The sequence below is a fragment of the Hordeum vulgare genome, chromosome 4H, assembly GCF_904849725.1.
Source record: "Hordeum vulgare subsp. vulgare chromosome 4H, MorexV3_pseudomolecules_assembly, whole genome shotgun sequence".
In the NCBI taxonomy this organism is placed as follows: Eukaryota; Viridiplantae; Streptophyta; class Magnoliopsida; order Poales; family Poaceae; genus Hordeum; species Hordeum vulgare.
In genome coordinates, this window is record NC_058521.1 from 499,740,972 (window position 1) to 499,885,150 (window position 144,179).

Sequence of the window (144,179 nt, forward strand, 5' to 3'; positions counted from 1 at the left end):
CTGATACCAGCTCTATGGGGACCCCGACTTACAAGTCAAGATCGCCGAATGATCGTGCTCAGTGATCCCAGAGATCAATGCTCGCCGAACACACATATACTGAATATTAAGCGTCTTACAACCAACAAACCATTTGATACAACAATTGACCATCAAGGTGAAGTCTCACATAGGTAGGGCCACATGAGGCCAATCACACCGATACAACTACTAGCGGAAATCTTGGTAGTAATTGGGAGCCCATGCCATCAGCCTTCACCAACAGGCATTCTGACTAGGAAGCGTCCTAGTTCTCGTGTCCGTCTCCAATGACGAATTCTTCTCCAAACTCCGGTTCCTCCATATCTGGTCAATGACATAACCAGTGGCAAGCTAGTGAGTACTTTGAATGTACTCGCAAACAACCCATGATGTGGATATGCAATTGGTACAATAATAAAGTAATATGCATACCTTGCGGAAAGCAAGTTTTCATTGAAATGAACATGGTCAAGTACTTGCATGGATATGCATCACAAGCTAGTTGGTAATCATAAGAACATGTTACAGATATCAACATATCTGTTGAGGGCTGAACACTTTGGGTTCACCCGATAAGCCAAGTCACCAAACTTGATCATATAAACTTTCTCAGATAACACCTTTAAACACACACACACACACACACACTCGCGCGCGCGTGCACGCGCACACACACACACACACACTTGGTTTATGCAGAAACGACTGGACGTAGTTTAAGCAGCACCACCCAACTGTCCTTGACCGCAGACACGACTATTCGAATAGTTTTATACTCTGCACAGGTTGTACGTTGTACCCACGAGATCCGGGAAACTTCCGTGTCATCCACGACTCACGGTATATAACATACCCGAGGTAAGTACCCGATCATTGCCTTTCCTCTGGCGACACTAGACAAAGAGTCCACTCGATTAGTACCCAACCCAAAGGATGTATGGCTTACGAGCACCGATTCTAGACTGTATCATCCATGTGGGGACCAACGGTGTGACCGGAACACGTAAAAACGGCATAGTCGGCCTACCTGATACGACCCCGTCACGAGAGTGACCACATATCACTCCCGCCACTAGTAATGTGGCCTATTTGCTAGTACCGACCAAAGTAATCAACAAAGTCCCATCCCATAAAGGGGTATCGTGGTCGCACATGTAAGGTTGGGACGGTCGACACATCATAAATTCAATCCCATTTCCGAAACCACTCACACAAAACATTTCCTCGTGCACCACTTCTTCACAAGTGGCCACCTAACTCATCATCACCCTCGATCATTAGTGGCACCTGACGGGGTTTTCGTAAAACCTTTGATATCAACTCTGTGTTACCATCATCACACATATGCTCATCCTATGCGTAGAACTACTGTCTACTTGTCAACATGTTATCAGCGTGACCCTCATAGATGGTAAGGTCATGATCAATCCAAGTGCTCCGGCGGAGCCATCGGTAACACCATGCTGGGGTGCACCAGATAACCTTAAGTATATGCATCGGAATAAAGTACTCAATATGCCATGCATAAAACATTTTCTCAAACATGATCAAAGGGCTGCTTGCCTTGAGCAGCTAGGTATCCGGGATCTTCGAGGTCTTCGACTCCAACTCCTTCGTCGAACGTGGAATCTATTGTCGTAATAATAGTAGTAAAATAAGAAGCTCATTCAAAAACAGAGCACAAGCTCACTTTAAAAATGTAATCGTATTCTGATAAATCTATATTATAGTTTTAAAAATATTTGTCTCTAGTTTTTATACAAAAGGTATTTTTAAAACCTAGATAACACAGGCAAAAATATTTAAAGTAGGCATTTTAATCAAAGCAATGTGTAAAAGTTTTTGCAAAAATTAGTGCAACATCACTAATAAATTCTACACATTTTTATAAGAATTGTGGTGGAAAAGTATTTAAATTTGATTAAATATTTTAATCTACAAAAACCATTTAGAATCAGAAACAAAAGAAAAATAAAAAGGGGCTAAACCCTGGCTTGGCTCGGCCAGTGGCTGGGCTGGCCCAACTAGTCAACGGACCACCTAGCCAGCCAGCAGCCCATGTGCGCACGCGTCGTCAGGTTTAAACCTGACGCGTGGGCCCGTGCGGTCAGCTGCAGAGAGAGGAGGGTGGGGGAGAAACTGGCCACCGACAGGTGGGGCATGCCTGTCGGGGTCGTCTTCCTCCTCTGGACAAAGGGGGTGAGGCACGCCAACGGCGATACCGACGCCCTCGAGACCTGGCGATGGCAGGAATGGCACCATGACATCGTCGCCTACCTATTGGTGGTCTAAGGGATGACGGGGAGGCTCTGGGTCACCGGCGATGAGGCGGCCGCAGCGCAGGTGCTACGGGAGGTGGTGGAGTTGGGTGCTACGGGTAGGGAAAAGCTCAGGGAAGAGGTGGAGAAGCTCCATGAGCTCACTACGGTCACGGAGGAGGTGAGAGGAGCGCGACATCTCTTCTATAGCCCGAGATCGATGGGGCTCCGAAGCGGTGGGGCCTCGGTCGATCTCGAGCACCGGAGCTCTCTGTGCTCGAATGGGCGTGGCTAGGGCCTCGATTGAGGTTCTGGAGGAGTGGTGTGAGGGTGCTGGAGCAAGGGGAGGGCCTATTTATAGCCCAGCGATGGTGCACTGAGCGGGGGAGCGCCGGTGGTTTCACCATAGCTGCTGGAGAGGGAGAGAGGGCTCGGGGTCGATACCACAGTTTCGGGGACGTGGTTTGGGACCCTAGAGACTCAATGAGTGAGAGAGGGGACTTAGTGCGCACGTGCTGCGTGGCCGCGTTCTTCTGGCCGAATCTGGCGCATGCGGGTACGCGTCGCCCTGGTTAGCAGAGAGGGGGAGAAGGGGCCCTGAGGCTGCCCCGAGTCAGGAGCTTTGTCGAAGACACGGAGAGACACCGAGGGGGGTGAGAATCGACTGGGGCTGGCCTCATTTGCCTTGGGTGCGCCATGTAGCGCGTCGAGAGCATAGATTTGGCATGCCACGGCATGCTGGCGCGCTTTGGACGCTTTGGCCCTGTCTGGCGTGTCCGGGGGATGGCTTAGATGCCCCTTAGCCGTTTGGGAGCCAAGGGTCTCACTGCTCGTCGAAGGAAGAGCTTGAAGAGGAGATGCCAGTCTTGAGGCAGAAACTAAAATGGAGATTTTGGGTTCTTATGCTTGGAACCAGAGAGGGGCCACTCGTCTGCAGTTGAGGAGTGGTGCTCACAGCTTGCACTAAGAGTTTAGTGGAAAGGGAGTTGGTGTAGAGGGTGTTAAGTGTTGTTTGACCAAATTGGCAGAAGGTGTTTGGCATGATTTGGGGTAGTTAACCTCCACCACTAGTACTGAAAGTTAAGAGGATTGGTTTTGATGCAAAAGTAGGATCCTCCACCAAATTTGATCTCCATTGGACAAGTTTGACAGTGCAAACTTGAAATCACCCAAAAATGGGCAGTAATGTCCTTTCAAAAGGGAATGTGGGTAAATTAATCCCCAAAAATCCAATATTTGGCAGGGACTCCTCATTTGGGGTGTTGAGCACTCTTGCAAAGTTTCAGGCCATTTGGACAAACTTTGCTATGTAGAGAGGGTTTTAGGATTATTTGGTAAGCCAAATTACCTTTAAATGAGGTGAAACTTGGCATGACCACCAAATATAGCTTGGGAAGCATGCTGGAATTTTCTGAGAATTTATTGAAAATATTTCCTTTGGAAATATTTCAAAAGGTCAAAATAGACAGATTAGGTTTTCAAGGATTTGCTCAAATATTTTTAACATAAATAGGGGTTGAAAATGTTATGTATGGGAAATATATGTCCTCTGAGTATCTCCAAATTTTCTCAGATTATTCTAAGGCAGAAAAATAATTTTCCATTCAGAAATATCATTTCTGGCCTCAGAAAAGGACATGGAAATAAAATTGGAAAACCTTTTAGAAAAAAATTATTTTATAATTTTGGAGATTTATAATAATGCTAAAATCAGAATAAAATCTTTGGGTGAAGACAGTCCCTTGGAATCAGGGACTTGTAGTGCAAAACCAAAGCAATATTTTGAAATAGTCAAAAATGGGGAAAAGGTTTTTTCTGGAAATCTCATGTTGCAAAAATACTTTTTTTGGATCCACTCACTCAAGCATACACACAAACAATGACAATCACATCACTCATAGCAATTGGCTAAAAAGTTTTAATAAACTCATGTTTTGAAGAGACTACAGTTGAAACAAGGTAGAAATAGGCTGTGACACGTGGAATGTGAAAGAATGGTGGAAAAAGGAATAAAATTTATTTTGAATTTGGGAACCACCTATAATTTTTTTAGCATGAAGGATATTGGAAACTCTTAGTTGTTTTCGTTGACAGGAAAAACATACCCCCCAAAAAAAATTTACCTCTAAGTTTTTCACTTTGAGCTCTAGCACCTTTACATATCCGTGCTTCCCTCTCTGAAGGGCCTACCTATTTACTTTATGCAATTTTTATTTTTGAACTTGAGTCTCCATCTTATCTTATAAAGCACCAACTAAGGAACACCATTATCATATTTAAGCATTGGATGTAGTTAATATTTGAGTGTGTTACATGAATGGATCAATGATGGAGCATGATGGGCTAGGGATAACATTCTTTAGCAATGATATTTTGAAAGACTTGGATGCTTGTTCATATGCTTGAGTATTGAAATTTTCATATCAAACTATAGACTATTGTGTTGCATCACCTATAAGTCCATATGTCCATGCTGAAAGAAAAGAGTATGATAAACATGTGAGGCAACATTCCACATCAAAAATTCTCTTTTTATCATTTACCTACTCGAGAACGAACATAAATTAAGCTTGGGGATGCTGATACGTCTCCAACGTATCTATAATTTTTCATTGTTTCATGATGTTATATTATCATTCTTGGATGCTTTATGATCATTTTATAGCAACTTTATATCATTTTTTGGGAATTAGCTATTGACATAGTTCCTAGTGCCAGTTGCTGTTTTTTTGGTGTTTTTTACTCAACAGAAAATCCATATGAGATGAAGTCCAATTGCCACCAAACTTTACGGAAATTTTTGTTGGACCAGAATGAAACTTGGGAGCGAGGAATGAGCAGTAGACGAGGCACAAAGGGCCCATCTAACACCAGGGCGCTAGGGGCCCTTGGCGCGGCCTTGTATCTAGAGGGGTCCTCGGACACGTCCTTCACCGCCCGTGACATCTATAAATATCCCAATATTCAGAAAACCATAGAGGAGTCGACGAAAAATCGTTTCAGCGGCCGCAAGTTCCAGAGCCACGAAATCCAATCTAGAGGCCGTTTTGGAGAAGAACACGACTACGGAGGGGTTCACCATCCTCATTGGTGCTCCACCAATGATGCGTGAGTAGTTCATATAAGACCTATGAGTTCGTTGGCAGTAGCTAGATGGCTTTCTCTCTCGTTTTGTTTGTTAATACAATGGTCTCTTGGAGATCCATATGATGTAACTGTTTCTTTTGCGGTGTGTTTGTTGGGATCCGATGAATTGTGAGTTTATGTTCAGATCTATGAAAACATATTCATGCTTGATTATTATAGCCTATATTTCTTCTTTGATATTTGGTTTTTGTGGGGCCAACTTGATATTTTATCTTGCAATGGGAAGATGTGCTTTGTGATGGGTTCAATATTGCGGTGCTCAATCTTAGTGATAGAAAGAGACATGACACGCATGTATCGTTGCTATTAAGGATAAAACGATGGGTCCTATTCCTACATGAATAGATCTTTTCTACATCATGTCATCGTTCTTAAGGCATTACTCCGCTTCTCGATGAACTCAATACACTGGATGCATGCTGGATTGAGGCCGATGTGTGGGGTAGTAGAGGTAGATGCAGGCATAAGTCGGTCTACTTGTCTTGGACGTGATGCCTATATACATGATCATTGTCTTGAATATCGTCATAATTATTTGCTGTTCTATCAATTTCCCAACAGTAATTTTTCTACCCATCGTTTGCTATTTTCTCGAGAGAAGCCACTAGTGAAACCTATGGCCCCCGCTTCTACTTCACATCATCTATTTGCAATCTCTACTTTGCTATTTTCATTTCTACTTTATTTTCTCTTTCGTTCTTAGATCTATATTATCCAAAAACCCAAAAATACCTTTCTGCGTTCTATTTTCTATTACTCTTATTTGTATCTATCAATCTATCCTTACTTTACCCACGAGGGATTGACAACCTCTCCACGCGTTGGGTTGCGATGATTTGCTATTTGTGGGAAGGTGTTGCTTACATAGTCTTGTGGATCTTCCTACTCGATTGATACCTTGGTTTCATAATTGAGGGACATACTTTCCATCGGTGTGCTACATCACCCTTTAAGCTTGGAGGGAAACCAACGCACTCAGCGAGGAGTCATGGCCCCCGGGTCTATTCCACATATTTACCAAAGCTTCATTTACTTACTGCAATTTATTTACCTATTAGTTACTTTGCATTTTACATACCAACCACTCTCAGATTTAATCCTTGCTATTAATGAGTACATGGGGATTGGCAACCCTCTTGCTCGCATTGGGTGCAAGTATTTGCTCTTATTTGTGCAGTAACTGTTGATGATTGATTGCGTGCTTCTCCTATTGGTTCGATAAACCTTGGTTCTCACTGAGGGAAACACTTTTTGCTACTCTACTACATCAATCCCTACATCTGCACGGAAAAACCCAATGCATCTATAAAGTAGCACATGGATTTCTGGCGCCGTTGCCGGGAAGAATTACCAATCAACTTCAGGTTCCTTCACACACATTATCATTTACTTGTTATACTTTTACTTGTTATTTAAGAAAATAAAAAACTAAAAAATATTTATCTTATTTTCTTGCTTGCTTGTCACTATGTCTCAAGAAACCAAACTATGTGACTTTTTGAATTCTAATAATAATGATTTTATTAGTACTCCAATACCACCCGCCACTAGTGTGGAGTCTTTTGATATTAATGTCGCATTGCTAAATCTTGTTATGAAAGAACAATTTACTAGAAATCTGAATGAATATGTTGCATCCCATCGTAATACCATCATTGAATTATGTGATATGCAAAAGAGAAAATATGTGGATGATGATATTTTCAACTTGAAATTATTTCCTTTCTCACTAAGAGATAAAGCTAAAACTTGGTTTACATCCTTGCCTGGTAATAGTATTGGTACTTGTGATAAATGTAAGGATGCCTTTATTTCCTTTGTGCCAAGATAATATCTCTTAGGAATAAAATTATGAACTTCAAACAACATAAGCAAGAACATGTTGCAAAATCTTGGGAAAGAATAAAATTAATGATTAGAAATTGTCCAACTCATGGTTTTAATTTATGAATGATTATACAAAAATTCTATGCTAGATTAAACTTTGCTTCGAGAAACCTTCTATACTCAACTACATGTGGAACATTTATGGAAGTAAGATTAGGGGAAGGCACGAAGCTTCTCGACAACATAACGACAAATTACTCCCAATGGCACGTCGAGTGAGCTCCAACTCGTAAGAAGGTAAACCCTGTCAAAGAAGTTTCTACTCTGAGTGACAAAATGGATGCTCTTATTAATATGATTTATATTAAAAATTCTCAAGTTTATCCTAATGATGTTTCTTTATTTTTTTTATTGAGCAAAATAGTGATGCTATGGATGTGAATTTTGTCGCTAGAAATAATCAACAAGAATGCTTATAGAGGGAATTTTAATCATAGATAGTATCCGGTAATCCCTCTAATAATTATGGTAATTACCGTGGAAATTCATATAATATTAGGATACCTTCTGAACTTGAGAAAAATATTAAAGAATTTATTAGTTTATAAATATTTTTAATGCCATGGTAGAATAATAACTTCACAAGATGGATGACATGGCTAGAAATATGGATAGAATTGCTCATGATGTGGAGACACTCAAAATTAAAATGTTGCCACATAAAAATGACATAATAAGTGAACCTATAAAGTTTATCCAAGTCATTTTAGATGAGAGTAAAAACATAATTGAAGGGATTAAAGAAAAACAAGAGCTCCTAGATAAAGCACTATAACCCGATTTCTATCGTAATCATGATGAAGATGTCAAAATGATTGGTGTGAAACCTATTGTAAACTCGTTTACTAACATAAAATTTGATGAAAAGGGACTCGAGATGAGTCAACTTTAGCTAGAGGGCATCCCAATTGTTTGGAGGGCGATGATCCTAATGAAAAAACTATCAAAAGTGGGTTTGAAGAGGTCAAGACTTTAGATAGTGATGTGCCCACTACTTTGGATTGTAAAGGAGATGATAATTGTTCTTTAATTTAATGTATCTCTTTATTACAATCAATGATAAATTCACCCAATGGTCATGGACAAAATAAAGCCTTGACTAGACATATCATTGATTCTACCGTAAAAGCCAATGAGGAAATACAAGAGTTGGAAGTCTGTATACCAAGGAAATTACAAGATGAATGGGAACCTACTATTAAAGTTAAAGTGAAGGATTATGAATATAATGCTTTGTGTGATCTAGGTGCTAGCATCAATACTATACCAAAATCTTTCTGTGACGTTCTAGGTCTCACTGATATGGATGAATCTTCCCTTAACTTACATCTTGCGGACTCAACTATTAAGAAACCATTGGGTAGAATTAACGATGTTCTCATAATTGCAAAAAGAAATTATATGCCCGTGTATTTCATTGTGGTTGATATTTAATACGTCGCCAAAGTATCTATAATTTTTGATGGTTCCATGCTATTATCTTGTCAATTTGGATGTTTTGTATGCATGAATATGCTATTTTATATCTTTTTTGGGACTAACCTATTATCTCAGTGCCAAGTGTCAGTTTCTGTTTTTCCTTGTTTTTGACCTTTTTCAGAGAAGAATATTAAACAGAGTCCAAACGGAATAAAACCTGCGGGATGATTTTTCCATAACAAAAGATACGCACGGGACTTGAGAACCAAGGCAAAGGACCTCGGGGGAGGTCACAAGCCCCCTAGCCGCGGCCTGGGGGCGCCTAGCATGCTTGTGGGCCTCCCTTGGATCCTTTGCCTTACCTCTTCCGCCTATAAATTCTCTAAAAATCCAAAACCACCAAAGGGAGCCACGAAAACACTTTTCCGCCGCCGCAAGCTTGTGTCTCCGCAAGAGCCCATCTGGGGACCGTTCTGGTGCCCTGCCGGAGGGGGATTCGGACACGGAGGGCATCTTCATCAACACCATTGCCTCTCCGATGATGTGTGAGTAGTTCACCACTGACCTTCGGGTCCATAGCTAGTAGATAGATGGCTTCTTCTCTCTCTTGGATCTTCAATACAAAGTTCACCATGATCTTCATGGAGATCTATCCGATGTAACCTTCTTTTGCGGTGTGTTTGTCGGGATCCGATGAATTGTGGATTTATGATCAGATTATCTATGAATATTATTTGAGTCTCCTCTGATCTCTTATATGCATGATTTCGTGTCCTTGTAATTCTCTTCGAGTTGTGGGTTTTGTTAGGCCAACTTGATCTATAATTCTTGCAATGGGAGAAGTGCTTTGTTTTGGGTTCATACCGTGCGGTGTCCTCACCTAGTGACAGAAGGGGCATGATACGTCTCAAACGTATCTATAATTTTTTATGGTTTCACGCTGTTATCTTGTCTTCTTTGATGTTTTATATACCTTTTATTTCTTTTTTGGGACTAACTTATTAATTCAGTGCCAAGTGCCAGTTCCTGTTTTTTCTGTGTTTTTGACTCTTTTCAGATCTGATTTTGGAATGGAGTCCAAACGGAATAAAAACCCCGAAATTATTTTCTTCCCGAACGGTGGCTCCAGGGGGCCTCTAGGCCAAGCCAAGTGGGCTCCAGGGAGCCCACAAGCTCCCACTCCGCCACCAGGGGGGAGGCGGCGGTGTCAGGGCTTGTGGCCTCCCTGGCCGCCCCCTGACCTAGATCCTTGGCCTATATATTCCCAAATATTCAGCAAAAATTCAGGAGAGCCTCGAAAATAATTTTCCGCTGCCGCAAGCTTCCGTTTCCGCAGGATCTCATCTGGAGACCCTTCCCGGCGCCCTGCCGGAGGGGCCTTTGGAGTTGGAGGGCTTCTTCATCATCATCAGCGCCCCTCCAATGACTCGTGAGTAGTTCACTTCAGACCTACGGGTCCGTAGTTAGTATCTAGATGGCTTCTTCTCTCTCTTGGATCTTCAATACAAAGTTCTCCATGATCTTCATGGAGATCTATCCGATGTAATCTTCTTTGGTGCTGTGTTTGTCCACATCCGATGAATTGTGGATTTGTGATCAGATTATCTATGATATATATTTGAGTCTTTGCTGATTTCTTATATGCATTATTTGATATCCTTGTAAGTATCTTCGACTCTTGGGTTTTGTTTGGCTAGCTAGATCTATGATTCTTGCAATGGGAGAAGTGCTTTGTTTTGGGTTCTACCATGTGGTGACCTTTCCCAGTGACAGTAGGGGCAGCAAGGCACACATCAAGTAGTTGCCATCAAGGGTAAAAAGATGGGGTTCTTATCATTGGTTTGAGATTATCCCTCTACATCATGTCATCTTGCTTAAGGCGTTACTCTGTTCTTATGGACTTAATAAAGTAGATGCATGGTGAATAGAGATCGACGTGTGGAGTAATAGTAGTAGATGCAGAAAGTATTGGTCTACTTGTTTTGAACGTGATGCCTATTGATATAATCATTGCATAGATATCGTCACGAATTTGCGCGGTTCTATCAATTGCTCGACAGTAATTTGTTCACCCACCGTATACTTGCTTTCATGAGAGAAGCCACTAGTAAACCCTACACCAAAATTTGCGACTTCTCGAGCACTAATAATAATGATTTTATTAGTACTCCGATTGCTCCTCCCACTAGTGCGGAATCATATGAAATCAACGCAGCTTTGCTGAATCTTGTTAAGAAAGAGCAATTCTCTGGCCTTCCTAGTGAAGATGCCGCATCCCATCTCAATACCTTCATTGAGCTTTGTGATATGCAAAAGAAAAGAGATGTGGATAATGACGTGATTAAGTTCAAACTTTTTCCTTTCTCGTTGCGAGATCCCGCAAAAACTTTGCTTTCTTCTTTGCCTAAAAATAGTATCGATTCTTCGGATAAGTGCAAAGATGCTTACTTATCCAAGTATTTTCCGCCAGCTAAGATCATCTCCTTATGTGACGATATCATGAATTTCAAGAAACTTGATCATGAACACGTTGCACAATCTTGGGAGAGGATGAAGCTTATGATTAGAAATTGTCCCGCTCATGGCTTGAGTTTGTGGATGATTATACAAATCTTTTACGCTGGCTTGAATTTCGCTTCTCGCAATATCTTGGACTCCACCTCAGGTGGAACGTTCATGGAAATCACGTTAGGAGATGCTACAAAACTTCTAGACAATATCATGACCAACTACTCTCAGTGGCACACTGAAAGGTCGCCTGCTAGCAAAAAGGTGCACGCTATAGAAGAGATTAACTCGCTTAGTGCTAAGATGGACGAGTTGATGAATTTGGTTACTAGTAGAAACGCTACCGTAGATCCTATTTACATGCCACTATCTTCTTTGATTGAGAGTAGCAATGCTAGTTTGGACGTGAATTTTGTTGGTAGGAACAATTTTGGCAACAACAATGCTTTTAGAGGAAACTATGTTCCTAGGCCTTTTCCTAGTAACTCCTCTAACAATTATGGCAATTCCTACGGCAACACTTATGTAAATCACAACAAATTACCCTCTGATCTAGAGAGTAATATCAAAGAGTTCATCAACTCTCCAAAGATTTTCAATGCGTCCATAGAGGAAAAACTACTCAAAATAGACGATTTGGCTAAGAGCGTTGATAGGATGTCTTGTGATGTTTATTCTTTGAAATTTAGAAGCGCTCCTCCCAAGATCAACTTGGATGAAACTTTGAAAGCTATGCGTATCTCCATGAATGAGAGCAAAGAAAGAACCGCTCAAATCCGCGCTAGACATGAATGGTTTAAAAGGGTGCGTTCTAGTGATGCAAATCACGAAGATCTTAAAGTGCTTGGTGTGTCTCCTCTTGAATCTTTCTTTTCGCATGTCAAACCTACTTATGGAGGGGCTGGATATGAATCCACTTTGGTTGAAAAACATCCCGATGATTCGGAGTCCACCTATCTTGATGATAAAGGTGTGGAGAGTGGAGTAGAAGAAGTCGAAATTTTGGGTAGTAATGAAACTCCCACTTTGGATTTCAAGGAATTCAATTATGATGATTGCTCCTTGTTTGAATGCATTTCTTTGATGCACTCTATTGCAAACTCTCCACATGCTTATAGCCAAAGCAAAGCCTTTACCGCGCATATCGTAGATGCCATGATGAAATCTCTTGAAGAGAAGCTCGAACTAGAAGTCTCTATACCTAGAAAACTTCATGATGAGTGGGAACCTACTATCAAAATCAAGATAAAAACTATGAGTGCAATGCTTTGTGTGATTTGGGTGCTAGTGTTTCCGCGATTCCAAAGTCTTTATGTGATATTCTTGGTTTTCATGAGATTGAAGAGTGTTCTCTTAATTTGCATCTTGCGGATTCTACTGTCAAGAAACCCATGGGGAGTATCGATGATGTTCTTATTGTTGCAAATAAGAACTATGTACCCGTGGATTTCATTGTACTTGACATAGATTGCAATCCTTCATGACCCATTATTCTTGGTAGACCTTTCCTAAGGACTATTGGTGCTATCATCGATATGAAGGAAGGGAATATTGGATTTCAATTTCCTTTAAAGAAGGACATGGAGCACTTTCCTAGAAAGAAAATAAGATTGACTTATGAATCTATGATGAGGGCTACCTATGGTTTGAGCACCAAAGATGACTATACGTGATTCCATCACTTTTGGCCTATCTAAGGGCGTTAAACAAAAGCGCTTGTTGGGAGGCAACCCAACGAATCTATCCTTTTTCTTTCTGTTTTGTGTTTTCCACACTTTCATAATTCTGTTATGATTGTGTTTTTTGTGTTTCTTTTTGCGTTTGTGCCAAGCAAAACCGTTATGATTAGTCTTGGGGATGATCGTTTGGTCATGTTGGAAAAGACAGAAACTGTTTGCTAACGAAAAGAATTTTCATTTTTTTCTGTAAGAGATTTTGAGTTGATTATTTTTGCTGCTGATTGCTACACAAATTCTTAAGACTGTCGTAATTTTTCAGAATTTGTGAAGTACCAGAGGTATACGAAATATACGTATTGCTACAGACTGGTCTGCTGTTAACAGATTCTGTTTTTGTTGTGTTGGTTGCTTATTTTGATGAAACTATGGATAGTATCGGGGGGTATTAGCCATGGAATATTGAAAATACAGTAACCCAAGATCATCATAAGTAGAATTTAAGTTTGCTACAGTACCTAAGGAAGTGGTGGTTTGCCTTCTTGTACTAATGTTATCACGAGTTTCTGTTTAAGTTTCGTGTTGTGAAGTTTTCAAGTTTTGGGTGAAGTTCTTATGGACAAAGAGATAAAGAGTGGCAAGAGCTCAAGCTTGGGGATGCCCAAGGCACCCCAAGAGATTCAAGGATGTCGTAAAAGCCTAAGCTTGGGGATGCCCCGGGAAGGCATCCCCTCTCTCTCGTCTTCAATCCATCGGTAACGTTACTTGGGGCTATATTTTTATTCACCACATGTTATGTGTTTTTGCTTGGAGCGTCTTGTATCGTATGAGTCTTTTATTTTTTTTGTGACACAATCATCCTTGCTACACACCTAGAGAGAGATACATGCACACACCGTGATTTTGTCGAGCTTCACTTATATCTTTTGGTAGACAATTCAGCTCACATGTGCTTCACTTATATCTTTTGAGCTAGATACTTTTGCTCTATGTGTTTCACTTATATATTTTAGAGCACAGTGGTGCGTGGCTTGGTAGTTTATCTATGCTTTTAAAGTAGTCTCAAAAGGGGTAGTTATCCAAAGGGATACGAAAACTTCCACCTTCATGTGCATTGAATAGTTAGAGAAGTTTGATTCATCTCAATTAGTTTTGAGTTGTGGTTATGGTAATTTTGAAGTCATGCTATTAAGGTGTTGTGGATCTAGAAATACCTGTGTTGAAGTTAGTGATTCCCGTAGCATGCACGTATGGTGAACCGCTATGTGATGAAATATGAGCATGATTAGTATATTGGTTGTCATCCTTTGTGTGGCGGTCGGGATCGCGCGATGGTTTATACCTACCAACCCTTCCCCTAGGAGTATGCGTTGAATTCTTTGTTTCGATTATTAATAAAACTTTTGCAACAAGTATATGAGTTCTTCATGACTAATGTTGAGTCCATGGTTTAGATGCACTTTCACCTTCCACCATCACTATCTTCTTAGTGCCGTGCAACTTTCGCCGGTGCACAAAACCCACCATTAGCCTCCCTCAAAACAGCCACCATACCTACCTACTATGGCTTTTTCAAAGTCATTACGAGATATATTGCCATGCAACTACCACCATGACATGTGCCACCATGTCTACATTGCCATTGCATGATCGTAAGATAGCTAGCATGATGATTCCATTGATGTCTATGCCATGCTAGATCATTGCCACGGTAGACTACCGAAGGCATTCGATATAGAGTCATAGTTGCTCTAAGTTTTGAGTTGAAAGTGTGATGATCATCATTAATGGAGCATTGTCCCATGAGAGGAAATAAAAGAGGCCAAAGAAGCCCACCGAAATAAAAAAAAGAGGCCAAAGAGCCCACCAAATAAAAAATGAGAGAAAAAGAGAAAAGGGACAATGCTACCACTTTTTCCACACTTCTGCATATTAAGCACCATGATCTTCATGATTGAGAGTCTCGTTTTTTCACCATCATATAGCTAGTGGGAAATTTTCATTATATAACTTGGCTTATATATTCCAATGATAGGCTTCCTCAAAATTGCCTTAGGTCTTCGTGAGCAAGCAAGTTGGATGCACACCCACTAGTTTTCTTTAAGAGCTTTCACATACTCGTAGCTCTAGTGCATCATTTGTATGGAATTCCCTACTCATTCACATTGATATCTATTGATGAGCATCTCCACAGCTCATTGATATGCCTAGTTAATGTGACTATCTTCTCCTTTTTGTCTTGCAACCTCCACCACACTCCACACCATCTATAGTGCTATAACCATGGCTCACGCTCATGTATTGCGTGAGAGTTGAAAATGTTTGAGAAACTAAAGGTGTGAAACAATTACTTGGCCAATACCGGGGTTGTGCATGATTTAAATTCGCTGTGCAATGATGATAGAGCATAGCCAGACTATATGCTTTTGTAGGGATAACTTTCTTTTGGCCTTGTTATTTCGAAAGTTCATGATTACCTTGCTAGTTAGCTTGAATTATTGTTGTTTCCACGTCAATAGCAAACTATTGTTTTGAATCTAATGGATCTGAACATTCATGTCACATAAGAGGAATTACAAAGGACACCTATGCTAGGTAGCATGAAAGCATCAAAAATTCATTCTTTATCACTTCCCTACTCGAGGACGAGCACGAGTTAAGCTTGGGGATGCTTGATACGTCTCAAACGTATCTATAATTTTTGATGGTTTCACGCTGTTATCTTGTCTGCTTTGATGTTTTATGTACCTTTTATATCTTTTTTGGGACTAACTTATTAATTCAGTGCAAAGTGCCAGTTCCTGTTTTGTGTGTGTTTTTGACTCTTTTCAGATCTGATTTTGGAACGGAGTCCAAACGGAATAAAAACACTGAAATGATTTTTTTTCCGAACGGTAGAAGATCAGGGGGGTCTCTAGGCCAAGCCAGGTGGGCTCCAGGGAGCCCACAAGCTCCCACTCCGCCACCAGGGGGGAGGCGGTGGTGTCAGGGCTTGTGGCCTCCGTGGCCGCCCCCTGACCTAGATCCTTGGCCTATATATTCCCAAATATTCAGCAAAAAATCAGGAGAGCCTCGAAAATACTTTTCCGCCGTCGCAAGCTTCCGTTTTCGCGAGATCTTATCTGGAGACCCTTCCCGGTGCCCTGCCGGAGGGGACTTTGGAGTTGGAGGGCTTCTTCATCATCATCATCGCCCCTCCAATGACTCGTGAGTAGTTCACTTCAGACCTACGGGTCCGTAGTTAGTAGCTAGATGGCTTCTTGTCTCTCTTGGATCTTCAATACAAAGTTCTCCATGATCTTCATGGAGATCTATCCGATGTAATCTTCTTTGGCGGTGTGTTTGTCGAGATCCGATGAACTGTAGATTTGTGATCAATTATCTATGATATATATTTAAGTCTTTGCTGATTTATTTTATGCATGATTTGATATCCTTGTAAGTCTCTCCGAGTCTTGGGTTTTGTTTGGCCAACTATATCTATGATTCTTGCAATGGGAGAAGTGCTTGGTTTTGGGTTCTACCATGTGCTGACCTTTCCCAGTGACAGTAGGGGCAGCAAGGCACACATCAAGTAGTTGCCATCAAGGGTAACAAGATGGGGTTTTTATCATTGGTTTGAGATTATCCCCCTACATCATGTCATCTTGCTTATGGCGTTACTCTGTTCTTATGGACTTAATACACTAGATGCATGCTGGATAGCGGTCGACGTGTGGAGTAATAGTAGTAGATGCAGAAAGTATCGATCTACTTGTTTTGGACGCGATGCCTACAGATATAATCATTGCATAGATATTGTCACGACTTGCGCGGTTCTATCAATTACTCGACAGTAATTTGTTCACCCACCGTATACTTGCTTTCATGAGAGAAGCCATTAGTAAACACTACGGCCCCCAGGTCTATTCACATCCATCGTTTACACCTCCGCTTTTACTTTGCTTTGTTACTTTGTTGCTTTCAGTTCTCACTTGGCAAACAATCTATAAGGGATTGACAACCCCTTCATAGCGTTGGGAGCAAGCTTTTGTGTTTGTGCAGGATCTTGTGATACTCCTCCACCGGATTGACACCTTGGTTCTCAAACTGAGGTAAATACTTACCACCACTGTGCTACATCACCCTTTCCGCTTCGAGGGAACACCAACGCAAGGCTCCAAGGCCACGGGGGAAAATCCTTTGCATACTTCCCTAGGAAGTCCCTTAAGGCGTAGCCGCAGTTGAAGGATTCTTGGTGCCGTAGACATGACTATTCTTGGCACCGTTGCAAGGGAAGCACAATAGAAATCAGGGTAGCGAGGCACGCATCGTGTTGTTGCCATCAAGGGTAAAAAGATGGGGTTTATATCATATTGCATGAATTTATCCCTCTACATCATGTCATCTTGCTTAAGGCATTACTCTGTTTGTTATGAACTCAATACACTAGATGCATGCTGGATAGTGGTTGATGTGTGGAGTAATAGTGGTAGATGCAGAAAGTATCGGTCTACTTGTCTCGTACGTGATGCCTATATGTATGATCATTGCCTTAGATATCGTCATGAATTTGCGCGATTCTATCAATTGAGCGACAATAATTCGTTCACCCACCGTAATACTCGCTATCATGAGAGAAGTCTCTAGTGAACACTATGGCCCCCAGGTCTACTTCACGTCATATTTTCATATCTACACAATTATTTGTTGCACTTTCCACCTTCAGATCTCACCTTGCAAATAATCGTGAAGGGATTGACAACCCCTTTATAACGTTGGGTGCAAGTTTGTTTTTTTTTGCGCAGGTACATTGGTGCCTCATCTTGATATCCTACTGGATTGATACCTTGGTTCTCAAACTGAGGGAAATACTTACAGCTACTGTGCTGCATCACCCTTTCCTCTTCAAGGGAAAAACCAACACAAGCTTAAGAGGTAGCAAGAAGAATTTATGGCGCCGTTGTCGGGGAGTATTCAAAGTGAAGCTTATCCAAGTAACTATCGCAAACTCAGCTCTTGCATTTACATTATTTGCCTTTTGCCTCTCGTTTTCCTCTCCCCCACTTGTGAAAAAAAACAAAGTTTACAAAAATATTTGCCTTTTTCGTTCTCCCTTTCTTGCGCTTGCTTTCTGTTCGCTTGTGTGCTTGTGTGCTTGCTAAGTCACCATGACTGAAAACACCAAATTGTGTGACTTCTCGAATACTAATAGTAATGATTTTATTAGTACTCTGATTGCTCCCGCCACTAGTGCGGAATCATATGAAATCAATGCTGCCTTGGTGAATCTTGTTATGAAAGAGCAATTTTCCGGTCTTCCTAGTGAAGATGCCGCATCCCATCTTAATACCTTCATTGAGTTATGCGATATGCAAAATAAGAAATATGTGGATAATGATATGATTAAATTGAAGCTATTTCCGTTCTCATTACGAGATCAAGCAAAAACTTGGTTTTCATCTTTACCCAAAAATAGTAGTGATTCTTGGAACAAGTGTAAAGATGCTTATATTTCCAAGTATTTTCCACCGACTAAGATTATATCTCTCCGTAATGATATCATTAATTTTAAGCAACTAGATCATGAACATGTTGCACAATCTTGGGAGAGAATGAAATTGATGATTAGAAATTGTCCCGCTCATGGCCTGAGTCTTTGGATGATTATACAAATCTTCTATGCTGGTTTGAATTTTGCTTCCAGAAATATCTTGGATTCGGCATCTGGTGGAAATTTCCTGGAAATCACACTAGGATAAGACACAAAACTCCTAGATAATATCATGACAAACTATTCTCAATGGCACACTGAAAGGTCACCTACTAGTAAAAAAGTGCATGCTATAGCAGAAATTAACTCTTTGAGTGCTAAGATGGATGATTTAATGAAATTATTTGCTAGTAAAAGTGCTTCTTTAGATCCAAATGATATGCCTTTGTCTTCCTTGATTGAGAATAGCAATGAAAGCTTGGATGTTAATTTTGTTGGTAGGAATAATTTTGGCAACAACAATGCTTATAGAGGTAACTTTATTTCTAGGCCTTTTCCTAGTCATCCCTCTAATAACTTTGGCAATTCCTACAAGAATGGTCATGGAAATTACAATAAATTACCCTTTTATCTTGAGATTAATATTAAAGAGTTTATCAACTCGCAAAAGATTTTCAATGCGTCCATAGAAGAAAAACTGCTCAAAATTGATGACTTGGCTAGGACCGTTGATAGAATGTCTATTGATATTGATGCTTTGAAATTGAGATGTGATCCTCCCAAGATTAATATGGATGAAACTTTAAAAGCTATGTGTGTTTCCATGAATGAGAGTAAAGAAAGAACCGCCCAAATTCGTGCTAGACATGAATGGCTTAAAAAGGCGTGTTCTCGTGATGAGAATCACACAAATCTTAAAGTGCTTTGTGCGACTCCTATTGAATCCTTGTTTTCTAATGTCAATCCTAATGATGATGGGGCTGGATATGAATCCACGTTGGTTGAGAAACGTCCCAATGATTCGGAGTCTATTTATCTTGATGCTAAAAGCACTGAAAGTGGAGTAGATGATATCAGAACTTTGAGTAGTGATGAAATTGCTACTTTGGATTTCAAGGAATTCAATTATGATAGTTTCTCTTTGATTGAGTGTATTTACTTGATGCAATCCATGCTAAACTCTCCACATGCTTATAGCCAAAATAAGGCTTTTACCGATCATATCGTTGATGCTATGATGAAATCTCTTGAAGAGAAACTTTAGTTGGAGATATCTATTCCTAGAAAACTTCATGATGAGTGGGAACCTACTATCAAAATCAAGATTAAAAACTATGAATGCAATGCTTTGTGTGATTTGGGTGCTAGTGTTTCCGCTATTCCAAAGTCTTTATGTGATATTCTTGGTTTTCATGAGATTGAAGAGTGTTCTCTTAATTTGCATCTTGCGGATTCTACTATTAAGAAACCTATGGGAAGGATCAATGATGTTCTTATTATTGCAAATAGGAACTATGGACCCGTAGATTTCATTTTGCTTGATATTGATTGCAATCCGACATGTCCCATCATTCTTGGTAGACCTTTCCTTAGGACTATTGGTGTTGTCATCGATATGAAGGAAGGGAATATTAGATTTCAATTTCCATTAAAGAAGGGCATTGAACACTTTCCTAGAAAGAAAATAAGATTTCCTTATGAATCCATGATGAGGGCTACTTATGGTTTGAGCACCAAAGACGACGATACTTGATTCTATCGCCTTATGCCTAGATAAGGGCGTTAAACAATAGCGCTTGTTGGGAGGCAACCCAATGAATTTATCTTTAATTTTTTGCTTCCTGTTTAGTTGTGTCCACACCATCAAAATTATGTTATGATTGTCGTTTTTATGTTCCTTTTTGTGTTTGTGCCAAGTAGAACCTTTATGACTAGTTTTGGTGATGGTTGTTTGATCATGCTGAAAAACACAGAAACTTTGCGCTCACGAAAGTATTTTTCATTCCTATCCAGAAAGAGCTTTTGAGTTGATTAATTTTTCTACTGGTTGATATAAAAATTGCCCTAACTTTCATAATGTTTCAGAATTTTTGGGATACTAGAAGTATACGAAGTATACAGATTGCTACAGACTGGTCTGTTTTTGACAGATTCTGTTTTTGTTGTGTTGATTGCTTATTTTGATGAAACTATGGATAGTATCGGGGGTACTAGCCATGGAAAAGTGAGAATACAGTAATCTAACATCAATCTAAATAGAAATCAAGTTTACTACAGTACCTAAAGAGTTGGTGGTTTGTTTTCTTATGCTAATGATATCACTAGTTTCTATTTAAGTTTTGTGTTGTGAAGTTTTCAAGTTTTCATGTTTTGGGTGATGTTCTCATGGACAATGGGATAAAGAGTGGAAAGAGCTTAAGCTTGGGGATGCCCAAGGCATCCCAAGCCAAATTCAAGGACACCAAAAATCCTAAGCTTGGGGATGCCCCGGGAAGGCATCCCCTCTTTCGTCTTCAATCCATTGGTAACGTTACTTGGAGCTATATTTTTATTCACCACATGATATGTGTTTTGCTTGGAGCGTCATGTATTATAGCAGTTTTTTTTGTCACAATCATCCTTGCTGCACACCTTTTTGAGAGGGACATGCACTCATCGTGAATTTGCTAGAATACTCATTGAGCTTCGCTTATACCTTTTGAGTTAGGCAATTTAGCTCGCATGTGCTTCACTTATATCTTTTGAGCTAGATAACTTTGCTCTAGTGCTTCACTTAGATCTTTTTACAGCACGACAGTGTCATATTTTGAAGAAATAAAAACTCTCGATCTTCACTTATATCTTTTTGAGAGTGATCTCTCTAAGTAACTTGGTAATTGGCGTGTGCTATGAAAGTAGTCCTAAAAGATGATAGGCATCCAAAGAGGATAAAATAAAAACTTCCATATTCAAGTGCATTGATTAGTAAGAGAAGTTTGATTCCTCACAATTAGTTTCGAGATATGGATATGGTAATATTAGAGTGATATTAGTAGGGTGTTGTGAATCTAGAAATACTCGTGTTGAAGTTAGTGATTCCCGTAGCATGCATGTATGGTGAACCGCTTTGTTAGGAAGTCGGAGCATAATCGATTTATTGATTGTCATTCTTTGTGTGGCGGTCGGGATCGCGCGATGGTTAACACCTACCAAACCTTCCCTTAGGAGTATGTGTTTAGCACTTTGTTTCGATTACTAATAAAACTTTCGAAATAAGTATATGAGTTCTTCATGACTAATGTGAGTCCATGGTATAGATGTTGGAAATATGACCTAGAGGCAATAATAAATTAGTTATTATTATATTTCTTAGTTCATGATAACCGTTTATTATCCATGCTATAATTGTATTGATTGGAAACACAGTGCATGTGTGGATACATAGACAAAACACTGTCCCTGGCAAGCCTCTAGTTGACTAGCTCGTTGATCAAAGATGGTCAAGGTTTCCTGACCATAGGCAAGTGTTGTCACTTGATAACGGGATCACATCATTAGGAGAATCATGTGATGGACTAGACCCAAACTAATAGACATAGCATGTTGATCGTGTCATTTTGTTGCTACTGTTTTCTGTGTGTCAAGTATTTGTTCCTATGACCATGAGATCATATAACTCACTGACACCGGAGGAATGCTTTGTGTGTATCAAATGTCACAACGTAACTGGGTGACTATAAAGATGCTCTACAGGTATCTCCGAAGGTGTTCGTTGAATTAGTATGGATCGAGACTGGGATTTGTCACTCCGTGTGACGGAGAGGTATCTCGGGGCCCACTCGGTAATACAACATCACACACAAGCCTTGCAAGCAATGTGACTTAGTGTAAGTTGCGGGATCTAGTATTACGGAATGAGTAAAGAGACTTGCCGGTGAACGAGATTGAAATAGGTATACGGATACTGACGATCGAATCTCGGGCAAGTAACATACCGAAGGACAAAGGGAATGGCATACGGGATTATATGAATCCTTGGCACTGAGGTTCAAACGATAAGATCTTCGTAGAATATGTAGGATCTAATATGGGCATCTAGGTCCCGCTATTGGATATTGACCGAGGAGTCACTCGGGTCATGTCTACATAGTTGTCGAACCCGCAGGGTCTGCACACTTAAGGTTCGACGTTGTTTTATGCGTATTTGAGTTATATGGTTGGTTACCGAATGTTGTTCGGAGTACCGGATGAGATCACGGACGTCACGAGGGTTTCCGGAATGGTCCAGACACGAAGATTGATATATAGGATGACCTCATTTGATTACCGGAAGGTTTTCGGAGTTACCGGGAATGTACCGGGAATGACGAATGGGTTTCGGGTGTTCACCGGGGGGGGGGGGGGGGGCAACCCACCCCGGGGAAGCCCATAGGCCTTGGGGGTGGCGCACCAGCCCTTAGTGGGCTGGTGGGACAGCCCAAGAAGGCCCTATGCGCCATAGGAAAAAAATCAAAGAGAAAATAAAAAAAAGAGGAGGTGGGAAAAGGGGGAAGGACTCCTCCTTCCAAACCTAGTTGGACTCGGTTTGGAAGGGGAGGGTTGCCCCCCTTGGCTCGGCCGAACCCCTTGGGGGTCCTTGGACCCCAAGGCAAGGCCCCCCCTCTTCCTCCTATATATACTGAGGTATTAGGGCTGATTTGAGACAACTTTTGCCACGGCAGCCCGACCACATACCTCCACGGTTTTACCTCTAGATCGCGTTTCTGCGGAGCTCGGGCGGAGCCCTGCTGAGATTAGATCACCACCAACCTCCGGAGCGCCGTAACGCTGCCGGAGAACTCATCAACCTCTCCGTCTCTCTTGCTGGATCAAGAAGGCCGAGATCATCGTCGAGCTGTACGTGTGCTGAACGCGGAGGTGCTGTCTGTTCGGCACTAGATCGGAGCGGATCGTGGGACGGATCGCGGGATGGTTCGTGGGACGGTTCGCGGGGCGGATCGAGGGACGTGAGGACGTTCCACTACATCAACCGCGTTTCTTAACGCTTCCGCTGTGCGATCTACAAGGGTACGTAGATCGGAAATCCCCTCTCGTAGATGGACATCACCATGATAGGTCTTCGTGCGCGTAGGAAAATTTTTGTTTCCCATGCGACGTTCCCCAACAATAGATGCACTTTAACCTTCCACCATTGCTAGCCTCTCTAGTGCCGCGCAACTTTCGCCGGTGCACAAACCCACCATATACCTTCCTCAAAACAGCCACCATACCTACCTATTATGGCATTTTCATAGCAATTCCAAGATATATTGCCATGCAACTCCCACCGTTCCGTCTCATGACATGTGCCGTCACTTTCATATTGGCATTGCATGATCGTAAGATAGCTAGCGAGATGTTTCAACATCATACACTATGCTAGATCGTTGCACATCCCAGTACACTGCCGGAGGCATTTCCTATAGAGTCATCATCGTTCTAAGTATTGAGTTGTGAGTAAATAAAAGTGTGGTGATCATCATTATTAGAGCATTGTCCCATGTGAGGAAATAAAAAAAAGAGGCCAAATATGCCCACCAAAAAAATAAAAAAGAGAGGCCAAAGAGCCCAAAAAGAGAGAGAGAGAGAGAGAAAGAGAGAAGGGACAATGCTACTATCTTCTTCCACACTTGTGCTTCATAATAGCACCATGTTCTTCATGATTGAGAGCCTCTTGTTTTGACACTTCCATATACTAGTGGGAATTTTCCTTATATAACTTGGCTTGTATGTTCCAATGATGGGCTTCCTCAAAATTGCCCTAGGTCTTCGTGAGCAAGCAAGTTGGGTGCACACCCACTAGTTCTCCTTTTGAGCTTTCACATACTTATAGCTCTAGTGCATCCTTTGTATGGCAATCCCTACTCATTCACATTGATATCTATTAATGGGCATCTCCATAGCCCTTTAATACGCCGAGTCAATGTGACCATCTCCTCCTTTTTGTCTGACAACCACCACCACACTCTATTCCACCTATAGTGATATATCCATGGCTCACGCTCATGTATTGCGTGATAGTTGAAAAAGGTTTGAGAAAGTAAGAGTGTGAAAACAATTAGTTGGCCAATACCGGGGTTGTGCATGATTTAAATTAGTTGTGTGAGGATGATGGAGCATAGCCAGGCTATATGATTTTGTAGGGATAACTTTCTTTGGCCTTGTTATTTCAAAAGTTCATGATTACCTTGCTAGTTTGCTTGAAGTATTATTGTTTTCATGTCAATAGCAAACTATTGTTTTGAATCTTACGGATCTGAACATTCATGTCACATGAAAGAAGTTACAAAGGACAACCATGCTAGGTAGCATTCCACATCAAAAACTCAGTCTTTATCACTTCCCTACTCGAGGACGAGCAAGAGTTAAGCTTGGGGATGCTTGATACGTCTCCAACGTATCTATAATTTTTTATGGTTCCATGCTATTATCTTGTCAAACTTTGGATGTTTTGTATGCCTTTTATATCTTTTCTGGGACTAACTTATTAACTCAGTGCCAAGTGCCAGTTCCTGTTTTTTCCGTGTTTTTGACCCTTTTCAAAGGAGTATTTTAAACGGTGTCCAAACGGAATAAAACTTCCGAAAAGATTTTTTCCGGAACAGAAGATACGCGCCAGACTTGAGAACCAAGGCAAGGGCCAACAGGGGACCCCACAAGCCCCCTAGGCGCGGCCAGGGGGCCCGCACCTAGCAGGCTTGTGGGCCCCCTGTGGCACGTCTGCCCTACCTCTTCCGCCTATAAATTAAGAAAAATTCCAAAACTGAAGAAGAGATCCACGAAAATACTTTTCTGCTGCCGCAAGCTTCTGTCTCCGCAAGATCCCATCTGGGGCACGTTCTGGTGCCCTACCGGAGGGGGATTCGGATACGGAGGGCTTTTTCATCAACACCATGACATCTCCGATGATGCGTGAGTAGTTCACCATAGACCTTCGGGTCCATAGCTAGTAGCTAGATGGCTTCTTCTCTCTCTTGGATCTTCAATACAAAGTTCTCCATGATCTTCATGGAGATCTATCTGATGTAATCTTCTTTTGCGGTGTGTTTGTCGAGATTCGATGAATTGTGGATTTATGATCATATTATCTATGAATATTATTTAAGTTTCTTCTGAACTCTCTTATGCATGATTTCATATCCTTGTAATTCTCTTCGAGTTGTGGGTTTTGTTTGGCCAACTAGATCTATGATTCTTGCAATGGGAGAATTGCTTGGTTTTGGGTTCATACCGTGCGGTGACCTCACCCAGTGACAGAAGGGGTAGCGAGGGACGCATCATGTTATTTCCATCAAGGGTAAAAATATGGGGTTTTCATCATTGCTTTGAGTTTATCCCTCTACATCATGTCGTCTTGCGTAAAGCGTTACTCTGTTTGTTATGAACTCAATACACTAGATGCATGCTAGATAACGGTCGATGTGTGGAGTAATAGTAGTAGATGCAGAAAGTATCGGTCTACTTGTCTCGGACGTGATGCCTATATGTAAGATCATTGCCTTAGATATCGTCATGACTTTGCGCGATTCTATCAATTGCTCGACAGTAATTTGTTCACCCACCGTATTATTTTCTATTTTGAGAGAAGCCTCTAGTGAACACTGTGGCCCCCGGGTCTACTTCACACCATATTTTCAGCCTTACAATTTTACTTTGTTGCACTTTCCGCCTTCAGATCTCACTTTGCAATCAATCTTGAAGGGATTGACAACCCCTTTATAGCGTTGGGTGCAAGCTCTTTTGTGTTTGCGCAGGTACTCTGGACTTGACGCGATTCTCCTACTGGATTGATACCTTGGTTCTCAAACTGAGGGAAATACTTACTGCTCCTGTGCTGTATCACCCTTTCCTCTTCGTGGGAAAAACCAAAAAGTAGCAGAACGTTAGGATTCTGAACGGGTGAAACTGAACAACCAAACGATGCATAAACAAAAGTAGCAGCCGGAGGAGTGTCCTGAGCTCGGGAAGGACGCATGGCCCCGGGCGTTCCCTCGGACGGGGTGAACCAAAAAGTTACGTGGCAGCAGCCAACAAAAAGTCACCTGGTGGTTGTGCCGCTGAAGTTTCGAAGGTGCCGTCGTTGCTTGATCTCCTGTCTCCACGGTGGCGACCCTCACGGGTCCGCCGGCTCCTAAGGCTCGGGGCCTTCGCTTGGCCCGAGCATCTCCTTCTCTTCCTCGTGGCGCTCCAGCAGGCGGGGTACGAGCATGGCCCGCCGGAGCCTCTGGTAGGTGGCAGCCGCGTTCCCCAGCCCAAAGGGCATGAAGACATTGGCACCCGCGTACTGCCACCGGCAGCCAGCCAACATAGGCCAGAAGGGTCCGTATGCCGCGGCTATGTTGGTTGTGGGCGCTTTGATGCAAATGCAGGGCTGGTCAACCGTGCCGACGACAACGACTGCGATTGGTGGTGCAGGGCAGTCACCGCGTCGCATGGCGTGGGCTTTTCGAAATTCTCGGATTGCTCTGATGATGGACTCACGAGATTTGGTCGGACGTGCTCTGGAGCGCGCCCTTGGGATGTGCTCGAATGTTGCCCCCGCCTCACTGATCAGACTAGGGGCCTCCCCGGTGGGAGCCCCCGGCTCTGACCCAAGTGGGGCACCGAGCGCGCATCCCTATGCAAGGGGAGGCAGGGCCCCGCCCCCGGGCACGGAGCCCGAAGCCCCAAGGCACTCAGTGGGGAGGAGCTCCTTCTTGTTCTTACGTGGGTCCTCGCAAGGCAGCTCATCTTCTTCATCGTCCGAGTACTCTGCCGCCGCCACGCGGTAGGCGTGCTCCAATGTATAGACGACATCCTTCTCAGCACAGGGGATGGTGATGATGCCGCCGCTCCCTGGCATCTTGAGGACATTGTAGCCATGGTGGATCACCCCCATGAACTTGGCGACTGTCGGGTATCCGAGGATCGCGTTGTACAGCAGGTGGATGTGCGCGACGTCGAAGACGATGATCTTAGTGCGGTAGTTCTTGCGCTCGCCAAAGGTGATGGCAGATGCACTTGCCCAATGGGCACAGTGGACCCCTCTATTACTCATGAGAAGTGCTTGATCGGCATGAGCTGTTCGTACGGGAACTGGAGTTTCTCGAATGTCTCGACTGAGAGGACATTGAGCCCTGCTCCACTATCGACGAGGGCCTTGGTGACAAGGGCGTTGCTGATGGTCGGGTGCACATCATTGGGAGTTAGCCGGCCATGAATGAGCACCTGAGCTGGTCGCTTAGGTCGAAGGTGATGGTGTTCTGGGACCAGCTGAGGGGACGCATTGCTTCAAGCCTCAAGAGGGCGGCATTCACCTCTCAGGCAAACTGTTTGAAGGCGCGGTTGGAGGATGGGGTCTGGGCACCACCCAGGATGGAGGCCACCGTCCTTGCCTCCTGGAAGCCCCCAGCCCCATCGTCCCGCCTGTCTTCTTCCCTCCTCCTGAGCGGCGGAGGCAGTGGGGGCAGCCCGGCCTCCCGAGGGTGAGCCTCACGAGGCTGAGCGCGTCGTTGCCCCTCCTCAGGGTTGTCATGCCAGCAGTCCTCCTGTTCATGCCACCCCTCGCGTGGCTCACGTTCATCCTACTGGCCCCCATTGTGGCTTACTCCGCGTGCGGGGCTTTTGTCGAACTGTCCGTGGCGCGTGTTGAAGTGTTCGGCACGGACCAGTCGGAGTTCTTGACATTCAGAGGTATCATGGCCGCTGGTGTCATGGAAGATGCACGTCAGCCCTCCTCTGGACGGACACTCTTCCCCTTGAACATGCTTCGCCTCGGGATTGGCAGCGAGCACCACAGGGGCCTTGCGCTTCACCTCCTTGGCTTTGGCTTTCCTCTCTTCTGGGTCCGTCACCTGGGCCCTGAGGAGCGACATGCCTCCTTCTTCAGCCTTGGGCATTTTCTTGCCAAGTTAAACATCTCCAATGCGGTGCTCATTTCATCGTTCATGGCGAGCTCCTCCTTCATCTTGAGGTTGGTGACTCCGTCGGAGAAAGCCGAGATGACGACTTCGTCCGACACCTTAGGGATCTTGAGGCGCATGACCGTGAAGCGCTGTAGGAACTTGTGCAGGGTCTCCCATTCCTGGTGCTTGACGCACCGCAGGTCTTCACGGTGAGGGCACTGTCGCGGGTGCCCTGGAAGTTGGCGATGAAGCGCTCGCGCAAGCCATCCCAGGAGGTGATGGACGCCTTCGGGAGGTTGATGGGCCAAGAGAGTGTGCCACCCTTGACCGCCATGGGGAACCAACACGCCATGATCTTGTCGCGTCCTCCCGCCGCCCTGATGCTCAGCGTGTAGAGTTGCAGGAACTCAGCCGGGTCTTGGGTGCCATCGTTACGCGGGGGAAGGTCGGGCTTGAACTTGCAGGGCCATGCAGCGGGGTAAAGCTCGGGGGCGATAGCGAGGCACCCCACCAGTCCAACGGGTACGGTACGCACGGGGGCCGCCGGGTCTTGTTGATCCATGGGGTCTGCTTTGGGCAGGGCATGCTCGCGACGCGGGATTTGCAGCGCCGGGGGCGCACATAAATTGGCATGGGGCCGGGGGATCATCTGACAGCTTGCTTCATCTCCGGGTCCCACCCTGGGTTCATGAGGCCGGGCGCGGGGTCGCGCTTCCTGCCTGTGCTTGGGGTCTGCGACACGCCGAGGGGGTGGTGGTGGCGCATCTTGTTCCTCGTTGTTCGCCAGGGACGGCTGGGGTCGGAGTGAGCAGGAGAGCTCCGTTGAGTCACGGGCGGCGGTGATGAGCTCCTCGATGCGCTAGAGCTAGTCGTTCTAGCGGTCAGGAGCAGGCCGGTAACGGAGCAGCTCTGTGGCCATGGTAAGCGCGTATCGGCCATGGGGCATCTCTCACTGGGCACACGATGCTGATCTCGAAGGCCTGGTGAGTGACACAGTGGCGGTGTGGTCGTCGACCGGCTCGGTCACCAGCTGGGAGGAGCCTTGTTGATCTTGCACTTCGGGGCCGGTGCCAGCGTTCACCATGGGTGATGGTAACCGGCGCACGCCAGAGGCACTGACGGGCGCGGTATGAGCGATGCAGGTGGCGCGGCACTCTGCGCGAACCTGGCGATCTTCAGCCATCGGAGTCGGGGAGCTTGGTGAAGACAGAGCTTTGGAAGAAACCTCGACATGCCCCTACTTGGCGCGCCAAATGTCGGATTTCGGGTTCCGCAAAACCCTAAGGATTCGAACACTCGGGCGTGTACGAAGGTCTCTCCCCGCACAGCCTCGCCTAGCCCACTACTCAATGGAAACAGCGAATAACTCACTCGAAGGTGAGAGGAACACATAACCCAACAGTTTACCCAGGTTCGGGCCACTGTGAAGTGTAAAACCCTACTCCTGCTTTTGGTAGACTGCCTCTCACGGAGGTGGTGGATGAACTAGTGCAATGCACTCGATCCTCCGAAGGCCAAGAAGCTAGGTGTCTTGCTCTACGGTTGGAATGAACTCTCTTTTGTCTCGCTCTGATCCGAGTGAAAAACCCCTCTCTCAAGTATCCTACCCTCTCTATTTATAGCGGAGGCCCGGGTCCTCTTCCCTCATAGCTTCGCGGGAAGGGATCCCACAGCGGCCAATTTTTAAGGGGAACAGGGGAACATGCTCCCCTGCCCAATGGTGGTCTTCGCCTGCAAAGTACATGTCTGTGCTGTAGAGACAGGCCCGTGGGTGACGTTTGCCCTACTGGCGGGCGGCGGCGGCTTCGTTGCACCTGAAGGGAAACCTTTGGAAGATGCTTTTGGAACCCCTGTACGCTCCCACCTCCTTTGCACTAAAGGGGAAACTGCCCCGTCCTGCCATCTGCTACTCGCTTGTGCTTCCCTGGCGTCATCCTTGACTCCTCAGGCCCAACCTTGACTCGGAATATCCGCCGCTCCGGAGGGGTCCCGAGGAGGCCCCCTGCGGGCCTCGACGCGGCTCCTCCTCGTGAGGCTTGGCTCCTCACGAGGCCTTACGGTGCCGGGCCCGTTTGTTTGTTCTCGTGATTTAGGACCGTCCTGGGCCACATGCAGGCAGGTCCGGGACCCCCCATTCCTAGAACGCAGACAGATAGGGTGGCGTCGGATGCCAAACATTATCCCGGGCCACCCCATGGAATGGTGAAAGAGAAACCACACCCTCGTGTCAGAAAAAACCCTGCAATACAACCTGGATAACAAGACAGGCCGCAATAGATCCATTTACGGGTCACAAAAGTACTCCCCACTAGATGGGACGGAGAGCCACCTCGGGTCCCCTACTACGCCAAAGATTGGGGTTCATACCGTACTCAACCCAAAGCCGATCTTCGGCACAAGATAGTCCGCACTAGAGGCACCGCACACCAACTATGTTTCACTGACGATGTAATGTAGCATCAGTTCCCGGAGGGATTTAAACCCATTAACATAGAACCATACGATGGAACTATGGATCCTGCGGTGTGGATAGAAGACTTCCTTCTCCACATTCACATGGCGAGAGGAGACGATCTCCACGCCATCAAATACTTTCCCATCAAGTCGAAAGGGCCAACATGACACTTGTTAAAGAGCCTGCCTGAAGACTCGATCAAAATCAGGGAAGAGGTCAAAGAAGCCTTCCTATCTAACTTCGAGGGGACCTACGTTCGGCCCCCGAGTTCCTCCGACCTAAGTAATGTTGTCTAGAAGGCGGGCGAGTTGGCCAGGGAGCTCTGGAACCAATTCTTAATGAAGAAATACCAAATCTTGGATTACCCAAATGCCAAGGCAATAGCCTCTTTCAGGTAGAACATGTGAGACGTGTGGTTGGCTTGCCATCTCGGATAGGACAAGCCAAGAACAATGTTCGCCCTCACTTCACTGATGACCCGCTTTTGTGCGGGTGAAGACAACTGGTTGGCTCAGTGTAGCCACAACTCGAATGATCATGGAACCTATGAAGTTCAGGACAGGAACAACCAGCCGAGGAAAAACAAGAACAAGCGCCGCCTCCACACAAGCGACAACATTGACACAACAGTCAATGTCGGGTTCCATAGCTCCAAGCTAGGACAACGGAAGAAACCCTTTAAAGGTAATAAAGACGGGACAACCCAATGGGAAAAAAATATGCAACGACCTTGCCAAATCCACGACACCCAAGATAAGCCAGCCACTCACACCAACGTAACTATTGGGTATTCAAGTAGGCCGACAAAGTAGCGGCCGAAGAATAGGGTCGGATCCCTCGAAGCGAAGACGACGAGGAGCCCCGTGGCCTGAACAACAGGGGCCAAAAATAGTTCCCTCCCAAGGTAAAAGCCGTAAACATGGTTTTCGTGAATCACATACCCAAGAAGGAGAGGAAGCGAGCCCTCCGAGAAGTCTACGCCGTAGAGTGTGTAGCAGCAAAGTACAATCCATGGTCGGCTTTCCCGATCAAATTTGACCGCAGGGATCATCCAACCAGCATCCGTCATGGAGGGTCGGCCGCCCTTGTCCTCGACTCCATTATAGATGCGTACCACCTCACCAGAGTCCTCATGGACGGTGGAAGTAGCCTTAATCTGATCTGCGCAGATATGGTGAAAAAGATGGGCATTGACCCATCAAGAATAAAACCAAGGAACACTACCTTCAAAGGAGTAATTCTAGGCGTCGCGACGCGCTGCTCTGGAGCAATAACACTGGAAGTCGTGTTCGGCTCACCTGATAACTCCCAGAGCGAAGATTTGATCTTTAACATTGTCCCCTTCCACAGCGGGTACCACACACTGCTCGGCCGCACCGCCTTTCCCCGATTTAACACGGTGCCCCATGATACGTCTCAAACGTATCTATAATTTTTGATGGTTTCACGATGTTATCTTGCCTTCTTTGTATGATTTATGTACCTTTTCATATCTTTTTGGGACTAACTTATTAATTCAATGCCAAGTGCCAGTTCCTGTTTTTTCCGTGTTTTTGACACTTTTCAGATCTGATTTTGGAACGGAGTCCAAACGGAAGAAAAACCCCAAAATGATTTTTTCCCGAACGGAAGAAGTCCAGGGGGCTTTTGGGCAAAGCCAGGTGGGCTCCAGGGAGCCCACAAGCCCCCACTCCACCACCAGGGGGAGGCGGCGGTGGGCAGGCTTGTGGCCTCCCTGGCCGCCCCCTGGCCTAGGTCTTTGGCCTATAAATTCCCAAATATTCCGCAAAAAGTCAGGAGAGCCTCGAAAATACTTTTCTGCCGCCGCAAGCTTCCGTTTCCGCGAGATCTCATCTGGAGACCCTTCCCGACACCCTGCCGGAGCGGACTATGGAGTTGGAGGGCTTCTTCATCATAATCATCGACCCTCCAATGACTCGTGAGTAGTTCACTTCAGACCTACGGGTCCGTAGTTAGTAGGTAGATGGCTTGTTCTCTCTCTTGGATCTTCAATACAAAGTTCTCCATGATCTTCATGGAGATCTATCCGATGTAATCTTCTTTGGCGCTGTGTTTGTCGAGATCCGATGAATTGTGGACTTGTGATCAGATTATCTATGATATAGATTTGAGTCTTTGTTGATTTCTTATATGCATGATTTGATATCCTTGTAAGTCTCTCCGAGTCTTGGGTTTTGTTTGGCCAACTAGATCTATGATTCTTGCAATGGGAGAAGTGCTTGGTTTTGGGTTCTGCCATGTGGTGACCTTTCCCAGTGACAGTAGGGGCAGCAAGGCACACATCAAGCAGTTGCCATCAACGGTAAAAAGATGGGGTTTTTATCATTGGTTTGATATTATTCCTCTACATCATGTCATCCTGCTTAAGGCGTTACTCTGTTCTTATGGACTTAATACACTAGATGCATGCTGGATAGCGGTCGATGTGTGGAGTAATAGTAGTAGATGCAAACAGTATCGGTCTACTTGTTTTGGACGTGATGCCTATAGAAATAATCATTCCATAGATATCGTCACGACTCTGCACAGTTCTATCAATTGCTCGACAGTAATTTGTTCACCCACCGTCTACTTGCTTTCGTGAGAGAAGCCACTAGTAAACGCTACAACCCCCGGGTCTATTCACATCCATCATTTACAACTCCGCTTTTACTTTGCTTTGTTACTTTGTTGCTTTCAGTTCTCACTTGGCAAACAATCTATAAGGGATTGACAACCCCTTCATAGCGTTGGGTGCAAGCTTTTGTGTTTGTGCAGGATCTTGAGATACTCCTCCACCGGATTGATACCTTGGTTCTCAAACTGAGGGAAATACTTACCTCTGCTGTGCTACATCATCCTCTCCGCTTCGAGGAAACACCAACATAGAAGGATTCCTGGTGTCGTCAACGTGCCCATTTCTGGCGCCACTGGAATGTCTTTTGTGCAGCAGCATAACGGAAATCAGAAGCATTCCTGCGCCATTGCCGGGGATCCCTTTTGAAACATCACCCCACTATGCTTATGTCAAGCCGAAGATGTTTGGACCCCGAGGAATCATCACCATCAACGCAACACAGAACAATCTCTCTGGACCGAAGAACACACCACGACCTTGGTAGTGGAAGGCGAGCACGACGACGAAATATCAGGGCACAAGCCGGTCAAGCCACGACAAGTACGCAAGCGATCCCGAGCTTAATCAGGTCCCCCGGAGAGCTCCTCTGCCTCGAACACATAAGGGCACCCTTCCCACAGCATCTCTCGAGCACCTTCGAGGTATGTCTGTCCTGTACAAAATTTTCGTTCTCCGAATACTATGGGACACTGTGGGAGACCCGAAAAAGGACCATATGCTCGGCTAGACCAAACTATGGTGCCAAATTCCTCCTTGATACACAGGCGATACCATAAAGACCCTCCCAAGCGTCAAGCTATATTTCATCGACAACTGTATATATTGGCCAAATTCCTCCTTCATATGACAAATTATTCGGAAGTCACTGTATCCAGCTGATATATGACTTCTCGATTGCCGATCCCTTCATAGAAATATAGCATGTCTCACATTCTGAATAAGATGAATTTGATTTCTAATATCAGTTTGAACCTTGTAATCTTTGAATTTGGGTCTTGTAATACTGGATTTTGAACCTTGTAATATTTTTGGTATTTGTGATACAATGTTTGTAATGGCATTGGGTTCTTTTTTGGTTATGCAATTGTGTTTTGTAAGTATATAAGTTGTTGTTCTATAGACACAACATAATTGTTGTGCAGACAAATCAAATCACATTGCACACACACTAAACTATGAAACCCGTTGGTGATGATTTCATAAATCGTTGACAATTGTATATGAGCAAGCGTTTGCCCACAACACACACAGCTTATTAGAAGCAATCGTGTGTGTTATTTTTGGTGGTCGCACACGATTCTGATTACTCACATGTTTGCCGACTATAACACACATCTTGTTATGCCGAATTGTTTGTGTTCTACTGGATCATCGCACACAGTTTATCTGAGTGAACTGTGTGCCCTCTATCGCACACATCTGGATCTGTATAGCCGTTTGTGTTATTTTGGCTAATTGCAAACAATTTGTATGGAACAATTGTATGCCACATATCACACACACAAAGTTTATCTAAATTGTGCTTGATGGATCCACGATCACATGCAATTCATTTTATTGGGGACGGTTTTATTCCCATATCGTTCGCCATTCGTGCACCGAACACAGTTTCGTAGAAGTGTCCCCTATACATGTGTCATGTTAGGACCTCCGTGGAGTAGTGTATTGACTAACTTAGTAATAAATGGTAGATTCAACAAACATATAGGCCTATACTCTTGTATCCTACCAATATTCACATACCTTCTATTTCTAAATAGCTAATACCCACTAATTGTTTTTTTCTAAACATGCAACTATGTAACGTAAACAAGTCATACAGGCAAGTCATAAACTACATTGTTTTTGCATTATTTTATGCATGCAAGCACCATGTCATCAATTCATGCATGTTACTGACAAGTTATTTTTTATTAGATATTTTATTAAAAATATATGTGTTTGTCTCTTGCACCATACCTATGTAGTTTACATTCACATTGACATTCTTTTAACAACAATTCATTTTTATATCCTTTTTATTTTCTTCATTCTTAAACTTGCACTTTTTCTCATTAGTTATATATATATTTTAGCAAAGTTATGCATTATTTTAGGAAGTCTCCCGCAGCAACGCACCGGGGCATCATCTAGTTTAGATAAAAAGAACCCCATAGTTAAGCCTCACTATATCTAGTCTACCATTAAAGAATTCATGAAAAAGGACCATAAAATGGTTATAGACTAGATCCCAATAATCCTGGAAAAATTCTATGGGAAATCCATGAGGACTAGGACTTTTTTTATGCTTCATTTGAAAAAATAGCTTTAATTCCCTCTATAGTAATAGGTTTAACTAAAAGCTCTTGATCTACGTTATCAAGTACATGTTGTACAAAATTTGGTATGATATTGCAGGATATTCTCATCTGCTACTATTGATGTTAAATTAGGAAATAATGATGCAGAGATTCAATACTCGATAGAAGTTTTGAAATTTTTGGAGAAGCTAGATGTAGTACATTTCAACATAATAAAAGTGAAGACATTAGTATGTTGTCCTATGAAGGGTCCAAAAATATGATTTTTAACGTAGGTGACATACAAAAACTTTATTATGGTGATGATGATAGTTAAGATGAGGAAATTAATATAGGGGATGTGAAGAAAGGGCTTCCTTCCATTAGTAGAGGTGTATTTAAAATTAAATCTAGAGGTCTTGTTTCTAATATGAGTGGTAAAGGTAGGGGTAGTGCTACAAATGATTTTACTAGTAAGTAGTCTTAATGGTTAGATAATTCTAGAATGCTAGGGGTATAGGTGAGAATGACAAACTTAAATTTCTTAAAGAGGAAATACTAGAGCCTGGTGTTCTCTTTATTGGTATCCAGGAAACTAAAAAAACAAATTATGTCACCCATTTTCTAAATAATAGTAGTGGTAGGAGTGATCTTAGTGTGTGTCCCTTCTATTGGCCAAAGTGGTGATATTCTTCTTAGGGGTGGATAATTATTATTTTCCAAGTTTTAGAAGCATAATATGATAATTTTCATCATAGGGTCCTGGTGATGGAGAAGCGTAATGGTAATAAATGGAATATTGATAATATCGTATGGTGTTGGACATACTAAAGAAAAAGAATCTTTTCTTCTAGAGCTAGAACATATTTTTATTGCACCCATTTCCTTTGTTAGTTGGTGGGGATTATAATTTAATTATGAAATTAAGTGAAACTCAATAAATGTTCTAACCTTTTTAACACTATTATAGCTAGAACACTAGGAGATGAAGAAAGTAGATATTGCTAGTGGTGGCTTTATCGGGTGTAATAATCATAGTACTCCATTTTTAACTTGACAAGATACTTATTGATAATGAACGGGAAAATGTTTTTCATTGGTCCAGGTCGAAATATTCCTAATCATTCTCCTTTAGTGCTAGATCTAGGTCGAAATACTCCTAAAATTAATAGGCCTTTATTGTTTGAGTTTTGTTTGTTTCTTAGAGATGATTTAGATGAAGTAGTTAGTAAAGTTTTTCATTCTTTTCACTATCACTACAAGAATTACAGAATTTACCATCTATCCACTCTTTGCCATCTACTAGCGGACAACAAAGATGGTCTTTGATATCAGCTGTCCATAAGCTGACGACAAAGAGAGGACTGATGGCAAATATACTAGTTGCCATATGCTGTTTCTTTGCCGTCTGCTAGCAGACGACAAAGAGCCAGAAAGCAGACGGCAAAGAATGTGGATGATATAGGTCAAACGTACGGCCTTGTTGTCGCCCATGTAATCTTTGCCGTCTGGTGCCAGTCTCTTTGCTATCTACTAACCGCCATAAGTTGTCGTCTATATCCTTTGTCGTCATCTTTACTACTAAGGCTGATGGCAAACTTCTTTGTTGTCCGTTGTGGGTTTGTAGACGACAAAGAAGCTCATTACTGTGACCTTCAGTTTCGAAAGTGTTTCCCGTTCATGACCTGGTCCTTTGCCGTCTGCTATGGCAGATGGCAAAGAAGCTGATTCATATAGCGCATGGTAGAGTTCCACTAGATAAGTGAAAAAATAGAAGTAGATCTTAAGGATAATACTCAAAGGATAGATTGTTAACTATGATAGTTTTTACAATAAGTGAAGAAAAGTGCTAGAAGAATCTATTGACAACATTATTGATAGAGGGAGTGAGATCTTAGGGTTCTCCTTGGATAAGTATAATGATGGGAAAAACCTTAGTTGTGCAGTTCTAACATATTAGGAAAGAGGAACATATTACATGGTACTAGGGAGCTAAAAATATTGACCTATTACAAAACTACAAAAGAGTCAAATAAATACGTATGTATTTTAGAGAAAATGTTACTTGATTGTGCTGCTATTAATTTTATATTTCATGGCTAGTATGCTGCTAAATTCGAGTCGTGAGCAAAAAAACATATATACTACCGTCTTGGCTATTAAAATTGTATACATAACACCACTTGATTAGATAGCTCACAATTTAGTGAAGTTAAGCCCTAAAAAGTAGGTGTAAGTTGTGATTTTTGTTTTCTAACTTCAGTTGACTCAAAATAAAGAGTTTGTCTATGTAGAGATATGGAATGTTGACGCGCACAATAAGAAGAGCTTATAGTTCTCCTTACAGGTCAAAAAAGAGTGCCCTTTTTCGCTTGTCTTGCTATTTTGTTGGTTCTCTTACTTTCGATTAGTAGTCGTGTTGAACTATTGGTTTTAGGTTGTTTTTTGTTTATAACTTTAGTGGTGTTAGCATGCTAGGGATGTTGCTTAGTGGGTTTTTCTCTGGGGTTGCTTGTAAGGAATGCTAAATTTAAACAAACTTGTGGTATGAGTTACCAATGAAAGATTAATATGACACAAGTTTTTTTGTACAAAAAGGACACCGAAAACACTTATCTTGTCTAATATTTACCAAGGTGAACAATAGCTAGTAAAAAGGAAGGACAAAAAGACACAAAACTACCTAAAAATTTACAAATAAACTATACATGTCGCCTCCTTCCTTCAAGAGGCCGGCCTCACCGGAACTTAAAAATTATAATGAATATCCACTAAGGGAAACAAGACAGGTGCAAGACTCCTTGTCATACTAGACAATTAAGACCACAATAGTCGCTTATCACTAGCAACGTGATATACTAGTTGTTGAAGGAACATCGGTTGGGGCATCACACCACGTGGTGTAGGCTTGTAATCTTTCGAGGCTGGTCCAGAGGGCTGGGGAAACCAAAAGCCAATCAAAATGCTAGATAGACAAATCAAGTGCCAAGATCCGGAAAGAGCTAACAGATCTGGCAGCACCTACCCCTATTAGTAATGGGGCATCAAAGTTCAGTGACAAACACTATGATTGTAGCGCTAATTAATTAGTCTAAACACATAAATTTTGATATTCTTAGTAATTATCGTTGTTCTAACTTGAAAAGACGCTTTGAGCGAGGAAGAAACAATATTTTCGAGTTGTTTGAGTTGCAATCGAACCATTAGGTGCAAAATTGTTTGAGTTGCAATCTAAATTGTCATTTTTCTTCATCGTCGTGGCACGACAGCATCGATGTCGTCTCAACAATTTTGTTTATTTACTTATTATGATTTAGTTCTATGCACTTCATTTAACCTATTGACCAAAATGGTGGAGTTTATTCTAGGAATATTTTTCGTGTAATGTATTTTTTTCTCACGCCAATGACACATCAAGAATAAATAGCATCCAGTTAAGAGAAAATCATGCATGAAACCATCGAAAGACAAAAAGGGTCTTTTTCAATAGTGTGCGATTGAAATTCAAACTTTTGTATGCTTCTAATTACTAACCATCATATTGATTGAAAGGTAAAAATGTGTCACTACTTCACTTAAAAGACTGCGAAATGTTCTAAAAATGTGATGTGGAGCATAAGACTTCCATTGTGCTAAATCATTGTTCATATTTTACATATGCTTGTAAGAGGTAACTGAGGGAGTTCCAGATAAAGGGGTCCTCGGTAGTCGGGTTATCCCTTATGGCCCGACCACATGGGCTGCGTCATTGAAGACCGGTTTATCTGGCAACTTCGTAATCAAGATGGAAAGCTCCAAAGACTAGGCATGCACTCCAAGATAGGAGGACCAGTTCGACCCGTATATCCCCGATTAAGGTCGATAACATGTAACCCTAGGGGCCGTGGTGTCTATATAAACCAGAGACCCTGATGTGTAGAGGCAGGTTATCTCATCTAGGGTTTAGCTAATACGGTCTCGAGGTAGATCGACTTTGTAAGCATCATTCCCCATCAATATAATCAAGCAGGACGTAGGGTATTAGCTCCTGAAGAAGGCTCGAACCTAAGTAAATGTTGTCTCCCCCTCTTTCCTGCAACCCATTGATTCTAGGTCTACTGTTCGGGATCCCCTACCCGAGATCTGTCGGTTTTGACATAGACATTGGTGCTTTCATTGAGAGTTCCGCCATTGGATCAATGAAATGATCAATGTCTCGCTTGATCATCAACGACCGAGTCTGTGATGGGAGCATCTTTGCCCCCGAACAGGTCCCCGAGGTTGACACCATCACGTCGCGTGCGGACCTAATCGGCCATCCTGGCCAGATCGAAGGTTCGTCCCCGGTCACCGAATAAGGTTTGGAGACTTTGAATTCTCCACCGACTCGGGAGGCAATCTGTTCCCAGCCAACGTCACGGTCTCAGCCGTTGAAACTCAAAATCCCGAAGCCTTGACTCCGGGTCCCTTGTCCGGCCACAGTCTCTGTCCCATCCTCATTGAAAAGGTGGCCTTGAGCTCGGAATTGACCACAGTGTCTGGGCAACAGGAAACAACCATTGCCAAACTGGATTCCCTTACGGAAGTCGTTGAGGTCAACTCCAAAAATCTCGAAAGGATTGATCGGGACAGCCTCTAGATGTTAAACGAGATGCTCGACCAGATCCAGTTGCTTCAAATATCACTTACCAAAAGTCTGACTTGTTCGAAAATCGGCTCTGAAGTGGATTACGAGGACTTTTACGCCCCACCCACCAACCACTTGATTGCCACCGTCGAAGATCTAACCGACGCATTGGACTATGCCTCGGAAGAGCTTGAGGACATGGATGATGAAGTCTACTACCCCGACCCCCATAAATATCGGGCGGTGGACCGCAACATCTACCGACGATGTTTACATGGTAGACACGCCTCGCGACATTGGCGACGCCACGCCCAAGAAAAACGGCAATAAGCCCACATAGGAGCCCTCAAAACACCGATAGTAGCGTAAGTGTGCCAAGGGAAGTAAGGGAAGAGGTTCCGCACAAGCCACATGGGAGAACGCAACCCCAGAAAGGCATGACAACCCCGAAGCTCCCGAGGAGCAACTAGAGGAACCGGCCAATCTCGATCATGATGACCTTCACAACTCGGACGACAACGACGATTACCTCCCTCCCGTCGACGACCTAGACGGCCTTGAAGCCGACGAATTCATAATCCCCGGAGCAGTTACGGCAGCGGCTTATAGCTACCGCTCGGAGCTTAAAAGCGAAACAACGAAAGCTCCAGGATGAACATGACACCATTAACAACAGGTGGACCAAAATCCTGGAGGCCGAAGAGGGGTACAACACGGGGTGGCCAGACCAGAAGAAAACCTACCCGCACCGACACCTGCTCCCCCAGTTCGACGACGAGGCCCGAGAACACGTGTCCCCCCGATGCTCGGACTACGACCAACCCGTTCATCTGCCCTAAGGGCGCGAAAAAGTAGTCTGAGAGAACGGGTATACACCCGAACCTCCCCACAGAAAAGACAAAGAGCATGTGCACCATGGAAATAGGCCTGACCCACAATATGTCAGATCGAGCCGCAACAGGCCCATCTAAGGATCTAGGAGGTACCCTCCCATTCGATGGGTTGACGAACCACCTCGGATCACTTAAAAAACAGAGGCCGGGAAACCTACCAGGCTTAACTCAGAGTCGATCTTTGGCACAACATAGCCGAGATGAGAGGCGTCACTCACCCATTGTGTTTCACAGATGACGTCATGCAGCACCAGTTCCCAGAAGGATTTAAACCCGTAAACATTTGACAATATGATGGGACAATAAAGCCTGCTGTGTGGATAGAAGATTTCCTTCTCCACATCCATATGGTTAGAGGAGACGATCTCCATGTTATAAAATGACTTGTCGCTAAAACTCAAAGGACCGGCATGGCATTGGCTAAACAGCCCACGTGAAGACTCCATTGGAATCTTGGAAGACCTCGATGAGGTTTCCTATCTAACTATCAGGGAACATATGTTCGGCCACCGGATTCAACTGACCTAACCAACGTCGTTCAAAATGCGGGAGAATCGGCGAGGGAATTCCGGAACCGGTCCCTCACCAAGAAGAACCAAATCATAGACTGCCCGGGTGCTGAACCAATAGCTTCTCTTCGACACAACATCTGGGACGAATGGCTTACTAGACAACTCAGCTAGGACAAACCGAGAACAATGTCTGCCCTTACTTCCCTCATGACCCACTTTTGTGCCTGTGAAGATAAACCTCTGAAGTTCGGGACGGAAATGGCAAGCCAAGAAAAAATAAGAATAAATGCCGCCACCTTAATGGTGATGCCGACAACACAACAGTAAATGCTGGATTCCGCAGCACAAAACCTGGACAACGGAAGAAACCCTTCAAAGGGAACAGGGATGGACCAACTTCATGGGATAAAATCATGGAACGACCATGCCAGATTCATGGCACCCAAGACAAGCCATCCACCCTACCAACTGTAATTTTTGGGTGTTCAAAATAGCTGGCAAGCCAGCCATCGATGAAAAAACAGGGGCACACAAAGTGAAGATGACGAGGATCCCCGTGACCCGAACAATGGGGGCCAAAAGCAGTTCCCTCCTAAGGTCAAAACTGTGAACATGATCTATGTCACCCATATACTCAAAAAGCAAAGGAAATGGGCCCTTCGGGAGGTATATGTCGTAGAGCCTGTAGCACCTAAATACAATCTATAGTTGGCCTGCCCGATCACTTTTGACCACACGGATCATTCGACCAGTATCCATCATGGAGGGTCGACCGCCCTGGTCCTTGATCCCATCATCGATGGATTCCACCTTACTCGAGTCCTCATGGACGGAGGAAGTAGATTTAATCTGATTTATTTGGATACGATGAATAAGATGGGCATAGACCCATCACAAATCAAACCAAGCCACACTACCTTTAAAGGAGTGATTCCAGGCATCAAAGCCCGCTGCTTGGGTACGATAACACTGGAGGTTGTGTTTGGCTTGCCCGACAACTTGCACAGCGAGGACTTGAGCTTCGACATCGTCCACTTTTGCAGCAGATACAACGCACTGCTCGGCCGCACCGCTTTCGCCCACTTCAACGATGTACCCCATTACGCCTACATTAAGCACGAAATGCCCGGACCCAAGGGAGTCATCACTGTCAATGGCAATACAGAGCGTTCTCTGTGGACAGAGGATCACATGGCTGCAATAGCAACCGAGTGCCAACATGACAGCGAAACTTCAAGCCAAATGGCCGACAATAAAGGCGTGGAAGGAAGGCAAGAGAGCCTGAGCTCAATTAGACCAGTCGGAGATCTCTTCGGCTCAGAGTACATAGGGAAACGCCTCCCATGGCATGGCCCGAACACCTTCAAGGTATGTCCCACGTAAACACATTTTCATCCTTAAAATTCCATGGGCAACCATGGGAGCCATGCTCCAGGGATTATGTGATCGGGTCAACCGAGATATGGTCCAACACACCTCTATGGACCAAAGATAGGATTTCATGAAGAACCCCAAGCGTCAACCTCCTTCGTTTCATTAGCGGTTTCTCAAGATCCTCTACTCAAGGTCCGCATGCTGACAACAACTTCCTGTAAGGTTGTGTTTGGTTGACAGGGATTTGGAGAGGGTTTGGCAGGGATTGAAGGGGATTGTATCCCATGCAAGTCAAATTACCCAAAATTCCCTCCAATCCCCTTGGGACAGGGAGTAACCGAACAAAGCCTAAGGAATAGTGCCTCCACCCCTAGCAAGGGCAATAGATATAGTATAGCCGAAAATAGGGCGGACGTCAAGTCGCCCATGGAAGGTTGATGTGAAAAGTTGCTTTATAAACTTGTATCGATAGTTACCTGTAACAGCTACCTTGGTGCCACGAGTCATAAAAATTCACCGCACACATTATTCTAAGTACGTTTCTATACACATATTTCATACTTATCAGCGCTAACAGGTCAAAATTACTTTTTACACATGCTAAAGTGCTATCGATCATAGACCGGGGGCTTAGATGGTAACACAACCCTGATTATTATGCCGTCACTTCTTCTTAAGTCTCCGTCTCTTGGGTTTTGCATTATATGCATCGGTTCCGAATTATGTCTTGGGTCTACAGTTGGGTTGCCCTGCTCCTGTGCTTACCTCCTTACGTTCCGCTAGTCGGGTTAAGGGGTAAAGAGAGAACCATTGTGATTGTATTGCTGGCTAGTCTGGCTAAAAATACATCAATGGCCAACGCTGAAAACTGACCGCCATAATAAGCGAGAACTGGTCTGCAATCCAAGCATAAAAACAAAAGCCGTTGGAGGCTATTCCGTGTTACACGGAGAGTTAATGCCTTTTTGGACCCTATGATAGATATTTCAAAATTTGGCTTACCCGACTACTGCTAAAAAACATGGGGGCTTCCGACCATCCCCCAAATTTAAACTCCTAAGTCTAAGTGAAAGCGATAAAACCGCATGTCTGATTGCCTCGTTTTCGTCGCACACTACCGCCTTTGGGCACCGACTTATCAGCTAAGGGTAATAGTATGGATGATGAAACACCCCGAGTAGTCTCTACCCAGGGGTTGATGCCGACGACTGGTAACTTTCAGATTAAACCTACCATATGATAGGAGTCAAAATAATACACAAAGCACAAATACTTAACATTATAAATATATGTTGTTCAGAGGCACATGACAGTACAATTACTCGAAGACTACATCTTTCGAGCACTGGGCTTCTAACACCCGAGCACCCTCCGTCGTGGAGGGAAAGTATAGCTCGGGGCATCTGTGCTCCTTCCCGACTAGTGGAGGTGCGGTGGCCATCGTCAGGGGCTTCATCCCCAGATAATGTACCAGTGTCCTTGCAAAGGCCATCCGAGCTCCTTCTATGCATACGGAACGCTTGAGGACCTCAATCCAGGGCATGACATCAACCAACTTATGCACTTAGCTGAAGTAGCTGCTCGGCAAAGGCTCGGTAGGCCATATCTGGATACACATATCCTTCATGGCCAGTTCCACCATCCTATGCAGCTCCATGAGCTATTTCATTTGACAACTCAGACTGGGGTTGGGCTCGGAGTCTGAAACTGAGCCCAAAAAAGCCTCCGCTCAACATCCCCGCCACACTCCTCGGGAGGTCCGTGAAGGCGCCTCACGAACTCCACATCCGCGTAAGAAATGCATACCTGTTTCCACCAAAGGCACATTGCAACAAGTATGGCTTACCATTTGCCATTTTCTTGGCCTAGCGCACCTCTTCTTCAAATAACCTCCATTCCACCCGCTCTGATTTTAGCTCGGCAGCGAGCTTGGAGAGCTCGGTCATCTGCTCCCGAGACTTCTGTTCCAAAGCCTCACATTTAGAGCTGGCTTCATGCAGCTCCTCTTGAACCTCTACCACCCTGGCCTCATGATTTCTACTTTCAACCTCGATGGAGCTCCGCTCGACACCTACTTGTTCGACTGCCACCTTGTGAGCAGCGGCCTCATTCTTAGCCTGCTTCAGTTCGGCTTTGAGTTTCTCGAACGCTCTGTCCTCGGCTGCTGACCAATTCCATATCACGGGGTCAGATATTAAAACTCAGGCTAGTCCTTCTTTACTTAAGGCGGTAGTAATTTAAAGCACAAGTTGAAGACTTACCCTGTTTTTCATCAAGCCGGACATTCACACGACTAAGCTCATCATCAGAAACCTTCAGTTTCCGGTTCAGCTCAGCTATCTCCACAACGTTGGCATCAACAGGAAAGGATGAAGACTACATGACATCATTATGAATTTTAACGACTCCGAATTATCGGCACACAAGACACTTTGATCGGATTTACTCCAGCAGGTTGGTATAATCTCAGAATCGTTTTTTGTGCCTAGGAGTTGATGTGCAACCATGGATAAGCTTGTCAAACTTACCCGTTGCTCGGGGGTTGTTATACCTATAAAGGCATATAAAATATTGCAACTAAAATTTAAAACATTACACGATTTACCTTAAAACCTGTCAGCAAGCCGTTGAAGGCTTCGTTTAGTCTATTGTTAACGTACTGAATACTTTTTAAGACCGCACCCATAAGCGTGTGATGTTCTTCGACAATAGAGGAGTCGGTCAAGGCATCCTCCATTATGGCCGGCCATCCAGCCATAGCTTGTTGTGCTGCAGGCGGCGCTATGGGCGGCACCGAAGACACCGGAGCATGAGGTCCCCGGGAAGCTCTCTTCGGGCAAAGCTCGGAGGTAATTTGGTTCCTTTCTCCACTTGCGGAGAAGGAACCAGCCCCGTGGATCCCAACGACCGAGGTGCGTATCTCGGCCAAAATCTCCTCGTCGTCGGTGACGGGTGTATCAACACCAGTCGGGACCTCTCGGTCCTCGGAGGCTGGTGTATCGACTTCGGCCGGGACCTCCCAATCCTCGGCGTTTGATGTATCCGCCTCAGCCATCGCCACCTCGGTAGTGGTCGGCGGGGCCGGATGGGACATCACCTCGGCTAGCTCATCTTAAGCCCGGGGAGGAGTATTGTGGGACGCATTCCCACTCTTCGCCAGCTCGGCGGGCAGCGAACCCTCCCGCGACACTTGATCTGTTGGAAGATCTCGGACTGGGCTGTGATAGGAAACAACTCGTTGCTCGTTATTGATGAAATTTTGGTATAACTCCGTTGATTTAAGAAGTGGATTCCGTACCTTCGGGCCGGGGGCTTGACCCTAGCCGTTCAGCGAGGGATCACCATAGAGGCTCCAATATCGACATCGGAGTCCGATCTAGCGCCGAGAAAGGCGACCTTGCTCTTGCAAGGTCTCTTTTGAGCCCGAGGAGTTACCCCTCCTTAGCTTCCTCGGCGCCTCCCTCTTCCTCGCATGAAGAGAATACCTCTCTCCTCAACATCTGCATCCTCCCCCTCATGGGTGGAAGAGGCTTGGGAGTCCCCGGATTTGGTATCCGGCGGATACCTCGAACAAAGACCCCCACGAGTGTCCTTCTTCTTATTGCTTGGTGCCACGTACATCGCCTCTACCAGCATCAGATTCACCAGAGGAGTCCGGGGTTCCTCGGGCAGGGGAGCTGGACCATTTATTTTTTCGGCCAATTCTAGCCAATCCTTCAAAGAAGGAGGGATAGTAAGACCTTCAATAAAACGAGGACTTTGAGTAAGTATGAGAGCTCGGACGTACCTCCAAACGAGGAGTATCGGTGTCCAAGCCGGTGTCTCTGTCCTCGGCCGACCTCTCCTGCTGCGGTTTGAGAAGTATACGCCATAGGTTTTCATGGGTGGTGCGATTGAACTCGAGCACCATCGAGGGGTCGCCGGGCTTGTGAGACGACATCGCATTATCCTAGAGGTGGAAGGGAAGGATGTGGGTTGGGGCGTGACCTTGTCTACAGCGGCCAGCTGGATGTTTGATGCCACCATCTGCTTGATGCATTTTTGCACCAGCTTCACATCCGAAGTTGAGCCCCAGTCGAGACCCTTCTTGATCCATGAGGTCAGCCTCACCGGGGGTCCGGACTTGAACTCGTTGGGCATCGCCCAGTTTGCTTCTTGTGGCTCTATGATGTAGAACCACTCCTTATGCCAGCCCTTGATGGTGTCGATCAGTGTGCCCTCAGGCCATGGCACGCGGCAGATCTTGCTTATCACAGCCCTGCCACAGTCGGCATGCTGGCTGCTGACCGACTTTTGCTTGACGCTGAAAACTTTGAGCCAAAGACCAAAGTGCGGATCAACCGGCAGGAAGGCCTTGCAAACGATGATGCAGATGGAGACGTGCATAATGGAATTCGGGGGAAGGTCATGGAAGTCTAACCCATAATAAAACATCACACCCCTGACAAAGGGGTGAAGCGGGAAGCCCAGTCCCCGGAGGAAGTGGGGGACGGACACCACCCGCTCACCGGGCCTTGGCGTAGGTACCACCTGGCCCTTTTCCGGTGCTCGGTGGGCGATGCCGGCTGCAATATATCCACAATGCTTCAGCTCGTGGATGTCCCCTTCAGACACACATGAGATCTCCCATTTGCCCTTAGAGCCCGGGCCGGCCATTGCACAGCTTGGAACGAAGGGCGTTTGGAAAGGGTGGGAGATGGAATGGATTTGGGCACTCGAGCTTGGCAGGAGAAGGAGTAGGGTTTGGAATGCTTGTGGTGGGCTTTGGATCTTTTCCCCTTTTAAGGGAGGTCGTGAGCCAAGGGTTTCCGCTTATTGCGCCATCAACATTGCTACTTCCTGAAATGACCGCACCGTTGAATGTGCGTGAGTTGGCCCGGGTCATTAATTTGAATCCCCTTAAATGCGGGACACAATCTCTTTTGTTGATAGAACGTGCCTCGGGGAAAGTGGCCTCGATCTGCGATTCGAGTTTTTCTCATTATTTGCTATCACAACTTTTCGTGAGAAGAATTGTCAGCTAAGGACTATTCACCTACGGCGTTTAAATCCTTTAGATTTAATGATGCCCATTTTGAGAACGCGACGTCATTGGAGCGACTAAACCGATATCGGCCGGATACAGGAGGAACTCGTCGTGCAAGCCGATTAGTCTATGTGTCCCGCTGCCGAAGACCATACACATTGGTGTTCAAGGCTAGTTCGGGGGCTACTGAGGGAGTTCCAGATTAAGTGGCCCTCGGGCAGTCGGGTTATCCCTGATGGGCCGACCACATGGTCTGTGTCATTGAAGACCGAGTTATGTGGCAACTTCATAATCTAGATGGAAAGCTCCAAAGACTAGGCCTGCACTCCAAGATAGGAGGACCAGTTCGGCCCGTATATCCCCGATTAAGGTCGGTAACATGTAACCCTCGGGGCCCTAGTGTCTTTATAAACTTGAGGCTCTTACGTGTAGAGGCAGGTTATCTCATCTAGGGTTTAGCTCGTTCGATCTCGAGGTAGATCAACTTCGTAAGCATCGTTCCACATCAATATAATCAAGCAGGACGTAGGGTTTTAGCTCCTCAAGAGGGTCCGAACCTGGATAAACGATGTCTCCCCCTCTTTCCTGCAACCTATCGATTCTAGATCTACTGTTCGGGACCCCCTACCCGAGATTTGCCGGTTTTGACGCCGGCATTAATCTCACCATTCATTTAAAAGTGGTGAGAACAAGAAACTTATCCATTCCATCGTTCCAAACTAATATGAGATTTAACCATTTCATTGTATCCAATTGTCCCCAATTCGACTTATGATTGAAATCGTCTCATTCAAAGGGAATGGAACCATCACACTACATTCCACCCTAAACAAAATTAGAATTATGGAGGAAAATATCCCCTTTTTGACAAAAGTAAGAAATTAGAAATTATGCAAATGAATAAAATATGTCATCTGATGGAATAGTAGAGTCACTTGTTGGATTCTCGATTCTCTCATCGAAGTAATTTTCCTCGTGACATCACACGAGCTCTTCTTTTTTGAAAAGTCTTGAGTCTATTGATAATTTGCAATGGCAGATTAAAGATCCCCCAAAATAACAAAAATTATAACAGGCCATCTAGAGACAAATACAAGAACTGGAGCGAGCCAAAGGCAACCACAACCATCATTTTCCCTCACCAGAGTTAGACAAACCTTGTTATAATAGACAAACAGAAAGTTGTTGTGTTAAGGTCCCAAAGGACCAACGCGCTAGAACAACAACCACCATCGATGATGGAAAGTGTAGGTCGAAAAGGGCATCGAAAACGAGGGTCGGCTGAATCCAAATGGGTGTGCCAAAGACGAACATTGGCCGGATCCAGGCATATCCACGGAAGCCCATCGCCAACTAGGTCAAAGAAGATTTGCCGGAGACACATATGATATCGCTGCCTCGACCAAGACACTAAACCTACCTAATGCAAGGACATGATCCCTCCTGCTAAACCCGGTTGGGGGGGGGGGGGGAGGGGTGGTCCACCGCAACTCCAAGGCCCATAAGGCCACCGGAGGCAGCGTTGGCGAGAAAGACGGAAACCCTAATCTTCTGCTGAGTCGTGTGTGAAGTGAGTGGGAGCTGTTGCCAACAAATCCAATTTTTCAAAACCGAATTCATACTTCTTCTTTCTGTTTTGCTAAAGCACATCTAGATATGTCATAAATATTGCTCATCTAAGTCTATATCATTGATTTTACACGGAGATTTGTGTGGATTTCTTTTTTATGCTTGATTGGATCAGTTAGAGATGTGCGATAACTAAGACACACACCTACATGCGTCGTAAACTTTTCCCTCCTTTTCCCCAATCGAAGGATAAGAATAAAATCTACAAAACTGCCTCGTTCTATTAATTAAACCAGAAATGGTTCTCCAATTATCGGAGGAGAGACATGTTCGACCTGGCTGCAGACACAGGCTGAGAACCAGTGACAGCCTGAGAAGATCCATTTGATGAGACCACCCATGGCGTCACCGTCACCATTGAGACATTTCTGACGCCACTCATGGTTACGTTAACTGAAGATCCCCGATGTGCACATGACATGCTCGTGCCTAGAGACCAGCTCGTGCCAATTTGAGCAGATGGGAACGGCGACCCAGCCGATATTGCCCCCAATCCGAGTGAACAGTTTTGAGAGGCTACAAAACTTCCACAATGGATAATGCCGATATCCGAAAAGACAAAGCCTGGCCACGAATTGCTCTCTCCCAGATATCCTCTCCATCTTTTCTTATCCTCAGGTAACACGCCAAAAATAAATCAGAACAAGATATACGTACCTTCTAAGTTTTCACAGCAGAGTGCATGTGAAAGGCCTTGCTTGCCCCTTGACAAACTTTATTTTTAGAAAAATCCATTGATCAGCTATGGTCAGGAACGTACACAACTCACAGAAAATTCACAGGACACAGACCCAATTTTTGGCCCTAATTCTGTGCACAACATGTATCTAGGTGCTGTAATTTAGCCTTACCAGTACATGCTATTTTTGCTGCATAATATTCAGAATACAGACTGACATACTTAGTGTTTCACCGTAAACTGCATAACAGCACCGGATAATACCTTTCGGCTAGCTAGCTTCCAAGCAGACGAAAATGACGCGCGTGCTTCAGATATCCCGGATCCCAGGTCGTGTCCGTCTACCGCGTGATCTTTTTCAGCTTCGTTGGACCGAGAGCTGGCCATTTTTATTCAGCCCTCTCTCTAGCTCGGCAATGGCCGCGAGGGCGTGTCCTGCTGCTTCTGATCACCGTGTGTGCTGAAGCATCCGACGCGCTTGCGCCGAGCAGCAGGAGCCGCTCATGCTCGCCTTCCCTCCCCTTGCTAACTGAAGCAGTAAGAGATCAAGTTCACAGAGGGGGTTCGTCTGATCTACAAAGCCCAGGTCTGGTGTTCTATGATTGTTCCACCTTAAGTTTCTAGTCGTTCGCCATCTTTACCGTCTCACGCATGCAGACATGCAGAGCTTGCGCCTGTAACTGTACTCAGTACTGCTTCTTTCTCTTCCAGCCTGAATGAAACCGGAGCTGATCTTCTTCTCCTCGTTATCGTTTTGGCTTTTGGCTAGTAGACAATCGATGATCGATCGATGTAGTTCTGCTCTTTGTTTTGATCCATCACTTCTCCAGCCTTCATGTTTTAGCTGCATGCAGGTTTATTACTTTGATAGTAAGATCTTAACGCTGCGTCGATCCCGATCAGGCTAGCAGAAATATGCATGTGCACGATAAGCAAGGGATAAGTAGGCCCCCTTGTTTGCACTTCGCCACCTATGGCTAGTCTCGCTTCCTCATCTCTTGATCCGCCACATCCTAGATAGTACCAAACTTTATAATGAAAGATTACCCACATGATCACCTCATCCTCTTCTGAATGGCTAACATCTTGTTTCTCTACTGTATACCCTGGACCTGATGGTTCTCGCCATTCTTTGACATCTTGATCGATCTCTTTGCAAGCGTCGCGTCATTTAGGCTTTGCAAGCCTATAGTTTGAACTAGGTAGCCATTGTTACTTCCGGTTACGGGGTGGTGCACAGATCATTCATTTCTAAGTTCTAACAACCGTCTTGATTTTCTCCATGCAGCTATACATCGCCCTAGCTTGCAGATCGCAAGCTAGATAGCAATGGAGAACCACCAGCTGCCCTACACCACCCAGCCCCCGGCAACCGGTGCATCCGGAGCCCCGGTGCCGGGCGTGCCTGGGCCGCCGCCGGTGCCACACCACCACCTGCTCCAGCAGCAGCAGGCCCAGCTGCAGGCGTTCTGGGCGTACCAGCGGCAGGAGGCGGAGCGCGCGTCGGCGTCCGACTTCAAGAACCACCAGCTGCCGCTGGCACGGATCAAGAAGATCATGAAGGCCGACGAGGACGTGCGTATGATCTCCGCGGAGGCGCCCGTGCTCTTCGCCAAGGCGTGCGAGCTCTTCATCCTCGAGCTCACCATCCGCTCCTGGCTGCACGCCGAGGAGAACAAGCGCCGCACACTGCAGCGCAACGATGTCGCAGCTGCCATCGCGCGCACCGACGTCTTCGACTTCCTCGTCGACATTGTGCCGCGCGAGGAGGCCAAGGAGGAGCCCGGCAGCGCAGCCCTCGGGTTTGTCGCCGGAGGGGTTGGTGCGGCCGGTGGGGGCCCCGCCGCCGGGCTACCGTACTACTATCCGCCGATGGGGCAGCCGGCTGCACCGATGATGCCGGCCTGGCATGTTCCGGCGTGGGAACCAGCGTGGCAGCAAGGCGGGGCGGACGTGGATCAAGGTGCCGGGAGCTTCGGCGAGGAAGGGCAAGGGTTCACGGGGGGCCATGGTGGCTCGGCTGGCTTCCCTCCGGGGCCTCCAAGCTCCGAGTGATCGCTGCTAGAGCTGCGCGTATTGGATACTCAAAATGTTATTTACCACGCCGCGCAATGTAATTGTGTGAGTATATGGCATGTCTTGCGTTAATTAAGGACTAACAAGCAGTTAATTATGCATCCCTTTTGGAAAAACAACCAGATAATACTACCATGAATTTGAATCCAGGCATGCAGGATATGCATATAGGCAGGGCACACTTTCTTGCACACATATGGCCTTTCCTCTACACGCACAAACCATGTACTCCATTCGTTTCAAAATATAATGTGTATTATATAATTGAAGTTAAACCTTATAAATTTTGATGAAATATACATAAAAGTTTAGCCCTTCTCGAATACTAAATCAATATCATTTGATTCATTATGAAATGTGTTTTAGTACAATACATATTTTGTATTGCTTATATACATATACTACCTCCGTTCCAAAACATGTTGCCGTGGTTTTAGTTCAAATTAACTAATACCGTGACAAATGTTTTGTAGCGGGCGTATATTTTTATATATAAACTTGGTCAAAGTTTGTAAAATTTGACTTTTGCGAAGAAAAAAAATTATGCATTACATTGGGACGAAGTGAGTTTTTTTTCCCCAGTTCGTGCTCTCTTTAGCCAGAAATACAAGAACATAATCATATGTGCAATAATATTTTTTAAACTTTCATCAATAATCCTACATATCTAAATAGTTGATAATCACAAACTCATTTCTATTAACATGCTACTATGCCAACTCACCATTCCGTCACGCATAAAAGAAAACCTGTCTTGACATGCATCATGCATTGTACACATATTCAATTAACATTCTGCAACTATATAATAATCAAATATAATAAATTATATGTACTTTAGTTTTAGTAATCATATTGCCAAATCTCATAGAAATAATTTCATCCAATTCTTGCAATAACGAGGGGTATCATCTCTAGTACATAGGATCAAACATAGAAGACAAAGATTCACAGACTCCACTAGTGTTTCTGAGGTCCCGCTGTGGTTCCGAGCTTCGCCCACAGAGTGTCGTCGGGGAGTGCAAGAGGAAGACATCTTTGATTTCCCTAGGACCAACGTGTAATTTTAATTTTCATGAGGATGTCTTTGCAAAGGTTGATTGACTTTAATATATGACCTTTGACACTTTCACAAATAAAAAACATACTAAAATAACATTACTGTATTTTTCTTGCAATGCCATCTTTATGTATAATATACCTTTTTATTATTTCTAAACATATCACAAGTAAAAATTGTAGTCAAAGTTATGCCTTGCAAATTGTTTAAAGTAAAACTTGACTTATATTTCTCGACGGAGAAAACACAATATTTTTTGTCTTTGGGGTGCTTAGTGGCTTTCATTTTCATGTATTTTTACTCCTGTCCCACCTAGAACCGAACAGAAACAATTATGTTGCGAACAAAATAGGTTTGTCACACTTATGAAAGGACATTTCCGTGTAAGTGATTTAAGTATTAATGACAATGCAATTTGCGTACTAACCGTACTAGTCGAATGCCCGTGCATTGCCACAGATTAAAAAATAAACATAAAATGTTTGAGGTCATTTGACGAATTGGATGATGATCGCCTCTAGCTAGGCGGTGGCGATGCTTGAAGCCATGATCCCGGAACAATTGAGGTCACCTAATGGGTCACAAGACATCGCACATGGAGATATGATATATGATGAATATTTAATGCATGCAATAATAATGAACAAAGATAAAATTATTGAGCAAGCCTAGCAAACAAAGCAAGTTCTGGCTCATAACACGACTTAAGCTCATTGTTAATATTCTAATTTCCAATTAGTGCTACCTTTTAAATATCAATTGGTAAAAAATGGAAGTTTAAAATTCAATTTATCCTAGTAGTTGCATGTTACTGTGCGGATGGCCAACCATAGAGAGATAAAATCAGGAATCATTAACTAAAATTATCAATGGTTAATACATACGGTGTGAAATATCTCAATAGTATCATAAAAACATCCAAACTGGACCATTATCAAACAGCCACCACCCACCGTAGAGAGCAAAGGCAAAAAATATGAACAAGATATAGCTAATACGGGATATTGACCTCATTCAGAGCCATGAAATGCATATGCACGTTCATGTATTCCTAATACATTTCTACTATAGCTAGAGTCATCATTCAAAACACAACAACACAAATTTCTCCAGGGTATCTTCTGAAGCCGAGAGCAGCTGTACTTCTCTTGGATATTTTGTTTAACATTCTGCATGAAAACAATAGAAGTCGAAGTAGAAGATTGAAGGAAAACCTGGCTGAGCCTCCAGGTTGAAGAAAACATCTAAACCTAAACATAAGAAATAAAACAAGGATAGTATAAGAAACAAAAAAGTGATGAAGTGCACACCTACAAGCTCACACACAAGGTAAGACGCAACTACACTATGATTTACTCAGGAAAGGGAACTAGGAAAGCACACCAATCAGGTAAAAGAGGCATCATCCCTTGTTGAAGTCTTTGATGTAATTTAGGACCGACAATAATAATGTAGAGGCCTTCACGTCAAATTTAAGGCTTTCACGAAATATTATGCACTAAAAAGTGTTAAGTAGATCCATCTATTGTATTATTAACACGCAAAATCACTCGACTAAACGGAAACGTCGAGTAACATCCTCAAGGACTGGACCTAAAAGGACTACTACACCAACAAAACATAAGCATCCGATAATTACCTATTCTTCTGATTTATTCGTAGGATTTTCATACTGTACCAGGGTTGGGGGCGGCAGAGAAGTGGATCTCGAGGAGGCGTCATCGGTTTGTATTGAGAACTCTAGATTGCTGCTCGATCATCTTAGTGTGAGGAGCCACACCATCTGTAAACCATTGCAGGATACTACAAAATGGATAAAATTTCATTTAACGTAAGTGCATAACAATAGTACTTACTAAGAAAGGAAAGATACCTACTCATTTAACGTAAGTGCATAACAATAGTACTTACTAAGAAAGGAAAGATACCTACTCATTAAACGTAAGTGCATAACAATAGTACTTACTAAGAAAGGAAAGATACCTACTCATTTTGAAAATAGTATGCGTACTCATTGTCCAAGCGTCGGCCATGAGAAAGAGCCTATGTATGTAATCAAACACTCACTCGAAAACCTCAAGATTCTCGACTTCCTCCATTTCATGATAAGATCAATCTTGTAGGAAGTTTTAAGCCAAAGAAGATGGGAAGCAACAAGTAATATATCTCATGGTCTACCGCTCCATGTTGTATCTTATCTTATTTACACTTCTCTCTCGGCAGCAACAACCGTGATACGTATTTGCTTATCCTCCTCTCCATGTTGTGTCTTCTCCATCAAAATGCTCTCATGGTTCACTCACACCTCTTATAATAAACGACAGTTTACTCAATATGTCACTTTATTATGAATAACAAAGGGGAGTTTCCCCATTCCTCCCGGTAGACCTATCTCCATGGAAGGGACAACGATTAATAAAGGAAAGAAGTATGAAATTCTTCCTTGTGTTGGCCAGGTATGGGCTATATACAAGAACTGTAAGCGTGGTTGGAGCTTTGAAAATTTTAGAAGCTGTGAATATGATCTTGTGGAGGTCCTAGAGAGTTCTGCTGCCTCTCTAACAGTTTCCTACACAAAGGACTTTTTGGTACAATTGAAAGGTATCCCATGAAATCGAAGCAAGAGTTTGCTAATTGGTTTATATGGATTCTTCGCGGCTGAGTCCAAAAAAAGAAATAATATTGCCAGAAATTGATAAGGTAGCATTTCCATTTCTTTTTAAAAAAAAACTGCCTTTTGATGCAAGAATTGCCTTTCCTTAATTATCTAAAACCTGACACAAAGAAAACCAGTTTGTAATCCAAGAAATGCCAAAATAAACTCAAAACCATGAGCACAGTAGTATAGGTTAGAGGATGGAATTAAGCAGAATAAAACTACATTGTATAAAACCAAATACAGTTTTCAAGCCCATTTGAAAGACAAACCTAAACAAGAATATCCTTACAGTTGGTTCCCCTATACGAGAGATCGCATCACGCACTCAACTTTATTTCCTTACCACATTTGTTGCATTATATTTGTCTTAAATCAAACTTAAGTTTGATTTAATCGCCTCTCTTGTGGACCAAGAAAATAAAAAACTACAACCAAAACAAAGCACGTTCAACACGTAACTGTCAAAAATAGAGACACTTGAAAACTGCAGTAACATAACATAGCGATTCATAAGAGATGTGCACCTTGGCGAGGCGGTGCCATAGATTCAGCGCACGGGTTCTTCTGTCTAGCACATTGTTCCTTGAAGTCTTGTAGGGCTTTATGCAGGGACAGTGTAAAATTGCTAAATCTAAGACCCTAATTAGATGCAATATACCAAGCACATTGTTTATACTTAACCAATCTAAATTTATAAATAATCATACTCCAATGAAAAAACATGTCGTGTGAAAGGTGATACCGTTTGATATTACCACATGTTGATTTGGCTCAAATGACGGGATGGTACTGGCCTTTGGCCCCACATGCTCTTTACCACATGTCATTTGGGTGGATTATTCATATATGAGCATATGAGCTGATTGTTACACAACAACTGTTGAGATTACATTACAAGCTGAGTTACAAATTTTCAGTAAGACCTATATCCACACAGCTGCTTCAGAAAAATACATACCTTCTCCCGTATATTAGATAGGTGTTTTGTATACTGTGACATCTCATAATCCAATGTTCCACGGTAATGATCAACTGCTTTTGAGACTTTAGACTGTGATTCATAAAATAAAGAAGTGCTACAATTTCAGGCAATAAAGATTTCACATAGGCTGCAACCTCAATTTTTGAGATCCTGATAATCCTAGGATAGTTTTTTAGGAGTCTATGAAGGTTGGTGCGGATAATCCCAATTACACAATGGGTAATGACAGTAAGATAGATTGATTGGACTCACATAAGCTGGCACATAGTCTACTATGACTAATCACTCTGTGATGAGATCGCAAACACATAGTGTTGGTTAGTAGCTAGTATTGTAGAAATGGAAATTTAGGTTGACCTTGTATCAGGTGATTTTGTCACTACCTCATGTAGAAAATCAATCATATAGGTATATAGCACAATGGAAAATAGAAATCTCACCGAGCAAGACCGGATATGTAGGACCCAGATCTAGTTTTGATGTCAATTATTTTGTGGCCGCTACGAGTCTTTGAAGCGATAATCTTTCTTGGAATTCTTCTAATTCTGCATATGAAGTAGTTTTATTTAGAATTCTAGCAGGAGTTATAAAATTAGGTGCAAGCCAGTCAAAGGATAACTGGTATTTGAGAAAAATAATATGACAAGAATTAATGAGACAATTCTGATAGAGCATTAACATGAGGAAGATATACGTATATAACGGATTGGAAACCAGGCATAAACTATGAGACAGTTCATCAGTAGACATGTTTCTGAAACCATGAAACCGTAGCAATCACCAAGGCAACAATTAAGCACCAATTTATTGCTAAACCAATGTAAATTTTGATCAACCACAGACATTTGAATACCTTGCAACATCACTTTATTTGTTTGCAAAGTAGAAAGTTTGAGCAGTTAAACATTTCCAACTTTGTATATATGATAAAGTTTATGTTTCTCCTGTAGCCGTCCACATTTTCTCACATGAAGATGCATTCAGCAATAATTTAATGTCTCGGTTAAACAACCCACTGCATAATCTTTCATGGATTCGATGACTGTAAGGTCTGGTCTCCCAATTTGCATAGGAATTTTGAAAGTATAGTGTTTACCATGTCTTTAATTAACATGTTGCCATGTCTCCCAACGCATAAAGTTTGTCATACAATAGTACGTCTCAGTTACACAACCAACTGAAATAGTGTTTACCATGGATGTAATTAATTAGGTTGCTTCAATAAACATAACCCCACTGCATACGCCTCAGTTAAATAACAATACACTACAGAAGAGACAAAAGAGTACTCATGTATTCTCCACCTAATCTAAAAACCATTCAATCTTCACTAAAACTGATTTCTGGACACAATTAATGACATAACAAGGAGCATGATGGCTCACGAATCATGATGTGCTCACTATGGCAAAGAAGATGTCACGATAAGGCAAGCAATAACTAAGTTAGAAAGAACAGAACCCATCACGTATTGAAAATTCTTTTGCGTGCGAGAGCACACCTGCTACACCCACGGCTAAGGAAGACAATGGCCATGGAGGAGAAGATTGAGATCGACACACCTGTAACGGCGTCCTCTACGGAGCCGAACTTCCGGTCGTTGGATCTCCATGCGACCTTGTACGCCACCTGCTCTTCCAAATGAATCCTTGCCAACATCTGCCGCCACCTGCATGCGGGGCTGGAATAAGTACGATGCACCGATTCCTTGTAGGTGAGGCACCCAAATCGTGGAAGCTAAGCGTGGTCGAGTGGAGGACGATGACGATGGCAGGAAGAAGTGGGCGAGATGGATCTACCTACCCTTTCCTATGGTAGCCAGACTGCCAGAGGCCATAGGAGATGAAAGAGGAGGCTGGCGTTGGCAAAAAAACGGGAGAGAGATGGGATCGAGAGCGAGGGGGTTGGGGGAGATGGGGGCGTGGGAGGTACGTGACTGGGTCGTGGCTGGCCGTGGGAGGTGCGTGACTGGGTCGTGGCTGTTGGATGAATCTCATACGTGGGCTCATATGACATTTCTCTTCACCTGGTGCGATCGTGGTCCAGGCGCGAAGCTAAAGTTTTCTCGTAATTAGTTGTTGTACGAGCGAGGGGATGTCGAACCATCACCACGACGGCAGATTCTCCTTCAATATTAGAGATTCTTAAGATACACATTCATATTCAGAAGCGGCACAAGGCGGTTAGGTTTGCCTTGAAAAGGAAAGGAACGAAGGTTGTACATTCTTTCGATCATAGGAAAACCGTACCTTCCCACTTTTTCAAGGACATTTTCAAACTCAACCTATGTTTACTCATTAGGTACTACTCGAGTGGTAGGCAGTACCCTTCGTGGGAGCACTACTTCTACTCATTGCTCCGGGCCGGTAGTATCGCTTCCCATTTGGAGCGGCACTACTAAAGCAAGTGGTTGACCTACTATCTTAGAGGAGTCATTCTTCTATGTTTTGGTAGCAGTACTAGAGCGGCAGTTCCACAGAAGTACCTGCTATTGTATTTTAGCTAGTATACTGGCATGTATGTTGCAGCTCTACCAGTAGGCTAGTAGTACCTTCCCTTGAGCCAAGTACCGGATGAACTATCGCAGAGGGGTCATTCCTCTCTGTTTTTCATATGACACTAGGGTGGCACTGCTACGACAGTACCTGCTATTCATTTTAGCCAGTACTACCAGAATCCTGAGGGGAGCTACCACTTAGACCTTCGCAGTGTTGTGTGAAGGTACTAACGGTAGTACTTCTCTCCGAAGCGGCAGTATCGCTTAGTATATAAATCTACATAACGATTCGATTTGGATCATAAAATAGGGTCTTCCTCTATAATTTTACTCACCTATTCACTCTCTTTCTTCATTGTTGCCCGAAGATTTAACTTGCCTGATCTATTTCTCCCCGTTGATTTGCGTTGGTTTCCCTTCAAACTTTAAGAGTAATGTAGCACAGCGAGGACAAGTATTTTCCTCGGTTATGAAACCAAGGTATCAATCCAGTAGGAAGATCCACAAGACTATGTACGTGGTACCTGCACACAAATAACAAATCCTCGCAACCCAACGTGTGTAGGGGTTGTCAGACCCTCGTGGGTAAAGTAAAAGAATAGATTGATAGATGCAAATAAAGTGATGGAAAATAAAACACATCAAAATATTTTTGGGTTCATGATAATGTAGATATGAAAATAAAAGAGCAAATAAAATAGAAACACGAATAGCCAAATACAGATTGCAAATAGATGATGTAAAATAGACCCGGAGCCCGTAGGTTTCACTAGTGGCTTCTCTTCAGAAAATAGCAAACGGTGGAAAGACAAATTACTGTTGGGCAATTGATAGAAAAGCGAATAATTATGATGATATCCAAGGCAATGATCATGTATATAGGCATCACGTCCAAGACAAGTAGACCAACTTCTGTCTGCATCTACTTGTATTACTCAACACATCGACCGCTATCCAGCATGCATCTAGTGCAATAAGTTCGTGGAGAAACGGAGTAATGCTTCAAGAACGATGACATGATGTAGACAAGATCTATTCATGTAGGATGGACCCATCGATTTATCGTTAATAGCAAAGATACATGTGTGTCACATCTCTTTCTATCACTGAAATTGAGCACCGCAAGATCGCACCCATCACAAAGCACCTCTTCTTATTGCAAAATAAAAGATCAAGTTGCCCACACAAAAACCCAACAATAGGAGGTTATAACAATCATGAATGGATATAATTTCATAGATGTGATCGTAAACTCACAATTCATCGGATCCAACAAACACACCGCAAAAGAATGAGTTACATCAGATAGATCTCCAAGAGACCATTGTATTGAGAATCCAAATGAGAGAGAAAGCCATCAAGCTACCGCCTAGTGATACATCCCCGTCGTATCTACTTTTCCTAATGCGTTTACTCTTGTTTTGGACTCTAATTTGCATGATTTGAATGAAACTAACTCGGACTGACGTTGTTTTCAGAATAACTATCATGGTGTTGTTTTTGTGCAGAAATAAAAGTTCTTGGAATGGAACAAAAAATTTGGAGAATTTTTATACAATGAAAGAAAAATACTAGAGCCAAGAACCAACAGAGGGGGAGGTCCCTGGGGAGCACAACCCACCAGGGCGTGCCTGCCTCCTGGTGCGCCGAGGTGCATTGTGTCAACCTGGTGGCCCCGCTAACCCTATCTCTGATGCTATAAAATCATATTTTCGGAGAAAAAATCAAGGAGGAAGAATTATCTCGTTTTGCGATACGGAGCCGCCTCCACCTCCTGTTCTTCATCGGGAGGCCAGATTTGCAGTACGTTTGGGGCTCCGGAGTGGGGAACCTTCGGTCTTCGTTATCACCAACCCTCCTTCATCTCGCCATTTCCATGGTGCTCCACACCGGGAGTGAGTAATTCCTTCGTAGGCTCGCTCGTCGGTGAGGAGTTGAATGAGATTCATCATGTAATCGAGTTAGTTTTGTTAGGCTTGATCCCTAGTATCCATTATGTTCTGAGATCAATGTTGCTATGACTTTGCCATGCTTAATGCTTGTCACTTTGGGCCCGTGTGCCGTGATTTCAGATCTGAATGTTATCGCCATTATATCTATGTTCTAGATCCGATCTTACAAGTTATAGTCACCTATTACGTGTTATGATCCGTAAACCCCAGAGTGATAGTATTCGGGATACTTTCCGATGATCACTGTAGTTTGAGGAGTTCATGTATTCACTATGTGGTAATGCTTTCTTCCAGTTCTCTACTAAAAGGAGGCCTTAATATCCCTTAGTTTCCTTATGGACCCCGCTGCCACGGGAGGGTAGGACAAAAGATGTCATACAAGTTTTTTCCATAAGAACGTATGACTATTTATGGAATACATGCCTACATTATATTTATGAACCGGAGCTAGTTTTGTATCACCCAAGGTTATGACTGTCACATGATGAATATCATCCAACGAATCCAATGATGCAATGCCTACGATTTTCCTACATATTGTTCTTGCTAAGTTACTGATGTTGCTGCTAGTGTTACAACTGCTACAAAATCATTGCTATCCTTGTTACCGTTACTACTGTTGTCACCGCTACAATCCAAACTATCATATTACTATGCTACACATCACTCTGTTGAAGATATTTAATCTTCAGGTGTGGCTGAATTGACTACTCAGTTGCTAACACTTGCAAATATTCTTTTGCTCCCCTTGTGTCGAATCTATAATTTTGGGTTGAATACTATACCTTTGAAAATGGTTGTGATCCCCTATACTTGTGGGTTATCAAGACCTTTTTATGGCGCCATTGCCGGGGAGCATAGCTATATTTGTTGATTCACTTGGGATTATTAACTATTTATCACCATGAAGAACCTAAAGGATGATAGAACCAAGATATTTCCCTCGAAGGCGAGGGGAGGTAAGTAATTGCCATCTAGCTCTGCACTTGATGCTCCTTCAGTTATAAATAAACTTGCAACACCACCATCTGCTATTAATCCTGATATTTCGCAAGTTATTGATGATGCTAATTATGCTATGAGTGATGCTTATGATGATGCTAGTACCTTGCTTGATAAGATCGTGCCATTAGGTGAACTACTTGATGAACAACTTGCTAGAATTAAAGATATTGAGAATGCTAAAACTGATGAAATTATTGAAACTGATGAAGTACTTGAAGGTGAAAACCTTAAAACACCTATTAGATCTAGCTCTCCTAGATATGAATTACCCAAGGTACCTGAAGGTTATGTTATGGATGAGGAGACATCTAGAGAATTTCTTGCTTGCAATGATAGAGTTGATCTTGAGAAATTACTATGCAAACTGAAAGAAAAATCGGTGAATACTCGAATGAAATGAGATCCTCGGTTTGTTACTTCACCTATCTGTATTACTGATAAGGATTATGAATTCTTTGTCAACCCAGAGTTAATTACCTTGGTGAATCTGATCATTTCCATGGCTATGAAACTGAAACCGTAGTCACACATCTTACTAAACTGAATGATAGAGCCACCCTATTTGCTAATGATGGGAAAGCTCGCTTCTACTTTATCCTCAAATTATTTCCATTCTCATTAAAGGGTGATGCTAAACCTTGTTACAATACTCTTTCTCCTGGTTGTGTGCGTAGTCCCCAAGATATGATTTATTACTTCTGTGAAAAATATTTTCCTGCTCATAAGAAACAAAGCTGCCTTGCAGGAAATATTTAAATTTGTGAAAATTGAAGAACATAGTCTCCCAAAAGCTCGGGGGAGGCATCTCCAACTTCTTAATGCTTTGCCTGATCATCCACTTAAGAAAAATGAAATACTTGATATCTTCTATAATGGACTAACCGATGCTTCTAGGGACTTCCTAGATAGTTGTGTGTTGTGTTTTCAGGGAACGGGCCATTGAACAAGCGGAGGAATTATTGAAGAATTATGATGATTGGACTCTTCCCAAACCACCACATAACCCCACTCCGAAGAAGATGGGTATCTTATATCTAAGTCCTGAAGATATGCAAGAGGCAAGAAAATGTATGAAGGAAAAAGGTATTAAAGCCGAGGATGTTAAAAATTTACCACCTATTGAAGAAATACATGGACTTGACATACCACCACCAAAGGTGGTAGAGGTAAATTCTTTAATTAAATTTGATGGAAGTGATATCCCTTACAATAAACATCCTAGCCAATGCATTTATAAGTTTGATAACTACATCAGAAAACAAGATCACTTCAATGCCAATGTCATGAAACAATTGAAATACAACTCTGATATGATTGCTCGCTTGAGTGACTTGTTATTTAGAATCTCCAATTATGTTAGAGGTGTAGGAAAACATGACTTTATGGTTCAAACTGAGTTAGAACAGGTTTCTAAATCTCAAAGAGAACTGATTGATGAAATGAATAATAATATGAGTGATCATGCTATTAGGGTCGTAAGTGGAGGATGTAGAATGACTTAGGAACCACTTTATGATGAGCGAAACCCCAAGAGAATTGAACAAGATTCACAAAGAGTTAACACCAATGCTCCTAGTCCTTCTAGAAAGTCAAAGAAAAAGAAACATGATAGGACTCGACATACCTTTAGTGAACCTAAAATAGGAAAACATCCTGAAAGTAGTAATGATGTCTCTATCTCTGATGCTAAAACCCAATTTGGTAATGAATATTCATTTAGAGATAATGAAGAGGATAATGATGCTATTCATAAAGACACTCAACTAGACAATGATAAACAACCAGATAATGATATTGAGATAGAACCTGTTATTGACCTTGATAACCCACAACCCCAAAATAAAAAGTATGATAAAAGAGACTTTGTTGCTAGAAAACATGGTACAGAAAGAGAACCATGGGTACAAAAACCCATTCCCTTTCCACCTAAGCCAAGTAAGAAGAAAGATGATGAAGAATTTGAACGCTTTGCTGAAATGCTCAGGTTAGTCTTTTCGCGCACTCGCTTGAGTGATATTTTAAAGATGGCCCCTTATGCAAAATACATGAAAGACATCATCACCAATAAAAGAAAAATACCGGAAGATGAAATCTCCACCATGGTTGCTAACTATTCTTTTAAGGACGGAGTACCAAAAAACTTGTTGATTCGGGAATACCAACTATACCTTTCTCCATAAAAAGAAACTCTGTTAAGACTGTTTTATGCGATTTGGGAGCTGGTGTTAGTGTTATGCCTTTCTATTTATATAAAAGACTTGATTTGAATAAACTCACACCTAGGGAAATATCTTTGCAAATGGCATACAAATCAACTGCCATACCTATCGGGATTTCTGAGGATGTGCCCCTTGTTATTGCAAATGTTACCATCTTAACTGACTTTGTTATACTTGAGATGCCCGAGGACGACAACATGTCGGTTATCCTTGGTAGACCCTTTTTGAATACTTTAGGGGCTATTGTTGATTGCAATAAAAGCAATGTCACTTTTCATATCAATGGTAATGAGCATACCGTGCATTTCCCGAAGAAACAATTACAAGTGAATGGTATAAATATTATTGAAAAATCTCCGGCACTCACTACTGGAAGTTTTCAACTACCTCTACCTACTACCAAAAAGAAATATGAAATGATATTTTTTGGGGACATGCATATCCTGATTGAGGTAACTTAGTGTTTTACGAAAGTTCTACGGTTTCATGCTAATCGAAGGTGGTTGTTAATAAGAGTTGGTCAACCTTATTAATGGATCATTTTTGAGAAGTATGAAGTTGGTGAATTTAGTAAGCACAACCTTGTCTCCTAACTATTATTTTCTATTTTTCTTAGTTCAATAAAATAAAATGCCATGTTTTGTCTGTTTTCTGAATTTTCCTGTGCAATAAAGAATGACCCAAAAATAAAAGCGCTCAGAATGCCCTGAAAATTTGACACGGTTTTTTTTTCTGAATATCTGTTAATTTTTAGTGCAAATAACATCACACGGGGGTGCACCAGGTGGGCACAACCCACCTGGGCGCGCAAGTAGCCCGAGGCGCACCCTGATGGGTTGTCATCCCCACGTGGCCCCCCTCACTTATCTATTTAGGTCACTCCTTCACCTACCTCTAGATTTTTTTTCATTTGTCTCTCTCTCTCTCTCCCTCTCCCTCCCTCCCTCCCTCCCTCTCTCTCAAACCCGCGGATTTGGATCTCTTAGCTCGAAGCTCCGTTTAGGAAACTGTTTCGGGGGATTGTTGCTTGGTATGTGACTCCTTTTTTGATCCAATTAATTTTGACCTCAGTGGTTTGTACTTTGAATAATTAGCTACTCTTGCTGCTGCTTTAGATGAGCTCGCATGATGAATTCTTAGAGTTCTAAGTAGTTTGAATGCTTAAAATGGTCTCTATGCATGCTCCTGAGTAGTTACTATTTATCTTGTGACGTTTTGTTGACAAAAAATTTGTGGACCAAAAATATCAAAAATTGTACGCAAATAAAATGTACATATTGGGAAGGAGTTCTTCAAGGAGGAGGTCCTCGGAAGCATCATCCAGTTGTGGCTCGATACGTCGGTCTTATGTTGAACCAAGCGCAAGCTTAATATGAGAGGCCGCTATCAAATCTTGCCTATGACCGTGCATCGAGTTCATGGTGAGTGTAGGTATTAGAGAAGAATTTGAGAAATTTATCCACAAAGCCGAGTTTGGTCTTCTTGAAAATATGCTCTAGAGGCAATAACAAATTGGTTATTGTTATATTTCCTTGCTCATGATAATTGTTTATTATCCATGCTAGAATTGTATTGATTGTAAACTCAAATACATGTGTAGATACATAGACAACACATTGTCCCTATGAGCTTCTAATGGACTAGCTGGTTGAACAAAGATGGTCAAGGTTTCCTGGCCATAGACAAGACTTGTCATTTGATAACGGGATCACATCATTAGGAGAATAATGTGATGGACAGGACACAAACTATGAACCTAGCATGTGATCCTCTCAGATTATTGCTACTTTTATATGCATGTCAAGTATCTGTTCCTATGACCATGAGATCATGCAACTCCCGGACACCGTAGGAATACCGTGTGTGTATCAAACGTCACAATGTAACTAGGTGACTATAAAGGTGCTCTACAGGTATCTCCGAGGGGGTCTATTGGGTTGGCGTGAATTGAGACTGGGATTTGTCACTCCGTATGACACAGAGGTATCTCTAGGGCCCACTCGGTAATACAACTGTTGGAATTATGCCCTAGAGGCAATAATAAATATAGTTATTATTATAATTCTTGTATCAAGATAATCGTTTATTATCCATGCTATAATTGTATTGAATGAAGACTTATATACATGTGTGGATACATAGACAAAACACTGTCCCTAGCAAGCCTCTAGTTGGATAGCTCGTTGATCAAAGATAGTCAGGGTCTTCTGATTATGTACAAGGTGTTGTTGCTTGATAACTAGATCACGTCATTAGGAGAATCACGTGATGGACTAGACCCAAACTAATAGACGTAGCATGTTGATCGTGTCATTTTGTTGCTACTGTTTTCTGTGTGTCAAGTATTTGTTCCTATGACCATGAGATCATATAGCTCACTGACACCGGAGGAATGCTTTGTGTGTATCAAACGTCGCAACGTAACTGGGTGACTATAAAGATGCTCTACAGGTATATCCGAAGGTGTTCGTTGAGTTAGTATGGATCGAGACTGGGATTTGTCACTCCGTGTGACGGAGAGGTATCTCGGGGCCCACTCGGTAAAACAACATCACACACAAGCCTTGCAAGCAAAGTGACTTAGTGTAAGTTGCGGGATCTTGTATTACGGAAAGAGTAAAGAGACTTGCCGGTAAACGAGATTGAAATAGGTATGCAGATACCGACGATCGAATCCGGGCAAGTAACATACCGAAGGACAAAGGGAATGACATACGTGATTATATGAATCCTTGGCACTGAGGTTCAAACAATAAGATCTTCGTAGAATATGTGGGATCCAATATGGGCATCCAGGTCCCGCTATTGGATATTGACCGAGGAGTCACTTGGGTCATGTCTGCATAGTTCTCGAACCCACAGGGTCTGCACACTTAAGGTTCGACGTTGTTTTATGCGTATTTGAGTTATATGGTTGGTTACCGAATGTTGTTCGGAGTCCCGGATGAGATCACGGACGTCACGAGGGTTTCCGGAATGGTCCGGAAACGAAGATTGATATATAGGATGACCTCATTTGATTAACGGAAGGTTTTCGGAGTTACCGGGAATGTATCGGGAATGACGAATGGGTTCCGGGTGTTCACCGGGTGGGGGGGGGGGGGGGGGGGGGGGAGGGGGGGCAACCCACCCCGGGGAAGCCCATAGGCCTTGGGGGTGGCGCACCAGCCCTTAGTGGGCTGGTGGGACAGCCCAAGAAGGCCCTATGCGCCAAAGGATAAGAAATCAAAGAGAAAGAAAAAAAGAGGAGGTGGGAAAGGAGAGAAGGACTCCACCTTCCAAACCTAGTTGGCTTCGGTTTGGAAGGGGAGGACTTCCCCCCTTGGCTCGGCCGACCCCCTTGGGGCTCCTTGAGCCTCATGGCAAGGCCCCCCCCTCTCCCACCTATATATACGGAGGTTTTAGGGCTGATTTGAGACGACTTTTCCACGGCAGCCCGACCACATACCTCCACGGTTTTTCCTCTAGATCGCGTTTCTGCGGAGCTCGGGCGGAGCCTTGCCGAGATCAGATCACCACCAACCTCCGGAGCACCGTCACGCTGCTGGATAACTCATCTACCTCTCCGTCTCTCTTGCTGGATCAAGAAGGCCGAGATCATCGTCGAGCTGTACGTGTGCTGAACGCGGAGGTGCTATCCGATCGGCACTAGATCGTGGGACGGATCGTGGGACGGTTCGCGGGGCGGATCGAGGGACGTGAGGACGTTCCACTACATCAACCGCGTTCACTAACGCTTCTGCTGTGCGATCTACAAGGGTACGTAGATCGGAAATCCCCTCGCGTAGATGGACATCACCATGATAGGTCTTCGTGCGCGTAGGAAATTTTTTGTTTCCCATGCGACGTTCCCCAACAGTGGTATCAGAGCTAGGTTCATGCGTAGATGTCTTCTCGAGTAGAACACAAAAGTTTTTGTGGGTGGTGATGTGCGTTTTGCTGCCCTCCTTAGTCTTTTCTTAATTCCGTGGTATTGTTGGATTGAAGCGGCTTGGACCGACATTACTCGTACGCTTACGAGAGACTGGTTTCATCGCTACGAGTAACCCCGTTGCTCAAAGATGACTGGCAAGTGTCGGTTTCTCCAACTTTAGTTGAATGGGATTTGACCGAGGAGGTCCTTGTATAAGGTTAAATAGCAATTCATATATCTCCATTGTGGTGTTTGCGTAAGTAAGATGCGATCCTACTAGATACCCATGGTCACCACGTAAAACATGCAACAACAAAATTAGACGATGTCTAACTTGTTTTTGTAGGGTATGCTTGTGATGTGATATGCCCAACGATGTGATGTGATATATTGTATGTATGAGATGATCATGTTGTAATAGATAATATCGACTTGCACGTCGATGGTACGACAACCGGCAGGAGCCATAGGGTTGTCTTTAAACTAACGTTTGTGCTTGCAGATGCGTTTACTATTTTGCTAGGATGTACCTTTAGTAGTAATAGCATGAGTAGCACGACAACCCCGATGGCAACACCTTGGTGGAGATCATGGTGTGGCACCGGTGACAAGAAGATCGTGCTGGTGCTTTGGTGATGAAGATCAAGGAGCACGTGATGATGGCTATATCATGTCACTTATGAATTGCATGTGATGTTAATCCTTTTATGCACCTTATTTTGCTTAGAATGATGGTAGCATTATGAGCTGATCTCTCACTAAAATTTCAAGACGAAATTGTGTTCTCCCCATCTGTGCACCGTTGCTACAGTTCGTCGTTTCGAGACACCACGTGATGATCGGGTGTGATAGACTCAACGTTCACATACAACGGGTGCAAAACAGTTGCACACGCGGAACACTCGGGTTAAGCTTGACGAGCCTAGCATGTGCAGACATGGCCTCGGAACACATGAGACCATGAATCATATAGATGATATGATTAGCATAGGGATGCTTACCACTGAAACTATACTCAACTCACGTGATGATCGGACTTGAGCTAGTGTAAGTGGGTCATGAACCACTCAAATGACTAGAGAGATGTACTTTTTGAGTGGGAGTTTAGCAAGTAATTTGATTAAGTTAAACTCTAATTATCTTGAGCATAGTCTAAGTCCACTATGAATATATTTGTGTTGTAGATCATGGCTCACGCGACAGTCACCCTGAATTTTAATACGTTCCTAGAGAAAGCTAAGTTGAAAGATGATGGAAGCAACTTTGTAGACTGGGCTCGTAATCTTAAGTTAATCTTACAAGCTGGGAAGAAGGATTATGTCCTTAATGCTGCGCTAGGAGATGAACCACCCGCTACGGCTGACCAGGATGTTAAGAACGCTTGGTTAACACGTAAGGAGGACTACTCAGTAGTTCAATGTGCAGTCTTGTATGGCTTAGAACCGGGACTTCAATGTTGCTTTGAGCGTCATGGAGCATATGAGATGTTCCAGGAGTTGAAGTTCATCTTTCAGAAGAACGCCCGGATCGAGAGGTATGAGACCTCCGATAAATTCTATGCTTGCAAGATGGAGGAGAATTCGTTTGTCAGTGAACATGTGCTCAAAATGTGTGGGTACTCAAACCGTCTAGCTGAGCTGGGGATTGAACTCCCGCAAGAGGCTATCACTGACACAATCCTTCAATCACTGCCGCCAAGCTATAAGGGCTTTGTGTTGAACTACAACATGCAAGGGATGAACAAGTCACCCGGCGAGTTGTTTGCGATGCTGAAAGTCGCAAAGTCTGAACTCCGTAAAGAGCATCAAGTGTTGATGGTGAATAAGACCACTAGTTTCAAGAGAAACGGCAAAGGCAAGAAGGGTAATTCAAAGAAGAGCAGCAAGCCTGTTGCCAATCCGACGAAGAAACCAAAAGCTGGACCTAAGCCTGAAACAGAGTGCTACTATTGCAAGGGTATGGGTCACTGGAAGCGCAACTGCCCCAAGTATCTGGCTAATAAGAAGGCGGCCAAAGAAAAATCAGGTATATTTGATATACATGTTATTGATGTGTACTTAACCGGCTCTCGTAGTAGTGCCTGGGTATTCGATACCGGTTCTGTTGCTCATATTTGCAACTCGAAACAGGAACTGCGGAATAGGCGAAGGCTGGCGAAAGATGAAGTGACGATGCGCGTAGGAAATGGTTCCAAGGTTGATAAAATCGCCGTCGGCACAGTTTCACTTCAGTTACCATCGGGATTAGTTATGAACTTGAATAATTGTTATTTAGTGCCTGTGTTGAGCATGAACATTATATCTGGATCTTGTTTATGGCGAGACGGTTACTCTTTTAAGTCAGAGAATAATGGTTGTTCTATTTCTATGAGTAACATCTTTTATGGTCATGCACCCAATGTGAGAGGATTGTTCATATTGAATCTTGATAGTGATACACATATACATAACATTGAGACCAAAAGAGTTAGAGTTAACAATGATAGCGCCATATTTTTGTGGCACTGCCGCTTAGGTCATATTGGTGTAAAGCGCATGAAGAAACTCCATACCGATGGACTTTTGGAGTCACTTGACTTTGAGTCACTTGACACGTGCGAACCATGCCTCATGGGCAAGATGACTAAAACTCCGTTCTCCGGAACAATGGAGCGTGCCAGTGACTTGTTGGAAATCATACATACCGATGTGTGCGGTCCGATGAGCATAGAGGCACGCGGCGGATATCGTTATTTTCTCACCTTCACTGACGATTTGAGTAGATATGGTTATGTCTACTTAATGAAACACAAGTCTGAAACATTTGAAAAGTTCAAGCAATTTGAGAGTGAAGTTGAAAATCATCGTAACAAGCAGATCAAGTTCCTACGGTATGATCGTGGGGGTGAATATCTGAGTTTCGAGTTTGGTGCTCACTTAAGACAATGTGGAATTGTTTCACAGTTGACACCGCCTGGAACACCACAGCGTAATGGTGTGTCCGAACGTCGTAATTGTACTTTATTAGAGATGGTGCGATCTATGATGTCTCTTACGGATTTGCCGTTATCTTTTTGGGGTTATGCATTAGACACAGCTGCATTCACTTTAAATAGGGCACCATCAAAATCCGTTGAGACGACACCATACGAACTGTGGTATGAAAAGGCCAAAGTTGTCGTTTCTTAAAGTTTGGGGATGTGATGCTTATGTCAAAGCGGAAAAGTGCATCATCATAGGTTACCCAAAAGAGACAGTTGGGTACACCTTCTATCTCAAATCCGAGGGCAAAGTGTTTGTTCCTAAAAACGGAGCTTTTTCTCGAGAAGGAGTTTCTCTCGAGAGAATTGAGTGGGAGGAAGATAGAACTTGATGAGGTTGTCGAACCTCTCATCCCTCTAGATGGTGGCGCAGGGCAAGGGGAAACCCCTGTCGTTGCGACGCCGGTTGAGGAGGAAGTTAATGATGATGATCATGAAACTCCGGTTCAAGTTCCTGTCGAACCACGCAGGTCGACGAGACCACGTGATGCTCCAGAGTGGTACGGTAATCCCGTTTTGTCAATCATGTTGTTAGACAACAATGAACCTGCAAATTATGAAGAAGCAATGGTGGGCCCAGATTCCAAAAAATGGCTAGAGGCCATGAAGTCCGAGATAGGATCCATGTATGAAAACAAAGTGTGGACTTTGGAAGTACTACCTGAGGGCCGCAAGGCAATTCAGAACAAATGGATCTTTAAGAAGAAGACGGACGCTAACGGCAATGTGACCGTTTATAAAGCTCGACTTGTGGCAAAGGGTTTTTCACAAGTTCAAGGAGTTGACTACGATGAGAAATTCTCACCCGTAGCGATGCTTAAGTCCGTCAGAATCATGTTAGCAATAGCTACGTTTATCGATTATGAAATCTAGCATATGGATGTCAAAACGGCGTTCCTTAACGGTTTCCTTAAGGAAGAGTTGTATATGATGCAACCCGAAGGTTTTGTCGATCCTAAGAATGCTAACAAGGTGTGCAAGCTCCAGCGATCCATTTATGGACTGGTGCAAGCATCTCGGAGTTGGAACAAATGCTTTGATGAGGTGATCAAAGCATTTGGGTTTATACAAGTGGTTGGAGAATCTTGTATTTACAAGAAAGTGAGTGGGAGCTCTATGGCGTGTCTAATATTATATGTGGATGACATATTGCTGATTGGAAACAACGTAGAGTTTTTGGAGAGCATAAAGGATTACTTGAATAAAAGTTTCTCTATGAAGGACCTAGGAGAAGCTGCTTACATTCTAGGCATTAAGATCTATACGGATAGATCAAAACGCCTGATAGGACTTTCACAAAGCACATACCTTGATAAAGTTTTGAAGAGGTTCAAAATGGAACAGTCCAAGAAAGGGTTCTTGCCAGTTTTACAAGGTACAAGATTGAGTAAGACTCCGTGCCCAGCAACTGATAAGGATAGAGAGCATATGAACACCGTCCCCTATGCTTCAGCCATAGGTTCTATCATGTATGCAATGTTGTGCACTAGACCGGACGTTAGCCTGGCCATAAGTATGGCAGGCAGGTTCCAGAGTAATCCAGGAGTGGATCACTGGACGGCGGTCAAGAATATCCTGAAGTACCTGAAAAGGACTAAGGAGATGTTTCTCGTGTATGGAGGTGACGAAGAGCTCGTCGTAAAGGGTTACGTCGATGCAAGATTTGACACAGATCCGGACGACTCTAAGTCACAGACCGGATATGTATTTATTCTTAATGGGGGTGCGGTAAGTTGGTGCAGTTCCAAGCAAAGCGTTGTAGCAGATTCTACATGTGAAGCGGAGTACATGGCTGCCTTGGAGGCGGCTAAGGAGGGTGTCTGGATGAAGCAGTTCATGACGGATCTTGGAGTGGTGCCAAGCGCACTGAATCCAATAACCTTGTTCTGTGACAACACGGGTGCCATTGCCTTAGCAAAGGAACCACGGTTTCACAAGAAGACCAGCCACATCAAACGACGCTTCAACCTCATCCGCGACTACGTCGAAGGGGAGGACGTAAATATATGCAAAGTGCACACGGATCTAAATGTAGCAGACCCGCTGACTAAACCTCTTCCACGGGCAAAGCATGATCAACACCAGAACTGTATGGGTATTAGATTTATTACAATGTAATTCGCATGATGATGTGAGGGCTAGATTATTGACTCTAGTGCAAGTGGGAGACTGTTGGAATTATGCCCTAGATGCAATAATAAATATAGTTATTATTATAATTCCTGTATCAAGATAATCGTTTATTATCCATGCTATAATTGTATTAAATGAAGACTTATATACTTGTGTGGATACATAGACAAAACACTGTCCCTAGCAAGCCTCTAGTTGGCTAGCCAGTTGATCAAAGATAGTCAGGGTCTTCTGATTATGTACAACGTGTTGTTGCTTGATAACTGGATCACGTCATTAGGAGAATCACGTGATGGACTAGACCCAAACTAATAGACGTAGCATGTTGATCGTGTCATTTTGTTGCTACTGTTTTCTGCGTGTCAAGTATTTGTTCCTATGACCATGAGATCATATAACTCACTGACACCGGAGGAATGCTTTGTGTGTATCAAATGTCCCAACGTAACTGGGTGACTATAAAGATGTTCTACAGGTATATCCGAAGGTGTTCGTTGAGTTAGTATGGATCGAGACTGGGATTTGTCACTCCGTGTGACGGAGAGGTATCTCGGGGCCCACTCGATAATACAACATCACACACAAGCCTTGCAAGCAAAGTGACTTAGTGTAAGTTGCGGGATCTTGTATTACGGAACGAGTAAAGAGACTTGCCGGTAAACGAGATTGAAATAGGTATGCGGATACTGACGATCGAATCTCGGGCAAGTAACATACAGAAGGACAAACGGAATGACATACGGGATTATATGAATCCTTGGCACTGAGGTTCAAACGATAAGATATTCGTAGAATATGTGGGATCCAATATGGGCATCCAGGTCCCGCTATTGGATATTTACCGAGGACTCACTCGGGTCATGTCTGCATAGTTCTCGAACCCGCAGGGTCTGCACACTTAATGTTCGACGTTGTTTTATGCGTATTTGAGTTATATGGTTGGTTACCGAATGTTGTTCGGAGTCCCGGATGAGATCACGGACGTCACGAGGGTTTCCAGAATGGTCCGAAAACGAAGATTGATATATAGGATGACCTCATTTGATTACCGGAAGGTTTTCGTTGTTACCAGGAATGTACCAGGAATGACGAATGGGTTCCAGGTGTTCACCGGGGGGGGGGGGGGGGGCAACCCACCCCGGGGAAGCCCATAGTCCTTGGGGGTGGCGCACCAGCCCTTAGTGGGCTGGTGGGACAGCCCAAGAAGGCCCTATGCGCCAAAGGATAAGAAATCAAAGATAAAGAAAAAAAGAGGAGGTGGGAAAGGAGAGAAGGACTCCACCTTCCAAACCTAGTTGGATTCGGTTTGGAAGGGGAGGACTTCCCCCCTTGGCTCGGCCGACCCCCTTGGGGCTCCTTGAGCCTCAAGGCAAGGCCCCCCGTCTCCCACCTATATATACGGAGGTTTTAGGGCTGATTTGAGACGACTTTTCCACGGCAGCCCGACCACATACCTCGACGGTTTTTCCTCTAGATCGCGTTTCTGCGGAGCTCGGGCGGAGCCCTGCCGAGATCAGATCACCACCAACCTCCGGAGCGCCGTCGCGTTGCCGGAGAACTCATCTACCTCTCCGTCTCTCTTGCTGGATCAAGAAGGCAGAGATCATCGTCGAGCTGTACGTGTGCTGAACGCGGAGGTGCCGTCCGTTCGGCACTAGATCGTGGGACGGATCGCGGGACGGTTCGTGGGGCGGATCGAGGGACGTGAGGACGTTCCACTACATCAATCGTGTTCACTAACGCTTTTGTTATGCGATCTACAAGGGTACGTAGATCGGAAATGCCCTCTCGTAGATGGACATCACCATGATAGGTCTTCGTGCGCGTAGGAAATTTTTTGTTTCCCATGCGACGTTCCCCAACAACAACATCACAATAAGCTTGCAAGAAATGTGACTAAGGAGTTATTCACGGGATCTTGTATTACGGAATGAGTAAAGAGTGTTGTCGGTAACGAGATTGAACTAGGTATGGAGATACCGATGACCGAATATCGGGCAAGTAACATACTGATGGACAAAGGGAACAATATATGGGATTGATTGAATCCTTGACATCGTGGTTTGACCGATAAAGATCTTCGTAGAATATGTAGGAGCCAATATGGGCACCCAGGTCCCGCTATTGGTTATTGATCGGAGAGTGTATCGGTCATGTCTGCATAGTTCTCGAACCCGCATGGACTGCACACTTAAGGTTTGGTGACGATTTGGTATTAATGAGTTATGTGTGGTAGTAACCATAAGTTGTCCAGAGTCCCGTATGAGATCCCGGATGTAACGAGGAGCTCCGAAATGGTTTGAAGGTAAATATTTATATATGGGAAGTCATATTTTGGCTACCGAAAAATATTTGGGTTTTTCCGGCATTGTACCAGGAAGCTTCTAGAAGGTTACAGAAATTTCCGGAGGTGTCCGGCAGTCCACCAAGGGTTCTACCACGTCCCAAGGGTTTGTTGGCTGAGGGGAGACATTGTGGCCTTATTGGGCCGAGCGCACAAGTCCCTCAAGGCCCATGTAGTTGGGAAAGGTGGAAAGTCCATCTTTGTATGGAAGGGAAGGAAGGGGACTAGGATTCCACCTCCTCCCCCCTTGGATGTTCCCTAGGGCTTGGAGGGGCTGTTCCCCACGCCCCTCCACCTATATATTGAGAGGAGGGGGTGCCCCAAGAGGACACACGAAACCCTTGGCGCCCCTCTCTCTCCCAAGATCGATTTCTCCTCTAGTTTTCCCGGTAGTGCTTAGGCGAAGCCCTACCGGGACAGCAGCACCACCAACACCGTCACACCGTCGCGTTGCTGGGGAATTCATCTACCACTTCGCCCTCGCTTGCTAGATCAAGGAGGCAGAGACGTAATCGAGTTGTACGTGTGCTGAACGCGGAGGTGTCGTCCGTTCGGCACTTGATCGGGAGTTCGCGGGACAGATCGTGATAGGATCACGAAGACGTTCGACTACATCAACTGCATTTCTTAACGCTTCCGCTAAGCGATCTACAAGGCTATGTACATACAATCTCTCCTCTCATAGATTTGCATCTCCTAGATTGATCTTGGTGAGCGTAGGAAATTTTTTGTTTCCCATGCGATGTTCCCCAACAGTGGAATCATGAGTTAGGTCTATGCGTAGATGACATCACGAGTAGAACACAAAGGAGTTTTTCGGTGTTGATATTCAGATTGCTTCCCTCCTTAGTCTTTTCTTGATTCAGCGGTATTGTGGGATGTAGCAGCTCGGACCAACTTTACTCGTCCACGTACGAGAGACCGGTTCCATCGACTGGTATGCAACTTGTTGCATAAAGATGGCTCACGGGTGTTTGTTTCTCCTACTTTAGTTGAATTGGATTCGACAGAGGCGGTCCTTGGAGAAGGTCAAATAGAAACTTGTGTATCACCGTTGTGGCTTTGCGTAGGTAAGAATCGTTCTTGCTAGATACCCATAGCAGCCACGTAAAAAATGCAACTACTAATTAGAGGACGCCTAACTTGTTTTTGCAGGGTATGTTGTGATATGATATGGCCAAGGACATGATGTTATACATTTCATGTATGAGATGATCATATTGTAGTAGTTAATATCGACTTGCATGTCTATGCTAAGGCAACCGAAAGGAGCCAGAGGGTTGTCTATAATTATTGTATGACCTGCGTGTCAATCATTAAGCGCTATGTAATGCTTTACTTTATCGCCAAACGGTAGCTATAGTAGTACAAGCAAGGTTGGCATGACAACCTTGATGGCAACACAATGATGGAGATCATGGTGTTGTGCCATTGCGATGGAGATCATGTCGGTGCTTTGGAGATGAAGATCAAAAGCACAAGATCATGGCCATAACATGTCACTTATGATTTGCACATGATGTTAATCCTTTATATGCACCTTGTTTTGCTTAGGATGACAGTAGCATTATAACGTGATTCCTCACTAAAATTTCAAGATAAAATTGTGTTCTCTCCGAGTGTGCACCGTTGCGATAGTTCTATTGGAAATATGCCCTAGAGGCAATAATAAATTAGTTATAGTTATATTTCCTTGTTCTTGATAATCGTTTATTATCCATGCTAGAATTGTATTGATTGGAAACTCAAATACAAGTGTGGATACATAGACAACACATCGTCCCTAGTGAGCCTCTAGTCGACTAGATCGTTGATCAAAGATGGTCAAGGTTTCCTGGTCATAGACAAGGGTTGTCACTTGATAACGGGATCACATCATTAGGAGAATGATGTGATGGACAAGACCCAAACTATGAACGTAGCATATGATCATGTCAGTTTATTGCTACTATTTTCTCCATGTCAATATATGTGTTCCTATGACCATGAGATTATGAAACTCCCGGACACCGGAGGAATAGCTTGTGTGTATCAAACGTTGCAACGTAACTGGGTGACTATAAAGGTGCTCTACAGGTATCTCCGAAGGTGTCTGTTGGGTTGGCGTGAATGGGATTTGTCACTCCATATGACGGAGAGGTATCTCGGGGCCCACTCGGTAATACAACATCACAATAAGCCTTGCAAGCAATGTGACTAAGGAGTTAGTCACGGGATCTTTTATTACAGAATGAGTAGAGTTGCCGGTAACAAGATTGAACTAGGTATGGAGATACCGACGATCGAATCTCAGGAAAGTAACATACCAAAGGACAAAGGGAATAGCATATGGGATTAACTTAATCCTTGACATAGAGGTTCAACCGATAAAAATGTTCGTATAATATGTAGGAGCCAATATGTGCATCCAGGTCCCGCTGTTGGTTATTGACCGGAGATGTCTCGGGTCATTTCTACATAGTTCTCAAACCCATAGGGTCTGCACACTTAAGGTTCAGTGACGTTTTGATATTATTGATTTATTTGTGTTAGTGATTGAAAGTTGATTGGAGTCTCGGATGAGATCCTGGACGTCATGAGGAGCTCTAGAATGGTCTAGAGGTAAAGATTGATATATAGGAAAGTTGTACTTGGCTTCCGGGAAGTTTTCGCACATCACCGGGACTGACGAATGGGTTCTGAGGTTTTACCAGGAGGGGCCACCCACCCGGGAGAGAACATAAAAGGCCTAAAGGTGGTACACTAGCCCTTAGTGGGCTGGTGCGGACAGCCCAATAGGGCCTATTTTGTCCAAGGAGCAAATAAGGGAAAAAAAGGGAAAAAGGGAAGGAGGAGACCAAGTGGAGTCCTACTTGGAGTAGGATTGGAGGTGGAATCCTCCACCTCCTCTCCACTTCGGCTGAACCAAAGTAGGGCCCTTTGGCTGCCTCCTCCCCTCCCTCCCTCCTATATATACTAGAGGAATTGCGGGTAGCCCTAACCCCAATAAGCCATGTGCTTCCCTCTTATGCTCTAGATCATTTTCTCCTCTAGATTAATTCTGCAGCGCTTGGCGAAGCCCTGCTAGATTGTTCACCGCCACCACCACCATGCCGCCATGCTGGAGAAATTATCTACTTCTTTGCCCCTCTTGCTAGATCAAGAAGACGGAGATCGTCATCGAGCTGTACGTGTGTTGAAGGCGGAGGTGCCATCCGTTCGGCACTAGATCGGGAGGAATCGTGATGAGATCGCGGGACGGATCATGATGAGATCGTGGGACGGATCGTGATGAGATCGCGGGACGGATCATTATGAGATCGTGGGACGGGCTGGGATTTGGATTGTGAAGATGTTCCACTACATCAACCGCATTATATACGCTTCCGCTTAGCGATATACAAGGGTATGTAGGTACACTCTCCCCTCTCGCAGATGGTCATCACCATGGATGGATCTTGTGTGCGCATAGGAAATTTTTTGTTTCCCATGCGACATTCCCCAACAAGTTCCTCTTTTCGAGACACACATAATGATCGGGTGTGATAGACTCTACGTTCACATAAAACGGGTGCAAGACAGTTTTGCACACGCGGAGCACTCAGATTAAACTTGACGAGTCTAGCATGTACACACATAGCCTTGGAACACAAGAGAGCGAAAGGTCGAACATGAGTCATATAGTAGATATGATCAACATGGCGATGTTCACCATTGAAGCCAACTCATCTCACGTGATGATCGGACTTGGGTTGGTGAATTTGGATCATGTATCACTCGAACAACGTGAGGCATGTTCGGTTGAGATGGAGTTCTTAAGTAATATGATTAGTTAAACTCTTTATCATGAACATAGTCAAAATGTCTTTGCGAATTATGTTGTAGATGATTAGCTTGCACTGTAGCTCCCCTATATTTTGATATGTTCCTAGAGAAAGCAAACATAAAATATGATAGTAGAAATTATGCGGTCTGGGTCAGTAAATTGAGGATTGTCCTCATTGTTGCTCCGAAGGCTTATGTACTTAATGCACCGCTCGGTGAGCTACCCCAAGCGTCGTCTGTGGATGTTGCGAACATCTGACATACACATTTTGATGACTAAATGATAGTTCAGTGTGTCTTGCTTTACAGCTTAGAATTGAGGCTCCAAAACGTTTTTGAACGTCATGGAACATATGAGATGTTCCAAGAGCTGAAATTAGGATTTCAGGCTCGTGCCCCTGTTGAGAGGTGTAAGACCTTCGACAATATTCTTTGTCCGCAAAGTAAAAGAGAAAAACTAAATCGTTGAGCATGTGCTCAGATTGTCTGGGTGCTACAATTACTTGAATCAAGTGGGAGTTGATCTTCCATATAAGATAGTGATTGACATAGTTCTCCAAAGTCGCTCCCACCAAGCTACTGAGCTTCAGGATGAACTATAGCATAAAAGGGATGGAGAAGATGATCCTTGAGCTATTCACGATGTTTGACACCGTTAAGGTAGAAATCAAGTAGTAGCATCAAGTGTTAAAGGTTAGTAAAACCACTAGCTTCGAGAAGGACAAGGGCAAGAAGAGATACTTCATGAATGGCAAACCAGTTGCCGCTCTAGTTACGAAACCCAATGTTGAACCCAAACCCAAGACTAAGTGCTTATATTATGAGGGGAACGGTCACTGAAGAGGAACTACCCTCGATACTTGGTAGATAAGAAGGTTGGCAACGTCGTCAGAAGTATATTGGATGTATGTATTATTGATGTGTACCTTACTAGTACTCCTTGTAGCACCGGGGTATTAGGTACCGGTTCAGTTGCTAAGCGTTAGTGGTGATTAAAGCTACGGAATAAACAGATACTAGCTAAGGGCGAGGTGAAGATATATATGTGTTGGGGCTGATTTCGAGGTTGATGTGATCAACATCGCACGCTCCCTCTACCATCGGGATTAGTGTTGAACCTAAATAAATGTTATTTGGTGTTTATGTTGAGCACGAACATGATTAGATCATGTTTATTGCAATACAGTTATTCAGTTAAGTCAGAGAATAATGGTTACTCTGTTTACTTGAATAATACATTCGATGGTCATGCATCTAATATGAATGGTTTATTGAAGCTCGATCGTAGTTATACACATGTTCATATATTGATTCCAAAAGATACAAAGTAGTAACGATAGTACCACTTACTTGTGGCACTACCGCTTAAGTCATATTGGTATAAAACACATGAAGAAGCTCCATGCTGATAGATCTTTGGACTCACTCGTTTTTGAATCGTTTGAGACATGCGAACCATGCCTATTGGTGTAAACACATGAAGAAACTCCATGCAGATGGATCTTTTGGAATCACTTGATTTTTAATCACTTGAGACACGCAAATCATGCCACATGGGCAAGATGACTGAAGGCCTCATTTTCCAATGATATGGAAAAAGCAAGTGACTTATTGGAAATAATACATTTTGATTTATGCGGTCCAATGAGTGCTGAGGCACGTAGTGGATATTGTTATGTTCTTCCTTCAAAGATGATTTGAGTAAATATAGGTGTATTTACTTGATGAAAAGTTCAAGCAATTTCAGAGTGAAGTTGAAGATCGTCGTGACAAGAGAATGAAATGTCTATGATGTGATCATAGGGATGAGTATCTGAGTTGCGAGTTTGGTATACATTTAAGACAATGTGGAAATTGATTTACAACTCATGCCACATGGAACACCATAGTGTGATGGTGTGTCCAAACATTGTAGCCGCGCCCTATTTGATATGGTGCATACTATGATATCTCTTATCAACTTACCACTATTGTTTTGGGGTTATGCATTAGAGACAACCACATTCACTTTAGGGCACCATTTAATTCCGTTGAGATGACACCGTATGAACTATGGTTTGGAGAAACATAAGCTGTCATTTCTTAAAGATTGGAGCTACGATGCTTATGTGAAAAGGCTTTAGCCTGATAAGCTCGAACCCAAAGCGGATAAATGCATCTTCATAGGATACCCAAAACATTTGGGTATACCTCCTATGTCAGATCCAAAAGCAGAGTGTTTGTTGCAGTAAACAGGTCCTTTCTCGAGAAAGAGTTTATCTCGAAAGAATAGAGTGGGGGATGGTGGAACTTGATGAGGTTGTCAAACTATCACTTCAAACAGAGTGTAGCAGGGCGCAGGAAGTTGTTCCTGTGGCGCCTACACCAAATTTAAGAGGAAGCCAACAATGATGATCATGAAGCTTCAGATCAAGTTACTTCCAAACCTCATAGGTCGACAAGGACAAGTACTACTCCATAGTTGTACGGTAGTCCTGTCTTGGAGGTCATGTTGTTGGACAACAATGAACCTACGAGCTATGAAGAAGAGATGGTGGTCCTGGATTCCGACGAATGGCTGAAGGCCATGAAATCCGAGATAGGATCCATATATATAAAACAAAGTGTGGACTATGGAAGAACTACTTGATGGTCGTAAGGCTATTAAGTCCTAATGGAACTTTAAAAGGAAGACAAACAACGATGGTAAATGTCACCATTTAGAAAGCTCAACTTGTCGCAAAGAGGTTCCCAACAAGTTCAAGGAGTTTATCCGATGAGACATTATGACATGTAGCGATGCTAAAGTCTATTGGAATTGTGTTAGCAATTGCTGCATTTTTCAATTATGAAATCTGGAAGATGGATGTCAAAACATCACTTCCTTAAGGAAAGGTTGTATGTGATACAACCAGAAGGTTTTGTCGATCCTAATGATGCTAACAGGTATGGAAGCTCCAGCAATCCTTCTATGGACTCGAGCAAGCATCTTGGAGTTGGAATATACGCTTTGATGTGATGATCAAAGCTTTTGGGTTTATACAAAGTTTATGAGAAACTTGTATTTACAAGAAAGTGAGTGGGAGCACTATAGAATTTCTGATAAGTATATGTGGTTGACATATTATTAATCATGAATGATGTATAATTTCTTGAAAGCATATAGGGTTGTTTGAAAGGAGTTTTTCAAAGGTAAACCTGAATTAAGCTGCATGAACATTGGGCATCAAGATCTATACAGATAGATCAAGACACTTGATAAAACTTTCAATAAAGACGTGCCTTGACAACCATTTTGAAGGAGTTCAAAATGGATCAGTCAAAAAGGGAGTTCTTGACTATATTGTAAGGTGTGAATTTGAGTAAGACTCAAAGCCTGACCATGGCAGAAGAAAGAGAAAGGACGAAGGTCATCCCCTATGCCTTAGTCGTAGGCTCTATAGTATACCATGTTGTGTACCGCACCTGATGTGGGCCTTGCAGTGAGTTTTTCAAGGGGTACAAAGAGTGATCCAGGAATGAATCACTGAACAATGGACAAAGTTATGCTTAGTAACTAGTGGACTAAGGAATTTTTTCGATGATAAAAGAGTTCGTCGTAAAGGGTTACGCCGATGCAAGCTTTGACACTAATCTGGATGACTCTGAGTAGTAAATCGGATTCGTATAGTGGAGCAGTCAGCTGGAATTGTTCCAAGTGGAGCATAGTAGCACCATCTATAGTATGACATCGAGATTGGTAAAGTACATACGGATTTGAACATTTCAGACCCATTGACTAAAATCTCTCTCACAAGCAAAACATGATTAAACCCCAGAACTTATTAAGTGTGAATCACATGGTGATGTGAACTAGATTATTGACTCTAGTGCAAGTGGGAGACTATTGGAAATATGCCCTAGAGGCAATAATAAATTGGTTATTTTTATATTTCCTTGTTCGTGATAATCGTTTATTATCCATGCTAGAATTGTATTGAGTGGAAACTCAAATACATGTGTGGATACATAGACAACACACTGTCCCTACTGTGCCTCTAATGGACTAGCTCGTTGATCAAAGATGGCCAAGGTTTCATGTCCATAGACAAGAGTTTTCATTTGATAACGGGATCACATCATTAGGAGAATAATGTGATGGACAAGACCCAAACTATGAACGTAGCATGTGACCGTCTTAGTTCATTGCTACTATTTTATGCATGTCAAGTATCTGTTCCTATGACCATGAGATCATGCAACTCCCGGACACTTGAGGAATAAAAAAATCTTGCTTCTTTTCGGTTTTTATTTTTGGTCTAATTAGTTGTGGTATTAAAAGAAAACCCAAAAATATTTCCTCGTTCTTCTTTTGTTTCTTGGGAGCTTTCCCGTGTAAATAGTTTTTGTTGTTTTTGTTTTTCTTTCTTTATTTGAATTGCTTTCTTCTTGAAAACTAAAAACTCCAAAAATATTTCAGTGTGTATCTCTGAATTTCCTTTCTTTTGTTGAGTTGTACCAAGGAGAAGACCATTATGAAAACGTTGAGTGGCTCTCTTATGCAGTAGTGTTTATCTAACAAAGAGCTCACATAACCTTGTGTTCTCCTTTCAAATAAATTGTGTTGCAGATTCCAGCTTAGTCCATGGCACTCTTGCATTATTATTATTTTCATAACATTCGGCGGTGCAAGTGAAAGGCAATGATGACGATATTTGATGAAGTAGCTCAGGAAGAGAGAAACGGGTATGAACTCAACTTGTTCTGTTTTTTGTAAATATGTTTAGCCTAGTGTCCATGATTCACCATATTATGACCAAACATGTTTAAAATGATAATTAGAGATTATAGTTTCTCATACCATGCTGAAGTATCTAGGAGTGGATAATGATTTATGTTCGATATCAACATGCATTAAAATGATTGTGATGTAGTATGATGATATGGTCTCCTCCTCTGAATGATTCAAGTGGCTTGACTTGGCACATGTTCAAGCATGTAGTTGATATTTATGTTCATGGTGTTCATATTCTACTCATGCTAGTATTCAATTTTTATTATGCATAATGCATGTTCATGATCGTTTTCGTCCTCTAGCTAGCCGCTTCTCAATCTATTTGCTAGCCTTTGCCTGTACTAAGTGGGAAACTACTTGTGCATCAAAATCCCAAAACCCAAGTTATTCCATATGAGTCCACCATATCTACCTATATGTGGTATTAACATGCCGTTCTAAGTAAATTTGCATGTGCCACCTCCAAAAACTTCAAATAAACATCCATTTTTGTGTGCATGGATTATTCATAGAGTGATAGGAGGTGGTCAATATCTTCCATGCTACGCGGGTTATTCTCATGATGAGTGTTTATTCACTCGTCCTTGCACGAGAGGGAAGGCAATAGGGATTCCCAGTCCCGAATTAAAAAAATTGCAAATAATTAAACAAAACTCCCCCATGACTGATGTTGGTATGGACGGTACCCGTGGATTTGGATAGCCGTGGAGTGTGATTGTTGGTGGAGGGGGAGTAACCTTTACTTTATCGCTTGGGAACCGCCACTAATGTGTTTAGCATGGAAGATATCGATAACTAATGGTCGTGCAGTAAACAAGAAGGGTGCATTTCTCGTAATTTCATTTACCTCTGTTTTAAAAATCTGAGCTCTAGCACCGCTGGAAATCCCTGCTTCCCTCTGCGAAGGGACTATCTATTTAATTTTATGTTGTGTCATCACCTTCTCAAACAAGCGCCAGATTCACGAGCACTATTATCATCCTCATGCATTGTTTATAGTTAATGTTGAATGCATCATGACTCAATCTTTTCTTCCATGAATTACAATGTTTAGTCGCTGCTTGAACTTTGGAGGTGCTCTGCATTTGTGTTTTGCAGTCTCACAAAGGGCTAGCGAGATATCACTGTTATCATATTATATCATGGTTGTTTTGACAAAGTGTTGACATTTGAGATATTTTATTATTGCTCTCTAGTTGCGTATGCCATTGATATTAGTTATATAATTTTTAAGAGTTATTTTTGACATGGTTAGTTATAATCCTTGCTGAAAACCTGGGTGCTACTTAAGCTTATTTATGTAAACAAGAGCAAAAGAGTTCGTAAAAGTTTCTTTTTTCACTTTCAGTTTGTCATCTGAATTGCTTGAGGACAAGCAAATGTTTAATCTTGGGGGACTTCATACATCTCTATCGTATCTACTTTTCCTAACACTTCTACTCTTGTTTTGGACTATAGTTTGCATGATTTGAATGGAACTAACCCGGTCTGACACTGTTTTGAGCAGAACTACCATGGTCTTGGTTTTATGGAGAAATAACAGTTCTGGGAATGAAACGAAACTTTTTGGAGAATTTTTATACAATAAAATAAAAATACTGGAGCCAAGAACCACCGGAGGAGTGTTCCTGGGGAGCACAACCCACCAGCGTGCGACCCTCATGGTGCGCCCAGGTGGGTTGTGCCCACCTTGTGGCCCTAATGACCGTATCATATTTTCGGAGAAAGAAATCAAGGAGTAAGAATTATCTCATTTCGCGATACGGAGCCGCCGCCACCTCATGTTCTTCATGACGAGGCCACATCCGGAGTCCGTTTGGGCTCCAGAGAGGGGAATCTTCGGTCTTCATCATCACCAACCCTCCTTCATCGCCAATTCCATGATGCTCCTCATCGGGAGTGAGTAATTCCATCGTAGGCTCACTGGTGGGTGAGGAGTTGGATGAGATTCATCATGTAATCGAGTTAGTTTTGTTAGGGCTTGATTCCTGGTATCACTACTGGAATCTGTGACTTTGTCGTCTGCCATGGCTGACGGCAAAGGGGGGAACCCTGGACGGGAAAGGCTTTCTCGTCCGTCAGATGACGGCAAACTAGACGGCAAAAAATATCCGGTGAAGAGGTTATTTGCCGTCTTATTTTGGAAGGCGGGCAGCAAAGAATCTTTTCCATGGGGGGCAGATGGGCAATAAAATGGGATGACAGATCCGCAAACGCTCCCGTTAAGTGCTAACGGCAGACTTCTGGGCCCACCTGTTCTTTGTTGTCTGCCCTCCCCCCTTTGACGTCTGCCCTCCCCTCTTTGTCGTCAGCCATGTTTGAGGCCGACGGCAAAGGGGGGCACCTAGCCCCTCTCTCCCTCCACCTTTGCCGTCAGCCCCTACCCCCTTTGCCGTCAGCCATGTTTGAGGCCGACGGCAAAGGGGGCACTCCCAGCGTGTTTCAGCCCAAGCTGTGGAGCCTTTGCCGTCTGCTGCAAGCCCTTTGTCGTCGGTGGGCGGACGAGAATGGCTCAAAACTGCCCCTATTTATTTTATTTTCTATTACATCCAGCAATTTTCACAATAATCAGGATATATATATATTTGACAGTAATAATTTTGTTTCTGTACTCATAACCATATTAACATAAATTTCATCCATAATACATACATATTATGCAAGTTGCATCCGTACCAAACCATATATTACACCAGTTTCATCCATGCATACAAAGTTTCATATATATCCATATACTACAATAGTTTCAATCCAAGCTTCCGTGAAGCCATGGTAGAAGAAACCATATTCAAGCATTCCATCAATATAATCCAAGCTTCCCGTGAAGTGAATGTAATATGCAAAATGGCAAATAAGAAAGTTAGAAGAAGAAGACTAGATGAAGAAGAGAAGTATAGGTTATTTTGGAGAGAACTTAGCTAAGTATAGGTCATTTAATAGCTAAGTTAGGTGGAATAGGTCATCATGGAGCTACATAGCCATATTATGTCATTTAGGAGAGAACTTAGCTAAGTATAGGTCATTCTAGAGCTAACTTGGATAAAATATGTCATTTTGTAGCCAACTATGATTATTAAGCCATTTTGAACTTATTATGTCATTTTGGAGCTAAATTAGTCATTTTAATGAGCTAACCAAGGTGCTTATGATGTTTTTACCTAACTAAGCTAATTATGTCATTTTGGAGGATAATTAGCTAAGTATGTCTCTGTTGGGGAAAATAAGCTACGTAGAAGAAGAAAGAGAAGAAGCAAGAAGAGAAGAAGCAAGAAGAGAAGAAGCAAGAAGGGAAGAAGAAGGAGAATAAACACACGAAGGAGGAGGAGCAGGAGGAGGAGGAGAAGGATAAGGAAGAGGAGAAGAAGAAGAAAAGAAGAAGGAGAAGAAGAAGGAGAAGAAGGAGGAGAAGAAGGAGAAGGAGCTTCTCTCCTCCTTCTTCTCCTTCTCCTTCTTCTTCTCTTCTTCTTCTTCTTCATTCTTTTCATTTTTCCTCTTTCTTCTCCTCTTGTCCTCTTCTTCAAGCTAAATTAGCTAATTATGCCTTTTTGGAGCTAATTATGTCATTTTGGAGGATAATTAGGTAAGTATAGGTCATTTTTTTTATTAAATAGGCCATTTTCGAGCTAACTAAACTAATTATGTCATTTAGGTGGAAGCCAAGCTAAGTATAGGCCATTCTAGAGCTAACTTGGGTAAAATATGTCATTTTGGAGCCAACTACGATTATTAAGGCATTTTGGAGCTAGCTAAGCTAACTTTAGGCTATTTAAGTATGTCTTTTTGGAGCTAAATGGGCTAATTATGTCATTTTAGAGGAAAACAAGCTAAGTATATAATATTCATGAGCTAACCAAAGTTCTTATGCCATTTTGAGCTTATTATGGCATTTTGGAGCTAAATTAGTCATTTTAATGAGCTAACCAAGGTTCTTATGATGGTTTTACCTAACTAAGCTAATTATGTCATTTTGGAGGATAATAAGCTAAGTATGTCTATGTTGGGGAAAATAAGCTACGTAGAAAAAGAAAGAGAAGAAGAGGGAGAATAAAAAGAAGGAGGAGGAGTAGGAGGAGGAGAAGGGTAAGGAGAAGGAAGAGGAGAAGAATAAAACAAGAAGGAGAAGAAGAAGGAAAAGAAGGAGGAGAATAGAAGAAGGAGGGCTCCTTCTCCTTCTTCTCCTTCTCCTTCTTCTTCTCTTCTTCTTCTCTTCTTCTTCTTCTTCTTCCTTCTTTTCATTTTTCCTCTTTCTTCTCCTCTTGTCCTCTTCTTCGAGCTAAAGTAGCTAATTATGCCTTTTTGGAGCTAATTATGTCATTTTGGAGGATAATTAAGTTAGTATAGGTCATTTTTTATTAAATATGCCATTTTCGAGCTAACTAAGCTAATTATGTCATTTAGGTGGATGACAAGCTAAGTATAGGCTAGTCTAGAGCTAACTTGGGTAAAATATGTCATTTTGGAGCCAACTATTATTATTAAGGCATTTTCGAGCTAAATTGGCTAATTATGTCATTTAGGTGGAAGCCAAGCTAAGTATATAATATTCATGAGCTAACCAAGGTTCTTATGCCATTTTGAGCATATTATTTCATTTTGGAGCTAAATTAGTCCTTTTAATGAGCTAACCAAGGTTCTTATGATGTTTTTACCTAACTAAGCTAATTATGTCATTTTGGAGGATAATTAGCTAAGTATGTCTTTGTTGGATGAGTCTAAGCTACGTAGAAGAAGATAGAGAAGAAGCAAGAAGAGAAGAAGAAGGAGAAGAAAAAGAGGAAGAAGGAGGAGGAGGAGGAGAAGGAGAAGGAAGAGGAGAAGAAGAAGAAAAGAAGGAGAAGAAGGAGAAGGAGCTACTCTCCTCCTTCTTCTCCTTCTTCTTCCTCATTCTCCTTCTTCTTCTTCTTCTCTTCTTCTTCTCTTCTTCTTCTTCTTCCTTCTTTTCATTTTCCCCTTTCTTCTCCTCTTCTCCTCTTCTTCGAGCTAAATTAGCTAATTATGCCTTTTTGGAGCTAATTATGTCATTTTGGAGGATAATTAGCTAAGTATAGGTCATTTTTTATTGAATAGGCCATTTTGGAGCTAGCTAAGCTAATTATGTCATTTAGGTGGAAGCCAAGCTAAGTATAGGCCATTCTAGAGCTATCTTGGGTAAAATATGTCATTTTGGAGCCAACTATGATTATTAAGGTATTTTGGAGCTATCTATGCTAATTTTAGGCTATTTAATAGTTGATTGTTACCTAAGTATGTCTTTTTGGAGCTAAATTGGCTAATTATGTCATTTAGGTGGAAGCCAAGCTAATTATATGTCGTTTTGGAGCTAACTTGGGTTAAATATGTCATTTTGGAGCTAAGTATGCTTGATAAACCATATTGGACCATTATGCGGTTGTTAAGCAAAACGCTAGAAATAACATACCATTATCGTCATCACGGCGGTGGAGCACGGTGGCTCTGGCTTGTTTCACCTAGAGAAGGCTGCCCTGGAGAAGGCTCCACTGTAGAAGGGTCGTGCGATGCATTTCGGGAGATATTATGCACCAAACATCGTTTGCAATGTGTCGTTAGCATGATGACACTCTTAAGATCACTGCATTGAAATGAAACTCACCGTCCCCGCCATGTTAATGACTGGCATCGCCGGAGGGACGTGGCCGGTCTTCTCGCACATACACTGTACATTTTGGTTTTGACAAGTCAAACTTTTTTGTTATTAATTAAACGGACATTAAAATGCAAGATTAGAAATAATATGAAGAAGAAACTTACCACGAAGATCTCGTACATGGCCCTGTTAGACGCATCATTCCGTTCCCTCTCCACCTCCACCAATTCAGCCGTCCTCTCCTCCAGCTCCTTCATCTCCTTATCCTTTTCCGCCAAAAGCGCCTGCATTGCCTCTCTCTCTTTCAGAATAGTAGCCTGCAACACAACTCATTGTTAGCATTGTAATCATATTGGTTCCCATGCACAACATAATGTGGAAAGATAGTTGAGTCCATTAAACTAACCTTGATGGCGAGCTCGACTGGCCGTGGACGAGGTGTTATCTCAGGACATGAGCTCGTTTGGCGTGCCTTTATCTGCCGGAGAGTGCTAGGAGAACGTATAAGGTCGTCTCCAATGGCGATCGAGCCATGGGGCCTCCCGTTGCCAGCTATCATCACCAGCTCTGGATCAATAGGACCCTCGCTCGGGTTAAAGTCCTCCCCTTTCCTCGCCTTCCCGTGATCTATGTACTTCATGAGCTTGTGGTGGGAGGAGATGTTGGTGAAGTTTTCTGGATGCTCGAGGTCAGACTCAGAGAATGCCTTGACCTTCTTGTACGAGGCGGTATGGGCCATCGCATACAGGTCGTACATTTGTGGCACCTCCGTCTTATTGTGACGCGCCTAAAAGAGAGAGAGAGAGAGGAAAATTGTATTAGTAAAGGGCTCAAGATAGCATTAAGAATGAATTGCATGAGGCATGAAGCAAACCACATACCCAGTTCTCGCCAAATTGGATTAAGTTGACGCTCCCTTAATGATGTGGCACACCAACCATTTTTCCACGCCTCTCCTTGGCGTTGTTGTGGCTGGCCTCCCACGTTTCGCAGCACCACTAATCCACCAAGGCCTCCCAACAATCCATCTTATCCACACACCATCTCGGGGGCACCTAAGTTAATAAAGAGAAATTTGAGCGCATAAGAACCAAATCAAGGAAACTAACTACAAAGCCTTAATAATATGTAATTACCTTCATGTAATGCTCCTTCTCCATCTTAAAATTGCGGCACTTCGCCTTGTCCTTCCTAATACGCCGCGAGGCATAGTAGTCTCAAACAGCCTGCACCTGAGCCTCGTGCCGAAAGTTTTGAAGTAGGCGGCGACATTCAGTTTCGATAACCTTTGTCGCGTCCTCCTCGTATCCCTCCTCACACCTGTAGTAGGTCTGCAAACGAGACAACACTGATTAGTACAATAACTAGCTATGGTTGATTTATAATTGTGTAAAGGAGAAATTACCCAGAACTGTCGGATCACCATGTCGGCCCTCGTGTGGCACAAAACACCGTCGATCTCCACATCCGGCGGGGCCGGGACACCCAAGTAGTGCTCCCAGGTCATTCCTACTTCTCGCTCCCGACCGGGCAACGTAACAAACCCCGGGAAGTTTTGACGACAAAGCACACCAAGGACGCTGTTGGGCTTGCGGACACCCTTGGCAACAATCCAATCCCTGCAGTATGACAAATTAAAGCCAAAACATTAGATATTTGAGAAAACGTGAAGGCAAAAGGTTAAATGAGAGTAAAATAACTTACTTGTCCCCATTTGGCTTAATCGACCACCTCTGCTCGTGGGTCGCCGGCACGAGCGGGAGCCCCGAACTACCACGCTGGTAGACGGTAGCCCCCTCACCCACCTCCTCATCGCTATCAACATGGCCACTTGGCTCAGGCTGACCCAGATCGGCCCAGGTATCCCACTGGGTCTGTGGGGACGTACCCTCATCCCTGCTTTGCTCCGGAGTCGCCTAGAACGAAGCCTCTGGGACACGAGTCTCGTGGGTCGAAGTCTCATCGACCTGAGGCTCGTCGACCTCAGACTCGTGAACCGGAGACCGTGTAGCCTCCACCTGAGACGAATCCACCATAGAATTCATATGCTCAGGTGAATCAGCTTGGGGTGGCGGCGAGGAAGGCGTGGCAGCTACCGCCCTACCTCTCTCGCGGCCACGTGTACCTTCAGTACAACATAATCATCAACATGAGTAATAAAATCTATATAAATACCAACATGACTACAACATAAATACCAACATGAGTACAACATAAATACCAACATGAGTAATACCTTTAGTACCTCTCGGCTTCGCGGGGGGGTCGACCTCCTCTCACGGGTGCTGCGAGAGTCGAAGAAGTGGCCACTCCATGTAGAGTAGAGAGCAACGCTCTCCGAAGAGGCGAGGCAGGAATGGAAGTACCCATCCCACCACCCGCCGACGAAGAAGGAGCCGCAGAGTGCTTTCGACCCTTTCCCACCATCTTTCAACACCTGTCATGACAAAGAGTAGATGAAATTAGTACAACATAAATACCAACATGAGTAATAAAATGTATATAATTTAAGTGTATCATCGTCATAAATACCAACATGACTAATAAAATTGAATACCTAACATGAACTCAAAATTTATATATAGTAATAGTTGAATACCTGACATGAACTAAGAACAATCGTGCTCGTCTATATATGCTTCGCGGTCAATAAATGCATCATGATCATCACTATCATCAATAAATGCAGCATCACCATCACTATCAGGAAGAACATGTGGAAGGCCACCATTATGTAATCGGTCAAGAAGTGACAGGTGCTACGGCAACAAAAGTCCTTCCGTGACAATGGTGCTAGAGATCCTTCTGTCGTCTCTTGAGCTTGCGTTGGTTTTTCCCTTGAAGAGGAAAGGGTGATGCAGCACAGGAGCAGTAAGTATTTCCCTCAGTTTGAGAACCAAGGTATCAATCCAGTAGGAGAACCTCGTCAAGTCCAAAGTACCTACGCAAACACAAAAGAGCTTGCACCCAACACTTTAAAGGGGTTGTCAATCCCTTCAAGATTGATTGCAAAGTGAGATCTCAAGGCGGAAAGTGCAACGAAGAAAAAGTGTAAGGCTGAAAATATGGTGTGGAGTAGACCCGGGGGCCATAGTGTTCACTAGAGGCTTCTCTCAAAATAGCAAGTATTACGGTGGGTGAACAAATTACTGTTGAGCAATTGATAGAACCGCGCAAAGTCATGACGATATCTAAGGCAATGATCATACATATAGGCATCACGTCCGAGACAAGTAGACCGATACTTTCTGCATCTACTACTATTACTCCACACATCGACCGCTATCCAACATGCATCTAGTGTATTGAGTTCGTGAGGAACAGAGTAACGCCTTAAGCAAGATGAGAAGATGTAGATGGATAATCTCAAACCAATGATGAAAACCCCATCTTTTTACCCTTGATGGCAACAACACGATACGTGCCTCGCTACCCCTTGTGTCACTTGGTGAGGTCACCGCACGGTATGAACCCAAAACCAAGCACTTCTCCCATTGCAAGAATCATAGATCTAGTTGGCCAAACAAAACCCACAACTCGAAGAGAATTACAAGGATAAGAAATCATGCATAAGAGAGATCAGAAGAAACTCAAATAAGATTCATAGATAATCTGATCATAAATCCACAATTCATCGTATCTCAACAAACACACCGCAAAAGAAGATTATATCGGATAGATCTCCATGAAGATCATGGAGAACTTTGTATTGAAGATCCAAGAGAGAGAAGAAGCCATCTAGCTAATAGCTATGGACCCGTAGGTCTATGGTGAACTACTCACGCATCATCGGAGAGGTCATGGTGTTGATGAAGAAGCCCTCCGTATCTGAATCCCCCCTCCGGCAGGGCACCAGAACGTGCCCCAGATGAGATCTTCCGGAGACAGAAGCTTGCGGCGGCGGAAAAGTACTTTCGATGATCTCCTGATTTTTCTGGGATTTTAGGGAATTTGTAGGCGAAAGTCCTAGGGCAGAGGTGGCCCAGGCAGCCCACAAACCAGGGAGGCGTGGCCCCCTGGCCATGGCTAGGGGGCTTGTGGGGTCCCTGCAGCCCCCCTGCCCTGATTCTCCGGCTTCCCGATCTTTTTCTATTTCTGAAAAAATCTTTTTGGCAGTTTCATTCCGTTTGGACTCCGTTCAAAATCCTCCTCTAAAAGGGGTCAAAAACATGGAAAAAACAGGAACTGGCACTTGGCACTGAGTTAATATGTTAGTCCCAAAAAATATATATAAAAGGCATGCAAAACATCCAAAGTTTGACAAGATAATAGCATGAAACCATCAAAATTATAGATACGTTGGAGACGTATCAACAGGTCATCCGCAGCAGTAACATCTTCTTCTTCCGGCTCTTCCTGTTCGGGCTCAGGGGTTAATACGGATTCACTGTCGTTGTCTACTTCAATGTTCTATGGTGAAGTAGAGCGGTTCTTGGAACATTTCTTGGACATACGTGTTTCTTGGAAGAATTCTCCTTCATATGTGTCTGGGTTAATATGAGGTTCGTAATCCTCTTCATTGAGGGTAGGTGGTCTAAAATGTGGTGGCACTTCATAAACGACATCCCAACCTTTCAGATTTGGATCAGTTTGGCAGGCCCGCGGTAGATAGAAAACTTGTGTCGCTTGTTGAGCCGTAATATAGACATCGGGAACATCTAAGTGGGTGTTTTGGTTGATCTCGACTAGTCCTATATGTTCATGAGTCCTTCTGGTCTCCCTCGGCTCAAACCAATAACATTTGAAGACTACGACGGTTGGTGGGTTTTCACCATAGAATAGAAATTCATAAATTGCTTCAACTCTTCCATAATACTCGGTGACTCCTTCGCCGATAGCAGAGACAGAACAATTTGTAGTCTTTAGGTCGGGCATAGATAGCTCTTTGCCAAAGGTATGAAAGTGATACCCGTTGATGTTGTATTTGTCAAATGAACGGACCTTATAGTCAAAACCATTAACGACTTGTCTCAACTCGGCGTCCATAGACTCTGCATCAGCCTACAAGTTTAATACGAAAGAATGGATGCATTAGCTGCAAATTAGACCAAGAAATCAAATGGCCCATTAATAGTAATTAATTACCCTTTGTTTGAACCAAGAGATGAAACCGGGATAGTCGCCTCCATGCTTTGCGAGAAGCTCATACTCTTCGACGGAATCCTTTTCGATGACCGCTCCATCCGAGAATTCGGCGACGTATCGACTATATCAAATATCCAGGAATAAGAGTAGTTGAAAGGAATTAGAAGTTGCGGAACAATAATTTACCGAGAACTTACTCGATGTACGGCGCACTTCTATTAGATTGGTGAAGATATACAATGAAATGGTCCGCCATTCTTCGACATCCAACGATTTCCCTTTCGAAGCACCGGATGGTATGAGCTTCCCTTTGAATAGGAAGAGGTTGGATCGACCTTTTTTTGGATCGCCATCATTGTACCGAGGCTTCGGGTTATGCAAATGATGATTTTTGGCTTCGTAGTGTGCTATCATGAAGTTTGCCGCCTCCTCGGTAATGAACGCCTCGGCCATCGATGTTTCAATTCAACGTTTATTTTTACACTTAGCTCGAAGCATTTTATGCATCCACTCAGTTGAGTAGCACCATCGATTTTGAACGGGCCCCCCAATCTTTCCTCGATCGGGAGATGCAAAATCAAATGCTGCATTGGATTAAAGAAGCCCGGTGGAAAGATCTTTTCTAATTTGCAGATCAACTCCTCCGCCAACTCTTCCATTTCATCTAGCACGCCAGGAGATAGTTCTTTCACACAAAGAGAACAGAAGAAATAGCTCAGCTCTACCAGTACTAGACATTCATCCTCAGGGATAAAGCCACGCAACATCACCGGCATTACCCGCTCAATCCATAGGTGCCAATCATGACTCTTGAGACCAAATATTTTCAATTTCTCAAGACTCCCTCCCCTCTTTGGATTCACAGCATACCCATCGGGGAACATCAGCCGCGTTTTCACCCACAATAGCATTTCCCTCATAGATGGCCTTTCAAGATTGAACCATGCCTTTGGCTTCGCTATGCTTTGCTTTCCTTTCCGTTGTCGCAAGTTTTGTAACGGTCTATCACATAGAGCCTCCAGGTCGATTCTAGCCTTAGGATTATCTTTTGACTTCCCCTCTATGCCAAACAATGTACCAAAAATGGCCTACGCAATATTCTTTTCAGTGTGCATCATGTCAATGTTGTGTGGGCAAAGGAGGTCTTTGAAGTAAGGCAGGTCCCATAAGCATGACTTCTGAGTCCAGGCGTTTTCTGTATTATACCCTTTGAAGTATCCTGGACGCAAAGGATGAGGCTCGAGAGCGTTTAACTCATCAAGGGTCTGTTGGCCTGTCAATGCAGCCGGTGTAGTGTTTTTGACAACTCTACCTTTGATGAAATTCTTCTTGTCTTTTGTGAACTTATGGTCAGGATCCACGAATTGTCTATGCATGTCGAAGCAAGAAAACTTGCGACCAGCCTACAGCCAACGGAACTGAAGAGCTGCCTTGCATGTGGTGCACGTGAACTTTCCATGCACACACCAGCCAGCGAATAGCGCAAACGTCGGATAATCATGCGTCGAGTACATGTACCACACATGTATTTTGAAATTTGTTTTGGTAGCGGCGTCTTAGGTCTTGATCCCATTGTCCTAGGCTTCTTGCAACTCATCCTTTAGCGGTTGCATGTACACATTCATATTCTTCCCCGGATAGTTGGGCCCTGGAATTATCAACGTGAGGAAAATGTTCTTTCTTTTCATAATCTCTCCGGGTGGGAAATTGAGTGGAATGACAAATACAGGCCAACAACTGTATTGTGCTGCTGTCATACCATACACATTGAACCCATCCGTGCTGATGGAACCTCTAGGATGCCTTGGATCTTCCGATTTATCCTTATGTAATGCATTGAAGTGCCTCCACGCAAAACCATCTGAAGTGTGTACCAGCATCGTGTTCCCATCCGCATCTAGTTCGGTTCTTTTGCCCAATTTGTGCCATGTCATCTGTCTGGCCGTCTCTTCGACCATGAAAAGACGTTGAAGTCTTGGTATGATTGGCAGATACCGAAGAACACTAATGGGGATTATGGTCTGATTCTTCTCACCCATACCATTGTCTACCACAATATACCTGGAAGAATTGCAAATGGGGGAATAGTTCAAAACCGCATACTCAAGCCTAAATAAGGCACATCCATTCTCACAAGCATGTATCTTCTCATAGGGCATCTTAAGTACACGGAGGATTTTCTCTGACTGGTACAGGTTTGCAGGCAGTACATGGCCTTTGGGTAGAAAGCGTCCAAATATCGTCATCTTCGCGTCGTAGCATTCTCTGCCTAGGTTGAATTGAGCCTTCAGATCCATTACTTGCGCGATGGCATCCAGTTGACAAAGCTCAGTCTGCTCGTGGAGAGGATGTTTTGAAGAGTCCAACATTTCATAGAAGGCCTTTCCAGATTCCTCCATCTCATCTTCTGAATCCGAGCATCATCAAAGTCTTGCACCATGTCTTCGATCCCGGTACCATGCTCGTCGGTGCAACGACGAATCACCTCAGCTCTGGCACGTTGGTCAGACTCACCATGAAAAGTCCACGTCGTATAATTAGGCATAAAACCCCACTTCTACATGTGTTTAGCCATTTCAAACTCTGTATGCTTTTTCCAGTTGTCGCAGTTGGGACAGGGGCACCATGTTTTTGGCTGTCCATTTGCAAATGCGGCTCTCACAAACCCCCTGGTTTTTGTTAACCATTCATTGGTCATGTCTTTCTGACTAGGGTGACCATTGTACATCCAAGCACGATCACTCATGTTGCCTAGCTACCTATGGGCGCACAAGAAATAAATATATAATTCATCATCTATATTCATCCGCTAATCAAGTTTGTCAGTTTTATTACGTCCATGCAACCTACACGCTAATAGGTAAAGATAGGTCCTAATCCCACCCGAGTATGTGTAGATTGGGTTCGTTTTCCCATGCTCTGCTCCAGATGCGATGCAGAATTTTGGCAGCACATCCCCGTTGTTCTCCTGATACACGTCTCGGAAATAAGCAAAGAGGATGTGTACTCAGAGAACAACAGGGAGGCACTGACGAAATTCCGCAACGGATCCGGATCACAACATACGGTAAAATGAACCCAATCTACACATACTCGGGATGTCCATGGATAATGTTGGACAATTTGAAAGGATGGCGGTTATAAATATGCAAAGACATGCATATTTATAGATGTCGCCCTTTCGAACGGGAGACGCATACTGGTCACTCATACTCTGTTGGGGAATGTCGCATGGGAAACAAAAAATTTCCTACGCGCACGAAGACCTATCATGGTGATGTCCATCTATGAGAGGGGATGAGTGATCTACGTACCCTTGTAGACCGTACAGCAGAAGCGTTAGAGAACGCGGTTGATGTAGTGGAACGTCCTCACGTCCCTCGATCCGCCCCGCGAACAATCCCGCGATCAGTCCCACGATCTAGTACCGAACGGATGGCACCTCCGCGTTCAGCACACGTACAGCTCGACGATGATCTCGGCCTTCTTGATCCAGCAAGAGAGACGGAGAGGTAGAAGAGTTCTCCGGCAGCGTGACAGCGCTCCGGAGGTTGGTGATGACCTTGTCTCAGCAGGGCTCCGCCCGAGCTCCGCAGAAACGCGATGTAGAGGAAAAACCGTGGAGGTATGTGGTCGGGCTGCTGTGGAAAAGTCGTCTCAAATCAGCCCCAATACCTCCGTATATATAGGTGGGAGGGAGGGGACCTTGCCTTGGGGCTCAAGGAGCCCCAAGGGGGTCGGCCGAGTCCAAGGGGGGAAGACTCCCCCCCCCAAACCGAGTTGGACTTGGTTTGGTGGGTGGGAGTCCTTCCCTTCCTTCCCACCTCCCTTTTTTTTCTTTCTCTTTGATTTTTATCTCTATGGAGCATAGGGCCCTTTTGGGCTGTCCCACCAGCCCACTAAGGGCTGGTGCACCAACCTTATGGCCTATGGGCTTCCCCGGGGTGGGTTGCCCCCCCCCCCCCCGGTGAACTCCCGGAACCCATTCGTCATTCCCTGTACATTCCCGGTAACTCCGAAAACCTTCCGGTAATCAAATGAGGTCATCCTATATATCAATCTTCGTTTCCGGACTATTCCGGGAACCCTCGTGACGTCCGTGATCTCATCCGGGACTCCGAACAACATTCGGTAACCAACCATATAACTCAAATACGCATAAAACAACGTTGAACCTTAAGTGTGCAGACCCTGCGGGTTCGAGAACTATGTAGACATGACCCGAGAGACTCCTCGGTCAATATCCAATAGCGGGACCTAGATGCCCATATTGGATCCTACATATTCTACGAATATCTTATCGTTTGAACCTCAGTGCCAAGGATTCATATAATCCCGTATGTCATTCCCTTTGTCCTTTGGTATGTTACTTGCCCGAGATTCGATCGTCAGTACCCGTATACCTATTTCAATCTTGTTTACCGGCAAGTCTCTTTACTCGTTCCGTAATACAAGATCCCGCAACTTACACTAAGTTACATTGCTTGCAAGGCTTGTGTGTGATGTTGTATTACCGAGTGGGCCCCGAGATACCTTTCCGTCACACGGAGTGACAAATCCCAGTCTTGATCCATAATAACTCAACTAACACCTTCGGAGATACCTGTAGAGCATCTTTATAGTCACCCAGTTACGTTGCGACGTTTGATACACACAAAGTATTCCTCCGGTGTCAGTGAGTTATATGATCTCATGGTCATAGGAATAAATACTTGACACGCAGAAAACAGTAGCAACAAAATGACACGATCAACATGCTACGTCTATTAGTTTGGGTCTAGTCCATCACGTGATTCTCCTAATGACGTGATCCAGTTATCAAGCAACAACACCTTGTTCATAATCAGAAGACACTGACTATCTTTGATCAACTGGCTAGCCAACTAGAGGCTTGCTAGGGACGGTGTTTTGTCTATGTATCGACACATGTAAATGAGTCTTCATTCAATACAATTATAGCATGGATAATAAACGATTATCTTGATACAGGAATTATAATAATAACTATATTTATTATTGCCTCTAGGGCATAATTCCAACAGTCTCCCACTTGCACTAGAGTCAATAATCTAGCCCTCACATCATCATGTGAATTACATTGTAATAAATCTAACACCCATACAGTTCTGGTGTTGATCATGCTTTGGCCGTGGAAGAGGTTTAGTCAGCGGGTCTGCTACATTCAGATCCGTGTGCACTTTGCATATATTTACGTCCTCTCCCTCGACGTAGTCGCGGATGAGGTTGAAGCGTCGTTTGATGTGTCTAGTCTTCTTGTGAAACCGTGGTTCCTTTGCTAAGGCAATGGCACCCGTGTTATCACAGAACAAGGTTATTAGATTCAGTGCGCTTGGCACCACTCCAAGATCCGTCATGAACTGCTTCATCCAAACACCCTCCTTAGCCGCCTCCGAGGCAGCCATGTACTCGGCTTCACATGTAGAATCTGCTACGATGCTTTGCTTGGAACTGCACCATCTTACCGCACCCCCATTAAGAATAAATACGTATCCGGTTTGTGACTTAGAGTCGTCCGGATCTGTGTCAAAGCTTGCATCGACGTAACCTTTTACGGCGAGCTCTTCGTCACCTCCATACACGAGAAACATCTCCTTAGTCCTTTTCAGGTACTTCAGGATATTCTTGACCGTTGTCCAGTGATCCACTCCTGGATTACTCTGGAACCTACCTGCCATACTTATGGCCAGGCTAACATCCGGTCTAGTGCACAGCATTGCATACATGATAGAACGTATGGCTGAAGCATAGGGGACGGAGCGCATATGCTCTGTATCTTCATCAGTTGCTGGGCACTGAGTCTTACTCAATCTCGTACCTTGTAGAACTGGCAAGAACCCTTTCTTGGACTGTTCCATTTTGAACCTCTTCAAAACTTTATCAACGTATGTGCTTTGTGAAAGTCCTATCAGGCGTTTTGATCTATCCCTATAGATCTTAATGCCTAGAATGTAAGCAGCTTCTCCTAGGTCCTTCATAGAAAAACTTTTATTCAAGTAACCTTTTATGCTCTCCAAAAACTCTACGTTGTTTCCAATCAGTAATATGTCATCCACATATAATATTAGAAACGCCACAGAGCTCCCACTCACTTTCTTGTAAATACAAGATTCTCCAACCACTTGTACAAACCCAAATGCTTTGATCACCTCATCAAAGCGTTTGTTCCAACTCCGAGATGCTTGCACCAGTCCATAAATGGATCGCTGGAGCTTGCACACCATGTTAACATTCTTAGGATCGACAAAACCTTCGGGTTGTATCATATACAATTCTTCCTTAAGGAAGCCGTTAAGGAACGCCGTTTTGACATCCATCTGCCAGATTTCATAATCGAAAAATGCAGCTATTGCTAACATGATTCTGACGGACTTAAGCATCGCTACGGGTGAGAAAGTCTCATCGTAGTCAACTCCTTGAACTTGTGAAAAACCCTTTGCCACAAGTCGAGCTTTATAAACGGTCACATTACCGTCAGCGTCCGTCTTCCTCTTAAAGATCCATTTGTTCTGAATGGCCTTGCAGCCCTCAGGTAGTACTTCCAAAGTCCACACTTTGTTCTCATACATGGATCCTATCTCGGATTTCATGGCCTCTAGCCATTTGTTGGAATCTGGGCCCACCATTGCTTCTTCATAATTTGCAGGTTCATTGTTGTCTAACAACATGATTGACAAGACGGGATTACCGTACCACTCTGGAGAAGCACGTGGTCTCGTCGACCTGCGTGGTTCGACAGAAACTTGAACTGGAGTTTCATGATCATCATCATTAACTTCCTCCTCAACCGGCGTCGCAATGACAGGGGTTTCCCCCTGCCCCGCGCCACCATCCAGAGGGATGAGAGGTTCGACAACCTCGTCAAGTTCTATCTTCCTCCCACTCAATTCTCTCGAGAGAAACTCCTTCTCGAGAAAAGCTCCGTTATTAGCAACAAACACTTTGCCCTCGGATTTGAGATAGAAGGTGTACCCAACTGTCTCTTTTGGGTATCCTATGAAGACGCACTTTTCCGCTTTGGGTACCAGCTTTTCAGGCTGAAGCTTTTTGACATAAGCGTCACATCCCCAAACTTTAAGAAATGACAACCTTGGCCTTTTGCCATACCACAGTTCGTATGGTGTCGTCTCAACGGATTTTGATGGTGCCCTATTTAAAGTGAATGCAGCTGTTTCTAATGCATAACCCCAAAACGATAACGGCAAATCAGTAAGGGACATCATAGATCGCACCATCTCTAATAGAGTACGATTACGACGTTCGGACACACCATTACGCTGTGGTGTTCCAGGCGGTGTTAACTGTGAAACAATTCCACATTGTCTTAAGTGATTACCAAACTCGAAACTCAGATATTCACCCCCACGATCAGACCGTAGGAACTTGATCTTCTTGTTACGATGATTTTCCACTTCACTCTGAAATTGCTTGAACTTTTCAAATGTTTCAGACTTATGCTTCATCAAGTAGACATAACCATATCTACTTAAATCGTCAGTGAAGGTGAGAAAATAACGATATCCGCCACGTGCCTCCACGCTCATCGGACCACACACATCGGTATGTATGATTTCCAACAAGTCACTTGCACGCTCCATTGTTCCGGAGAACGGAGTCTTAGTCATCTTGCCCATGAGGCATGGTTCGCACGTGTCAAGTGAATCAAAGTCAAGTGACTCCAAAAGTCCATCAGCATGGAGTTTCTTCATGCGCTTTACACCAATATGACCTAAGCGGTAGTGCCACAAAAATATGGCGCTATCATTGTTAACTCTAACTCTTTTGGTCTCAATGTTATGTATATGTGTATCGCTATCAAGATTCAATATGAACAATCCTCTCACATTCGGTGCAAGACCATAAAAGATGTTACTCATAGAAATAGAACAACCATTATTCTCTGACTTAAAAGAGTAACCGTCTCGCAATAAACAAGATCCAGATATAATGTTCATGCTCAACGCAGGCACTAAATAACAATGATTGAAGTTCATCACTAATCCTGACGGTAACTGAAGTGACACTGTGCCGACGGCGATTGCATCAACCTTGGAACCATTTCCTACGCGCATCGTCACTTTATCTTTTGCCAGCCTTCGTCTATTCCACAGTTCCTATTTCGAGTTGCAAATATGAGCAACAGAACCGGTATCGAATACCCAGGCACTACTACGAGAGCCGGTTAAGTACACATCAATAACATGTATATCAAATATACCTGATTTTTCTTTGGCCGCCTTCTTATCTGCCAGATACTTGGGGCAATTGCACTTCCAGTGACCCATACCCTTGCAATAGTAACACTCTATTTCAGGCTTAGGTCCAGCTTTGGGTTTCTTTGGCGGATTGGCAACAGGTTTGCCGCTCTTCTTCGAATTACCCTTCTTGCCTTTGTCGTTTCTCTTGAAACTAGTGGTCTTATTCACCATCAACACTTGATGCTCTTTACGGAGTTCAGACTCTGCGACTTTCAACATCGCAAACAACTCGCCGGGAGACTTGTTCATCCCTTGCATGTTGTAGTTCAACACAAAGCCTTTATTGCTTGGCGGCAGTGATTGAAGGATTCTATCAGTGATAGCCTCTTGCGGGAGTTCAATCCCCAGCTCAGCTAGACGGTTTGAGTACCCAGGCATTTTGAGCACATGTTCACTGACAGACGAGTTTTCCTCCATCTTGCAAGCATAGAATTTATCGGAGGTCTCATACCTCTGGATCCGGGCGTTCTTCTGAAAGATAAACGTCAACTCCTGGAACATCTCAAATGCTCCATGACGCTCAAAGCGACGTTGAAGTCCCGGTTCTAAGCCATACAAGACTGCACATTGAACTATTGAGTAGTCCTCCTTACGTGCTAACCAAGCGTTCTTAACATCCTGATCAGCCGTGGCGGGTGGTTCATCTCCTAACGCAGCATTAAGGACATAATCCTTCTTCTCAGCTTGTAAGATTAGCTTAAGATTACGAGCCCAGTCTACAAAGTTGCTTCCATCATCTTTCAACTTAGCTTTCTCTAGGAACGTATTAAAATTCAGGATGACTGTCGCGTGAGCCATGATCTACAACACAAATATATTCAAAGTGGACTTAGACTATGTTCAAGATAATTAAAGTTTAACTTAATCAAATTATTCCCTAAACTCCCACTCAAAAAGTACATCTCTCTAGTCATTTGAGTGGTTCATGATCCACTTACACTAGCTCAAGTCCGATCATCACGTGAGTTGAGTATAGTTTCAGTAGTAAGCATCCCTATGCTAATCATATCATCTATATGATTCATGATCGACCTTTCGGTCTCATGTGTTCCGAGGCCATGTCTGCACATGCTAGGCTCGTCAAGCTTAACCCGAGTGTTCCGCGTGCGCAACTGTTTTGCACCCGTTGTATGTGAACGTTGAGTCTATCACACCCGATCATCACGTGGAGTCTCGAAACGACGAACTGTAGCAACGGTGCACAGTCGGGGAGAACACAATTTCGTCTTGAAATTTTAGTGAGAGATCACCTCATAATGCTACCGTCATTCTAAGCAAGATAAGGTGCATAAAAGGATTAACATCACATGCAATTCATAAGTGACATGATATGGCCATCATCACGTGCTTCTTGATCTCCATCGCCAAAGCACCGACACGATCTTCTTGTCACCGGCGCCACGCCATGATCTCCATCAACGTGTTGCCATCGGGGTTGTCGTGCTACTCATGCTATTACTACTAAAGCTACATCCTAGCAAAATAGTAAACGCATCCACAAGCACAAACGTTAGTATAAAGACAACCCTATGGCTCCTGCCGGTTGCCGTACCATCGACGTGCAAGTCGATATTTCTATTACAACATGATCATCTCATACATCCAATATATCACATCACATCGTTGGCCATATCACATCACAAGCATACCCTGCAAAAACAAGTTAGACGTCCTCTAATTTTGTTGTTGCATGTTTTACGTGGTGACCAAGGGTATCTAGTAGGATCGCATCTTACTTACGCAAACACCACAACGGAGATATATGAGTTGCTATTTAACCTCATCCAAGGACCTCCTCGGTCAAATCCTATTCAACTAAAGTTGGAGAAACCGACACTTGCCAGTCATCTTTGAGCAACGGAGTTACTCTTAATGATGAAACCAGTCTCTCGTAAGCATACGAGTAATGTCGGTCCAAGCCGCTTCAATCCAACAATACCGCGGAATCAAGAAAAGACTAAGGAGGGCAGCAAAACGCACATCACCGCGCACAAAAACTTTTGTGTTCTACTCGAGAAGACATCTACGCCTGAACCTAGCTAATGATGCCACTGTTGGGGAACGTCGCATGGGAAACAAAAAATTTCCTACGCGCACGAAGACCTATCATGGTGATGTCCATCTACGAGAGGGGATGAGTGATCTACGTACCCTTGTAGACCGTACAGCAGAAGCGTTAGAGCACGCGGTTGATGTAGTGGAACGTCCACATGTCCCTCGATCCGCCCCGCGAACAATCCCGCGATCAGTCCCACGATCTAGCACCGAACGGACGGCACCTCCGCGTTCAGCACACGTACAGCTCGACGATGATCTCGGCCTTCTTGATCCAGCAAGAGAGACGGAGAGGTAGAAGAGTTCTCCGGCAGCGTGACGGCGCTCCGGAGGTTGGTGATGACCTTGTCTCAGCAGGGCTCCGCCCGAGCTCCGCAGAAACGCGATGTAGAGGAAAAACCGTGGAGGTATGTGGTCGGGCTGCTGTGGAAAAGTCGTCTCAAATCAGCCCCAATACCTCCGTATATATAGGTGGGAGGGAGGGGACCTTGCCTTGGGGCTCAAGGAGCCCCAAGGGGGTCAGCCGAGTCCACGGGGGGAAAACTCCCCCCCCCAAACCGAGTTGGACTTGGTTTGGTGGGTGGGAGTCCTTCCCTTCCTTCCCACCTCCCCTTTTTTTTCTTTCTCTTTGATTTTTACCTCTATAGCGCATAGGGCCCTTTTGGGCTGTCCCACCAGCCCACTAAGGGCTGGTGCGCCACCCTTATGGCCTATGGGCTTCCCCGGGGTGGGTTGCCCCCCCCCCCCCGGTGAACTCCCGGAACGCATTCCTCATTCCCGGTAACTCCGAAAACCTTCCGGTAATCAAATGAGGTCATCCTATATATCAATCTTCGTTTTCGGACTATTCCAGAAACCCTCGTGACGTCTGTGATCTCATCCGGGACTCCGAGCAACATTCGGTATCCAACCATATAACTCAAATACGCATAAAACAACGTCGAACCTTAAGTGTGCAGACCCTGCGGGTTAGAGAACTATGTAGCCATGACCCGAGAGACTCCTCGGTCAATATCCTATAGCGGGACCTGGATGCCCATATTGGATCCTACATATTCTACGAAGATCTTATCGTCTGAACCTCAGTGCCAAGGATTCATATAATCCCGTATGTTCCCTTTGTCCTTCGGTATGTTACTTGCCCGAGATTCGATCGTCAGTATCCGTATACCTATTTCAATCTCGTTTACCGGCAAGTCTCTTTACTCGTTCCGTAATACAAGATCCCGCAACTTACACTAAGTTACATTGCTTGCAAGGCTTGTGTGTGATGTTGTATTACCGAGTGGGCCCCGAGATACCTTTCCGTCACACGGAGTGACAAATCCCAGTCTTGATCCATACTAACTCAACTAACACCTTCGGAGATACCTGTAGAGCATCTTTATAGTCACCCAGTTACGTTGCGACGTTTGATACACACAAAGTATTCCTCCAGTGTCAGTGAGTTATATGATCTCATGGTCATAGGAATAAATACTTGACACGCAGAAAACAGTAGCAACAAAATGACACGATCAACATGCTACGTCTATTAGTTTGGGTCTAGTCCATCACGTGATTCTCCTAATGACGTGATCTAGTTATCAAGCAACAACACCTTGTTCATAATCAGAAGACACTGACTATCTTTGATCAACTGGCTAGCCAACTAGAGGCTTGCTAGGGACGGTGTTTTGTCTATGTATCCACACATGTAAATGAGTCTTCATTCAATACAATTATAGCATGGATAATAAACGATTATCTTGATACAGGAATTATAATAATAACTATATTTATTATTGCCTCTAGGGCATAATTCCAACATACTCATGATTGAAGACACCTATAGCTAGCAAGTTTCATCGGCACGAAGACCAAAACAGAGCAAATTAAGGGGGTAGGAGGAGAGGTCATTTGTGCTCACCAACAAACGCAGGGGTGGAGCTCGTCCAACGCACGTGGAGGTCGTCGAACAACTGCACATTGAAATTCACCCGATCAGCACAAATATGATGTTTTAATAATTAATATAACCAGAAAATATGTGACCTAACTCATAATTTACAAAACTATGACCCCGCCGGCCTCTAGAAGGCCAAAATGGATCTTCTCGTTCAACAGTAGGCAGAAGGGGTGTCGGGGGTCGGGGCTTAGTGGCGTCGAGGGTCGGTGGTGTCAGGTGTCGGTGGCGTCGGGGGTCGGGGTTAGTTGCGTCGGTGGTCGGGGGTCAGTGTCGTCGGGGGTCGATGGTCACTGGCATCGGGGGTCGGGGTCTTTACGGTCAACAAGAGGCCGAAGAGGTGTCAGGGATCGGGGGTTGGGGGTCAGTTGCGTCGGGGGTCGGGGGTAGGGGGTCGGGGTCGGGGGTCGAGGGTAAGTGGCATCGGGGGGTCGGGGTCGGGTCGAGGGTTGGTGGCACCGGGAATCGAGGGTCAGTGGCGTCGGGCGTCGACGGTCAGTAGCGTCGGGGGTCGGGCGTCGAGGGTCGAGGGTCGAGGGTCAGTGGAGTCGGGTGTCGAGGGTCGAGGGTTAGTGGAGTCGGGGTTGGGGGTCGAGGGTTAGTGGCGTCGGGCGTCGAGGGTCGAGGGTTAGTGGAGTCGGGTGTCGAGGGTCGAGGGTTAGTGGAGTCGGGGTTGTGGGTCGAGGGTCAGTGGCGTCGGGCGTCGAGGGTCGAGGGTTAGTGGAGTCGGGGTTGGGGGTCGTGGGTCAATGGTGTTGGGTGTCGGGGATCGGGAGTCGGGTGTCAGTGGCATCGGGGGTCAGGGGTCGAGGGTCGTGGGTTGGTGGCGTCGGGCGTCGGGGGTCGTGGGCTGAGGGTCGGGGGTCGGGGTCCTCTTCTTTCTTCTTCTCCTCTCTCCTCTTTTTTTTGTTCTTGTTCTTCTTCTTCTTCTTCTTCTTCTTGATCATCTTCTTATTATTATTATGATTATTATTATTCTTTTTTCTCCTCCTCCTACTCCTCCTCTTCTTCTTCTTCTTCTTCTTCTTCTTTCTTTTCTCTTTCTCCTCCTCTCCTCTTTTTTCTTCTTCTTCTTTTTTCTTCTAGTTTTTTTCTTCTCTTAATTTATTCTAAGTTTTTTATTTTCTATCTTTTTTTTCTTTTTATCTACTTTTTTCTACCTAATAAACAGAAAAAACAGAAAATAAAGCAAAAAAACTAACTATCTAATTTAACAGAAAAAATAACTATCTAATTTTAAAAAACAGAAAATAAACTAACTATCTAAATTAACTATCTAATTTAAAAGAAAAACCAGGAAATAAAGCAAAAAAGGAAGAAAAAAGTCACCTGCAGGGGCGTCGGGCGGGGGCAGGGCGCCGGCTGCGGTAGGGGCGGGGGCAGGACGCTGGCTGCGGCGGGGTGGGTGCTGACGCATGGCGTAGAAGAGGAGGGGGTGCGCGGGGAGGGGCGGCACAGTGGTGGAGGAGGGGCAGCGTGGTGGTGGAGGAGAGGGGGGCGGGCGGCGCAGGAGTTGCCGGCGGCGGGGTGGTGGTGGGTCCGGGGTGGGTCAGGGGTGGGGTGGCGCAAGAGTGGCCAACAATGGGGTGAGGGGAGGGTGCGGTGTAGGGGAGGGGGCGGCGCCGGGGGCGGGTGAGGGGAGGAGGCGGCGCAGGAGTGAAGGTGGCGGGGGAGTGGGCGGCGCAGGGGTGGCACGCGTGCGGGGGCAGAGAGAGTGGGGGTAGTGGGGGGGAACGGCCGTTATAGGCACGTCCCCTTTGTCGTCTGCCCCCAGACGGTAATGAGGACCATGGTTGAGGGCAAAGGCTAGGCGGACGGCAAAGAGCCCGTCCGTTGGACCTGGCCAGGCCCACGGTCTAATGGGACCCATCTTGCCCCTTTGTCGTCTGCCCTAGGGCTCTTTACCGTCCGTTGGCAGATGGCAAAGGTCTGGCCAATGGAAAATAGTTTATTTTCCATCAGTCAGACCTTTACCGTCTACTTTAGGCTAGCTGGCCGCAAAGAGTTTCTTTGCCATCAGCCAGCACACGGCAAAGAACTGGCTAATGGCAAAGAACTGGATTCCAGTAGTCTATCCATTATGTTCTGACATTGATGTTGCTATGACTTTTCCATGCTTAATGCTTGTCACTTTGGGCCGGGGTGCCATGATTTGAGATCTGAACCATTTATTTTATCACCATTATATCTATGTTCTAGCTCTGGTCTTGCAAGTTATAGTCACCTATTACGTGTTATGATCTGTAAACTTCGGAGTGACACTATTCGAGATACTTTCTGGTGATGCACGTAGTTTGAGGAGTTCATGTATTAACTATGTGCTAATGTTGTGTTCCAGTTATCTATTAAGAGGAGGCCTTAATATCCCTTAGTTTCCTTATGGACCCTGCTACGGCGATAGAAATCCTTCTGTCGTCTCTTGAGCTTGCGTTGGTTTTTCCCTTGAAGAGGAAAGGGCGATGCAGCACACGAGCAGTAAGTATTTCCCTCAGTTTGAGAACCAAGGTATCAATCCAGTAGGAGAATCGCGTCAAGTCCAGAGTACCTGCACAAACATAAAAGAGCTTGCACCCAACGCTATAAAGGGGTTGTCAATCCCTTCAAGATTGATTGCAAAGTGAGATCTCAAGGCGGAAAGTGCAACGAAGTAAAAGAGTAAGGCTGAAAATATGGTGTGAAGTAGACCCGGGGGCCATAGTGTTCACTAGAGGCTTCTCTCCAAATAGCATATAATACGGTGGGTGAACAAATTACTGTCGAGCAATTGATAGAACCGCGCAAAGTCATGACGATATCTAAGGGAATGATCATACATATAGGCATCACGTCTGAGACAAGTAGACTGATACTTTCTGCATCTACTACTATTACTTCACACATCAACCGCTATCCAGCATGCATCTAGTGTATTGAGTTCATGACGAGGAGAGTAATGCCTTAAGAAAGATGACATGATGTAGAGGAATAAACTCAAACCTATGATGAAAACCCCATCTTTTTACCCTTGATGGCAACAACATGATGCGTGCCTCGCTACCCCTTCTGTCATTGGGTGAGGTCACCGCACGGTATGAACCCAAAACCAAGCACTTCTCCCATTGCAAGAATCATAGATCAAGTTCACCAAACAAAACACACATCTCGAAGAGAATTACGAGGATATTAAATCATGCATATAAGAGATCAGAAGAAACTCAAATAAGATTCATAGATAATCTGATCATAACTCCACAATTCATCGGATCTCGACAAACACACCGCAAAAGAAGATTACATCGGATAGATCTCCATGAAGATCATGGAGAACTTTGTATTGAATATCCAAGAGAGAGAAGAAGCCATGTAGCTACTAGCTATGGACCCGTAGGTCTATGGTGAACTACTCACGCATCATTGGAGAGCTCATGGTGTTGATGAAGAATCCTTCCGTATCCGAATCCCCCCTCCGACAGGGCACCAGAACGTGCCCTAGATGGGATCTTGCGGAGACAGAAGCTTGCGGCGGCGGAAAAGTACTTTCATGGATCTCTTGATTTTTTGTGGGATTTTAGGGAATTTATAGACGAAGGAGCTAGGGCAGGGGTGGCCCAGGGAGCCCACAAGCCTGGGAGGCGCGAGCCCCCCTGGCCGCGCCATGATGGCTTGTGGCCTCCCCCGGGACTCCCTGCCTTGGTTCCCAAGCTTTCCGCGTTTCTTCTGTTCCGGAAAAAATATTTTCGGAAGTTTTATTCCGTTTGGACTCCGTTTGAAATCGTCCCCTAAAAAGGGTCAAAAACACAGAAAAATAGGAACTGACACTTGGCACTGAGTTAATAAGTTAATCCCAAAAAAGATATAAAAGGCATACAAAACATGCAAAGTTTGACAAGATAATAGCATGAAACCATCAAAAATTATAGATACGTTGGAGATGTATCAGACCCCGCTTCCACGGGAGGGTAGGACAAAAGATGTTATACAAGTTCTGTCCATAAGCACGTATGACTATTTACGGAATACATGCCTACATTATATTTATGAACTGGAGCTAGTTTTGTATCGTCGTAGGTTATGATTGTCACATGATGAATATCATCCAATGAATCCACTGATCCAATTCCTACGATTTTCCTACATATTGTTCCTGCTAAGTTACTGTTGTTGCTTCTATTGTTACAACTGCTACAAAATCATTGCTATCATTGTTACCGATACTACTACTATCACCGCTACTATTCAAACTATCATATTAATGTGCTACTGATCACTCTGCTGCAGATATTTAATCTTGAGGTGTGGCTGAATTGACAACTCAGCCGCTAATACTTGCAAATATTATTTGGCTCCCCTTGTGTCGAATCTATAAATTTGGGTTGAATACTCTACCCTCGAAAACTGTTGCGATCCCATATACTTGTGGGTTATTACCTACGGACCCGTTGGTGTGATATGAACTACTCACGCATCATCGGAGGAGCACCAATGAGGATGATGAACCCATATGTGATCGTGTTCCTCTCCGGAACAGGCTTTAGACTGGATTTCATGGCTTTTGGAACTTGCGGTGGCTGAAATGATTTTTCGTCGACTCCTCTAGGGTTTCTCGAATATTGAGGTATTTATACCGCTCACACGCGATGGAGGAGGTGCGTGAGCCCCACTACCCACCAGGCCACGCCAGGGGGCCAGGTAGTGCCCTAGTGCCTAGTGGGCCGCCTGGACCTCCCCTCGTGCTAATCTTTGGTCCTCAAGTATCCTTCTGGTCCAAAACAAAATCTCCAAAAAGTTTTGTGGCATTTGGACTTCATCTGGTATTGATTTTCTGCGAACGAAAAAATAGCAACTGGCACTGGCACTATGTCAATAGGTTAGTCCCAAAAAATGATATAAAGTTGCTATAAAATGATCATAAAACATCCAAGAATGATAATATAATAGCATGGAACAATCAAAAATTATAGATACATTGGAGACTTATCAATCTCCCTCCCTAGTCACTCAACCTTTTTGATCGTTTTGGTTTTGAGGAAGAGAACCTAGGTCTATACTTCTGTTGGAAATATGCCCTTGAGGCAATAATAAAATGGTTATTATCATATTTCCTTGTTCATGATAATCGTCTATTGTTCATGCTATAATTGTATTAACAGGAAACAGTAATACATCTGTGAATAAATAGATCACAATGTGTCCCTAGCAAGCCTCTAGTTGGCTAGCTCGTTAGTCAATAGATGATCATGGTTTCCTGATCATGGGCATTAGATGTCATTGATAACGGGACCACATCATTAGGAGAATGATGTGATGGACAAGACCCAATCCTAAGCATAGCACTAGATCGTATTGTTCGTATGCTAAAGCTTTTCTAATGTCAAGTATCTTTTCCTTCGACCGTGAGATTGTGCAACTCCCGGATACCGTAGGAGTGCTTTGGGTGTATCAAATGTCACAAGGTAACTGGGTGACTATAAAGGTGCACTACGGGTACCTCCGAAAGTGTCCGTTGGGTTGGTATGAATCGAGATCGGGATTTGTCACTCCGTGTGACGGAGAGGTATCTCTGGGCCCACTCAGTAGAACATCATCATGAGCTCAATGTGACTAAGGAGTTAGTCACACGATGACGTGCTACGGAACGAGTAAAGAGACTTACCGGTAACGAGATTGAACAAGGTATAGGTATACCGACGATCGAATCTCGGGCAAGTTCTATACCGACAGACTTAAGGTTAGATGACGCTAGGGTTATAGGGAATTGTTATACGAGGTTACCGAAAGATGTTAGGAGTCCCGGATGAGATTCCGGACGTCACGAGGAGCTCCGGAATGGTCCGGAGGTAAAGATTGGTATATAGGACGGATGGTTTCGGATACCGGAAGTGTTTCGGCCATCACCGGTAACGTACCGGGACCACCGGGACCACCGGAGGTGGCCCCGAGGGACCACTGAAGGGGGGTCAACGACCCCGGGAGGTAAGGTGGGCCAAGTGGGGGTGGGAACCAGCCCCTAGGTGGGCTGGTGCGCCTCCCCACTCAGCCCAATGCGCAGGGGAGAGAAAAAGGGGGGCAAACCCTAAGCCAGGTGGGCCTAAGGCCCACCAGATGGTGCGCCACCCCCTCCTCCCCCCTCTGGCCGCAGCACCTCCCATCTGGGGGGGGGGGGCTGCCGCACCCCTAGGGTGGGAACCCTAGGGGTGGCACCCCCTCTCCCCTTCCCCTATATATATCGGGCACTTTTGGCCATTGAGAGATAGTTTTTTCCCTCTCCCTCGGCGCAGCCCTGCTCTTCTTTCTCCTCCTCTCTGCCGATGCTTGGCGAAGCCCTGCCGGGAGACCTCGTCTCTCCATCGACACCATGCCGTCGTGCTGCTGGAGTTCTTCCCCAACCTCTCCCTCCTCCTTGCTGGATCAAGGTGTGGGAGACGTCACCGGGCTGCACGTGTGTTGAATGCGGAGGTGCCGTAGTTCGGCACTAGATCGGAATCGCTGCGAGTACGACTCCATCAACCGCGTTCTAGCAACGCTTCCGCTTAGCTATCTTCAAAGGTATGAAGATGCTCTTACCCCTCTCTCGTTGTTGGTCTCTCCATAGGAAGATCTGAATATGCGTAGGAAAATTTTGAATTTATGCTATGTTACCCAACAGTGGCATCCGAGCCAAGTTTTCTATGCGTAGATTCTATGCACGAGTAGAACACAAAAGTTGTGGGCGATGATTTGTCAATTTTCTTGCTGCTACTAGTCTTATTCTTTTCCGGCGGTATTGTGGGATGAAGCGTCCCGGACCGACTTTACACGTACGCTTACGTGAGACTGGTTCCACCGACAGACGTGCACACCGTGCATAAAGGTGGCTAGCGGGTGTCTGTCTCTCCTACTCTAGTCGGATTGGATTTGATGAAAAGGGTCCTTATGAAGGGTAAATAGCTTTGGAATATCATCGTTGTGGCTATCACGTAGGTAAGAAGGCGTTCTTGCTAGAAACCCAAATCAGCCACGTAAAACTTGCAACAACAATTAGAGGACGTCTAACTTGTTTTTGCAGGGTTTGACATGTGATGTGATATGGCCAAAGTTGTGATGTTGCATGTATGATGTATGAGATGATCATGTTATTGTAATAGGTTTCACGACTTGCATGTCGATGAGTATGACAACCGGCAGGAGCCATAGGAGTTGTCTTAATTTATTGTATGAGATGCAACGCCATGTGCTTACTACTTTTACTTCATTGCTAACGGTTAGCTATAGTAGTAGTGATAGTAGTAGTTGGCGTGACGAGTTCACGGAGACACGATGATGGAGATCATGGTGTCACGCCGGTGACGATGATGATCATGCGGTGCCTGAAGATGGAGATCGAAAGAGCAAAGATGATAATGGCCATATCATGTCACTATATGATTGCATTGTGATGTTTATCATGTTTTACATCTTATTGCTTAGAACGACGGTAGCATAATAATATGATCCCTCTTAAAATTTCGAGAACATATTCCCCTAAGTGTGCACCGTTGCGAAGGTTCGTTGTCTCGAAGCACCACGTGATGATCGGGTGTGATAGATTCTAACGTTCGCATACAATGGGTGTAAGCCAGATTTACACACGCGAAACACCTAGGTTGACTCGACGAGCTTAGCATGTACAGACATGACTTCAAATACAAGAGACCGAAAGGTCGAACATGAGTCGTATGGTTGAATACGATCAGCATGGAGTTGCTCACCATGGTGACTAGTCCGTCTCACGTGATGATCGGACACGGGTTAGTCAACATGGATCATGTATCACTTAGATGACTAGAGGGATGTCGATTTAAGTGGGAGTTCATACTTAATTTGATTAAATGAACTTAATTGTCATGAACTTAGTCTAAAAGTTGTCTTTATAAATATTGTATATGGCCAACGTCAACCTCAATTTCAACCCATTCCTAGAGAAAAACAAGCTGAAAGATGATGGTAGCAACTATGCGGACTGGGTTCGCAACTTGAAGCTCATCCTTGAAGCAGCTAAAAAGGCTTATGTCCTTGATGCGCCGCTAGGTGACCCTCCCGCTCCCGCAGCAGCCCAGGACATTCTGAACGCCTGGCAAACGTGGAGTGATGACTACTCTCTGGTTAGGTGTGGCATGTTATACAGTTTAGAAACGGGGCTCCAAAGGCGTTTTGAGCAACACGGGGCATATGAGATGTTCCAGGAGCTGAAGCTAGTTTTTCAAGCTCATTGGCCGTGTCGAGAGATATGAAGTCTCCGACAAGTTCTTTAGCTGTAAGATGGAGGAGAACAGTTATGTCAGTGAGCACATACTCAAAATGTCTGGGTTACACGGTCATCTGACTTCACTTGGAGTCGAACTTCCAGATGATGCTATAATTGACAGAATCCTCCAGTCTCTCCCACCAAGCTACAAAGGCTTTGTGCTTAACTACAACATGCAAGGGATGGAGAAGACCATTCCCGAGTTGTACTCGATGCTCAAATCTGCAGAAGTAGAAATCAAGAAAGAGCATCAAGTGTTGATGGTCAACAAGACAACTAGTTTCAAGAACGGCAAGGGTAAGAAGAACTTCAAGAAAGACGGCAAAGTTGTTGCCGCGCCCGATAAGCCAGATGCCGGGAAGAAGAAAAAGAATGGACCCAAGCCTGAGACTGAGTGCTTCTATTGCAAGGGAAAAGGTCACTGGAAGCGGAACTGCCCCAAATACTTAGCGGACAAGAAGGCCGGCAACATTAAAGGTATATGTGATATACATGTTATTGATGTGTACCTTACCAGCGCTCGTAGTAGCTCCTGGGTATTTGATACCGGTGTTGTTGCTCACATTTGCAACTCAAAGCAGGAACTGCGGAATAAGCGGAGACTGGCCAAGGACGAGGTGACGATGCACGTCGGGAATGGTTCAAAGGTCGATGTGATCGCCGTCGGCACGCTACCTCTACATCTACCATCGGGATTAGTTTTAAACCTTAATAATTGTTATTTAGTACCAGCTTTAAGCATGAACATTGTATCAGGGTCTTGCTTAATGCGAGACGGCTACTCATTTAAGTCAGAGAATAATGGTTGTTCTATTTATATGAGTGATATGTTTTATGGTCATGCTCCGCTGGTGAATGTTTTATTCTTGATGAATCTCGATCGTGATGTTACACATATTCATAATGTGAGTACCAAAAGATGTAAAGTTGATAATGATAGTCCCACATACTTGTGGCACTGCCTCCTTGGTCATATCGGCGTTAAGCGCATGAAGAAGCTCCATACTGATGGACTATTAGAGTATCTTGACTTTGAATCATTTGACACATGCGAACCGTGCCTCATGGGCAAGATGACTAAGACTCCATTCTCAGGAATAATGGAGAGAGCAACCGACTTATTGGAAATAATACATACTGATGTGTGTGGTCCAATGAACGTTGAAGCTCGCGGTGGTTATCGTTATGTTCTCACTCTCACCGATGATTTGAGTAGGTATGGGTATATCTACTTGATGAAGCACAAATCTGAGACATTTGAAAAGTTCAAGGAATTTCAGAGTGAGGTTGAGAATCAACGTGACAGAAAAATTAAATGTCTACGATCTGATCGTGGAGGAGAATATTTGAGTCACGAGTTTGGCACACCCCTAAGGAAGTGTGGAATCGTTTCACAACTGACGCCGCCTGGCACACCGCAACGCAACGGAGTGTCTGAACGTCGTAATCGCACTTTATTAGATATGGTATGATCTATGATGTCTCTTACCGACTTACCGCTATCATTTTGGGGATACGCATTAGAAACTTCAACATTCACTTTAAATAGGGCACCATCTAAATCCGTTGAAATGACACCGTATGAACTATGGTTTGGCAAGAAACCTAAGTTGTCGTTTCTTAAAGTTTGGGGCTGCGATGCTTATGTGAAGAAACTTCAACCAGACAAGCTCGAACCCAAAGCGGAGAAATGCGTATTCATAGGATACCCTAAGGAAACTATTGGGTATACCTTCTATCTTAGATCCGAAGGTAAAACCTTTGTTGCCAAGAACGGATCCTTTCTAGAGAAAGAGTTCCTCTCGAAAGAAGTAAGTGGGAGGAAGGTAGAACTTGATGAGGTAATTACACCCCCTCTCGAACAGGATACTAGCGCAGCGCGGGAAGTTGTTCCTGTGGCGCCTACACCGACTGAAGAGGAAGTTAATGATGATGATCATGAAGCTTCGGATCAAGTTACTACTGAACCACAAAGGTCCACAAGGGCACGCTCCGCACCAGAGTGGTACGGCAACCCTGTGATGGAAATCATGTTGTTAGATAGCGGTGAACCTTCGAACTATGAAGAAGCAATGGCGGGCCCGGATTCCAACAAATGGCTTGAGGCTATGAAATCCGAGATAGGATCCATGTATGAGAACAAAGTATGGACTTTGGTGGACTTGCCCGATGACTGGCGAGCCATAGAAAATAAATGGATCTTCAAGAAGAAGACTGATGCAAACGGTAATGTAACCGTTTACAAAGCTCGACTTGTCGCAAAGGGTTTTCGACAAATTCAAGGAGTTGACTACGAAGAGACTTTCTCTCCCGTAGCGAAGCTGAAATCAGTCCGAATCATGTTAGCAATTGCCGCTTTTATGATTATGAAATTTGGCAAATGGACGTCAAAACAGCGTTCCTTAACGGGAACCTTAAGGAAGAGTTGTATATGATGCAACCAGAAGGTTTTGTCGACCCTAAGGGTGCTAACAAAGTGTGCAAGCTCCAGCGCTCCATCTATGGGCTGGTGCAAGCATCTCGGAGTTGGAACATTCGCTTTAATGAGGTGATTAAAGCGTTTGGGTTCATACAGGTTTACGGAGAAGCCTGTCTGTACAAGAAAGTGAGTGGGAGCTCTATAGCTTTCCTCATACTGTATGTGGATGACATATTATTGATGGGCAATAATATAGAGATGTTGGAGACCATAAAGGCCTATTTGAACAAGAGTTTTTCAATGAAGGACCTTGGAGAAGCTCCATACATATTAGGCATCAAGATCTATAGAGATAGATCAAGACGCCTCATAGGTCTTTCGCAAAGTACATACCTTGACAAGATATTGAAGAAGTTCAATATGGAAAACTCAAAGAAAAGGTTCTTGCCAGTTTTGCAAGGTATGAGATTGAGTAAGACTCAGTCGCCGACCACGGCAGTAGATAGAGAGAAGATGAGTTCTGTCCCCTACGCTTCAGTCGTGGGCTCTCTAATGTATGCCATGCTGTGTACCAGACCTGATATAAACCTTGCCATAAGTTTGGTAGGGTGGTACCAAAGTGATCCAGGTATGGAACACTGGACAGCGGTCAAGAATATCCTTAAGTACCTGAAAAGGACTAAGGAAATGTTTCTCGTTTATGGAGGTGACGAAGAGCTCGTCGTAAAGGGTTACGTCGACGTTAGCTTCGACACAGATCCGGATGACTCTAAGTCACAGACCGGATACGTATATGTGTTGAATGGTGGGGCAGTGAGCTGGTGCAGCACCAAGCAAGAAGTCGTGGCAGCATCTACATGTGAAGCGGAGTACATAGCTGCTTCAGAAGCAGCTCATGAAGGAATTCGGATGAAGGAGCTCATCACCGACCTTGGAGTGGTTCCAAGCGCGTCGGGTCCAATGACACTCTTCTGTGATAACACTGGGGCCATTGCCATAGCCAAGGAGCCCAGGTTTCACCGGAAGACGAAGCACATCAAACGACGCTACAACTCTATCCACGACCATGTCTAGAGTGGAGTGATAGATATTTGTAAAGTACACACGGATCTAAATATTGCAGACCCGTTGACTAAACCTGTTCCACGAGCAAAACATGATCAACACCATAATGCTTTGGGTGTTCGATACATCACAATGTAACTAGATTATTGACTCTAGTGCAAGTGGGAGACTGTTCGAAATGCCCTAGAGGCAATAACAAAATGGTTATTATCATATTTCCTTGTTCATGATAATCGTCTATTGTTCATGCTATAATTGTATTAACAGGAAATAGTAATACATGTGTGAATAAATAGATCACAATGTGTCCCTAGCAAGCCTCTAGTTGGCTAGCTCGTTAGTCAATAGATGATCATGGTTTCCTGATCATGGACATTAGATGTCATTGATAATGGGATCACATCATTAGGAGAATGATGTGATGGACAAGACCCAATCCTAAGCATAGCACTAGATCGTATTGTTCGTATGCTAAAGCTTTTCTAATGTCAAGTATCTTTTCCTTCGACCGTGAGATTGTGCAACTCCCGGATACCGTAGGAGTGCTTTGGGTGTATCAAACGTCACAACGTAACTGGGTGACTATAAAGGTGCACTACGGGTACCTCCGAAAGTGTCCGTTGGGTTGGTATGAATCGAGATCGGGATTTGTCACTCCGAGTGACGGAGAGGTATCTCTGGGCCCACTCGGTAGAACATCATCATGAGCTCAATGTGACTAAGGAGTTAGTCACACGATGACGTGCTACCGAACGAGTAAAGAGACTTACCGGTAACGAGATTGAACAAGGTATAGGTATACCGACGATCGAATCTCGGGCAAGTTCTATACCGACAGACAAAGGGAATCGTATACGGGATTGATTGAATCCTTGACATCGTGGTTCATCCGATGGGATCATTGTGGAGCAAGTGGGAGCCACCATGGGTATCCAGACCCCGTTGATGGTTATTGGCCAGAGAGGTGTCTCGGTCATGTCTGCCTGTCTCCCGAACCCGTAGGGTCTACACACTTAAGGTTCGATGACGCTAGGGTTATAGAGAATTGTTATACGAGGTTACTGAAAGATGTTCGGAGTCCCGAATGAGATCCTGGACGTCACGAGGAGCTCCGGAATGGTCCGGAGGTAAAGATTGGTATATAGGACGGATGGTTTCGTATACCGGAAGTGTTTCGGGCATCACCGGTAACGTACCGGGACCACCGGAGGTGGCCCCGGGGGACCACCGAAGGGGGGGCAACGACCCCGGGAGGTAAGGTGGGCCAAGTGGGGGTGGGAACCAGCCCCTAGGTGGGCTGGTGCGCCTCCCCACTCAGCCCAATGCGCAGGGGAGAGAAAAAGGGGGGCAAACCCTAAGCCAGGTGGGCCTAAGGCCCACCAGATGGTGCGCCACCCCCTCCTCCCCCCTCTGGCCGCCGCACCTCCCATCTGGGGGGGGGGGGCTGCCGCACCCCTAGGGTGGGAACCCTAGGGGTGGCACCCCCTCTCCCCTTCCCCTATATATATCGGGCACTTTTGGCCATTGAGAGATAGTTTTTCCCTCTCCCTCGGCGCAGCCCTGCTCTTCTTTCTCCTCCTCTCTGCCGGTGCTTGGCGAAGCCCTGCCGGGAGACCTCGTCTCTCCATCGACACCACGTCGTCGTGCTGCTGGAGTTCTTCCCCAACCTCTCCCTCCTCCTTGCTGGATCAAGGTGTGGGAGACGTCACCGGGCTGCACATGTGTTGAACGCGGAGGTGCCGTAGTTCGGCACTGGATCGGAATCGCTGCGAGTACGACTCCATCAACCGCGTTCTAGCAACGCTTCCGCTTAGCGATCTTGAAAGGTATGAAGATGCTCTTACCCCTCTCTCGTTGCTGGTCTCTCCATAGGAAGATCTGAATATGCGTAGGAAAATTTTGAATTTATGCTACGTTACCCAACAACTTCCACCAATGGGCACAAGGAGAATAAGGTAATCCATTATGGCGCATGGTGAGCATCGTACCGACACACCTCACCAACGGAGACGAACCTCCCCCCAAAAGAGGGAACTTTGGGAACTACACCATCATCTCTACTTGTGGTTTATTCTTTCCGTCACTTCTTGTTAAAAACTTACTTTAATTGATAATCTTTCCAGCTTGTTTCTATATTCGTGAGCTTGTCATTTAAGTTGTCCATCTAGTCACATCTGTAGATAACCTATATTCTTGTTGTATCACTTAAAATTGGAAAAGAAGTTGAAAATTGTTAGTCGCCTATTAATTATTGGGGAAAAAACCATGGAAAACAAAAAAAATCCTATGAGCACCCAAGATCTATCCATGAGGATGCAGAGCAATGAGAGGGAGAGTGTGTCTACGTACCCTTGTAAACCGTTCAGCGGAAGCGTTTATAACACGGTTGATGTAGTCGGACTTCACAATCCAATCGCGACCCGTCCTGATCTAGCGCCGAACATACAACACCTCCGCTCTCATCAAACGTGCGACTCGATGACGTCTCCGCCTCCTTGACCCAGCAAGCAAGGGCAGAGTACTAGATGGGATCGCCGGCATCATGACGGCATGGAGGCAATGGTGGTGGTTTTATCCTGGTAGGGATTCACCGAGCGCTACCGTAACTGCGAACGGAGGAGAAAATGGAGTAGGGAGAGAGGGAGGGCTGCGCCAAAGGATTGGGTGTGGCTGCCCTCTCTCTCCCCTTCTATTTATAGGAGTAAGAGGTAGGTGGGGAGCTAACCTAGACCCTCTGCCAAGGGAGGGTTGGCGGCCAAGGAGGAGTCCACCTCCCACAAGGGAGGTGGGCACCTAGGGGAGGAGTCCCTCATCCCCAAGGAACCTCCCCACCTACCACCAAAGCACATGTGCCCTTAGGGGAGGAGTGCCCAGCCCACCATGGGCTAGTGCGCCTCCCTCTCCAGCCCATGTGCCCCCTGGGGTGGGTGGACTAATACTTGTGATCTCCATTGGGGTTTTTCCCCAAAGAGGAGGAGATGATGCAGTACAATACAGATAAGTATTTCCCTCAGTGAGAAGCAAGGTTACCGAACCAATAGGAGCATCACACAATCTCCCGTCTTTAGCGCCTACACACAAAAGAGCACACACTTCCACAACACACGGGTAAGAGGGTTGCCAATCCCCTTGTACTCGTTACTTGCAAGTGATAAGTTGTGATAGATAGATAGCTGAAATATATTTAATATAAAAAGTAAATGCAAATAATAAAAGGCAGCAAGGTATTTAGTGTTTTTTAAATATATTTGTGAGTAAACCCAGGGGCATAGTTTTCGCTAGAGGATTCTCTCTCGTAGAAAGCATACGATGGGCAAACAAATTACCGTTGGGCAATTGGTAGAAAAATGCATAGTTATGCAATATTTATTCATGACAATGATCACTACATATAGGCATCATGTTTGTAACCAAGTAGACCAACTCCTGTTTGCATCTACTACTATTACTCCACCCATCGGCCGCTATCTAGCATGCATATAGAGTATTAAGTAAAACAGAGTAATACTTGGAGAACAGTGACATGATATAGACAAAATAAATCTAATTAAAATGAATCTACCCCATCATTTTATCCTTAGTGGCAGAAATACAATACGTGTCATGTTGAAAGTGCAGTCATGCCCTTAATCGAGTTTTGGTGTTAATGACAAGACATACATAGGAAACTAATCCTATTTGCTGAGTGTATCTCAGGATGGCAAGTACTTTTAGTAGATTGAGAATTATGTGCCAAGGTGGTCTGAGAAGATTGGGACTTATATGTCAAGAAGGCTCGGGATTGAGAAAAGATGATGTAGACTATCCTTTAAATTTAATATTCTTGAGTATAGGGATCCCGCACTATTAAGAGGGGATCACAGGTTTTGCGATGGATTTGCTCATACTACATCTCTACTTTTCTACTCATACCACATCTTCACTACTCTCCTCTTATCTCAAAACAGAACTAATGCCTCGGACATCCGGCCTCCTCCGGACGTCCGAGGGCCGGACGTCCGACCTCCTTCGGAAATCCGGAACCTTGCACCACAGAAACTTGAGCCATATAACTCGGATTTCTAGCTTCCTCCGGACGTCTGAGGGCCGGACGTCCGACCAACTTCGGAAATACGGAACTCTGCACCAGAGAAACTTGAGCCATATAACTCGGACTTCCGGCTCCCTCCGGACGTCCGAGGGCCGGACGTCCGACCTCCTTCGGAAATCCGGAATCTCGCACCAGAGAAGTTTGAGTCGAATAACTCAGACTTCCGGCTTCCTCCGGACGTCCGGTCCCTGTTCAACTACACAGTGATTCTAGATATATATATACATCTCTTGGACGACTGACCCCTGTCGGACGTCCGACACCTTGTGGACGTCCGGACATCCGAGAAACTGCCGGATGTCCGACCACTTCCAGACTTAAGTGCCCCCAACGGTTGTTTTACTCTCCCCACTATATATACCCCCCTCCCACTTCGTGAGAGGGCGTCCAACACAGCTAGAACACTTACAAGAACAGCTTTCTCCTCACTCACTCTTGTCTACACCCAATCTTAGATCCCAAGAGCATTTGTGAGTCCCTTTTGAGTGTTGTTCCAATCAAAAGATAGATCGTCTCCTTCTCCTCCTCTCCACCAAAGTGATTTGTGATTTGAGCAAGTTTTGAGCAATCCCCGTGATCTTGTTACTCTTGGAGGTTGGAGACTCCTAGGCGGTAGGAGTCTTCGGAGAGGAATCAAACCATTGTGATTACCCCCCGGAAAGTTTGTGAAGGTTTGGAAGCCACCTCAAGGCTTACCACTAGTGGTTGAGAAACGCCTTTGTGGAGTTATCTCAAAGGGAGAATAGGGTGAGCCTTCGTGGCGTTGGTGTGCCTTCGTGGTAACATCCGCCCCTCTAACGGTGACGTCGCTTCCCTCCAAGGAAGTGAACATCGGGATACATCCTCGTCTCTCTTGGAGTTTCGGTTATCCCTAACCCTAACTCTCTACTTGTGTTAATCCTTATTACGTACTTGCATTTGATTATTGTTTACCGATTGCCTTACTTCACTCTAAATAGCTTATTCCTTGTCATTGCAATTATTAGGCTCACGCTCATATTCCGCACCTTTGCCTAAAATTGCTAAGTAATTATTAAAATTTCGAACTGTACCTATTGACCCCCCTCTAGGTCCATCTCGATCCTTTTCAATTGGTATCAGAGCCTCATGCTCTATTCTTGTGGCTTAACCGCCCTAGAGCGAGATGGACGGGATTCCCACTACTGTAGCTCCAGTGGAGAGGGACGGGACTTGCACGGAAGTCAAGTCCTTCACCTCTGAGGACCTGGAACGGGCCCTTGCCAAGCGAAAAGAGGAGCATGATGCTTCTCTTGAGGCCTTGGTCCAACTAAGACTGGCATCATTAACCACGGGGACAGCCACGTCCCCGAGGGCCTCAGGGCCAAATGTGCACGGTTCTTCATTTGGCCAACAACCTCCGGAGAGGAACCGAACCAGTGTTCCATGGCTTTATGCTAGATCTCAAGTTGAGAAACCTAAGTACAATCCTGGAGGAAAACCTCCCTTGCTTGATGACAATTCCGATTTTGCTTTGTGGAGAGTTGGTATGCAGGATCATCTTAGGTACGCCAATGATGAGATGTTGGACATCCTCGAGCATGGGTACAATCCTGTAGATCCAAGGTGCCTCACTCCCAGGGAAACTTATGACAAGCATCTCAACGACACTGCGATCATGTGCATAAGAAAAGGAATGAATGACAAGCAATGGAGACCTTATATTCACATCACAAGTGCCAAGGAACTGTGGGATAGCATTATAAGGACCAAGACCGGTACCTCCACTCTTCGGCTTGCTCAATATGAAATTGCCAAGGGGCAATTACAGAATTTCTATATGGAAAAGGGTGAATCTCCCAAGCAACTGCTAGAATGGCTCATGACTCTCGCCGCAGACATTAAGTCCTGTGACTCTAACAAGACGCAAGAAGGTTTCAATCTGACCAAGAGATTTCTCTTGGACAAGTTACTTCATGCTCTTGCTCCGTACCACCATCAAATGGTATGGGACATGAGGCAGCACCATGGGTTCAAAGAAATGACTCCAGATGACATCATATCCACTTTCCAATTATTTGAAGAGTCAAAGGAAAATGCAACAAAGCACCTTGCCATGCATGGCACTTCAACATCAAAGATCAATCTTGCTTTGAAAGCCAAGCATGAATGTGATGAAGAAGAAAGTGAAGAAGAAGAGGGTGATGATGACTGCGAAGATGGTGGTGATGTTGACTCTGATGAAAGCCCATCTTATGAGGACATTGCTCTCTTTGTAAAGAAGTTCAGTGCAGGAAAGTTCAAGGGAAGATTCCCAAAGAAGAAAGTAAGGAAATGCTATAACTATGAGGAAACCAACCACTTCTCCAATGAATGCCCTTATGAGAAGAGAGAAGATAAACCAAGGTTTCCGAAGACCTTTGTAAAGAAGAAGTTGCCAAACCCTATGAACTCCAAGCTCAAGAGAATAGATGGAAGAGCAATGGTTGCACAAGAAGAATCAGATCCAGAAGACGTTGGTGGGGTTGCCGGAGTAGCTCAGGATACACAAAACACCTTGAGGCTAGTCAACAAAAGTGGTGATGTTGATCACTACAACTATATGAAAGACTACAAGGGCAACGCCCACAAGTGTTTGATGGCAAAGACTGCCATAGGAGATGAGGAAGACCAAAGCTCCCATGATAAGGTTAAGGTAACTCCACGGTTAAACTCCTTCAGTCTAGTTTCTACCTCACCTGATGAGTATCTTGATGCGGAAGATCACTATGAGGATAATGACTTAGATCATCCCATGTTTGCCAAAATAAACAAATTTATGTGCTCTCTTAAAGGAAAGAAGCTCACTATGTTTCGCATACTTATGGAAATGGTGAGTAAGCACACCAATACCATCAAGGAACTCGAAACCCTCGTCACTGAGGAGAAGGAAAGAAATGAAATCCTTGAGCAGAAAGTCCTGTATGAGGAAGCACAAAATGATGAATTATGCTCAAAAGTTGGTGAAAACCTTGATAAACATGCTAACGATCTTGCCTCCTTGAAAAAGGTTGAATCTGTGTGCAAAGATTTATTAAATGATAAAAACCGACTAGTGAACTCTCATGCTTCTCTTTGTAAGGACTGTGAGCGCCTATCCTTATCTCTCAAAGACAAGGAAAAGAAACTCACTGTTCTTACAAAGAGCTTTGAGGCACTCAAGGTTACTTATCTTGACACTCTAGCTAAGGCTTACTCCTCACCTATTATTAATGTTGATACCTGCACTACTAACTCTAGTAGTGAACTGTCATCTATCCTTGAAGAAAACTGTTCGCTAAAGGCACAACTAGATAGAGGTCTCTTGACATGTGCACAAGGACAAAAGACTCTCAATGAGATCTTAAGTCAACACAATGGAGCCTTTGCCAAGGAAGGGTTTGGCTTCAATCCAAGCACCTCCAAGAAAAGTGCATCTCCTCTCAAGTGTACCACTCCACTTAAAGAAATATTTGTACGAAAGGGACACAAGGAGAAAGGTAAGGTTGTGAGTGGGTCGGCCACTAGGGGTTTGCCCACTCTCAACAAGACAACTGAATTCATGCCTCCATCCTATGTACTTTGAAAATCAAAGGAAGGAGAGGTTTATGCTAAATTCGTTGGTCCCCGTAATGCATTCCGGTTTTATGCTATTTGGGTCCCTAAGACTCTTGTAACTAATGTGAGAGGCCCCATGACGAAATGGGCACCTCAAACCAAGTCTTAATTCGTTACAGGCTATTTTCTCTAGAGGAGTCAAATGGGTGATCGACAGTGGATGCACCAATCATATGACCGGAGATAGTAACTTTCTCTATGACTTCATGCAAGCCATTCGACCATACATGAGCATTGTATTTGGTGGAGGGTCGAAAGGGAAGGTAATTGGGTTGGGCAAGGTGGCAATCAAAAGTCATGCTTGTCCAATCTCTTCAATATCATTTACTTTCAGTTCACCAATTGGCTTCCGTTGGTTATGACACACTATTAGGACTAACGGATGTGAAAGTCTTTAAGAGAGACACTCTCGAAGTGGCCTTTGTTGGAGAGTTGGATGGCAACCTTTACACGGTTGATTTCTCGAAAGAGAGCACCTTCCATACAACTTGTCTAATGGCCAAGGCTGACATGGGATGGCTGTGGCATCGCCGGCTCGCCCATGTCGACATGAGAAATCTTCAAAATCTCTTAAACGGCAATCACATCCTTGGACTAACAAATGTATCTTTTAAGAAAGATCTCGTGTGCAGTGGATGCATAGCTGGGAAGCAACATCAATAAAAACATCCACCCAAGAACATTGTATCCACTTCAAGGCCGTTAGAGCTCCTTCATGTGGATCTGTTTGGGCCTCCTTCATGGGAAAGTCTTGGTGGGAAAAAGTATGGGCTAGTCATTGTTGATGCTTACTCAAGATACACATGGGTATTATTTCTCAAGTCCAAGGACGAGACAAAGATCACCTCCATTGATTTTGCCAAACAAGTCTAGAGGAAGTTTGACAAGGACATCAAGGCAATAAGAAGTGATAATGGCTCTGAGTTCAAGAATTACACCCTAGAAGAATTTCTTAGTGATGATGGAATTGAACATCAGTACTCCGCACATTACACCCCTCAGCAAAATGGTGTAGCAGAGAGGAAGAACCGGACACTTGTGGAAATGGCAAGGTCCATGTTAGACGAACACAAGTCGCCACATAGTTTTCGGGGTGAGGCTATCAACACAGCATGTCATGCATCAAACCGGCTCTTGCTTCGATCAATATTGGAGAAGACTCCATATGAGCTCCTAACCGGGAACAAGCCCAATGTTAAGTACTTTTGTGTATTTGGATGCAAGTGTTTCATCCTGAACAAACGGGAACGGTTAGGAAAATTTCAATCCAAAACAACTGAAGGGATTTTTGTTGGCTATGGATCAAACTCTCACGCTTACAGAGTCTACAACAAATCCACTGGATGTGTTATAGAAACCTGTGAAGTGACGTTTGATGAATTTAACCACTCCCATGGGGAGCAAGTTAATCTCAGTGATGCAGGTGAAGAAGATTCCTCGCAAGATATCTTGAACATGGGTGTAGGTGCACTTATTCCCGTGGAACAAAGACCCCATGATGATGATGAAGATGATGAGAGTATTTCTCATCCTCAAGACAGTTCACTGCCCGTACCCCCGCAAGATACTAGCACACATATCATGCCAATTGTTGAGGATCAAGTGGGAGAACATGTCTCTCACCCTGATCACACTCAAGAACAAGTTGATCTTCCAGAGCTAGATCAAAGTATGGATATGCTTGATGATGAACCTCAACAGGTGCAACGCGAAGAGGAATATCTTCAACCGCACGTTAATGATCCATATGTTGAGGACATTGATGATGGAAACAAAGTCGAACCTCCTGAAACCCTGACCTCCATCATGCCACGTGTGGCCGGTCGTGTTGATATTGATCAAATCCTCACCAGCGTGTCGGAAGGTAGAGTGACTCGTAAACAATTAACAAACTTTTGTGCTCACTTTTCGTTTGTCTCTAGTACTGTGCCACACAGGGTTCAGGATGCATTGTGTGACAATGATTAGCTCCTTGCTATGCAAGAAGAGTTAAACAGTTTTACATGCAACGAAGTATGGTCATTGGTAGAACGACCAACTGAGGAACACAATGTCATTGGAACTAAATGGATTTTCAAGAACAAGGAAGATGAAAATGGGACTGTCCTACGCAACAAGGCAAGGTTAGTAGCACAGGGTTACTCCCAAGTTGAAGGTTTGGACTTTGGTGAGACTTTCGCCCATGTTGCTCGTCTTGAATCCATTCGCATTCTATTGGCCTATGCTGCTTTCAATGGTTTTACTTTGCATCAAATGGATGTCAAAAGTGCTTTTCTTAACGGTCCTCTACAAGAAGAGGTATATGTATCACAACCACCTGGGTTTGTTGACCCCCACCACAAAGACCATGTGTACAAACTTCACAAGGCTCTGTATGGCCTCAAACAAGCACCCCGTGCTTGGTACGATCATCTTAAGAAGTTCTTACTCGATGATGGCTTTGTGGTAGGGGTGATCGATCCCACTCTTTTTACTAAGAGGGAAAATGGTGATTTCATCTTATGCCAAATCTGTGTAGATGACATCATTTTTGGCTCTCCTAACATCCATTTATGCAAGAAGTTTGCAGACTCCATGACCAAGACCTTTGAGATGTCACTCAACACGGACTTGAAGTTCTTTCTTGGGTTTCAAATACAAAAATTTCAAGAAGGAATTTTCTTGTCTCAAACTAAGTACCTCAAGGACATTCTTGAAAATTTTGATACGACAAATGCTAAACCAATGAAGACACCCATGGCCACAGATGTCATTCTAAATGAAGACACCAACGGTATTCCTTTTGACCCATCTACTTAACGCTCTATGATTGGTTCGTTACTTTATCTTTGTGCATCTAGACCGGACATCATGTTAAGTGTAGGCATATGTGCTAGATTTCAAGCTTCCCCTAGGGAAAGCCATCATACGGCGGTTAAGCATATTCTTAGATACCTTGTTCACACCCCAAAGTTAGGCCTATGGCACCCTAAGGATGCAAAGTTCAATCTTATTGGGTATTTCGATGCAGATTGGGCCGGTGACAAAGTGAGACGGAGATCCACTTCCGGTGCATGTCAGTTTCTTGGACGCTCCTTGGTAAGTTGGTCCTCGAAAAAGCAGAATTGTGTTTCTCTCTCCACGGCCGAGGCCGAATATATTGCAGCCGCAAGCTGTGCAACCCAACTGCTATGGATGAGGCAAACCCTAAAGGACTATGGTATCACGTATCGACACATGCCTCTTCTCTGTGATAATGAAAGTGCCATAAAGATCTCCGAGAACCCCATTGATCACCCTCGCACAAAACATATTGATATTAGGTATCACTCCTTGAGAGACCATGTGCAAAAGGGTGACATTGATATTGCCCATGTGGGTACCGACATGCAGCTCGCTGACATTTTCACCAAGCCACTTAGCGTAGCAAGATTCTGTCAACTTAGGCGTGAACTTGGTATCTTGGAGCTTGATAACATAACTTGAAATCCTGTACACATGCACACACTCACATTATGTTCTTGTCTTGATGTCGTCATGCATTTAGGGGGAGTCACTAGGACTTACGGACTAATTTTGTGTTTTAATCCTACAAATATGCATAAATCAACTACTGTCCACAAGTAGTATATATAATTCTTGTCGGCAACTGTGTTCGTGTCCTTTGTGATAAACCATGTCAAATCATCTCATCATCCAAATCCCAGAATCTGCCTCTGCCTACTCCTCTCTCGGTCGTCCGATGTGTCTCGGACGTCCGGCGGCTAAACCCACTTCGGACGTCCGGCCCATGTCGGTCGTCCGACGGCTAAATACACTACGGATGTCCGACGCATGTCGGACGTCCGACACATCGGGAGCCCTATAAGTAGAAGGGTGCGGGATGGGCCTTGCCCTAGCCCCCACGTGCCTCCTTTTCTCCCAGTTGCCACCATAGCCGCTGCCGCCAGCTCCAGGGGAGCTCGCCCGCGCCGCCACCTCCGGGATCTGACTGATCTCCTCCGCGGGATCCGTCTTCCCTTCCTCTCCTCTCTCGATCTGCAGGTATCCCCTTGGTCCCACTCGCGTTTGGTTCCCCTTTCTCCCAAGTTCATGTGTTCGTTCATGTGGTTTGACCATGACCGTTTTCCATTGGGTTTCCAACCGTGTAGGCCTTGTTCATCATGCCCAAGATTAAGCACACTGCCCGGAAGAACACTGTTGGCTCATCCGCTCGTGCCCCTACTGGCACGGGGTCGGATGACTCCGAAGGGCAACGTCGTCCCTTCAAACGGACCGCCCGGCGTCCTTCTCCTCAACAGCTCCCCTCGTCGTCTGATGGCTCTGACTTCGAGGATGAGCTTGCAGTTGAGGACCGTGCTGAACAGCCCGCCGTTCGGAAGTCTATGCTGAAGCCTGGGACTCGCAGGGCCTCCTATATACCACCACCTCCTCCTGATCAGCCCGAAGGTGAAGCTCGTCACATATCTCTTGAACCTCCTCCTACTTTAGGTCATGAAGTCAAGGACTTCACCACGGTTCCTAAGTCTTCCTACTTCACTTTCCGCCGCGATGTTGACCAATTTTCTGTTGTACGTGACTCTATGGACTCACGTTTCCGCACAAACGTCCAAGCGGAAATCTTTACTACTGTCATTGTTCCTATGGGTCTCTCTGTCCATCACTTTATCGATGTTGATCATATTCGCACGCAGCCGGCAAAATACTCGGGTGCCCTTGAGCTCATTGAGTCATCGGGGCTTGCTGCCCCTTTGCTTTTCGGTGCGATTTTAACAGTGCTACTATTCACCAATTTTATGCCACCTGTTTCTTTGGCCCAAACAACACAGTGGATGACCTCTGACGTTCAGTTCACAGCCTCTTATGATGAGTTTGTTGCCTCACTCGGTTTCCCCGACTCTGGCTTCAAAATCCATAAGAATGATCCTAACCATGCACATAAGCCAATTGAGGCGTGTGAGTTTCTCCTCAAACCACTCCGTGAACTTGATGCAGACGAACGGATGAAGGATCTTAACCAAGTATCCATCTGGCGCTCTCCCTACTTTATCATCTTTGAGTGTCTTATCCGCACCATCTATCCCAAGATGGGTGATAGGGGATCCTGCAGTGGCTACTGTATTGACATCATGTCGCATTTGCACGAGAAACCCAAGCGCAAAATTAATGTGCCTCACTTTCTATGGCATGAGATTCGGCTCGCTAGTTTTCAATACAAGCGAGCCTTCCCTCATGCCCCCTTCATCAAGGCTTTTATTAACCATGTTGTTGAATTCACTGTTGCTGCCACTCACTCGCATCACAAGTGGGTCATTCCCGCTCACATGGTGGATAACTATGCTCCCAAGAAAACCCCACCATCCACCTCCACTCGCCGCACTGCTGCCCGGAGAGCAACCCCTTCATCCAACTCAGCTCCTCTCGGTCGCTTTGCCAAATTCATTGGCAAGGCACATTCTGCTATGATGAAGGCCTTCTCTTTCCAGTGCGGTCAGATTCATGATGTGGTTTCTCGCCTCGTCTCCTCCAAGAATGCCCTCAAGGCTCGTCTGAGAGACTCGGGCGCTCTTGATGTGAGTGACGATGATGCCCTTCCTGCTGCTCCTCCTTCTGACTTTGGCTTCCCATTTGGTCCTGAGTGGGCTGATTTTCTTGACGAGGCTGGTGGTAGTGGTTTCCCTGACGATGAGGATGATGATGATGATGCTGATGATCTCCGAGCATGGTTGATGCTGTTGGTGCCTCCCTTTTTGGTACTTGGTGCCAAAGGGGGAGTAATGTATCCTAGTTTTAGTCTTTGGAGATTTAGTCTCAATTTGCATGTTTGTGTAATGTAATGGATAAACGACTGTGATGCACTATGTATGGCTACCTATGGATGTCGTGATTGCTATGGATTGCTATGATATCATCATATGCTATTATGTTTTGCTCCACTACTTCATATGATGATCTATTATCTTTACATGATGATCCATTATCTTTACTAAGTCACATGATATTTTCGATACACACATTAAAGGGGAGCTCCGATATTTTACCATGCACATACTAAGGGGGAGCTCCGTACTAAACCTCTCCAAAGCTATAATGTATGTTAAATCTTTTGAGACCTATGTATATGTTGTCATCAACTACCAAAAAGGGGGAGATTGAAAGTGCAGTCATGCCCTTAATCGAGTTTTGGTGTTAATGACAACACATACATAGGAAACTAATCCTATTTGTTGAGTGTATCTCAGGATGGCAAGTACTTTTAGTAGATTGAGAATTATGTGCCAAGGTGGTCTGAAAAGATCGGGACTTATATGTCAAGAAGGCTCGGGATTGAGAAAAGATGATGTAGACTATCCTTTAAATTTACTATTCTTGAGTATAGGGATCCCGCACTATTAAGAGGGGATCACAGGTTTTGCGATGAATTTGCTCATACTACATCTCTACTTTTCTGCTCATACCACATCTTCACTCTGCTCTTATCTCAAAACAGAACTAATGCCTCGGACATCCGGCCTCCTCCGGACGTCCGAGGGCCGGACGTCCGACCTCCTTCGGAAATCCGGAACCTTGCACCACAGAAACTTGAGCCATATAACTCGGATTTACGGCTTCCTCCGAACGTTCGAGGGCCGGACGTCCGACCAACTTCGGAAATCCGGAACTCTGCACCAGAGAAACTTGAGCCATATAACTCGGACTTCCGGCTCCCTCCGGACGTCCGAGGGCCGGACGTGCGACCTCCTTCGAAAATCCAAAATCTCGCACGAGAGAAGTTTGAGTCGAATAACTTGGACTTCCGGCTTCCTCCGGAAGTCTGGTCCCTGTTTAACTACACAGTGATTCTAGATATATATACATCTCTCGGACGACCGACCCCTGTGAGACGTCCGACACCTTGTGGGCGTCTGGACATCCGAGAAACTGCCGGATGTCCGACCACTGCCAGACTTAAGTGCCCCCAACGGCTGTTTTACTCTCCCCACTATATATACCCCCCTCCCACTTCGTGAGAGGGCGTCCAACACAGCTAGAACACTTACAAGAACACCTTTTTCCTCACTCACTCTTGTCTACACCCAATCTTAGATCCCAAGAGCATTTGTGAGTCCCTTTGAGTGTTGTTCCAATCAAAAGATAGATCGTCTCCTTCTCCTCCTCTCCACCAAAGTGATTTGTGATTTGAGCAAGTTTTGAGAATTCCCCGTGATCTTGTTACTCTTGGAGGTTGGAGACTCCTAGGCAGTAGGAGTCTTCGGAGAGGAATCAAACCATTGTGATTACCCCCCGGAAAGTTTGTGAAGGTTTGGAAGCCACCTCAAGGCTTACCACTAGTGGTTGAGAAACGCCTTCGTGGAGTTATCTCAAAGGGAGAATAGGGTGAGCCTTCGTGGCGTTGGTGTGCCTTCGTGGTAACATCCGCCCCTCTAACAGTGATGTAGCTTCCCTCCAAGGAAGTGAACATCGGGATACATCCTCGTCTCTCTTGGAGTTTCGGTTATCCCTAACCCTAACTCTCTACTTGTGTTAATCCTTATTACGTACTTGCATTTGATTATTGTTTACCGATTGCCTTACTTCACTCTAAATAGCTTACTCCTTGTCATTGCAATTATTAGGCTCACGCTCAAATTCCGCACCTTTGCCTAAAATTGCTAAGTAATTATTAAAATTTGGAACTGTACCTATTGACCCCCCTCTAGGTCCATCTCGATCCTTTTCAATTGGTATCAGAGCCTCATGCTCTATTCTTGTGGCTTAACCGCCCTAGAGCGAGATGGACGGGATTCCCACTACTGTAGCTCCAGTGGAGAGGGACGGGACTTGCACGGAAGTCAAGTCCTTCACCTCTGAGGACCTGGAACGGGCCCTTGCCAAGCGAAAAGAGGAGCATGATGCTTCTCTTGAGGCCTTGGTCCAACTAAGACTGGCATCATTAACCACGGGGACAGCCACGTCCCCGAGGGCCTCAGGGCCAAATGTGCACGGTTCTTCATTTGGCCAACAACCTCCGGAGAGGAACCGAACCAGTGTTCCATGGCTTTATGCTAGATCTCAAGTTGAGAAACCTAAGTACAATCCTGGAGGAAAACCTCCCTTGCTTGATGACAATTCCAATTTTGCTTTGTGGAGAGTTGGTATGCAGGATCATCTTAGGTACGCCAATGATGAGATGTTGGACATCCTCGAGCAAGGGTACAATCCTGTAGATCCAAGGTGCCTCACTCCCAGGGAAACTTATGACAAGCATCTCAACGACACTTCGATCATGTGCATAAGAAAAGGAATGAATGACAAGCAATGGAGACCTTATATTCACATCACAAGTGCCAAGGAACTGTGGGATAGCATTATAAGGACCAAGACCGGTACCTCCACTCTTCGGCTTGCTCAATATGAAATTGCCAAGGGGCAATTACAGAATTTCTATATGGAAAAGGGTGAATCTCCCAAGCAACTGCTAGAATGGCTCATGACTCTCGCCGCAGACATTAAGTCCTGTGACTCTAACAAGACGCAAGAAGGTTTCAATCTGACCAAGAGATTTCTCTTGGACAAGTTACTTCATGCTCTTGCTCCGTACCACCATCAAATGGTATGGGACATGAGGCAGCACCACGGGTTCAAAGAAATGACTCCAGATGACATCATATCCACTTTCCAATTATTTGAAGAGTCAAAGGCAAATGCAACAAAGCACCTTGCCATGCATGGCACTTCAACATCAAAGATCAATCTTGCTTTGAAAGCCAAGCATGAATGTGATGAAGAAGAAAGTGAAGAAGAAGAGGGTGATGATGACTGCGAAGATGGTGGTGATGTTGACTCTGATGAAAGCCCATCTTATGAGGACATTGCTCTCTTTGTAAAGAAGTTCAATGCAGGAAAGTTCAAGGGAAGATTCCCAAAGAAGAAAGTAAGGAAATGCTATAACTATGAGGAAACCAACCACTTCTCCAATGAATGCCCTTATGAGAAGAGAGAAGATAAACCAAGGTTTCCGAAGACCTTTGTAAAGAAGAAGTTGCCAAACCCTATGAACTCCAAGCTCAAGAGAATAGATGGAAGAGCAATGGTTGCACAAGAAGAATCAGATCCAGAAGACGTTGGTGGGGTTGCCGGAGTAGCTCAGGATACACAAAACACCTTGAGGCTAGTCAACAAAAGTGGTGATGTTGATCACTACAACTATATGAAAGACTACAAGGGCAACGCCCACAAGTGTTTGATGGCAAATACTGCCATAGGAGATGAGGAAGACCAAAGCTCCCATGATAAGGTTAAGGTAACTCCACGGTTAAACTCCTTCAGTCTAGTTTCTACCTCACCTGATGAGTATCTTGATGCGGAAGATCACTATGAGGATAATGACTTAGATCATCCCATGTTTGCCAAAATAAACAAATTTATGTGCTCTCTTAAAGGAAAGAAGCTCACTATGTTTCGCATACTTATGGAAATGGTGAGTAAGCACACCAATACCATCAAGGAACTCGAAACCCTCGTCACTGAGGAGAAGGAAAGAAATGAAATCCTTGAGCAGAAAGTCCTATATGAGGAAGCACAAAATGATGAATTATGCTCAAAAGTTGGTGAAAACCTTGATAAACATGCTAACGATCTTGCCTCCTTGAAAAAGGTTGAATCTGTGTGCAAAGATTTATTAAATGATAAAAACCGACTAGTGAACTCTCATGCTTCTCTTTGTAAGGACTGTGAGCGCCTATCCTTATCTCTCAAAGACAAGGAAAAGAAACTCACTGTTCTTACAAAGAGCTTTGAGGCACTCAAGGTTACTTATCTTGACACTCTAGCTAAGGCTTACTCCTCACCTATTATTAATGTTGATACCTGCACTACTAACTCTAGTAGTGAACTGTCATCTATCCTTGAAGAAAACTGTTCGCTAAAGGCACAGCTAGATAGAGGTCTCTTGACATGTGCACAAGGACAAAAGACTCTCAATGAGATCTTAAGTCAACACAATGGAGCCTTTGCCAAGGAAGGGTTTGGCTTCAATCCAAGCACCTCCAAGAAAAGTGCATCTCCTCTCAAGTGTACCACTCCACTTAAAGAAATATTTGTACGAAAGGGACACAAGGAGAAAGGTAAGGTTGTGAGTGGGTCGGCCACTAGGGGTTTGCCCACTCTCAACAAGACAACTGAATTCATGCCTCCATCCTATGTACTTTGAAAATCAAAGGAAGGAGAGGTTTATGCTAAATTCGTTGGTCCCCGTAATGCATTCCGGTTTTATGCTATTTGGGTCCCTAAGACTCTTGTAACTAATGTGAGAGGCCCCATGACGAAATGGGCACCTCAAACCAAGTCTTAATTCGTTACAGGCTATTTTCTCTAGAGGAGTCAAATGGGTGATCGACAGTGGATGCACCAATCATATGACCGGAGATAGTAACTTTCTCTATGACTTCATGCAAGCCATTCGACCATACATGAGCATTGTATTTGGTGGAGGGTCGAAAGGGAAGGTAATTGGGTTGGGCAAGGTGGCAATCAAAAGTCATGCTTGTCCAATCTCTTCAATATCATTTACTTTCAGTTCACCAATTGGCTTCCGTTGGTTATGACACACTATTAGGACTAACGGATGTGAAAGTCTTTAAGAGAGACACTCTCGAAGTGGCCTTTGTTGGAGAGTTGGATGGCAACCTTTACACGGTTGATTTCTCGAAAGAGAGCACCTTCCATACAACTTGTCTAATGGCCAAGGCTGACATGGGATGGCTGTGGCATCGCCGGCTCGCCCATGTCGACATGAGAAATCTTCAAAATCTCTTAAACGGCAATCACATCCTTGGACTAACAAATGTATCTTTTAAGAAAGATCTCGTGTGCAGTGGATGCATAGCTGGGAAGCAACATCAATAAAAACATCCACCCAAGAACATTGTATCCACTTCAAGGCCGTTAGAGCTCCTTCATGTGGATCTGTTTGGGCCTCCTTCATGGGAAAGTCTTGGTGGGAAAAAGTATGGGCTAGTCATTGTTGATGCTTACTCAAGATACACATGGGTATTATTTCTCAAGTCCAAGGACGAGACAAAGATCACCTCCATTGATTTTGCCAAACAAGTCTAGAGGAAGTTTGACAAGGACATCAAGGCAATAAGAAGTGATAATGGCTCTGAGTTCAAGAATTACACCCTAGAAGAATTTCTTAGTGATGATGGAATTGAACATCAGTACTCCGCACATTACACCCCTCAGCAAAATGGTGTAGCAGAGAGGAAGAACCGGACACTTGTGGAAATGGCAAGGTCCATGTTAGACGAACACAAGTCGCCACATAGTTTTCGGGGTGAGGCTATCAACACAGCATGTCATGCATCAAACCGGCTCTTGCTTCGATCAATATTGGAGAAGACTCCATATGAGCTCCTAACCGGGAACAAGCCCAATGTTAAGTACTTTTGTGTATTTGGATGCAAGTGTTTCATCCTGAACAAACGGGAACGGTTAGGAAAATTTCAATCCAAAACAACTGAAGGGATTTTTGTTGGCTATGGATCAAACTCTCACGCTTACAGAGTCTACAACAAATCCACTGGATGTGTTATAGAAACCTGTGAAGTGACGTTTGATGAATTTAACCACTCCCATGGGGAGCAAGTTAATCTAAGTGATGCAGGTGAAGAAGATTCCTCGCAAGATATCTTGAACATGGGTGTAGGTGCACTTATTCCCGTGGAACAAAGACCCCATGATGATGATGAAGATGATGAGAGTATTTCTCATCCTCAAGACAGTTCACTGCCCGTACCCCCGCAAGATACTAGCACACATATCATGCCAATTGTTGAGGATCAAGTGGGAGAACATGTCTCTCACCCTGATCACACTCAAGAACAAGTTGATCTTCCAGAGCTAGATCAAAGTATGGATATGCTTGATGATGAACCTCAACAGGTGCAACGCGAAGAGGAATATCTTCAACCGCACGTTAATGATCCATATGTTGAGGACGTTGATGATGGAAACGAAGTCGAACCTCCTGAAACCCTGACCTCCATCATGCCACGTGTGGCCGGTCGTGTTGATATTGATCAAATCCTCACCAGCGTGTCGGAAGGTAGAGTGACTCGTAAACAATTAACAAACTTTTGTGCTCACTTTTCGTTTGTCTCTAGTACTGTGCCACACAGGGTTCAGGATGCATTGTGTGACAATGATTAGCTCCTTGCTATGCAAGAAGAGTTAAACAGTTTTACATGCAACGAAGTATGGTCATTGGTAGAACGACCAACTGAGGAACACAATGTCATTGGAACTAAATGGATTTTCAAGAACAAGGAAGATGAAAATGGGACTGTCCTACGCAACAAGGCAAGGTTAGTAGCACAGGGTTACTCCCAAGTTGAAGGTTTGGACTTTGGTGAGACTTTCGCCCATGTTGCTCGTCTTGAATCCATTCGCATTCTATTGGCCTATGCTGCTTTCAATGGTTTTACTTTGCATCAAATGGATGTCAAAAGTGCTTTTCTTAACGGTCCTCTACAAGAAGAGGTATATGTATCACAACCACCTGGGTTTGTTGACCCCCACCACAAAGACCATGTGTACAAACTTCACAAGGCTCTGTATGGCCTCAAACAAGCACCCCGTGCTTGGTACGATCATCTTAAGAAGTTCTTACTCGATGATGGCTTTGTGGTAGGGGTGATCGATCCCACTCTTTTTACTAAGAGGGAAAATGGTGATTTCATCTTATGCCAAATCTGTGTAGATGACATCATTTTTGGCTCTCCTAACATCCATTTATGCAAGAAGTTTGCAGACTCCATGACCAAGACCTTTGAGATGTCACTCAACATGGACTTGAAGTTCTTTCTTGGGTTTCAAATACAAAAATTTCAAGAAGGAATTTTCTTGTCTCAAACTAAGTACCTCAAGGACATTCTTGAAAATTTTGATACGACAAATGCTAAACCAATGAAGACACCCATGGCCACAGATGTCATTCTAAATGAAGACACCAACGGTATTCCTTTTGACCCATCTACTTAACGCTCTATGATTGGTTCGTTACTTTATCTTTGTGCATCTAGACCGGACATCATGTTAAGTGTAGGCATATGTGCTAGATTTCAAGCTTCCCCTAGGGAAAGCCATCATACGGCGGTTAAGCATATTCTTAGATACCTTGTTCACACCCCAAAGTTAGGCCTATGGCACCCTAAGGATGCAAAGTTCAATCTTATTGGGTATTTCGATGCAGATTGGGCCGGTGACAAAGTGAGACGGAGATCCACTTCCGGTGCATGTCAGTTTCTTGGACGCTCCTTGGTAAGTTGGTCCTCGAAAAAGCAGAATTGTGTTTCTCTCTCCACGGCCGAGGCCGAATATATTGCAGCCGCAAGCTGTGCAACCCAACTGCTATGGATGAGGCAAACCCTAAAGGACTATGGTATCACGTATCGACACATGCCTCTTCTCTGTGATAATGAAAGTGCCATAAAGATCTCCGAGAACCCCATTGATCACCCTCGCACAAAACATATTGATATTAGGTATCACTCCTTGAGAGACCATGTGCAAAAGGGTGACATTGATATTGCCCATGTGGGTACCGACATGCAGCTCGCTGACATTTTCACCAAGCCACTTAGCGTAGCAAGATTCTGTCAACTTAGGCGTGAACTTGGTATCTTGGAGCTTGATAACATAACTTGAAATCCTGTACACATGCACACACTCACATTATGTTCTTGTCTTGATGTCGTCATGCATTTAGGGGGAGTCACTAGGACTTACGGACTAATTTTGTGTTTTAATCCTACAAATATGCATAAATCAACTACTGTCCACAAGTAGTATATATAATTCTTGTCGGCAACTGTGTTCGTGTCCTTTGTGATAAACCATGTCAAATCATCTCATCATCCAAATCCCAGAATCTGCCTCTGCCTACTCCTCTCTCGGTCGTCCGATGTGTCTCGGACGTCCGGCGGCTAAACCCACTTCGGACGTCCGGCCCATGTCGGTCGTCCGACGGCTAAATACACTACGGATGTCCGACACATGTCGGACGTCCGACACATCGGGAGCCCTATAAGTAGAAGGGTGCGGGATGGGCCTTGCCCTAGCCCCCACGTGCCTCCTTTTCTCCCAGTTGCCACCATAGCCGCTGCCGCCAGCTCCAGGGGAGCTCGCCCGCGCCGCCACCTCCGGGATCTGACTGATCTCCTCCGCGGGATCCGTCTTCCCTTCCTCTCCTCTCTCGATCTGCAGGTATCCCCTTGGTCCCACTCGCGTTTGGTTCCCCTTTCTCCCAAGTTCATGTGTTCGTTCATGTGGTTTGACCATGACCGTTTTCCATTGGGTTTCCAACCGTGTAGGCCTTGTTCATCATGCCCAAGATTAAGCACACTGCCCGGAAGAACACTGTTGGCTCATCCGCTCGTGCCCCTACTGGCACGGGGTCGGATGACTCCGAAGGGCAACGTCGTCCCTTCAAACGGACCGCCCGGCGTCCTCCTCCTCAATAGCTCCCCTCGTCGTCTGATGGCTCTGACTTCGAGGATGAGCTTGCAGTTGAGGACCGTGCTGAACAGCCCGCCGTTCGGAAGTCTATGCTGAAGCCTGGGACTCGCAGGGCCTCCTATATACCACCACCTCCTCCTGATCAGCCCGAAGGTGAAGCTCGTCACATATCTCTTGAACCTCCTCCTACTTTAGGTCATGAAGTCAAGGACTTCACCACGGTTCCTAAGTCTTCCTACTTCACTTTCCGCCGCGATGTTGACCAATTTTCTGTTGTACGTGACTCTATGGACTCACGTTTCCGCACAAACGTCCAAGCGGAAATCTTTACTACTGTCATTGTTCCTATGGGTCTCTCTGTCCATCACTTTATCGATGTTGAGCATATTCGCACGCAGCCGGCAAAATACTCGGGTGCCCTTGAGCTCATTGAGTCATCGGGGCTTGCTGCCCCTTTGCTTTTCGGTGCGATTTTAACAGTGCTACTATTCACCAATTTTATGCCACCTGTTTCTTTGGCCCAAACAACACAGTGGATGACCTCTGACGTTCAGTTCACAGCCTCTTATGATGAGTTTGTTGCCTCACTCGGTTTCCCCGACTCTGGCTTCAAAATCCATAAGAATGATCCTAACCATGCACATAAGCCAATTGAGGCGTGTGGGTTTCTCCTCAAACCACTCCGTGAACTTGATGCAGACGAACGGATGAAGGATCTTAACCAAGTATCCATCTGGCGCTCTCCCTACTTTATCATCTTTGAGTGTCTTATCCGCACCATCTATCCCAAGATGGGTGATAGGGGATCCTGCAGTGGCTACTGTATTGACATCATGTCGCATTTGCACGAGAAACCCAAGCGCAAAATTAATGTGCCTCACTTTCTATGGCATGAGATTCGGCTCGCTAGTTTTCAATACAAGCGAGCCTTCCCTCATGCCCCCTTCATCAAGGCTTTTATTAACCATGTTGTTGAATTCACTGTTGCTGCCACTCACTCGCATCACAAGTGGGTCATTCCCGCTCACATGGTGGATAACTATGCTCCCAAGAAAACCCCACCATCCACCTCCACTCGCCGCACTGCTGCCCGGAGAGCAACCCCTTCATCCAACTCAGCTCCTCTCGGTCGCTTTGCCAAATTCATTGGCAAGGCACATTCTGCTATGATGAAGGCCTTCTCTTTCCAGTGCGGTCAGATTCATGATGTGGTTTCTCGCCTCGTCTCCTCCAAGAATGCCCTCAAGGCTCGTCTGAGAGACTCGGGCGCTCTTGATGTGAGTGACGATGATGCCCTTCCTGCTGCTCCTCCTTCTGACTTTGGCTTCCCATTTGGTCCTGAGTGGGCTGATTTTCTTGACGAGGCTGGTGGTAGTGGTTTCCCTGACGATGAGGATGATGATGATGATGCTGATGATCTCCGAGCATGGTTGATGCTGTTGGTGCCTCCCTTTTTGGTACTTGGTGCCAAAGGGGGAGTAATGTATCCTAGTTTTAGTCTTTGGAGATTTAGTCTCAATTTGCATGTTTGTGTAATGTAATGGATAAACGACTGTGATGCACTATGTATGGCTACCTATGGATGTCGTGATTGCTATGGATTGCTATGATATCATCATATGCTATTATGTTTTGCTCCACTACTTCATATGATGATCTATTATCTTTACATGATGATCCATTATCTTTACTAAGTCACATGATATTTTCGATACACACATTAAAGGGGAGCTCCGATATTTTACCATGCACATACTAAGGGGGAGCTCCGTACTAAACCTCTCCAAAGCTATAATGTATGTTAAATCTTTTGAGACCTATGTATATGTTGTCATCAACTACCAAAAAGGGGGAGATTGAAAGTGCAGTCATGCCCTTAATCGAGTTTTGGTGTTAATGACAACACATACATAGGAAACTAATCCTATTTGTTGAGTGTATCTCAGGATGGCAAGTACTTTTAGTAGATTGAGAATTATGTGCCAAGGTGGTCTGAAAAGATCGGGACTTATATGTCAAGAAGGCTCGGGATTGAGAAAAGATGATGTAGACTATCCTTTAAATTTACTATTCTTGAGTATAGGGATCCCGCACTATTAAGAGGGGATCACAGGTTTTGCGATGAATTTGCTCATACTACATCTCTACTTTTCTGCTCATACCACATCTTCACTCTGCTCTTATCTCAAAACAGAACTAATGCCTCGGACATCCGGCCTCCTCCGGACGTCCGAGGGCCGGACGTCCGACCTCCTTCGGAAATCCGGAACCTTGCACCACAGAAACTTGAGCCATATAACTCGGATTTACGGCTTCCTCCGAACGTTCGAGGGCCGGACGTCCGACCAACTTCGGAAATCCGGAACTCTGCACCAGAGAAACTTGAGCCATATAACTCGGACTTCCGGCTCCCTCCGGACGTCCGAGGGCCGGACGTGCGACCTCCTTCGAAAATCCAAAATCTCGCACGAGAGAAGTTTGAGTCGAATAACTTGGACTTCCGGCTTCCTCCGGAAGTCTGGTCCCT

At 44.4% G+C, this 144,179-nt stretch overlaps 1 protein-coding gene across 1 annotated transcript; it reads left to right on the top strand.

The window, feature by feature from the left end:
• Window positions 1-50,714: 50,714 nt before the first annotated feature.
• Window positions 50,715-52,607, top strand: LOC123449145 (nuclear transcription factor Y subunit C-2-like). The gene is made up of 2 exons (XM_045126246.1): window positions 50,715-50,968; window positions 51,671-52,607. The coding sequence occupies exon 2, from the start codon at window positions 51,712-51,714 to the stop codon at window positions 52,435-52,437; it is 726 nt and encodes a 241-aa protein (XP_044982181.1). The 5' UTR covers window positions 50,715-50,968; window positions 51,671-51,711; the 3' UTR covers window positions 52,438-52,607.
• Window positions 52,608-144,179: the final 91,572 nt, after the last annotated feature.

Bases quoted from the DNA above. Each gene is read 5' to 3' on its own strand.
- LOC123449145 (XM_045126246.1), top strand. From the start codon at position 51,712: ATGGAGAACCACCAGCTGCCCTACACCACCCAGCCCCCGGCAACCGGT.